The following is a 144,179-nucleotide window of genomic DNA, read 5'->3' as shown; positions in this document are numbered from 1 at the left end:
AATAACTGGAAGATTCAGGAGCCAGCATTTTATGTCTATTTTTGATCTTTATTATACTCTTGGGAAGATTGTTAAATGGGGGGGCACGGGGGTGTAATAGGTGTGGATTACAAGCAGCATTACTGCTGACTTGGTAATTTTGGGTGTAGGATTTAATAGGGAAGGAAATGCAAGGCCGAGATTTATTAATGCAATTCTGTTTATTGCTATGGCTATGATTCGCTTATGCAGAACTTCGGAATGGATAAGCCCCGATCCTCCTATGTTTATTAACTGGCGGTCAAGTCTGCTGGCTATTTATAATTTAGACTCCTCAATTCATAAAGTAAGGGGTCGGAGGAAGGGCCTTGGGATCTCAAATTTGGGATCCGTTTACAAATTGGGTACAGCAAACGTAGGAGGGTATAATAATATTTTGTTATCAGTATCTGATGTTTGCGGCTGTTTAATTACTGTAGTTTTCTATTTTCAGGGGGGATAGAGGATGTTGATTTAAATAACAGCTGTATCTGAGAATCATGCAATCTTTCTCTCTATTTTTTCTTTTCTCGCGAGCCTAAGCTGGGCATTGTATTTTGTTTCACACACTTGATGACGAATGTGCCATAACCTTGTATATAGAATGAGCTTTGTATAAAATGAGGCGAAAACCAATAAAAATAATAAAAAATAAATACAAAAAAATTAAAAATTAATGAATAACCTGTTGTTGTGGTCATATCTAAATTAGCCAGGCATCACCACCTTGTGGCAAACAATCACTAGCGCTGGTGTGGACAATTAAGTGTCAGTGCCGAGCACCGGAAACCACCGGATTAGATAAAGCACTGCCTTCAGCAGGCCCAGGTCAGCCATGCTTCCTTTTCAGGAAATAACATAAGTCACATCAGGATAGTTAGTCCATTTGATCCATAACATGGGGGCCATGTTAATGGTTATGTACTGGGCAACGCAATTTAGTACACACTCTGTCCATCAGCAAGTGCCTTCTTTACTGGAATCATTCACCAGGGTTAGTTCTCCTTCGACTGTTCCTAATTGGATGGAATCATTCATCAGGGGATACTCTTCATAGATCTCTTAATAGTGCTAAATTATTCACTGGGAAGTACTTTACATTCTAGAGCTCTTAATTTGGTGGCATTGTTCACCAGGGAGTCCTTCACTTTGGTTTACTCGTTATAGAGCTCTTAATCAAATACTTATTTTGGTTTTATTATTGTTTTTGGACAATTTACTGCAATCATTTATAGTTTTTTTGCATGTTAAAAGAAGGCCGCCATGAATTAAGGCCACCAAACCGTTTTCTAATCTTTATGTTGATCATGAGACACTAAATGGGCTTGTACATAAACAAAAGAATTGTTTGAAAACAATGACATCACGCCGAAACGCATCTGTTGGTGCGGGGGTAGGGGTCCGCACAATAAAGTAACTGCAGAAAATCTATCCGAGAGTGCATCAGTTTGTTGCCTGAATTGTGCTATCATGGAGCAATATACAGCAGCTCAACCACCACGAGGACGGCACCGAGGATGAGTGGTGCGGTGGTGCGGCGACAGTGACCTCTTGCCAGAAATCTGTCAAAACTTTCCCAGGCAGCATCAACAAAATACAACAACGAGAGGGAGGAAGGAGAAGTGATCACTTGATCAGCGGACACTGTTTACCACTCAGGTTGGTGGAAGGTCCAGTCACAGCGTGTGCCCGTATCTGAGAATACAACAACGAGGGGTTGCTGGACTGTTCCAATATGTAACTAAGGGAAGATTTAACTGGCGTGACCAAAGGTGTAGGAGTAACACCCTAGGGCATCCATTTTGTCGAGCTCGGCGGAGAAGGGTAGGTCATGCAGCCAGGACACAAGAGATTGGAGTTTTGACCCAAGGACTCATCCTTGATGTCTAGCCCCGCCGACCCCTCTGGTGGCTGTTAGTTCTTGACTTGTAGGCATAGGACAACCCCCACAGAGGTAATACACACACCACTTCACACATGACACCAGCATGTTGTTGTTCACCTTTTTATAGGTCCTGATGAATCGCGGGTAACTATTACCCATTGCGAGAAACATGTCAACCATCTTCACCCCTAGCCCCATCTAGGGTCACCTGACCTTACTCGTTGACACCTAGTGAGCTAGCCCCCTGTTTTTAATTGCAGCCAGGGGACCCCCAGAATAAAGTGAATTCCGGTACCCTTAGCTACATTTTAACATCCCTTCTCACTACCACACACCACCCTGCCCACACACCCACACCTCACCATAAGGCTGTTGGATAAAAAGATCTCCGCCAAAGAGCCCCTCTTTGAGGTGAGCCCGTCGGGGATTGCACCGCCTCCCCGACGAGGAGCAACCGCCGATGATGAAGCATGACACCCTTCTGGGTGTGTGAGGCAAATCCATCCAACAAAATGGATGCCCTAGGGTGTTACTCCTACACCTTTGGTCACGCCAGTTAAATCTTCCCTTAGTTACATATTGGAACAGTCCAGCAACCCCTCGTTGTTGTATTCTCAGATACGGGCACACGCTGTGACTGGACCTTCCACCAACCTGAGTGGTAAACAGTGTCCGTTGATCAAGTGATCACTTCTCCTTCCTCCCTCTTTTTGACAAAAAGCATCAACAAAATCACATTTAATCGAACAATTGTTTCTCAACCTGAGAAACTCCCCATAGGGGATGCTGTTAATCAAGCTTTGGGGATGGCTGCTTGTCGCATGAAGCGTACTGTTCCCCGCTGTTGGCTTTCTATAAAGAGCTGTTTTGATCTTTCCCTCATGTATTTCTACCTTCAGGTCCAGGTAGCTTGCTGCCACCAAACTAACCTGGCCCTTAAATCTTAAATTGATGTTATTCATATTAAGTAGTCTTACATATTGCCTCATTCACAGAAGAGTTCCACACCATGAATAAGTCGTCAATATATCTCTCGTTTGTTTTGAGTATGTTGTGCCTGCTATTAAGATGGCGCCGCGCAGCGCGTTACATTCAGACACCGAAGAAGGGAGTTCATCCAAAACGTGTCTGTCTGTGCAATAAAATACCGCTTTGATAACATTCCAGAGAGTGCTGCCTTCTTTCCCGTGAATTGGGGAGGATTTTGAGCGTCTATATTTGTCGCGGCACACCAACGCGCCGCAGCACCCGCCTGACGAGTGACTCGCTACCTTGGTGTTTGGAGCAGGAATATATATATATATATAGACCATATATAGTTAGGAATTAGCATTTGCAAAACCTTATTTTACTCACACAAAACCATTGACATTCGCATATATAGTTAGTTGCACTAACTATATATCGCGCACCCGCAATCCACTGCTGATTATGTCACATATTACATCATTCATGACATGGTCAGTGACATCACTGATGACATCACTGATGACATCTCAAATGACATCACTGATGACATCACAGATGATATCTCAAATGACATCACTGATGACATCTCATTTGACATTACTCATCACATCACTGAAGACATCATTCATGTGATTATACGATGAACCTCTTCAGACTCTAATATAACCTTAGATACACTCAGTGTAAACAGACACTCACATACTGTCACTCATCCATGGAGTTACTAACACACCTAGTCAGTCATCCAAAGAATCAATCACACCTCCATTTCCTCAACTATACAGTTATACACACCTTACTTATTCAAACATATACTAACACATATTTACTCTCTTATACAATCCCTGATACAAGTTCACAATGATCCATACAGCCACTCACACATTCACTGGCTCTTATGCACAGTTATTTATATATGTCAACTCTCACATGTACTGTGTTTTACATATGTACTTACTTTGACATGTAGCACTGAGATGTCCATTCACTCACCAATACACTCATGCACACAGTCAACCGCCATACAGCTGTTTCCACATGCAGTTTTGAACCCATACAGCTAGTAAATCAACTGCTCACACATCTATGCACAGAGTCATACACCTCCCAGCCACCCACACACACACTCAGTCTCCCATACAAATACTTGGGCAACCAATCAATAACCCATATAGTTACTCATATAGCTACTGATCAACACATGCAGCAGTTTACAGAACAACAGACATAATGATGCACAAATTAAGACAGTTTAGTCACTAACCCATGCACTCAGTGAGACACATTTAATCACTCACTCATACAGTCAGTCATGCACCTACTAAATCCTTCATCCAGACACTTATACATCCACTCATTCTTCAATATGTAAGACATTTTAACTTTACAGAAACATACAGTCACTGGATGTTGTCATCAGTGATGTCATCAGTGATGTCATTTGAGATGTCATCAGTGATGTCATCAGTGATGTCACTGACCATGTCATGAATGATGTAATATGTGACATGATCAGCAGTGGATTGCGGGTGCGCGATATATAGTTAGTGCAACTAACTATATATGCAAATTTCAATGGTTTTGTGTGAGTAAAATAAGGTTTTGTAAATGCTAATTCCTAACTATATATGGTCTATAACCTATGGTTTTTTCAGTGAATTTTCAAGGTTTTGTAAATGCTAATTCCTAACTATATATGGTCTATAACCTATGGTTTTTTCAGTGAATTTCAATGGTTTTTTAATAGCAAATATCAAAAGCTGTAAAATGTATTCTTCTTTTAAAGGAAAAATATATTTTATATGTATTTAATATAATTTTTTTATGTATATACATTTTTTGAGGGAACGAATGTATCAACTATCATGCTGAAGAAGAGTGTGGGGGAAAAAACAAAGAGGAGGATTAAGAGGAAAGAACAATCAGTTCAAAAATACAATTGCTTTAAAGCATGAAGTGCTTTTCCACACATTTACATTTAAATAACCCATATTAGAACATACAAAATATCTACAGAGGAGACGGTGTACATTGAATTTTAGACTCTTCATTGGTACCTACATGTTGGTACGTACATCACCCACACAACACAACAGCTTTATTCAGAGCTACCCTACCTCAAAGAACTCTAAAATATTATTTTACTATTTCCCTTGGTTTTCCCCTTGTTACGCTTTCCGGAACGCTACCCGGTGCGCGGACCGGGCGCTAACCGTGCGAAAATTTGAAAAAAAAGGTGGGGTTTTTTTTACAAATATGGGCCTCCTCAGCCTCCCTCAGAAAACCAAGAGGGTCAGGATATGTCTCCCGTGCCCCCTTATACCTATTCCCAACATTGTTTATCCTCCATCCTGTGACTAAATTCGTCCGAAACACAAGATGGCGGACTCCCGTTATGCTACCGGTGAGCTACCCGGTTCGCGTACCGGGTAGCACTTCCACCGCGAAAAATCGAAAAAAAAAATATTTTATTTAATAGCCCCCACATCAATCCTAGGGGGTCAGGAGGGGTCTACCTTGCCCCCTTTCATTCATTTCCCCCTTCGTTTATTTCCACCTCTTATCTCTCGATCCTACCGAGAGACAAGATGGCGGCCGCTCCGGACTGTTTAGAATGTTGACAGTCACCGGAGAGCCAATCCGCTTCTCCTCGCGAAGTTCCGATGCGCGTCTGGTACGCGAACCGGGGCGCTAACCGGGACACTGTCACAGATATATATATTTTTTGGAACGTTAATTTCTCAAAATCCACTGGAGCACATATCTTGAGACCTAGCAAAGGCACCTCGGGCAAACAGTCTCTACAATTTTGCCAAGTTTCATAGAAATCCATTCAGCCGTTCGAGCTAAAAGTGAGTCCAACCGCCCTATGGAAAACTCAATGTTAAAAACACGTTTTGGGACCCCCCTTTTTTCTCGGCCCCCGCTTGATGGAACCCCCCCAAACTTTCAGGGGACGCTCAGAAACAAAATGTGCCATTTTCCTGGAAATTTCTGCCAATTCCGTCCATCAACGCCAAAGTTATTCAACATAGAATTTTCAGAAATCCCTATTCTAAAAAATCCTAACTATATATGTATATAGATTGAGATGTAAATAGCGCATTCATGCTGTAATTATATTTGTGCATTGTTTCAACGTGGCACTAACTAGAGGAAAGACTGCTTCAGCCTTAGTTTGGTAGTGTGTCTTTTATGTCACTTTATCACGTGATGGTGGAAAAAAATGCCCGGGAAAAACTTTATGTATTTAAGCCATTATGAACTTACTGACATTTGATCTGTGAACAAGGGCGGACGCCCGAAACGCGTAAGATCTGGTGGCCTTGAACGCAATAAAATCGTTTTAGCCCACAAACGGACGTTGGAGTGGCGTGGCTTTCTTTCTTGGCTGTATTGCGGCGGCTGCTGCGAGGCTTTGAGGAGAGAGCTGCATCTGCGCATTTTACATCGGAAGGTGGTTGCTTCCGAGGCCGCTTCACTCCCCGCAAGATAGGCTGCAGCTGTTCAACCAACACGTGCTGTTTCTTTCAAGGAAATTTCAAGCAGCAGCCCCCGTTCGTGCTCTGAAAACTCACTTCGCCAGCGTTTGCGGTAACGGACCTTTATGGTTGTCGTTCAACGCACGATTTATGCGCTTTGCGGTGAGTGACTGTGAGCATACAAACGGAGGGGAGGAGTCCTTGGGTGTGCGTGGTCAGTGATCGGAAACCGATAACGTTCGACACTTGACTGCGGGTATCTTTGCGTTATTTCAAGACACCGCCAACATGTCAGCGGAAACTTTAAAAGACAGAGAAGCGGCGGCAGATATGCTGTACTCTAATCTCCCGACTACAATCAATAAACAAAAGGGAGTCAACAATCCCGCAGTGACCAACAACGACAATACTGATGAGGATAAAATCAGGGCGGCCATGAAACGGTTGGAGAAATGTATGCGGCAAGAACTCACCAAATGGTGGGAACACAAATCACTCTCTAAGTATCTGGAAGAAGGACGGGTCCCCCGTGGCCTGCGTATTCTGCTGGCTCCGAGTTACGAAAATCCCAACCCGGAAATGTTAAAGGAGTGGGGACAAATCAACCTAGACTCATCCAGTAGATTAATACAGCTACTGGTCAAATATGCTGTAATTGACAGGGATGCCATAATGAAAGAAATCAAATCCATCAACGAATTGCTCGCCACCTTTGAGCCCAATGATTTGATTGATAAACTACGCAAAGAAATTGATGAGCGTCTCAAGCAGCAAGAGGAAAAAATCAAAAATCGCAAAATCTATAAATTTGCCCGTGATAAGGAGGACTACGCCCAGGGGCGAATATTCACATTCGCAAAAAAATATGAAAATGCCAAAAAAACAAAACTGGCACAAAAGTCAGCCAAGAAACCTGCATCCTCCATAGAAACACCAGCGGCTGCTTCCACTTCAGCCGGGTTGGGCGTAACCTTGGAAAGTAGCGACAACGAATCCCTCAGCAGCGGCTCATCTTGGGAGAACAGAAGTGAGCAATTGGATTCAACAGAAATGGCTGTCCTAGACTTGGGAGAGGAGGTTGATTTTTTACGCTCGGACAGGATTCAAACGCTGAGGCCCAGAAATCGGAAACAGCAATCCCAGAGCAAAGCAACAAAACAAGACGCAACAAACGACGGAGAGAACGCCGCAAAAAACAAAAACAAAAAATCTCCAAAAAAACCAAAGAAGCAGTACTGGCGAAAAAACAAACAGTAAAAAACATTATTATCAATTTATCCACCGTTACATTAACTGAGGCTGAAAATCAACTGTTAAGCTTGGGGCTTAGTTATTGTCCTGTGTCAGACTTCAGTTACACTAGAACACGTGTGGATATTTTTCTCTACATTCGCAAACTCAAGCTCATGAAATTTTTCGAAATAAAGGAAGGTAACAAAACTAATCCTCCCAAACAATCTGGAATTGCAACAAACACTCCTAGCATTCCGGCAGGAGAAACAAGAACTTTATTGACACTGCACCAACTGGCTATGAATGACACACCTGGATCCGAAGCGGCATCGACTCAAGAAGAGCTTCGAACAGCCGAAATATCTCAGGTAGGAATGAACCTAAGTCCGTTCAAACCAAAGTCTACTTTTATGCCAGTTATGCCTCGTGACTCTATAGATACTTTTCATGACATGGTCATCGAAGATCTTAAAGGACTGTATCAAAAAGTTAAACATAAGAAAAGATACAGGAGTAATCAAGAACTAGCTTATACCACATTAATTAATAAACTCAGTAAAGATCAGAGTATTATAGTGACCATGGCAGACAAAGGCGGCAACGTGGTCATTTGGCCACAGAAAGATTATGTTGCTGAGGCGCTGCGGCAATTAGAGGATGGATCTTGTTACAGCAAGTCGAACATGAAATCGTACATAGAGTCAAAGGAAAGTCTCAAAAAGTTGTTGTTTAAATGGAAGAGGGAAAACATGCTCTCCAAAGATGAGTTTAATTTTCTGGATGTTGATAATCCCATACTGCCTAAACTGTACTTGTTGCCCAAAGTGCACAAGATGGTGAGCCCAGTCCCAGGGAGGCCGATAATTTCCGCAATCTCCAGTTTAGCCGAACACATTGGTGAATACATTGACTATTTCCTCCAAAACCTAGTGCAAACATTACCCTCTTACATCAGGGACACCGGTCATTTTCTCAATAGAATCAACAACGTTCCATGGAGTGATGACTTACTATTAATCACCCTAGACATAGAGTCACTCTATACCAGCATCAATCACCGAGCTGGACTTAGAGCACTTGAACATTTTTTGGGAACCAGACCTATCAATTGTTATACTCATAACAAAATGTTAATAGAATTGACTAATTGGTGTTTGCATCACAACTATTTTATGTTTGGTAAGGAACTATATTTACAACTAAGAGGAGTGGCTATGGGTGCCTGCTTTTCCCCCAGCTATGCGTGCTTGCACGTTGGCTGGTGGGAGGAGCAGGTACTAAAGGTCAACTTCAGTGAGATCATGTCCAACAATGTATTGCATTGGTTGCGTTTTATCGATGATGTTTTTATAATTTGGAGGGGGGAGAGAGCTGATGCGGAAAGGTTTATTCGATTGATTAACAACAACAATGAGAATTTACATTTTACATCACACATTGACAACTCAGAGGTGGAATTCCTTGATGTTAAAGTATTTGTGAAAAATTCTAAATTGTGTACCAAACTGCACCGTAAAAGTACTGCTGGCAATAGCACACTTCACGCCAGCAGCTCCCACCCCCGTCATGTCATCGATAATATCCCCTTCGGAGAACTGCTTAGGCTTAAACGAATTTGCAGTAGTGATGAAGATTTTCAACTCTGTGCTACTGAAGCCCTTGACAGATTCAGGGAAAGGGGATACAAAGAATCAGTACTTAGGCAATCCATAGCGAAAGCTAACTGTAGACCCAGGGATTCGCTTCTCTCCACCTCAGAGTCAAATCATGAAGCCAACATAGAATCGAGTAATGGTCCACCCAGATTGATTCTAACCTTTAACAAACAGGAACGCAAAATTAGATCTATTATTAATCAAAGATGGCCAGCTTTAAAAACTGATCTAGTACTAGCCCCAAAAATAGCGGATAGACCTACTATTACCTATAGAAAAGGCCCCAGCATGAGAACCCAATTGAGTCGTGATTTTCCTGAATTAACCAAACAGAATAATTGGATGGCTAAGCCGGGTTTCACAAGGTGTTCTAGTTGTAGAGCATGCAAATTTGGGATTAACACCACCCAATACTCTACACCCTTTAGACCTGACCCTGTGGAAATCAAAGGGAAACACAACTGTAAAACAGATTTTGCAGTGTATGTTCTGACATGCACCTGTGGCCTCAGATATGTGGGGAGCACAGGCAAGCAGGTGCATGTCAGAATTCTCCAACATTTACGCGCAATCGTTAATAACGATAGCAGCTATCCCGTGGCACGCCATTTTAAAACCATCCACCAGAATAATCTTGACTGCTTAACATATTTTGTCATCGCCTCAGTACCAAAACCAACTAGAGGGGGTGACAGGGATCTCATGCTGAGGCGACTGGAGTCCCAGTTCATTCTGGAACTGGACAGTCGCTTTCCAAATGGCCTTAACACTACGGAAGATCTACATGTGTTCCTATAATGGCTTTCTCTGTTGGTTAATTTATCCTGTATGTCATCCATTATGCCAAGATCTGACTTCTCTGTCTCTTTAGTTTCTGTATTACTGTATTTCATTTATTTATTTATTTATAGTTTTGTAGAGCGCGTAGTCACCCGATGGGTATCCCAGCGCTGAACCTTGTTACTCACTGAGGGGTGTAGTCGGAGAATGCCAGATCAGGGAAAGAGTAGGGTTTTGAGTGCTTTTCTGAACCGAAGGAGGTTGGGTTCTGTTCTGATGCTCAAAGGGAGTGCATTCCACTTCTTGCCAGTGTTAACCGAGAAGCGGCGGCCACCCATGCGGGCCCTTTTCACCTTAGGGATCATGATGAGGTTTCCATGCTCCGAGCGAAGCGCTCTAGTGGGTCTGTAGGGACTGATCCAGTTGTTAAGTATGGGCGGGCCGGTATTGTGGAGAACCTTGTGGGCAAGACAGAGGGCCTTGAAAACGACCCTTTCCCTAATAGGGAGCCAGTGCAGCTTCCTAAGAGCGGGCTTGGCAGATGATCTGGCCGGGGTGTTTGTTAGGAGTCGGGCTGCGGCGTTTTGGGCTTTTTGAAGGGTTTGAAAGGTGGATTCGGGGGCGCCCAGGTAGATTGCATTGCTGTAATCCAGCCTGGATAGAATTAGGCCCTGGATCAGCATGAGACGCGACTGGAAAGGTAGTAGTGGGATTACCTTCCTACAGGACTTGAGTAGACCGTGGCATATGCCGGCTGTCTTTCTTGCCTGGGTCCCAAAGGTAAGGTCCGTCTCAAGCCACACTCCGAGACTTTTTACCTCCTTCTTGGGGGTGGGGGGTTCCCCCATGCAGGCGGGCCAGATGTTAGAGGGGAGGCTCATAGTTTTTTGTCCTAGGAGCAGGATCTCCGTCTTGGAGCCGTTTAGCTTCAAAGCGGAGTCGCTCATCCACTTATGTACGCTGGAGAGGCAGTCGTGGAGATTGGAGGGCTCAAGCTTGGGGTGGGAGAGTGTCACCACCAGCTGTGTATCGTCAGCATAGCTGACGATGGTGACTCCAAAGGGTGAGACGAGTTCCTCCAGTGGGGCCATGTAAACGTTAAACAACGTAGGGCTCAGGGAAGAGCCCTGAGGCACACCGCACTGGAGGGGGATAGAGGAGGAGCGGCTTTCGCCTTCCCATACTTGGTAGGAACGTCGGGAGAGAAAGGACGATAGCCACTTCAGTGCTCTGTCCTTGACCCCAATATTCTCGAGACGGTGGGTTAGGACCTGGTGACTGACCGTGTCAAAGGCCGCACTTAGGTCTAGGAGGACCACTGCCACTGATCCTCCTGTGTCGATGATTTCCCTGGTTCTTTCTACGGCTACGAGGAGAGCAGTGTCCGTGCCCTGACCTGGTCTAAAGCCTGTCTGTGAGTCGTTGAGTAGATGGTTTGACTCGAGATAGTGGGACAGCTTTTTGTTCGCGAGTTTCTCGGCAACTTTACCTATCCACGGAAGGAGTGAGATAGGTCTGTAGTTGGACAGGTCTGTGGGGTCGAGCGACGGTTTCTTGAGGAGCGCTTTGACGACAGCTTCCTTCCAGTTGGAAGGGACCTCTCCCTGTTCCAACGAGATATTAATCAGGGCTGTCAGTTGGGGGACTATGGTCTGCGTGACGTTTTTTGCGAAGCGTATGGGTACAGGGTCGCTAGGGGCTCCGCTCTTGGTTGAGGTGAATATGGCCCTTACGTCCTGTTCTGTAACTGGGCCAAGTGACTCCAAAAAGGGTGTGTTGGCGGGGGGCTTCGGCTCCTTGACTCTCTCTAAGGAGTCAGAGGTGGCGAGCGGGAGGGAGGTAAGAATTTTTTTAATTTTATCGTTGAAGAAGGTGGCCAGCTTAGCACATTTTTCCTCAGCGGCTTTGGGGTCCATGGGTTTCTGAGGGGGGTCCGGGACATGAAGGAGTTCTTTGAGAATTAAAAAGGTCTCCTTAGATGAACAGGAGGAGTCTTTTATTCTTTCCTCATAGTGAGTCCTTTTGGCGTCTCGTAGGGCTCGTTTGTATGCTTTCATGGAGTAGTGGTATGCACTTATCTCTTCTGTTGATTTGCTTTTTCTCCACGTGCGTTCTAACTTTTTGCATTGTTTTTTCAGGGCAGTAAGGGCGGGTGTGTACCAGGGAGCGGGGCTAAGTCTTTTGACGTGTTTGAGAGTGCTGGTCAATGGAATGGAGCTATCTAGGGGTCGGACTAGCCAGTCCATGAATTCTCTATTCGCGGTGTTAGGGTCCATGGACAAGGGGGCGATGGTATCGCGTAATTTAGTCTCCCATTCCTCAGGTCGTAGCTTGTGCCATCGTCTGGCTTGTATCCTTGTTTTATGTCTGGGCGCTGGTGTCATTTCGAGTGACCAGTGCATGAGGATCAACATATGGTCAGTCCATGGTAGGGGAGTGGGGTCTTGGGCGTACAGGTTCCCGATGTTGGAGAATATGGGGTCCAAGAGTTGACCTTTCTCATGGGTGGCCTTGGGGTTTTGCAGATGGAGGTCAGCTGTAGCGAGGTCAGCGAGCAGGTTAGCTGCGGCACTGTCCGTGGGGTCCAGAAAGTGCATGTTAAGGTCCCCTAGTAAGAGGAAGTTAGAGACTGAGATAGTCTTAAGTAAGATGTGGTCCATCAAGGTATTGGTGAATTCGCCTAGAGTGCCTGGTGGCCGGTACACCAACAACCCCGAAAGGGAGGAAGATGGTGAGATCTGGATTATGAAGTGGCAGTTCTCGCAATCTTTGACAGTTCCGGACTCGATTCTGCATTCGAGGTGGTTTTTGTAGAGTATGGCTAATCCGCCACCTCTACCGATTGGTCTATTTAAGCAGCATATTTGGTAACCAGGGGGTGTTGCATTAGCCACATCGAAATCACTGTGCGGGGTCAACCAAGTTTCCGTCAGAAACAGTAAATCCAGCATAGAGTCCTGGACAAGGATGTTGATTTCGTGAGCATGTTTAACTAAGGATCTGCAATTCAGAAGGCCGAGCCGGAGTCCTTGCTGGCGTTCCGTTTCCTCGGGTCTGTTGCAGAGGGTGCATCCTACAAAGGGGTTGTCTTCCTTGTGGACGTATTTGCACTGGGGATGTTTTTCCAGGTTCCAGGCAAGCAGTGAACCTCTGGAGTATGAGATGCGGTTTTGCGGATTGGGCATAGTGGCTGGGCCTAAGGCCGTCTTGGCCCGGACGGGCCCAGACGGGCTTGCCTTTAGCGCGCCTTCGGCGCGCTGACGGCGCGCCCGCTGCGCCCGTCCGCTGCGCGTACGGTGATTGCACATCTTTGAGGGAGCGAGTAGGGGCGAGTGGGCGTGGCCTAGTGTAGGCGTGGCCTCGCTTCCTCGCCGTCAATGGCGGCAGGATCGTTGTCTTTGCAGTTTGTTTAGTTGCAGCGAAGAGCGCTGTTTAAGGCGATTAGGTAGCTGGTATCTGGTGGAGCCAGGCAGGTGAGTGCAATTTTAAAAGCAATATACGACTGATAAGTGACACAAAAGTTACGGATTTTAAAAGGTGATCTCCCGGCTTTCCGCCTCAGGAGTCGAGCAAGTTCTGAAGTGGTAGCGCTGTCAGCAGCGTTTTATACTGTTTGGAGCGGGTGGGCGTGGCCTAGTGTAGGCGTGGCCTCGCTTCCTCGCCGTCAATGGCGGCAGGATCGTTGTCTTTGCAGTTTGTTTAGTTGCAGCGAAGAGCGCTGTTTAAGGCGATTAGGTAGCTGGTATCTGGTGGAGCCAGGCAGGTGAGTGCAATTTTAAAAGCAATATACGACTGATAAGTGACACAAAAGTTACGGATTTTAAAAGGTGATCTCCCGGCTTTCCGCCTCAGGAGTCGAGCAAGTTCTGAAGTGGTAGCGCTGTCAGCAGCGTTTTATACTGTTTGGAGCGGGTGGGCGTGGCCTAGTGTAGGCGTGGCCTCGCTTCCTCGCCGTCAATGGCGGCAGGATCGTTGTCTTTGCAGTTTGTTTAGTTGCAGCGAAGAGCGCTGTTTAAGGCGATTAGGTAGCTGGTATCTGGTGGAGCCAGGCAGGTGAGTGCAATTTTAAAAGCAATATACGACTGATAAGTGACACAAAAGTTACGGATTTTAAAAGGTGATCTCCCGGCTTTCCGCCTCAGGAGTCGAGCAAGTTCTGAAGTGGTAGCGCTGTCAGCAGCGTTTTATACTGTTTGGAGCGGGTGGGCGTGGCCTAGTGTAGGCGTGGCCTCGCTTCCTCGCCGTCAATGGCGGCAGGATCGTTGTCTTTGCAGTTTGTTTAGTTGCAGCGAAGAGCGCTGTTTAAGGCGATTAGGTAGCTGGTATCTGGTGGAGCCAGGCAGGTGAGTGCAATTTTAAAAGCAATATACGACTGATAAGTGACACAAAAGTTACGGATTTTAAAAGGTGATCTCCCGGCTTTCCGCCTCAGGAGTCGAGCAAGTTCTGAAGTGGTAGCGCTGTCAGCAGCGTTTTATACTGTTTGGAGCGGGTGGGCGTGGCCTAGTGTAGGCGTGGCCTCGCTTCCTCGCCGTCAATGGCGGCAGGATCGTTGTCTTTGCAGTTTGTTTAGTTGCAGCGAAGAGCGCTGTTTAAGGCGATTAGGTAGCTGGTATCTGGTGGAGCCAGGCAGGTGAGTGCAATTTTAAAAGCAATATACGACTGATAAGTGACACAAAAGTTACGGATTTTAAAAGGTGATCTCCCGGCTTTCCGCCTCAGGAGTCGAGCAAGTTCTGAAGTGGTAGCGCTGTCAGCAGCGTTTTATACTGTTTGGAGCGGGTGGGCGTGGCCTAGTGTAGGCGTGGCCTCGCTTCCTCGCCGTCAATGGCGGCAGGATCGTTGTCTTTGCAGTTTGTTTAGTTGCAGCGAAGAGCGCTGTTTAAGGCGATTAGGTAGCTGGTATCTGGTGGAGCCAGGCAGGTGAGTGCAATTTTAAAAGCAATATACGACTGATAAGTGACACAAAAGTTACGGATTTTAAAAGGTGATCTCCCGGCTTTCCGCCTCAGGAGTCGAGCAAGTTAATTGATTTAATTTTATCTCATCATGGCTTCCATGGTGTAGTAGTCAGGAGCTTTGACTCCTACTATGGTAATTATGAATTAATAAGACAAAAATATCATGAAACTTATTGTCACGAAAAAAACAAAAATCGTTTCCCCTTTTTTTACCTTTTTTTCTCTGCAGGAGATATACACATTTCCTTAAACACTTGAAGCACGTTTAATTTCGGACACAGACTGATGGGGCGTGATTGGAAGCATCCCTTAAACTACTTCGTATTTTACGATGTTTTTTGGTGACCACGATACACACAATTCACCTCAATCTATACAATAGGCATTCATGCCGACATTAAATTGGACAGACTTATTGTCTGCAAACTTTGGGACTACTTTGTATCAACTTGACATAAAGATTTATTGTGGCATCATTATAATCTTGCTTATGTACATTTTGCCATTCAATCATTAGTTATTGAACGATCAACAACTGATAACATTGCGTTGTTTGTACATTGTCCCAAATTACATGTATTTTTATAATGTATATATATATTGTTATAGATCACATATATTTATTTATTTTTTTAATCTGAAAAAATGAATTGTACATTGTATATAGATTGAGATGTAAATAGCGCATTCATGCTGTAATTATATTTGTGCATTGTTTCAACGTGGCACTAACTAGAGGAAAGACTGCTTCAGCCTTAGTTTGGTAGTGTGTCTTTTATGTCACTTTATCACGTGATGGTGGAAAAAAATGCCCGGGAAAAACTTTATGTATTTAAGCCATTATGAACTTACTGACATTTGATCTGTGAACAAGGGCGGACGCCCGAAACGCGTAAGATCTGGTGGCCTTGAACGCAATAAAATCGTTTTAGCCCACAAACGGACGTTGGAGTGGCGTGGCTTTCTTTCTTGGCTGTATTGCGGCGGCTGCTGCGAGGCTTTGAGGAGAGAGCTGCATCTGCGCATATATATATATATATATATATATATATATATATATATATATATATATATCATTCAAGATGCCCCAGAACACAAGGACGCCACTCCAGAAAAGCTGATTAACAAATCCTTTATTGCTGAGCCACGGAATGCAGCCCCAACTGGTAAAAAGTCCCGACGCGTTTCGGTGCTGCCTGCACCTTAATTATGGGAGGGGGAAGGTTTGGAAAAACCCGGAAACCGGACCTCAATTTAATATCCCTCACGGGCATTCGCTCTTCAGTGAGTGGCATGCCGGGATTTGAAGTCCATAATCCGCCCTTCTGGTAGGGTCCGTAGTTTTGGTCAATTTATTTTTCTTCCCAATTTATTTGTAATGTTCCAAGCCCTCCAGTGGGCTTCAGGGCCGCTTTCCTGGCTCGATTTATGCTCTCTCCTGCCGGCAGGCTGAAACAGTCCACAGCCTCGCAGACCCGCATTCATTTGTAGGCGGTGCATCCTCCGCGGCTTGGGGCTTGCCGCGACAACATCATTCAAGATGCCCCAGAACACAAGGACGCCACTCCAGAAAAGCTGATTAACAAATCCTTTATTGCTGAGCCACGGAAAGCAGCCCCAACTGGTAAAAAGTCCTGACGCGTTTCGGTGCTGCCTGCACCTTAATCATGGGAGGGGGAAGGTTTGGCAAAACCCGGAAACCGGACCTCAATTTAATATCCCTCACGGGCATTCGCTCTTCAGTGAGTGGCATGCCGGGATTTGAAGTCCATAATCCGCCCTTCTGGTAGGGTCCGTAGTTTTGGTCAATTTATTTTTCTTCCCAATTTATTTGTAATGTTCCAAGCCCTCCAGTGGGCTTCAGGGCCGCTTTCCTGGCTCGATTTATGCTCTCTCCTGCCGGCAGGCTGAAACAGTCCACAGCCTCGCAGACCCACATTCATTTGTAGGCGGTGCATCCTCCGCGGCTTGGGGCTTGCCGCGACAACATCATTCAAGATGCCCCAGAACACAAGGACGCCACTCCAGAAAAGCTGATTAACAAATCCTTTATTGCTGAGCCACGGAAAGCAGCCCCAACTGGCAAAAAGTCCCGACGCGTTTCGGTGCTGCCTGCACCTTAATCATGGGAGGGGGAAGGTTTGGCAAAACCCGGAAACCGGACCTCAATTTAATATCCCTCCCGGGCATTCGCTCTTCAGTGAGTGGCATGCCGGGATTTGAAGTCCATAATCCGCCCTTCTGGTAGGGTCCGTAGTTTTGGTCAATTTATTTTTCTTCCCAATTTATTTGTAATGTTCCAAGCCCTCCAGTGGGCTTCGGGGCCGCTTTCCTGGCTCGATGTATGCTCTCTCCTGCCGGCAGGCTGAAACAGTCCACAGCCTCGCAGACCCGCATTCATTTGTAGGCGGTGCATCCTCCGCGGCTTGGGGCTTGCCACGACAACATCATTCAAGATGCCCCAGAACACAAGGACGCCACTCCAGAAAAGCTGATTAACAAATCCTTTATTGCTGAGCCACGGAAAGCAGCCCCAACTGGTAAAAAGTCCCGACGCGTTTCGGTGCTGCCTGCACCTTAATCATGGGAGGGGGAAGGTTTGGCAAAACCCAGAAACCGGACCTCAATTTAATATCCCTCACGGGCATTCGCTCTTCAGTGAGTGGCATGCCGGGATTTGAAGTCCATAATCCGCCCTTCTGGTAGGGTCCGTAGTTTTGGTCAATTTATTTTTCTTCCCAATTTATTTGTAATGTTCCAAGCCCTCCAGTGGGCTTCAGGGCCGCTTTCCTGGCTCGATTTATGGTCTCTCCTGCCGGCAGGCTGAAACAGTCCACAGCCTCGCAGACCCGCATTCATTTGTAGGCGGTGCATCCTCCGCGGCTTGGGGCTTGCCGCGACAACATCATTCAAGATGCCCCAGAACACAAGGACGCCACTCCAGAAAAGCTGATTAACAAATCCTTTATTGCTGAGCCACGGAAAGCAGCCCCAACTGGCAAAAAGTCCCGACGCGTTTCGGTGCTGCCTGCACCTTAATCATGGGAGGGGGAAGGTTTGGCAAAACCCGGAAACCGGACCTCAATTTAATATCCCTCCCGGGCATTCGCTCTTCAGTGAGTGGCATGCCGGGATTTGAAGTCCATAATCCGCCCTTCTGGTAGGGTCCGTAGTTTTGGTCAATTTATTTTTCTTCCCAATTTATTTGTAATGTTCGAAGCCCTCCAGTGGGCTTCAGGGCCGCTTTCCTGGCTCGATTTATGCTCTCTCCTGCCGGCAGGCTGAAACAGTCCACAGCCTCGCAGACCCGCATTCATTTGTAGGCGGTGCATCCTCCGCGGCTTGGGGCTTGCCGCGACAACATCATTCAAGATGCCCCAGAACACAAGGACGCCACTCCAGAAAAGCTGATTATGGACTTCAAATCCCGGCATGCCACTCACTGAAGAGCGAATGCCCGTGAGGGATATTAAATTGAGGTCCGGTTTCCGGTTTCCGGGTTTTGCCAAACCTTCCCCCTCCCATGATTAAGGTGCAGGCAGCACCGAAACGCGTCGGGACTTTTTACCAGTTGGGGCTGCTTTCCGTGGCTCAGCAATAAAGGATTTGTTAATCAGCTTTTCTGGAGTGGCGTCCTTGTGTTCTGGGGCATCTTGAAATATATATTTATATATATATATATATATATATATAACATTTCTATGGCAAAATGAAACCCCTCATTTTGTTCCTTTTCAAATTAAATGTATTAAGTGTTACCACTTTATTCCAATCAAGATGACTTCAGGTGTGCCATACTATTGTCATAAGTCAGACTGTTAGCGTTCTAGTTGTTCTTTAGAACACTCTGGGACATTCTGTCATTGGGCTATAGTTGGGCTACATCTGGCTGATATTTGGGCTACATTTGGGCTCTTTTGTCTCTGGTGGCCATCTTGGGAGACTGCATATCAGAATTTTTTAAATGAAATATAGGAGGATTTGAGAAGTCACTCAAAATGTGCCCTAATTTTTCTTTATTCAGCACTAATCATAATTTCTATGGCAAAAAGAACCCCCTCATTTTGTTCCTTTGCAAATTAAATGTTTTAAGTGTTAACACTTTATTCCAATCAAGATGACTTCAAGTGTGCCATACTTTTGTCATAAGTAAGACTGTTAGCGCTCTAGTTGTTCTTTAGAACACACTGGGACATTCTGTCACTGGGCTATAGTTGGGCGACATCTGGTTGATATTTGGGCTACATTTGTTTTTTTTTGTCTCTGGTGGCCATCTTTGGGCTACATTGGGCTACATTGGGCTACATTGGGCTACATTGGGCTACATTTGGGCTCTAACATATATATAGCCCAATGTAGCCCAATATATATTTTCAAAGTTAATTTTCATAAAAACCACAGGAGCATATATCTTGAGACATAGCAAAGGCACATCGGGCTACCAGTCCCTACAATTTTGCCAAGTTTTGTGGAAATCCATTCAGCCGTTCGAGCTAAAAGTGAGTCCAACCGCCCTATGGAAAACTCAATGTTAAAAACACGTTTCGGGACCCCCCTTTTTTCTCGGCCCCCGCTTGACGAAACCCCCCCCCCAAACTTCCAGGGGACGCTCAGAAACAAAATGTACCATTTTCCTGAAAATTTCAGCCAATTCCGTCCATCAACGCCAAAGTTATTCAACATAGAATTTTCAGAAATCCCTATTAAAAAAAAACCTAACTATATATACCTACTGGCGACCGCCAGTAGGTAATATATATATATTACCTACTGGCGGTCGCCAGTAGGTATATATAGTTAGGATTTTTTCTCTATGGAACTTTTGAAAATTCTATGCCTAATAACTTTGGCGTTTGTGGACGGAATCGGCTGAAATTTTCAGGAAAATGGCACATTTTGTGTCTGAGCAGCCCCTGAAAATTTGGGGGGGTTTCGTCAAGGGGGGGCCGAGAAAAAAGGGGGTCCCAAAACGCGTTTTTCCCATTCATTTTTCCATAGGGCGTTTGACCTCACTTTTAGCTCGGACGGCTGAATGGATTTACACGAAACTTGGCAAAATTGTAGGGACTGTTAGCCCGATGTGCCTTTGCTGGGTCTCAATATATGTGCTCCAGTGAATTTTGAGAAATTAACGTTTAAAAAAACAGATATATCTGTGACAGCGTCCCGAATAGCGCTCCAGATCGCGTACTTTTCGCGTAACGGAGCTTTGCGAAGCGAAGCTGATTTGCTCTCCGGTGTCTGTCAACATTCTGAACAGTCCGGTGCGGCCGCCATCTTGTCTCTCGGTAGGATCGAGAGACAAGAGGAGGAGAAAAACGAAGGGGGAATTTAAAGAAAGGGGGCAAGGTAGACTCCTCTTGACCCCCTAGGAATGATGTTGGGGTTATTAAAGGGTCCCGTGGGGCAAATAAAAAAAATTTGAATTTTCGCGGTAGAAGCGCTTCTCGGTTCGCGAACCGGGTCGCAAACTGGTAGCGAAACGGGAATTCGCCATTTTGTGTTTCGATTTAATTAAATTACAAGATAGAGGAAAAGCAATGTGAGTATTGGGTATAAGGGGGTATGGGAGACGTATCCTGACCCCCTATGTTTTCTGAGGGTGGTTGAGGAGGCTCATATATGTTGATACTTGTCTTCCAGCGGTTGCGCGTGAGCGTTTTTTTTTTTTTTGCTGCTTGACTTCTGTTAACGTTCGATTCGAAGGAAATCAGGAAGTGTTGACCCCCATTTTGACACTGCGAGTAAATATATTGTTAAAAATAATTGTTATAAATTAATCCGTATTGATAAACATTGTCTGCGCCATCTTGCTTTTTTTCCAATGCCACACTTTTGTCGTGCACGGCAGCCATTTTAGATGCCTTGACCAGACCCACTCTCTGCACGCCGCCGATCCTCAGCATGGCTCCCCACCCTCGCAAGCATCTCCCCCATGCACTGGTCACCCCGGCTCTCTCTCTCATGTATGGGCCATAAACCTCCTCCCATATGCGCTGCTCTTCCCTGAGAATCACACCCCGTGCTGAGGAAAATTCCGCCCAGATTACAACCGATGCCCAGGCTGCTGGCACAAGACGCCACTTAGTTCCCATCTTGAACGGTTACCAAATAAAGAGACGGGCGCTGGAAGCAGGAACACAAGAACAGAGTTTTATTTCTCATGAGGAGAGCCTGTTATTTCAATCTACATATCATACAAGTACCACTCAGCCCCCCGGCCCCCTAATCCTGAGGCAGAATTGCCACTGCAACAAAGGACTTAAACTCCTGCAAAGAACACCATGTAACATTTAATATCATTTTCCACCAATGTTTTCATATATCAGTGTTGCTGAACTCACTCAGTGAAATGTCGCTCATTTCATTAAATCACTTTTAAAGCATGCCTTATAACAATGCACCCAATCCTATGTGGAAGTGCTTATATTAAACATGACATTGCTTTAACCAGGATAGACAAAGAAATGACACAGTGATGTAAAAGTTTCTGAAAGAAATGCCAAGAACGTCCCATGTGAAAGTGAATTTTATCTGGCAATTTTTTTCTTTTCCTTCTCATGAAAAGAAAGTTAATGCCAGGTTCGTTACCTGCCTCATCTGCAAAAAAAAACTCTCAAGAGGGACCGAAAAAAAATATAGCTATGGTAATCATACCATGCATCGGCACATGGAGAGGTGGCACCCTCTTAATTATTCTAAAGCGCAACTTCGAGATTTGGTGGATAACCCCCGACCGGCAAAAACATCCACCAATGACTTAGCAATAAGTGAGTCAGAGGCAAGGGAAACGGTCCCAAATCTGCAAAAGAACTTTGGGCAGATGAGATTGACTTGTGTAGCATGTGGAAAATTAATTTCATGCGGAGAGATGAGTATTACTTTAATAAATAGATCATATGAAAATCATCAATGTCCAAAACGTCCTAGAAAGTAATTTTTGTCATTTTTGAGGAAGAGAGATAACCTACAGTGGTACGGGGTCGTTTTCGTTCGTACTAGGGGGGCCAGGTGACATTCCTTCGGGGTGGCTTAGGGGCATTTAAAACAACTTCCCTGATACAGGTAGCATATAAAGTAGAGGCTAAATACCAGGATCTTTATCGATTGCTTTATGCTGTACAAAAATGAAAAACACATACAACAAACCTGGACCATTCATATTTTCAATGTTTCTGCGTACTATACTTTTTAACCCTTAACTAATTGAGCTGCTTTATTTCACCTGCTTTTAAAAAAAAAAAAAAAAAAATCGGAAACAGTGGCCATTTATTTCGAAACTTACCAATCTACGCGTTACAACTACGTTTGCTTTTTCAAAAAACTTTAATAAAAATGTTGGTGCACAAATACGGGCCTACAACCCCGTGGGCCGGCCAGGGAGCAGGCTGGAACTGTAAATGGGGTGGGGGGTATTTATTTGTGGAAAACATAACAGAGTCAGTGGTCGTTGATTTCATAGTAAAAAGTGTGACAAGTGCAACAAAATCATATCGATAATTCATTGTGAGCAAGTACCAAAAGTGTCGACAATGCGAACCTTCAATAATAAATACAGTAATCAATGATGCATTAGAACTTAATATCAATTCATTGTCCGAACGTGTAATCAGTACCCGTCCCATGTCAATTCATTGTTCGAACGTATAATCAATACCCATCCCGGATCAATTCATTGTCCGAACATATATTCAGTCTTATCCCATATCAATTCATGTGCTAAAAACTGCATACATATCTCATGATATCAAGGCTGAGCAATCGGGGCACAACAAGGAGTTGAGAGTTTCATTTGTACCGGCGCCATTTTGGGTGAGGTCAGGAAGGTCCAGGTATAGTCAAAATGTCTCCACCAACTCGTGGTTGGACCGGGACCTCTTTCGGCAGTCCAAATGTTTTCGTTGAAGGGTAGCAGAGGGGACTGCCGACATGAACCATCAGTCAAAGTGGGGTGGGAGGCAACAATCTCTCCTACCGGGTCATACTGGTGTCCCACCGGAACTGATCAAGTTGGTAGTCTTGCAGGATTTTGGTCATTTCAAGACTGAGGCCGGCGCCGGGATGAGCGCGCCGATGTCCCGCGGCTACGTCGTGGTCGTTCCGTGGGTGATCAAGGCAGTCATTCCCCATCGGGGGTGTCTGCGGGGGTCGGGGGCCCCCGTGGCTCTTATAGAATCTTCAAAGTTGAGGAGAAAGTTTCTGGATGCAGGACTCATTTTCTAGTTGAACTCAGAAGCGCCGTTGCACCGCAACAGTGGACGAGACCCCCGCTGGGTGAGCGGAGCATCATTGCCTCGCAATAGTGGACGAGACCTTTTGTTGGGTGAGTGGAGCATTGGGGGTGCAGCTGAGGGGCCCCCACCTGTGGGGGTGGGAGAGGCTTGTTCGCGCCGCCTCTCCCTCCCAGCGCACCCCACGCCGACACCTGGCATTGATATCCGTGATGTCCGGACCAGGCGATAAGAGGGGGGGGGTCGGAGGCAGAGGCAAGACATCCCCCCCGTGGCCTGCAGGGCGCCGCTTCAGGACCGAACGGGGAGCTCATATCAAGCCGGGGCCAGACCAGGAGATACGAGGGGAGGGGGGGGTCGGTGGCATGTGCAAGACATCCCCCCCCCGTTGTCGCAGCCATTATTGAAAAAAGAAGAAGGATCCCGTCGGCCTCGGCTCCTCTCCTGGCCCACCTTACGCGATGACCTCCCCGGCCGACGGCTGTCAGCAGGACCCGCCCTACACGTGCCGAAGGCCTCGTCCTCCGGATGGGCGTAGCCGCGAACCTGTTGCACTTTGGGAGTTTCCGGAATGGGGATAGGTATCTGCTAATTTGTATCTATTTCATGTTACCGTTATTGGGCGTGGCGGGCGGTGGGACAGACATGCTTGGAGCAGTGGGGGGGGTGGCGGAGCCTAGCTACCTCGTGGCTGCCGTAACGTCAAGCTTGGCTTCTTTCACTACTTTCATGTTTCTTATTTCTAGCGAAGTCAAAAACTCATCAGTGGCCTACTGATTTTGTTCGATTTCTTTCCCTTCCTTTTCAAGTGTGTTTCATGCTAAAGTTTCTGTTTAACAGGATACAGTGATTACTTCATATTTTACATATGTCTTCTTTATTAGGGGTACTCTCCGGTTGAGCTAGATGATGTACCTCTAATAAATGGTCCGGGTGGAACTAGTTTCTCAATCAGTGGAGAGTAGATGGGCATGACAGATTACAACGGGGGACAAAGGTCCGCATTACCCACCCTTCACTACTTGCAAAGACTAGACAGAATATTTCTATTCCACGTTATTTGCAAACAGAGAATACCTCGAGAGAACTATTCCTTGAACAATAAATGTCCAGCCAATCAATCAATCAGTGGGGAGAAAAACAGGCATGACGGATTACAACGGGGGACAAAAGTCTGCATTACCTATCCTTCACTATCTGCAAAGGGAGACAGAATATTCCTATTCTTCTCTGTTTGTAGACAGGGAATATCTCAAAGAGCAATAATCGATAAAAAATTAGTAGGATTATAACACTTTAATAACTTATAAATATATACATCGCAACAAAAACAGTAAACACCTTAAAACATTTTTTATTAAAACAGAAGCAACAATGACAACTAACAGTAGTGATATCCTGGGCGGGTGATGGAACTGGGATTGTTAATGGAAAAAGATCTACAGAGAAAGGTATTGGTGAATTATACTTCTCCGGAAATTTAAAACTCACAAATGTTTTATTTGTGTAATCGTTTCAGGTCAAACGGATTGTGGCACAATGTTCAGAATGGAAGAGTCACCAAAAGGCAAAAAGTACACTCATGTATGAAAATCTTACTATTAATGCTTGACTGAGGCCAAGGAGATCAGAGTGCATGAGTCTCATGCTCGATCGATTGAGCTAGCCGGATCGGGCAACAAAAAGTATAAAATAGTTATGTAAATAGTTATTTAATAAAATGTTTTACCCTGTTACTTTGCTGGTGTGTTGTATATATTTATAATATTTGCATAGGGTTTGTCGTTATTTTGGGTGGGGTGGGTGGCGGAGCCGAGCTGTGTTGCAGCCATCATGGTGTGGAGCTAAGTTCATCTCACTAGTTTCGTATTTCTCATGAGGGGTTGTTCTTAATGTTTCTATTTTAGCGAGGTCAAAAAGAGATCCCATTAGTGGCCTACTGATTTTGCTCGATTCCTTTTGTTTTTTTTAAACGATTTTTCACTATCTGCAAAGACTAAACAGAGTATTGCGATTCTGTGCTTGTTTGTAAATAGAGAATGAACCAAAGAGAACCAATTCTAAAACAGTAAATGCTTGGATAACAATCAATCAAATAGAGAGGGCAGCAGGCACGACGGATTACAACGGGGGTAAAGGCCTGCGTTAACTACCCTTCACTATCTGCAAAGAGAGAGTACTCCTAAGAGAAAAGAGGGGGGGCAGCGTTCAAAGCACATCAGCGTGCATAAACACGAAAATTTTTTACCTATCACGTACTTGACATTTGACAGCTTTTGATATTTACTATTAAAAAACCATTGAAATTCACTGAAAAAACCATAGGTTATAGACCATATATAGTTAGGAATTAGCATTTACAAAACTTTGAAAATTCACTGAAAAAACCATAGGTTATAGACCATATATAGTTAGGAATTAGCATTTACAAAACCTTAATTTACTCGCACAAAACCATAGAAATTCGCATATATAGTTAGTTGCAATAACTATATATCGCGCACCCGCAATCCACTGCTGATGATGTCACATATTACATCATTCATGACATGGTCAGTGACATCACTGATGACATCACTGATGACATCTCAAATGACATCACTGATGACATCTCAAATGACATCACTGATGACATCACTGATGACGTCTCAAATGATATCACTGATGACATCACTGATGACATCTCATTTGACATTACTGATCACATCACTGATGACATCATTCATGTGATAATACGATGAACCTCTTCAGACTCTAATATAACCTTAGATACACTCAGTGTAAACAGACACTCACATACTGTCACTGATCCATGGAGTTACTCACACACCTAGTCAGTCATGCAAATAATCAATCACACCTCCATTTGCTCAACTATACAGTTATACACACCTTACTTATTCAAACATATTCTAACACATATTTACTGTCTTATACAATCACTGATACAAGTTTACAATGATCCATGCAGCCACTCACACATTCACTGGCTCTTATACACAGTAATTTATATATGTGAACTCTCACATGTACTGTGTTTTACATATGTACTTACTTTGACATGAAGCACTGAGATATCCATTCACTCACCAATACACTCGTACACAGTCAACCACCCATACAGCTGTTTCCACATGCAGTTTTGAACCCATAGATCTAGTGAATCAACTGTTCACACATGTATGCACAGAGTCACACACCTCCCAGCCACCCACACACACACTCAGTCTCCCATACAAATACTTGGGCAACCAATGAATAACCCAAATAGTTACTCATATAGCTACTGATCAACACATGCAGCAGTTCATAGAACAACAGATATAATGATGCACAAATTAAGACAGTTTAGTCACTAACCCATGCACTCAGTGAGACACATGTAATCACTCTCTCATACAGTCAGCCATGCACCTACTAAATCCTTCATCCAGACACTTATACATCCACTCATTCTTCAATATGAAAGACATATTTTAACTTTACAGAAACATACAGTCACTGGATGTTGTCATCAGTGATGTCATCAGTGATGTCATTTGAGATGTCATCAGTGATGTCATCAGTGATGTCACTGACCATGTCATGAATGATGTAATATGTGACATCATCAGCAGTGGATTGCGGGTGCGCGATATATAGTTATTGCAACTAACTATATATGCGAATTTCTATGGTTTTGTGCGAGTAAATTAAGGTTTTGTAAATGCTAATTCCTAACTATATATGGTCTATAACCTATGGTTTTTTCAGTGAATATATATATATATATATATATATATATATATATATATTCATTTTTTAATTTATTTATTTATATAACTTAACCTAAGGTAGAGTCCCTTTGGGACACCCCACATTGGATCAATGCATGCTCCCCTTGCCCCTCTGCTATGAATTTTTAATTTTTTTCCAGACTCTGTCCCCGAGTCCTATAATAGTGGACGCAACATTTCTCTCATCTTGCAGTCAGCTAATCAGAGCATTTCCATACCATGGCTCCTTCTCTGGATTTGCTGTAGCAAAATGGACGACAGGAGAAAAAGCGCCTGTGGCCAATCAGAAATAAGCAGATTTTGAATTTTGGCTCAGCGAAAGTACTCGGGCACTGGTTCCACTGTATCTTCGTGAATTAACGGTCCATGTATCTATAACTTATAACTATAACCCCTTCATGCCCAACCAGACCACCTCTTTAAATGCTAATTTCTCAAAAACTATTCCAAATCGCACAACTTCAAAGTAAAATATATCACTTCTTTTTAGGTCTCGGACTAGCTTTGCACTGCGCAGCAGTGCTCGCGCAGCCGAGAATTAATGTCTCTTAGAAGGGGGCTTGAACCCGCCCCTCTTCTCTGTTGGCTGGCTTCCTAAAAGGAGGCCAGCCATTGGAGGAGAGGGGCGTCACTCGGTTCAAGCCCCGTCTTTTCCAGATTCTGGGGCGTGTTTTTTCTCTTCTTTCTTGTTTTCGTTCTCTCCTCTTCCCATTGGCAGGAATTTTACCTTCCAGCCAATGGGAAGAGGAGAGAACAAAAACCACGCCCCCGAATCAGAAAATGTCGGCGCTTTGCTGAAGCCATTTCAGCCCGACCGCCGCCGGAAGAAGTCGTCCTCAGGTGAGTGCTTACTGTCCTGCCCCCCCTCGTTGCTCGTGCTTGTTTTGTCTTGTTACATACATAGTAGTTTGGTGTCAGTGCTCGACCTACAGTTAGTCTGTCGTGCCTCTTTAGCGCGTAAGCAAAATCGCCCAGGTATTCACACACTAGGCAGATAAATTGGTTTAAAAATGCGAAGTGAGAATTCAGCAATGCCGCGTGCCAGCAGCAGCCGGGCTGGGTCAGTCTGGGAGTGTACTTGTCTGTAAACAAAGGGTGCAGATTTCGCAAGGGGGTGCTTGCTCCGCCCGCGTGTCTCCAGTCTGGGGGCTCGTGAACATTCTGTGGATGTGCACAGCTGTGGTCGCTCACTCGCAGACAAGATTATCGTCGTCACTTATCTGTTATGCAAACAGACTTTTATCACCTGTGCCTTTGTGTCAGTTTACCCCCCTTCACCTTCCAGTTATGCAAGCGGGCTTTTATCACCTTTGACCTGTGACTTTGCGTCTTTGTGGAAAAAGAAGGCCCTTTAGCTGGCGCTCCGGGGCCATCAGCAGCGATCCCCGCAGAAACAATAGGAAGGCGGGAGGGGCTCGCCTTAACCGGTAGGAAAAACTAATCTTCCGGAAGCAGAAAGTTACAGGCAATAGGACAAATTTATCAGGGTGTGTGTGTAGGCGTTTATTGTCGAACAGCGTAGTTTGTTAAAGGTTTAGCTATAGGAGTCAGTTCAGAGTTCATTATTGAAGCACTGTTCAGGACTGTTACAATATAGTGGGGACTCGGCTCCGTGCGAGCACTAGGGATGAATGTGGTGGCCTTTTTAAATCGGCAATATCTGTTTGACTGTGATGCAATTATATATTGTGGTTAGCTGCAGCATTTAGAGTGAAGACAGACTTTGAATAACTTGGGGCTCAGGAAGGAGCCCGCTGGACCTCGTAAGTAATTGTAGAAGAGGCCAGGTGCAAAGGAGGATAAGGAGACCCATTACGTTCTAGATGTCAGACAGGGGCGGAGACATTTGTGCACACAATTAGCTGCAGGCTGGGTCAGTCTGGGAGTGTACTTGTCTGTAAACAACGGGTGCAGATTTTGCAAGGGGGTGCCTGCTCCGCCCGCGTGTCTCCAGTCTGGGGGCTCGTGAACATTCTGTTGATGTGCACAGCTGTGGTCGCTCACTCGCAGACGAGATTACCGCCATCACCTCTCTGTTATGCAAGCGGGCTTTTATCATCTGTGACTTTGTAACGGTTTACCCCCCTTCACCTTCCAGTTATGCAAGCAGGTTTTTATCACTTTTGACCTGTGACTTTGCGTCCTTGTGGAAAAGGGGGGCTTGGGGGGGGGACTGACCAGCTGGAGGTTCCCCCCCCGGGCTGTTTGGGAGGGGCTGGCGGGAGGGGGCTCAGAGCGCGATAGGACATTTTACATTTTGGGCTTCTTTTTGGGATATCCCAAAGGCAGCCCAACGTTTAAATGCGTTGGGCTGCCTCTCCCTGCCACCATTTTGTCATTGGTGACCTAGTGGCTAGGAGAGTAGTTGGGAATTTTTGTGTACTTTTAGTGAGCCTGTTTATAGTGTTTTATTAGTACATTATTTAGTTGCAGGCTTGTTTCTGCTTACCGGTGGATCATGGCAACAGATGATGTCCAGGTGTTAGAGGCCCTTCGGCCTTTGAGCGAAGCCGGCTGTATGGAACTTGTGCTGGGTGACGTGGCGGGGCTGCAGCGGTGGAACGGGGCCGCCCGCATGCGCGGAAGTCGGCCCTGGTGCGGCGAGTACAACGTGATGGTGCAGGAGCTGATGAGGAGGTGAGCTTTTGTGAGCGGGAGGTTGGGATGGGCTCAGGCAGAGGGAGCGTTGAGGTTTTGAAGACAACAAAAGAGATGACTGGGCTGTTCCTATGGGAAGGAAGGAGGAAAAGGTCACTAGGGTATGATGGGCTAGTGCTCAATGGAGGACCATCCCTGGGTATCCAATTTGTTGGATATAATTGCCTCACACACCCTTGCGAGTGTCATGCTTCATCATCGGCAATGCTCCTCGTTGGGCAGGCGGTGCAATGCCCAACGGGCTCACCTCAAAGAGGGGCTCTTTATCAGAGATCTTTTATCCAACTGCCTATGGGTGAAGTGGGGGTGAGGGGCCAGGACAGAGTAGATAGTGTGGGTGAGGATAAAATGTGGCATAAGGTTCGGGAAAATAATTTTATTCTGGTGATCCTCTGCCACAAGTAAAATCAAAGATAGCCGGTGCTCATGGGAACTATGGTTTCCCAGAGTGAACCTGGGCTAAAGTGCAAATGGTGTGGTCAACATGTTTCTTGCTTCTAGTACATTGACTGCGATTCTTCAGGACCTAGTAAAAAACTACAATCTACAAAACATGACCTAATGATTAGTATCAGTTCCAATACAGCACATAAGTTGAACTACCTGTACGACACTGCTCTTGCCTAGAAAGGGGAGCTAAAGGAGAACATTACCACAGGTAAGTAACAACATGTGACCATGTTGTGACCGTGAACACACTGTGAAAAAGTGACATACTAGTGAAGATAGTGACTAGTATGTGGTTAAAAACAAGTTAAAAACTGATAGCAGCAGTATCCATTTGAATATAATCACAGACCCATGAGATCGATAGTACTGTTACTCACCTAAAGGTTAGAGTTATGGGGTGTCAACAGTACCCGGTGGGTCTGAAATCAAGGGAGAAGCCATAGAGGTTAGGGCTGAGGAGGAAATGAAGAGGTGGGATGGTATTAAGCTTAAGCGGCGTTAAGAAAATTAAACCTGTGTCAGGGGGCACTACAGTGCGGCAGAGAGTTTAGTCATAACGGATTCGCGAAGTTAGTCGCTGTAGCGGCGGTACACTTACTTTCTACTGCTTGTGTCAGGGCCAGTTATGCCTACCCTTCTCACCGGGTCCGGATAGTGGAGAGCCGGTCTTCGACCTCCTCATTAAGTAGCAAACCGGGTGAGGTCCAATCTTCCAAACAGGAAGTAGAACTCCCCGATAGGTCATGTGGTTTCACTAGTTGGTCGGGCGGCTATGATGGAGTGGAGGGTAGTGTATGGAAAGTATGTGGACATAGCCTGAGTTTTATCGCTATATGTATAATGACCATAGTAACAGATATTAGGCCAAACCAACGGATGTAGGCTGAACTTAGCATAGGTCGCTAGGCAGATTAGGGATGCATTTGCAGAGATATGTTCACAGAGCGCTCCATGGGATATCCTCAATCAAACCCCGGCTATCGGTGGACAATCAGTGTATCCACCTCTGTTCCTTCAGGCAAAGATTGTGCTTGGATTTGCCTGGGGAGGTTTCAAGAACTAGCCAGGACAAGGAGTCAGCCGTGTGGTTATGTTCTAAGAAGTGTCTGCACATCTTAGTGTTTGTTTTCTTGCAACGAAAGTTGCTTCTATGTTCAGAGATACAGATTTTCACAGGGCGGGAGGTCATGCCCACATACTGTAGACCGCATGGGCATCTCAATAAGTAAATGCAGTTGGGAGCATTGCAGTTGGTATGGCCCCGCAATTCCCAGTGGAAGGTGTCCGTCAGGAGGATAGTTTTGTATGCGCTGGTGAAGGGGCACACACTACAGGAGCCGCACTGGTAGTGTCCTCATACAGGCGGTAGTTGCCACAGAGTGGTTTGTTTAGGTGGCTCAGGCTTCTTTGGCCTAGTGTGCACCAGAATATCCTTAATATTTCTCGACCTTTTGAAGGCAAATCTGGGTATTGTAAGATTGAGATCGCCCGTGTTCAGAATATGCCAGTGTCTTTTGATTATCTTTTTGATTTTGTTTGAGGCTGGCGAAAAGGTGGTGACACATGTAAGGAGATCAGCCTTCTGTGTCGTCCGGGTATTGTATTCAAGGAGGGCCCCCCTATGGTTGTTCTGTGCACGTTTACGTGCCCTAGATATCTCTCTAGTGGGGTACCCTCTATCCCTCAGGTTTCTGGATAGTAAGGAAGACTCAGTTTTGTAATCCGACAGGTTGGAACAGTTCCGCCTGACCCGCAGAAATTGTCCGAAAGGCAGATTCAGTCTCAGGGCCTTAGGGTGGTGGCTGGTAAAGTGAATCAAGCTGTTGCGGTCTGTTGGTTTGCGATACATGGTGGTATCGATTTTGCCCCCCTCCAGTCTGACAGTGAGATCCAAGAAGGCAATTTTGGATGCAGACGCCGTTATGGTGAAGTGGAGGTATTCGTTCAGTGTGTTTAGCCAACTTAAGAACTCTTTGTATAGATCTTCAGTGCCTGTCCAGAGTACCAGGATATCATCAATGAACCAACTCCATAGTTTGATGTTAAGATGGTAGGGGTTCACTGGCCCATTGATGTGTCTTTCTTCGAAGTCTGCCATGTAGAGGCAGGCTACTGAGGGGGCAAAAGTGCTGCCCATGGAGGTACCCTGGGTCTGGTGGTAATGTTGCCCTTTAAACTCTAAGTAGTTCTCCGTCAGAGCAAGGGTGGCACAATCCATAATGAAGGAAGGTGACGTAGGAGAGCTCCATTCTTCAGCACTGAGGATTCTCTCAATCACTCCTAGTGTGGCCCTCTGGGGGATGTTGGTATAGAGGGCCTCCACGTCTAGGGTGATGAGAAAATCAACCTGGATATCCTCCTGTAGATTATCCAGGAGGCGTAGGACATCAGTGGTGTCCTGGACGTAGGAAGGTATTCGTTTGACCAACGGCTGTAGAAAGTGGTCACAGAACTGTGACAAATGCTCTAGAACAGAGTCAATGCCTGATACAATCGGGCGTCCTGGTACTGGGGTGGTCCCCTTGTGTATTTTCGGGAGGATGTAAAAATAGGGGACCTTGGGTTCTTTTTTTGATAGAAAATCAATCAATCAATCAGTGACACTTATAAAGCGCGCTACATACCCGTAGGGTCTCAAGGCGCTGGGGGGGGGGGGGGTGCCGCTACTGCTCGAACAGCCAGGTCTTCAGCTTCTTCCTGAAGGAGAGGTGGTCTTGGGTCAGGCGCAGGTCGGGAGGGAGGGAGTTCCAGGTCTTGGCGGCCAGGTAGGAGAAGGACCTTCCTCCTGTGGTCGCTCTTCGGATGCGGGGGACGGCGGCGAGGGCGTGGTTGGCTGATCGAAGGTGGCGTTTGGGAGCGTGGAAGTTGACTCGGCTGTTGAGGTAGCTCGGGCCTTGGTCGTGTAGGGCTTTGTGTGCGTGGGTGAGGAGGCGGAAGGTGATTCTTTTGTTGACGGGGAGCCAGTGAAGGTCTCTCAGATGTCCGGAGATATGGCTGGTTCGTGGGATGTCGAGGATGAGTCTGGCTGAGGCGTTCTGGATCCGCTGGAGTCTCTTCTGGAGCTTGGCGGTGGTACCGGCGTAGAGGGCGTTGCCGTAGTCCAGTCGGCTGGTGACGAGGGCCTGGGTGACGGTCTTCCTGGTCTCGGTGGGGATCCACCAGAAGATCTTCCGTAGCATGCGTAGGATGTTGAAGCTCGCCGAGGAGACGTTGTTGACTTGCCTGGTCATGGAGAGGGAGGAGTCCAGGATGAAGCCCAGGTTTCGTGCATGGTCTGTCGGTTTGGGTGCGGTGCCCAGGGCGGGAGGCCACCAGGAGTCGTCCCAGGTGGAGGGTGAGGAGCCCAGGATGAGGACCTCTGTCTTGTCCGAGTTCAGTTTCAGGCGGCTGGTCGTCATCCACTCGGCTACCTCTTTCATCCCTTCGTGCAGGTTGGATCTGGCGGCGGCGGGGTCGTTGGTCAGGGAGAGGATCAGCTGGGTGTCGTCGGCGTAGGAGATTATGCTGAGGTTGTGTTTGCGTACGATGGCCGCGAGGGGGCTCATGTAGACGTTGAAGAGGGTGGGGCTCAGAGATGATCCTTGGGGGACGCCGCAGATGACTTCGGAGGCCTCTGACTTGTACGGTGGTAGGCGGACTCTCTGTGTTCTTCCGTCGAGGAAGGAGATGATCCATTTCAGCGCCTTGTCCTGGATTCCGATGTTGCTGAGGCGCCGTACTAGGGTGCGGTGGCAGACCGTGTCGAATGCCGCGGAGAGGTCTAGGAGGATGAGGGCCGCTGTTTCTCCATTGTCCATCAGGGCTCGGATGTCATCGGTGGCGGCGATGAGGGCGGTCTCGGTGCTGTGATTGGCTCGGAAGCCGGACTGTGAGGGGTCGAGGGATCCGTTCGTCTCGAGGAAGGCGGCCATCTGCTTGTTGACGGTCTTCTCGATGACTTTGGCTGGAAACGGGAGGAGCGAGATGGGGCGGTAATTCTTGAGGTCGGTGGGGTCCGCTGTTGGTTTCTTGAGTAGAGCGCTGAGTTCGGCGTGTTTCCAGCTCTCAGGGAAGATGGTGGTGTCGAAGGATGTGTTGATGATGTCTCGCAGGTGGGGTGCAATGACAGCGTTGGCCTTGTTGAAGACGTGGTGAGGGCAGGGATCGGTCGGTGATCCTGAGTGGATGGAGTTCATCGTGCGGATGGTGTCTTCGGTGCTGATCGGGGTCCAGGCGTGGAGGGTGGTGGTGGGGGGTGGTTGTTCGGTCATGGTGTGCGTTGGTTGGTTGTTGAAGCTGTTGTGTATGTCTGCGGTCTTGTTGTGGAAGTATGAAGCGAGGGAGTTGCAGAGGTCTTGCGATGGGGTGATGTCGTTGTTTCCTGCGCTGGGGTTGGAAAGCTCTTTCACGATGTTGAAGAGTTCCTTGCAGTTGTGTGCGTTGTTGTCCAGCCGGTCCTTGAATGCTGTTTTCTTGGCGGCGCGGATCAGCTGGTGGTGTTTCCGGGTGGCAAGTTTGAAGGAGGTCCTGTTGTCCGGTGTCGGTTCCCTTCTCCAGACTTTCTCGAGGGCTCGGCAGTTCTTCTTGGAGCTCTTGAGTTCGTCGGTGAACCATGGGGCCTTCTTGCTGCCGGGTCTGCTAGGCGGGGTCCTCAGTGGGGCGAGCTCGTCCGCGCAGATGCTGATCCACTTCGTGAGGTTGTCGGCGGCCTGGCTGGGGTCCGCTGAGCTGGCAGGAGGGTGCTGGCTCAGGGAGGTGGCGAGCTGGTCTGCTGTGATCTTGTTCCAGCTTCTGCGGGCGGCCTGTTGCTGGTGTTGGTGGGTCGTCGTTCTCTTGAAGGTGAAGTGGACGCAGCTGTGGTCCGTCCATTGAAGCTCTGTGGCGTGGCTGAAGCCGATGTCTGTGCTGGAGGAGAAGACTGCGTCGAGTGTGTGTCCGGCGAGGTGGGTGGGGGTGGACACCAGTTGCTTGAGTCCCAGGTTGGCGAGGTTGTCGAGCAGGGTGCTGGTGTTGCGGTCGTTGTTGTTCTCCAGATGGAAGTTGAGGTCCCCCAGGAGGATGTAGTCAGCGGAGGGGAGGGCATGCGGGCTGACGAAGTCGGCGATGTCCTCGCTGAATTGTGTGCGTGGTCCAGGGGGTCGGTAGATCAGGGTGCCTCTGAGGGTGGTGTTCGGGTTGGTGTGGATCTGGAAATGCAGGTGTTCGGCGCTGGTCAGGGTGTTGTCGGTGCTAGTCGTGAGACGGATGGTGTTCCTGTGGATGATGGCGATGCCTCCTCCCATCTGGTTGGCGTTTCGGTCCCTCCGGACGATCTTGTAGCCCTCTGGGATAGCGATGGCGATGTCGGGAGCTGAAGAGGCGTTCATCCAGGTCTCCGTGAGGAAGGCAACGTCAGGGGCTGTGGCGTCTAGGAGGTTCCAGAGTTCGATGGCGTGTCTGTGGACGGAGCGGGTGTTGAGCAGGATGCACTTGAGGTGGGTGCTGCTGGTGTTCGACTTGGCGGGTGCTGGTGCGAGGCTGGTCCGGATGCAGGTGAACTTGCAGGCGTGGCAGCTGAAAGGTCCGTGGGTGCGTCGAGGAGTGGCTTGATGGCATACTGGGAGTCGGCCGGTGTTGAGTGCGGTGAGGGTGGCGGCGGAGTACGTCAGGCGGGTCGGTCGGGGTCTTCGGGGGCCAGGGGTCCTGGCGCTGGTCGCGATCCGGTCGCGGACGGGCGCAGACGGGCTTACCTTTGGCACGCCTTCGGCGCACAATCGGCGCGCCCGCTGCGCGTGACCGCTGCGCGTTCGCACGGTCGCCATTTAAGGCGAAGTGCGCGGGTGGGCGGAGCAGCTGGGAGGCGGGAGCGGGGAGGGAACAGAATGAAAAAAGGGGCGGGGTCGGCGGTGGTGGCGGGGGGCGGCGCGGAAGGCGGGAACACGGGGGAGAGCGGGCAGCGCCTATGAGGGAAACAGGCACAAATGGTGGTCACAACAACACTGAATACGGGCACAAACAGCGAGGGCAAATCAAGCACAAATGACGGCCAAAACAACACTCAGAACGGGCAAAAACAGCGAGGGCAAAACAAGCACAAATGACGGCAAAAACAACACTCAGAACGGGCAAAAACAGCGAGGGCAAAACAAGCACAAATGATGGTCCAAACAGACCAGAGCAATGACGGCAGGGTCAGCTGGAGCGCGGCTGGCAGCGAGGCAGAGGGCACAGCAGGGGGGCACACGCAGCAGCTGGCGGCCGTGCGGCGCGGGGGTGTCCCACAAGTGGCCTCCTTTTTAGAGATCCACTCCTGACATTCAGCAGACTCAACCAGCCCAGCAATAGCAGTTTTCAGGCTCTCAGTGGGGTTGGATGGAATGGGGGTATAGTATCGCCTATCCCCTAGTTGTCTAAGACATTCAGTGTCATAGTCAATGGTATCCATTAGGACTGTAGCCCCACCCTTGTCTGCCTGTTTAATAGTGATAGTCTGGTCGTTGGCTAAGGAATCTAGCATCTGTCTTTCAGAATTAGAGAGGTTGTGGTGTTTCTTGCTTGGTCTCATAGACCCAATGTCTTTGAGCACAGCCTGCTCATACGTTAGGATTTCATTAGGGACCATCCCACTATGTGGGGTGAAGTTCGAAGGGTTGTGGAGACCTGAGTCAGTTGGAGTCTCTTGTGGTCTCCCATCAAAGAAAGCTCTCAACCTGATCTTGCAGAAACATTTTTGGATTTCACAACTCTGTTGGAAGTGGTCAATCTTCGATGTGGGGACGAACCCGAGTCCCTTCTGAAGCACTTCTTCTTCACCTGTTGTGAGTTGGCGTGAAGAAAGATTCACTACTAGACTTATTTTCGTGCTGTCTTGCTCCTGGTGTCCATCCCTTGACCTTGAGTGTCCTCCCATTGTACCCTCTTGTCTGGCCCATTTCCTCGCTTGCGCTTGCGCCCGCGCCCCCTGCCCCAACCTCTGTCTAAAAAAGGCTGCTGGTTGATGCCATGGGGGGCAAATTGATGTGGATACTGGGGTGCATACGGTGGCACAGGGTGTGGAAAATGGGGGCATTGCCAAAACGGTGGGCCCTGAAGTGGAAGGTGTGGGTAAAATAGTTGTCCACGTCTCCCTCCTCTCTTCCCCCTCCGGGGTTGTGATTGCCAATCATCACCGCTCGAGTTGCTGTCACTATTTGATCCTCTCCTGGAGGAATTGGCACTGGAGTCTGAAAAGTAGCCCGTCCCAGGAGGGACGTAGTCATCTTTTAAATAAGGATAGACCTTTTCTTTAGAAAAACGCTGGATATCTTTCTGTAACTTGGTTACCTTTTGTTTCATCAGAAATTCTTTATGCTCAGCGATTTCTTTGTTCAATTCAGCCAGCTTGGTTTTGAAGCCTGGGTTCTGCCCGGGACTCTTCAGTGCACTTTCTGCGATCTGAATCTTAGTGAGCAGTTCATCCGCTAATCGTTTTGCTGTATTGACCAGCAAAATAAGGAGGTCATGTGTACAGTCAGTCAAATTATCTTTATTCGACTTAGTAAAAAGTCATACAAAGAAATTTAAAAACATTTCATGCGGGAATTTTTAGGAACATTTCATACATATTAAAATATGACGATAAAAACAGTTACATTTCATACATATTAAAATATAACAGTAAAATCGATGACAAAAGCAAATGAAGGCATACGATAGTTAAAAGAAAAGGGAATAACAATAGTTCTAATGGGTATGTTTTTTCACCCTAGCTGCAGCTACCAAGAAGTTAGCTATACAAAAGGTAATGCGTGGGTTAGCCAATGATTGTAAAAAGAGCTGGGCCGGTCTCACTTGTGTGAAGCCCGCCTCCTCCAAAACTGGTACCAAATATTTTTTCCTTGGCTCTAAATAAAACCCGCAAAACATAACAAAATGCATAGTATCTTGAGGTGAGAAATGATCACAGCTGCAGGGTGGAGCTAGGTCCAGTTTTTCCCATGTTTTAAAAGTGCCTAAATAAAAATGTAACAAATTAAACCTAAACTTAATTAAAAGAATCCTATGAAATGGGATTGTGACAAAACCAAGATAAGGAGCCAGCGAAAATGAGTTGACAAGTAGATAATAATGGCCCCTAACTGATGGTTTCACTAACTCCCTTTCCTCACGGGATGCTCGTGCCCTCCCCATAAAGTGCTTTTTAACCTGATCAATATCTTGGGCCTTAATGTCTTGGGGGGAGGTAAAAAGCTCTGGTCGCCCCAGATCAGAAAATGCCTTCAACAGATAGGTCAGCCAGGGAATCTTTTTGAAGTGATCTAGGGACAGGACGTCGGACATGATCTTATGGTTCAGCGGAAGGTCTTCGTTGAGCCACGTCTTTAACCAAAAGATTAGGGGAGCCATGTTCAGCCCATCAGTTAGAAAATCTAGGCCCACCTCCAAGTGTATAGAATAGGTTGGTGTTGACTGCGGCACAGAGAGAAGTGTTCGTATAAATCTATTCTCCGCTCTCTGGATCGATTCCACATTTACATAGCCCCAGAGAGGAGAACCATATGAGGCAAGGGCGACCGATTTGCTCTTGTAGATTTTTAACAGCGCTTCCATTGGTCTAGCCCCCAACCTGCCCGCAAAGCCCATAAGGGCAGATGATGATCTAATAACCGCCAACCTCTTCGCCCTTACTTGAGGACCCCAGGTTCCTCTCTGGTCGAAGAGGACTCCCAAGTAGGGGAACGTGGGGACTCTAGACACCATATCTCCTCTACACGTGAAGGTTTTTGATCTCCTTTTGAGGCTTTCTCGTCCCACCACCATGGTATGTGACTTGCTAGCATTTATTTTTAGGTCAAGCTGTTCCATGAATGTGCCGAAGGCATTCAAGAGGCGTTGAAGGCCGACGCCCGTGCGCGCGATTAGCACGGCATCGTGCGCGTACAGGAGCGCTGGGATCTTAACTGCTCCTGCACGCAGAACGTCTACATCCTCCTTCTCCAAATATGCACCCAAGCCGTTAATGTAAATGGTAAAGAGCAAGGGGGCCAAGATACAGGTCGTGTGTACACTTCCAAGAGATTAATGACCATTCAATCTTAAATTGGCCATCCTCCCAGAATATTCTGGGGACGTTTTTAAGGATAAGGCCATTCGGTGCTATTTTTGCCTTAAAATACTCAGCCATGAGTGCTCCATGTAGGGTAATTCTAACCCACTCTCTCTTCATATCGGAGAGTGATTTCCAATCCGCTGACTTACTCCCAGTGGCTGTTTCTGTATCGATGCCAAGAATGGATGGTAATCTATGGATAGCTGCTGCATCATAGTCACCAAAACTCAGTCCTTGTCCATCCATCTTATGGAGGTAAAGGTATAGAGAGGTGAGATGAAGGTGTAAACGCAAGAAGAACAGAAAAGTGAGGGTACCCCGAAAAAAGTTAACAGGGCCCGTAGGTCTCTCAGTTATTAACTGAGGATAGAAAAGTTGGGGGAATGAACTAATCTTAACCGCCAAGGCGTGAGTCCCCACGGTGGTTAGCTGTGCAGAGAATGTAACAATCAGTAGGGGAAGACAGGGATCAATTGTGATCCAGTAGGGCTTTGATTACCATTCAGAGAGAGAAGAATGGAAGGTCCGGCCACAGTCGTAGCCCCAAGTATGAGGACAACAAAAGAGATGACTGGGCTGTTCCAATGGGAAGGAAGGAGGAAAAGGTCACTAGGGTATAAGGGCTAGTGCTCAATGGAGGACCATCCCTGGGTATCCAATTTGTTGGATATAATGGCCTCACACACCCTTGTGAGTGTCATGCTTCATCATCGGCCGCATTCGACACGGTCGACCACACCATCTTGGTCGACCGTGTCGAACAGGCTGCCCTGAGAGGCTCGGCACTTAGATGGCTGAAGTCATTTATCTCGGAGCGTACCCAGGCAGTGAGATTAGGAACTTTTACAGCTCCTAAAATCAAAAACGAATGTGGAGTCCCTCAAGGGTCGTCCCTGTCCCCACTTTTGTTTAATTTGTACTTACGACCCTTGTTATTTTCACTAAAAAAGTTTAGAGCCTTAATTTTTAACTATGCAGATGATCTGCAACTGATCTTCTGTCTGGACTCCCCTGGCGCTGCCACCGAATTTCGGGAGGCCATGGTTCACATTCAGAGATGGATGGGCATAAATCATCTGAAACTCAACCCAGGCAAAACTGAATTGATTTTGCCTGGGAAGAGTGAACTGTATTGGGGACCACACTTCTGGCCTCCAGAAATGGGAGATCCTCCAGCTAAATCCCAAACAGTTAAGAGCTTAGGAATCACTTTCAATGAAGATCTTTCGCTTAAAAGCCAGGTAGGGACTGTGGTATCTGCAAGTTTCTTCCAACTTCGCAAGATTAAGAAGATTGCCCACCTTTTAACCCACCCTGCTCTGATTCAGGTCATCATTGCTCTTGTGCTGTCCCGTTTGGATTACTCCAATAGTTTATATTTGGGTCTACCAGCGGGGCAGCTCAAGAGACTCCAACTGGTCCAGAACCAAGCAGCCAGGTTGATTTGCAAAATTCCTAAGTGGCAGTCTATCAGACCTGGACTGGCCAGTCTCCACTGGCTGCCTGTAGCGCAGAGAGCAGCATTTAAAGCGGGATGCATTATCTTCAGGGCTCTACAAGGTAAGGGCCCTGGATTCATTAGCAGCCTGCTTGTCAGTTACACTCCCTCCCGTGCTCTCCGTTCTGGCCAAAAGAATTTGTTAGTCGTGCCCCGGATCAGGAAACAACGCCAGGGAGGAGGATCTTTCCACTTCCTAGCTTCCTCCCTGTGGAACTCTTTGCCACTGCCACTAAGACTCCACGAAGATCTGTTAGCCTTTAGACAGGCTTTTAAAACTTGGCTCTTTAAGCAAGCTTATCCTTAGTTAATTTTTCTTTCTGTCACATGTTATGTTTTGCCAGTCTTCCACAGCGCCATGAAGCCTACGGGCGTACGTGCGCTTAATAAATTTAATTTAACATAACATAACATAACATAACATCGGCAATGCTCCTCGTTGGGCAGGCGATGCAATGCCCAACGGGCTCACCTCAAAGAGGGGCTCTTTATCAGAGATCTTTTATCCAACTGCCTATGGGTGAAGTGGGGGTGAGGGGCCAGCAGAGTAGAAAGTGTGGGTGAGGATACAATGTGGCACAAGGTCCCGTAAAACAATTTTATTCTGGTGGTCCTCTTCCACAAGTAAAATCAAAGATAGCCGGTGCTCATGGGAACTGTGGTTTCCCAGAGTGAACCTGGCCTAAAGTGCAAATGGTGTGGTCAACATGTTTCTCGCTTCTAGTACATTGACTGCGATTCTTCAGGACCTAGTAAAAAACTACAATCTACAAAACATGACCTAATGATTAGTATCAGTTCCAATACAGCACATAAGTTGTACTACCTGTACGACACTGCTCTTGCCTAGAAAGGGGAGATAAAGGAGAACATTACTATAGGTAAGTAACAACATGTGACCAGTTGTGACCGTGAACACACTGTGAAAAAGTGACATACTAGTGAAGATAGTGACTAGTATGTGGTTAAAAACAAGTTAAAAACTGATAGCAGCAGTATCCATTTGAATATAATCACAGACCCATGGGACCGATAGTACTGTTACTCACCTAAAGGTTAGAGTTATGGGGTGTCAACAGTACCCGGTGGGTCTGACATCAAGGGAGAAGCCATAGATGTTAGGGCTGAGGAGGAAATGAAGAGGTGGGATGGTATTAAAGTTAAGCGGCGTTAAGAAAATTAAACCCGTGTCAGGGGGCACTACAGTGTGGCAGAGAGTTTAATCATAACGGATATGCGAAGTTAGTCGCTGTAGCGGCGGTACACTTACTTTCTACTGCTTGTGTCAGGGCCAGTTATGCCTACCCTTCTCACCAAGTCCGGATAGTGGAGAGCCGGTCTTCTACCTCCTCATTAAGTAGCAAACCGGGTGTGGTCCAATCTTCCAAACAGGAAGTAGAACTCCCGGGTAGGTCATGTAGTTTCACTAGTTGGTCGGGCGGCCATGATGGAGTGGAGGGTAGTGAATGGAAAGTATGTTGAGGTTTTGCCTGCAATGGAGCCGGCAGCAGTTTTGTTCAGGAGCAGAGGGCTCTATCGGCCCCCGCGCGGGGAGCTCAGCGCGGGGGGCCGAGTTGGGAAGAAGCGCTCCGCGTCTCTGTCTGTAAAGGGTGGCGCGGAGGCGGGAGTGGAGGAGGAGCGGGGGGTTGACGTTGCGGTCCCCCTCGGCGCTCCTCAGCAAATAAGTATGTTTCACAGGGAGGAGCAGCAACAACAGTTAGGGCACTTGGTGGGGTTAGAGACTTTGCCGCTTTTCAGTAGGAGGCAAGTTGTGGACTCACAAGGCCAGAGGTCACCCCATCAGTTTTTCGGGGAGCATTGGTTAAGAGAGGGGGCGCATTGGGCCACGGAGGCTGGTTTCCTAGATGGTTCAGGGAAGGTGGTGTGTGACCAGAGAGACAGGGGCACAGGTGCAGGGCCTAGCTGGGAGGGCAGAGGGTAGAGATTCATTTAGCCCTCTTCTCTTTTCTCCGTCTCCGGCTGGAGGGAAGGCATTTTCAGTAAGGGGTAGCTCCCTTGGGGAGGAGGAATGGGCCCAGGTAAGGGGGTGGGGGGGTTGTAGCCCTTGGAGATGGGTCAGGGTCAGTTGGAGGGGGAAGATGTGGGTGATTTTAGGGCATATGATTTATCAGATGAGGACCGGGAGACAGCGTGGGTGGGATCAAGCGTGGGAGGGTTTGGATGTTTTTCCATGTTGATCGAAAGGAGTAGGGCCTTGAGGAAGATAAGCGCAGTGATTTGGCGACTCTCTTTCGTGACAAGGGCGCCCTTAGTTTTACGGGCAACATACAGGGGTCAGAGAAGGTTAAGGCTGATTCTTCAGGGTTGGGGGGGAGGTTAGGGAAGGGTGTTCAGTCGGCCACAGTTTCTGCGCCAGCAGTGCTGAAGGGTTTAGAATGGAGTGAGGGTGAGCTGGAGGGGGACCCCTCCCCCACAGTTGGCACCGGGTACTTTTTGGTGTGGTCAGAAGGATAGGTCAGCGAGTTTGTGGCATGCTCCCAGCACACCAGTCCAATGTTTCTTTTCACAGGGTAGGGATCGTCGGGTGACAGCAAACTCGGTAGGGCGTGGTGTGGCCCAGCTGCGCCGAGGAGAAGGGAGGATGGAGCCTAGCGCGGCACGTCCCACACAGGCGGGGGATCCCGACGCGGCGAGCGCACGAAGGTCCGGCGTGACTTCGCTGGCCCAAACAACCAGCAGGACCCATTGGTCAGCTGGCACACTGGATAGCACTCTTCAAGAAGGTCAACGCGGGGGGAAGTATCGGCGAATACAGTCGGCTCCCCCAATTGGATTTACTTCAGGGGCCACTAGGGCTGGTGTCCGCAATGTTGGGTCAAGTAAGGCCTGTAGTGTTGGTTTTGTGTCAGATCCTCTACAGATGGAGGAAGCAATGGTATTAGACTATGATGACGACAGCCCCGAGGAAGGGGAGTTGAGAGATGATGAGGAGGGGGGGTTCCTTCTCATATGTCTGCTAGTCTTTTACAGGCAATGCAGGTGGTGCAGCCCAGGAGGGCGATGTCGTTGGGACCCAGGAGAGAGCGCAGCCCCTCAGCGAGGGCTCCTTGAACAGTGGACCCAGTTGAACAGTTGGCATGAAGAGCGGCGCCTGGTCGGGCACCCTTGCTAGAGCCAGGTAAGCGTGCTGTCCCACGGGCCAAACCAAAGATGGTGTCGGTGGGGACACGGTGTGATGATGTACGGGAAGAGCTGGGTGGTAAGCTCCATAAGGAAAAGTATGTTAAAGATCAGGGGGTTGGAACTGTGGGGAACGTGGTGCAAAGCGCTAAAGTGGAGACTGGGATGAATACAGAGCCAGAAGTGTCAAGCAAAGACCCAATACTGATTAAAGAATTAAAGTTTAAAAAGTTACCATATATGGGTGTTACGAAGCCCCTGGGGGCTCATTTGATGCTCGCTACAAAAGAGCGAATATGGAAAGGGGAATATGTGGAGATTTCAAAGCTACTGCACAGAGAAGTGCGCTCTAAAGAAGGGTCTAAGGAGAAAGAGTATAAACTGGCCAAGTGGCCTAAGGTGCTACTAACGATCGAAAATTGGACGGCAGCTTTTCTAATATATGCTAGTGTATATTGTGAGAAGATTACTGAGCGCTGTGTAGCCATATTTAAATATATGGACGTGATTCGGAAAGCGCAGATTACGGGGAGTGGTTATGTATGGGCCCAGTATGATGAGGAGTTCAGGGCTCGGATGGCTTGGAACCCAGAGGCGAAGTGGGGTGAATTAGATTCGGAATTATGGCAGCACACTATAGGGGCAGCAGCTGGGGGTAAGACGATATTCACTGCAAGCGGTTTACCTTTGGTGTACCGGCCCTTTCAAGGGAAGCCCACCCGGGGAGGGGTGGGATCTGCATCAGCCACTCAGGTGGGGTCAGGAGCATGTTGGGAGTTTAAAAAGGGCATGTGCACAACAGAGTATTGTAGATTCAAGCACGAATGATCTCAGTGTGGAAGAAAGCACCCTTTGGTTAGATGTTGGGGACTCAAGCCGCAGGGAAATCAACAGTGGCTACAGGCAGGCGGAAACTCAGCAGGGCCGTCACAGCAGTTCGAAAGTTCTAGGGGAGGTAAGGGATCTCAGGGGTCTGGGCTCAAGGGCTCTTACGTCAGTTAGATTGGCAGTTTGAGGGCTGGTCTGCAGGATTATGAAGATTTGAGAGCCAAACAGGTACTGTTGGAGGGGTTTGAACAGGGGTTTTGTTTGGGTTATGAAGGGCCTCGACAGAGGCGGTGGGCAAGAAACTTGAAATCAGCCTTTGAACACAAGTCAGTGGTTCAGGAAAAATTGAATAAGGAAGTGCGAGAGGGTAGGATGGCGGGTCCATTTCATGATTGGCCACTGGAAGCTTTGATTGTGTCTCTGATTGGGGTGGTGGCCAAAGAAAGAAGTCGGGCAGTACAGACTAATTCAACACCTATCGTGGCCTGAGGTGTTTTCTGTCAATGATTTTATTGTTGAAGAGGCAGCCTCAGTGTCCTATTCCTCAGTTGACGTTGCTATGTCACTTGTTGTGACCGAGGGTGCAACTGCAGAGATGGCGCAATGCGACTTACAATCTGCATTTAGTTTGCTTCCCGTACACCCAGATGATTGGAATCTTTTGGGAGTCCAGTTTGAAGGTCAATGGTACGTGGATAAGGCTTTACCGATGGGTTGTTCAATGTCTTGTGCTCTGTTTGAGTGCTTCAGTACCTTTCTACAGAGGTATTTCATACAACACACTGGTTTGCGGCTGGTCACACATTATTTGGATGACTTCTTTTTTGTGGGTTCCCCGGGCTCAGCAGAGTGCCAATAGGCGTAGGATAGATTCCAGGAGCTTATGGGTGGGCTGGGTGTGCCCTTGGCACCAGAAAAAATGATGGGTCCATGTACAACCATGTCTTTCTTGGGCATTGAAATTGATTCTGTTGGAATGCAGGCGCGATTGCCAGTGGAAAAGAACGAGACGATGCTCTTGTTGTTAGAAGAAATGCTTCCAAAACCCAATGTAACGGTAAAGGACATACAGGTTCTGTTGGGACATCTCAATTTCGCCTGCAGGGTGGTCAGGGCGGGTAGGACTTTTTGCAGGAGACTCGGACGTGCTTTGTCAGGACAACATCTGCCTCACCATCATGTACGCTTGTCAGTGGGGTGAAGGAAGATCTTCATATGTGGAGAACATTCCTGCATTCCTTTAATGGTATACCATTGGTCAGGGAAGATGATTTTCAATGGGATGATTTGTTCGGATGCGGCAGGCAGTGATGGTTTTGGTATATACTGGCAGGGCAAGTGGTGTGTAAAGAGTTGGCCTGAACAGTGGAAGAATGGTGGGAGGAGCATTGCTTTTCTGGAGATTATCCCGGTGTTGGTAGCATTGACTTTGTGGGGCAATGAACTGGCTCATAAGAAGGTGTTGTTCAGGATTGATAACATGGCTGTGGTCCAAATCATCAACAGACAGTCGGCCAGGGACGAGCAGGTTTTGAAGCTGATGAGGGTGTTTGTCCTCGGTTGCCTGAGACATGATATTGCATTCAGGGCTCTGCATATTCCTGGTGTGGACAATGACATTGCGGATGCTTTGTCTCGTTCGCAGTGGGAGACATTCCATGGGCTGGCCAAGGAGGCGGACAGGACACCAACACCAATGCCGGAACATCTGTGGTATGTAGGCATCATAGGGTTGTACAACTGGTGGTAGGTTCTTTATCCGTTTCTACTTGCGCAGCCTATGCATTGGCCTGGAAGGTATTCTTAGCATCAGGTGCCTGTAGGAGGGTGGAATTGTGGAGACGCTCTGAAGATGTGATTCAGTTCCTGCTTGAGTTGATTGGGAAAGGCCTTTCAAAGGTCACCATTGCTGGAAAATTGGCAGGTATTTCCTTTATGGGAAAGCTTTTGTGTTGTTATTCCACTTCTGCAAGAGGGGTAGGGAAAAGAATGTTGGAAGGTTGGGATAGGGAGCGGGGCAGGGTATGCTTGTCTCGTAGGCCACTATCTTGGCAGATTTTAGCGCGTTTGTTGGCAGTACTCCATACAGTTTGTAGAGATGGTTTTGAGGCTTATTTGTTTTCCACGCTCATGGTCTGGATGTTTTTTGGTGCTTTTCGAGTTTCTGAGTTATTAGGGTCTAGTTTAAGGGTAGGTCTAACCAGAGGCACAACTAAAGCCAAATTTCGGGGGGGCTAAGAAAAAAATTCGGGGGGGGGGCTGAACCTTTAATCAGTAGGCAGAGTGGAGCTACAGGGGCTCTTAGAAGGGGTGAAACAACTGCAAGGCCTAATTAACATTCAAATGGTCGTTTAAAGACCTGTGAAACGTTCGGGTGCGGCTCTGTGTGTGCCCGGGATCTGTCTCATCCCGGGCTGCCACACACGACGGGGGTGGGGGGGCTGAAGCCCGGTGAGTCCAATGGGTGTTGCGCTCCTGGGTCTAACTTGGCAGGAGGTTTTCTTGCGGAGAATGGTGTTTATATTTGGTTGGCTAGTGCCAAAACTTATCAGAGGAGTCGTGGTAAGGGGGTTTGGTTGGAGAGAGCTTCGCCGGTGTCTACCTGCCCCTTACATTGGGCTAGGCTTTGGAAGAGAACATCTGGGGGAGAGGCTGGTTCCAGGGTTTTTCATCATGCTAACGGGGGCAGGGTGACTGATTATCAGCTTAGGATGGTGATCCGCAAAGCATTGAATGAGATTGGCCTGGATGGGGCACAATTTGGGACTCATTCTTTTAGGATCAGGGCAGCAACTGAAGCTGGTAATCGAGGTTGGTCAAGGGGGGATATTTTGCGGCTGGGGTGCTGGTCCTCCAACTGTTTTGAACGCTATGTGCGGAGCGATGCAGATGAAGTGCTTGCGTCCACCTCCTTTTCATGATGGTCATATAGTTTTTTCTTGTTTCAGGTTCTGTAGCGGGCCCCCGCTCCCAGGAATTGACCATTTGGGTAGTGGGGCATTCTTTTGTTAAATGGGCCCATGCACAAGCTGGCAGTTGTTATTTCGGGAGGATGTTTGGTTTCAATGAACGCTTGTTTAAAATTGTTTGGAAGGGGAAGGGGGGAATGTTGTGGAGGGAGTTGGTCCCGACTTTGAATAAATGATTAGTTGGGGGTCAATGTCTGGATGTTTTACTAATCCATTTGGGGGAAAATGACCTTTGTGGGGTGAAGGGAGTTGTTTTGTTAAGAGCTATAAAGAGAGACCTGGCTCTATTGAAGGAGAAGTGGTCTGGTTGCCACGTTTTGTGGACCGAGCTGGATTTGGAGGGGTGTGAGGAAACCTATGGCGGTTGATAGAGCGCTCAGGAAGGTCAATCTGGAAATTTCTAGATTTTGCAGGTCATTAGGATTTGGTAGAGTTTGTCATAGAGACATTAAGTTTGAGTCAGTGGAGTTTTTCAGAAGTGATGGTGTCCATTTGTCTAGAGTAGGTATGGACCTTTATTCACTTGAATTGAGAGAAGTGCTTTCCAGATGTCTTAATGTACAGGTCCATTCTGGGGCATTGTAATTGTGTGTTTACATGTAATTGGGGTTCATGGTCCTTCGTCAGGCGTTCTTACTGTTTTGGTTGGGGGGGGGCAGAAAGGGGGGGGGGTAGTTTTCCTCCCCCCCCCCGGCTTTCTGGGTGGCGGGGATTGGTGGAAGTTTTGCCAGGGTTGGCTGAGTTTTGCGGTGGAAAGTTAAAGTTGGGTCATCGACAGGGATTGCTTGGGCAGATTGATTGTTGGGGCATTTACAGAGGTAGGGTGATCGTAAAGTGGTAAAGGGGCAGGCAGGGGATTGTTGGTATAATAGATGTTTAGTTTTATAAGCATATGTGTTATGTATTGAATTATGATATTGTATTTTGTAATGTTTTAATGCTGGGGTGGTGGTGGGGTGCAAATAACTGTTAGGGGCAGGGGAGGGGAGGGGAATAGGGTTTAGGTAAGTGTCTTATTTAGTGAGGCTTAGTTTTGTAAGGCATTGGCCGAGGTTTTTGTATTGTGATGTGCACCTAATCCAATAAAGCGGCCTTTTTCATAAAAAAATACCTCTTTTTTTTTACTCACTCCCAGCATGACATCTTGACATGACATCATGAGAGCTAGTTCTAAAGTCTTCCACTAAAAACCCTCCCGCTCGACGAGCAAGTCGAGCAGAAACCGTGTTTGGGATTTATTTAACTTTTCTGAATTTAGGAGAAATTGTGCTTGCATTCCTGCGAAAATTCCATTCAGGTAACACTCGTTGGAATTTGTTTGGGAAAAACAGAGCATAAAGTGGCATACTGCCTGCTTCTGTCAGTCAGGAAGGCAGAAGCTGCATGTTATTTCTCATTCTTACAAAGGAAACGGAGGCAGCCGATAAACCCACCCTGGATAATATTGCGCTGTAATGCTTTGTCCCCCGGCAGATTTACCAGTGGCTAGTTGGCAAGGCTAGGTATGTCACAGCCACAGTGGCGCATATACGAGTCTCTTCGCCTCTCTGATCTTACCTCATCTTTTAGTGATTTGTCTTCAGCCTTGAAGAAAAAGAAAACTTGTTCCATGAGAGCAGAATTTTCTTATGTCCATGTGTGCTTATGGTGTAGGTGGTTGTTGGTTCCTGCGTGGCCCAATGACAGCAGGCAACCTGAATCCAGTCTACAAGGGAAGAAACTTGCGTTAGCGCACCCAGAAGAGTTTAGTATTATACTGTAGTTTATATAGCGCTTACTACCTTTGTGTGGGGTGCTAATGCACTTGCTTAGAAGGGTAGCATGATTCACCATGTGTGGTGTGTGGCTGGAAGTATGGTGTCTTTGTTTTGATCCTATGTAGGAAGTGTTTCAGTGTTGTGTGTGATGACCATTGAGGTACTGTCATCGTGTCATGGTCGCAGCCCTTAGCAGTGTGATGGATGAAGAATTGTGAGGGAGAGGCGCACAGTTTAATGATGGGGAGAGGATGTAGCCTTACGGCTTGAGTGGTCGACCTCAAAGCTGGGAAACCAGGTTCGAGTCTCTGCAACCATGCCAGTGGCGGACGGTGACATTTGAAAGTGGTGAGACGTAAAACATTTGTCATGCTCCAGGAGGTGCAAGAAGGATCCAATCTCCGACCCCAACGCAGGCCCAGGAGAGCTGGACCCGGGTCAGATGCCCAGGACAGCCGCGCTGTCGGCGCTGACATTCAGTGAAAGGCTGCGCCTGCAATATCTCAGCCGGGTGGCTATATGTGCGTGCACCGTGCAGATCTCGTCGGGGTGAAAATGAGGGGGGAGGGCGATGCCGCCTCCCTACGAGGCCTAGCTAGCAACTAACTGGCTTCAGTGCGCATAACATCTGTCAAGTGCCAGCCAGCCAGTTCATCATCAATCTAGCACTGATTGCCTGGCCCACGAACACCGCACACCACGCGCCAACACGCACTTCTTGTACACAGTCACTGTAACAGACAGTGACTGTATTAAAAAAAATTACGTTTTATGATGAATATTGGTGGTGCAACTTAGGATCCGATCCCCGACCCCAAAGCAGGCCCAGGAGTCAGGAGGAGAGCCGGACCCAGGCCATATGCCCAGGAGGATGGCTGCTCTGTCGGCGCTGACTATCCCATTACGTAATTTACCTTCAGTGAAAAGTGCCAGCCAGTTCATCATCAATCTATCACTGATTGCCTGGGACACGCACACCGCACACCACACGCCAACACGCACTTCTTGTACACAGTCACTGACAGACAGTGACTGTATTAAAAAAGAAATTATGTTCTATTCTCCATGACTATGGAAGTGCCTTCCCAGTGTGTTCGTGTGGTTTGAGAGACTGCCATTTATTGCAGTAATACCCGTTACCTGTGTTTGGTACTCTTTTGTAACATGCACACGTCACTGTTCTCTTGTAACACAATGTTTGCTACCTCTTATATTTTGTTTTCGATACTTGCACAAGTGCCACCACTGCCTACGTAACATTTGTTCTTGTGTTTGAGTGTCCTCCATTGACTGCAGTATTATACCTCTACTTGTACTTTGTACGATTTTTGTAACCTGCACACGTCACTTTTTCCTCCTGCACCGTTTGCTACCTCTTGTATTTTGTTTGCTCACGATTGTCACTTTCGCCTCATGTAATGTAACGTTTGCTTTTGTAATTTGTTCACTTGTAATGTTCTCACTTCTCATGTTTCAGTTCTGTTCCTATTGTGAAGCGCTCTCGGGTAAAGTCTGTGCTATATTTAAAAACGCATAAATAATAAATAAATAACCCCAACGCATGAACGCAGGCCCAGGAGTCAGGAGGAAAGCCGGACCCGGGTCAGATGCCCCAGGACGGCCGAGCTGTCGGCGCTGCAGATATCGGGGTGAAATTGAAAATATGGGGGGGGGAGCCGGGGGCCGGAGCTAGGGGGCGCCTCCTCCGAGGCCTGGCTAACTGGCTGGCTGTGGCTTCAGTGCGCGTAAAAATAAAATCTATCTGTGTCAAGTGCCACTGCCAGCCAGTTCATCAATCTAGTATCATCATGATCACTGACTGCCTGGGCCACCGCCACGCACACCATACACCGCACGCACTTCTTGTACACAGTCACTGACTGGTCAATACTATTACAAAAAAACGTATGTTACGGTTATATGAGGAATTGTGTCGACTGGACACTGGACAAGATGAAGAAGTCAGAGAAGACACTACTGACTGACTGCAGCAGGCAGGCACGCCGCATGACTCACGACAAGCAGTGGTCACGAATCGAGTCACGAGGTCTACTACCAGTGTCTGTATACACACTCTCCTCGTGACTCTGCCTCGTCGTGTTGTTGTGGTACGCCAAGGCCCAGTGACGTCACGTGCAAAGCCACATGCGATTGGCCATACTTAGTACAGCCACCCCTCACGCACGGCACCAGTTCTGAACTCTGAGCAGTGTATTACTCAGCCAATCCTGGCGCAGCTTAACATCGCCACTGCACCAGGATTGGATAAAGAGCAGGGTTAATACTGCCCATATGAGACCCCCGATCCCTGCCTGTCTGCGAGCTTAAGGGGAGGAGGAGGATGGAAGGGACTACTGCTTGTGTGCATGCGTGGGCCAGTCGTAAAAAACGACTAGTCCTAAATGCAGACACACTGTGCTGCCTGCTGTGCTATTTTTGCTCAGCTGGCGCTGTCACTCACTCCCGCAGCCCCGCCCCCACACCCTTCCGCGATGTCCGATTCTGTTGGGCTTGTCCCGGTACAGCTGGCTCTCATTGACGCAGACTGTGAGTGCGCTTCTTAGGATAATTTATTTTTGAATCATCACATGCTTCAAATCAAATGCGTGACGTGATGACGGCGGCTAGTGGGGCAACGCCCCAACGCCCCCAATGGACCCACCGCCACTGAACCACGCTCAACATCCTGTGATTCTGGGCAAATCAGTTAATATCTCTGTGCCTTACAGAAAATAATGTGTCCTTGTGTAACGAAACTGGTGCTCATGTAAAGCACTTTGATACCTGATATCTTCAGGTCTAGTTCGCCCTTTATAAACCTCTAAAAAAAAATTGGATTTCAGTAAGCTGCCAGCTTTTAGCAGCTCTGTAGGTCATTTTATGGTATTTTTTTACCATACTCCGCTTAGCTGGTTACTTTACTTGATTGTCCATTCTGAGATAATTTGTTTAAAGTTTATGGTACTGACCAGGCATAGGTATAGAGTATGGGTACTCACATTTTCCTTGGGGCCACAAAGTTTGGTTGTTGGTGTGACCAAGGCCGCACTGATGGCAGCAGGAATTTTAAAGTCAGTGTAGGGGAAGAAAAACATGTATATTTCGTGGCTGAATGAAATTGTGCAATATGAAACCAGAAAACCTAGGATGAATCCCGGCTTCTTCACTTGAACAAATTGAGTGATCCTGGGCAATTATTTTATTTTAATTTCACTCCCTTTTTAGGTCTCGGACTAGCGCTGCACTGCGCAGCAGTGCTCGCGCAACCGAGAATTAATGTCTCTTAGTAGGGGGCTTGAACCCGCTACTCTTCTCCATTGGCTGGCTTCCTAAACGGAGGCCAGCCATTGGACGAGAGGGGCGTCACTCAGTTCAAGCCCCATCTTTTCCAGATTCGGGGGCGTATTTTTTCTCTTCTTTCTTGTTTTCGTTCTCTCCTCTTCCCATTGGCTGGAATTTTACCTTCCAGCCAATGGGAAGAGGAGAGAACGAATCCCAAAATGACGATGCTTTCTCCGAGGCATTTCTGCCTCGCCTCGGAGAAAGATGGTGGTCCTTTCCCCCTTGCGCTGGGACAGGCATATTTCACATTCAATGGGTTCCTTTAAGCATTCATGTGCTGCTGAGGAAACAAGTCAACTGGAAATCTGCAATGAACAACGAGGAAGGAGAAATATGAGGCTCGCGGGTGGACGTTACACCCAGAGCTGCCGACCGTATTACTGGGGAACAAGGTTTGAGTATCAACGTCGCCTCAACAGCCTGTGATTCTGGGCAAATAACTTATCCTCCCCGTATCTAAAAAATAAATGTTTCCGTGTGTTGTGTAACTGTGCTCACAAAAAGCAAACACGTTAAAGCAAACTGGCTCTCTATGGTGGAAAGAAAGAGAGGAAAGCCATGGGAAACAGGGAGAGTAGGCAGAGCTAGAAGTGTGGGGAGGGCGGGGCTTTGTCAAGTTGTTTTGAGCCCCCTGGCGCTCTGCAGGCATGGACCGCCACCACTGCACTGCCCTGGCCCCCGTCTGCGCAGCCGACTGGCACTACCAGTTCTGAGTCATCCTGCTGGGGGACACCACGGCGGGGAAGACGTCGCTGGTGCAGCCTACATGAGAAGTCCTTCCTGGAGCAGGCGGTGTGCACCCTGGGCGTGGAGTTCCACGTGAAGATGGTGGCGCCCGGCGTGCGGGTCAAGCTGCAGACGTGGGACACTGCGGGGCAGGAGCGCTTCAGGTGAGTGACTGACTCTCCAAACCCCACCGCCCGCCGCAGTGATGGTTCACGGCAGCGGCCTGCAGTGCGCACACTTTCATCTGCAGGGACACACACTCCCGTCCCTCGCGCGCCCTGCACAACAGCCCACGCAGATCCCAAACACTCCCCACTTCTCAGGGCAGAACTTGTTTTTCGGCTCATTCCGTAATCCCCAACCCGAACGAGCATTGGCATTACAACTACTCCTCCCCCCCCATTCCCCCCAGCCGCAATTGTCCCCTCTGGCTACGGCCTCGTCCCCCCATCTGTCCTGCCACCAGACCCCTGGCTACCTCCTCCCCAGCTGTCCAATTTACTGCCCCTCCCCCACCGCACCCCCTGGCTCACCTCAGTCCCAACCCCGAATACGTTTCCTCCATCCTGACCACGAACCTCCCGCGGCCAAAACAGCCAAAATGCGGCCTTCCCAGCGCTACCCCTAACTTAACAATTTAACTCCTCGCTGCCTCCTCCCCAAGAAAACTGCAGGGAGGGGGGCTGTATTTTAACTCAATTTATAGAACCCTGTATGTCTCAAAACGTTAGTGGGGTGTATTTATAGAGAACACGTCTACCAATGGCGTGGCCTCTTAGCGCTTTGTCGTGTCTGGAATGTGTCTTCCAGTGCAGCTCTGGTCTGTCTGCAATTTCCAATGTCTCGAGGGAAAGGGCCTTGGCACCCGGCCCCTGGGAGCACGTATGCTGGGGTCAGGCAAGGTGACCGCTAGTCTGGGATGTGAGGGGGCAGTGATGATGTGTGTGCAGTGTACGTGCGCCCACCGGCATCCAAGTGCCATCCTTCTACAGCACCACTGTGCCATCCTTCTACAGCACCACCGCACCATCCTTCTACAGCACCACTGTGCCATCCTTCTACAGCACCACTCCCACATGATTCCACAGCACCACCACTCCATGCTTCCATAGCACTACCACTCTATCCTTCCAAAGCACCATCCTTTCACAGCACCACTGCGCCATCCTTCTACAGCACCACCGCGCCATCCTTCTACAGCACCACAGCGCTATCCTTCTACAGCACCACTGCACCATCCTTCTACAGCACCACTGCGCCATCCTTCTACAGCACCACTCCCCCATGATTCCACAGCACCACTCCCCCATGATTCCACAGCACCACCACTCCATGCTTCCATAGACCCACCACTCCATCCTTCCACAGCACCACCACTCAATCCTACCACAGCACCACAACTCTATCCTTCCACAGCACCACTTCTCCATCCTCCCACAGCACCACTGCGCCATCCTTCCACAGCACCACTGCGCCATCCTTCCACAGCACCACCGCGCCATCCTTCCACAGCACCACTGCGCCATCCTTCCACAGCACCACCGCGCCATCCTACCACAGTCTGTGTGTGTGCGTGGCTCTGTCTGTATGTATGCGTAGCTCTGTCTGTGTGTGTGAGTGGCTCTGTCTGTGTGTGCGTGTCTCTGTCTGAGTGTGCATGGCTCTGTCTGTGTGTGTGCGTGGCTCTGTCTGTGTGTGCGCGTGGCTCTGTCTGTGTGTGTGCGTGGTTCTGTCTGTGTGTATGCGTGGCTGTGGCTCTGTCTGTGTGTGTGCGTGGTTCTGTCTGTGTGTGTGCATGGCTCTGTCTGTGTGTGTGCGTGGCTCTGTCTGTGTGTGTGTGCGCGGCTCTGTCTGTGTGTGTGCGCTTCTCTGTCTGTGTGTGTGTGCGGGCTCTGACTGTGTGGGCACGTGGCTCTGTCTGTGTGTGTGCACGCAGCTCTGTCTGTGTGTGTGCACGCATCGCTGTCTGTTTGTGTGTGCGCGACTGTCTGTGTGTGCGCGTGGCTTTGTCTGTGTGTGTGCGTGGCTCTGTCTGTGTGTGTGTGCGCGGCTCTGTCTATGTGTGTGTGTGCGTGGCTCTGTCTGTGTGTGTGTGGGTGGCTCTGTCTGTGTTTGTGTGCGTGGCTCTGTATGTGTGTGTGGGGGGCTTTGTGTGTGGCTCTATGTATGGGTGCAAATGCAACAGGTCTCGAATTTGCGAGCGATTAAGCTATTGGCATTGTAAATGACAATGCCATTTATTTTTATGTTTTAAAAACAAAAACATAAATAATAATAATGCCATGAGCAATGCCAATAGCTCTAACTGTAAAAATGCCGAGACCATTGCATTGTAAATGCTTGTTTGTTATTGTTGCCCAGCATTTAAAAATATACCAAGGCTGTTTCCTGGTGCTAAGTAAGCAGAGGGAACACAAAGTCAAAACTTAGTCATAAGCTTGTTCTTCCCTATATCTTCAAGGTGCATAAATCTACAGTTAGGACCAGTACTTCCTTACTTATCTTTACTGTAGTTTGGTAGTTGATATTTTGGCCATGGTATATACAAACAAATGTTAACAAATCAGTGTTCTACCCAGTAGCATGTCAAGACGCCATCAAGCCTTGCTTTAAATTCCTTTTGTGAAGTACTTTTAAAGTTCTTGGGGATGACATATCTGCACAGCCTGAGGGTTTTTAGGGTCCTACTGTGGATCTTGTCCATTTCAAACGTTGCGAGAACAGCATATTGGACATGAGGTGAGATCTGTAGTCCTTATACCCTCTATCCTGGACAGTAGGCACTGTGAGCGCTACAGGAAAAGAAGTGGCATGGAATTAAGGTCATTATAAAGAAGGTTGGTGGTTGGAGACCAGTCTGGAAGACAAGCTCCACCAAAAGAATTACAAATAGAGGTTAGCACTGAATAAAGAAGGAAGTAGTCAAAAATTAAATTTGGTGTCCGCATTTTCCATAAGAGATGGTCAAGTCAAGTCAAAAAATAAGTTTATTTAGACCATTTGATCTATAAACCACAGTTCATACTTTATCATATAAAATCACATAACACAAATTCATATTCTTAACAGTAAAAGTTATATTATCCTAAAAACAACCTTTGTACAATTTAAAACCAGAGTTCATTTGGATTATAGGGCTATTGGCTATTTTTGGGCCTCCAGTCAAATCAGGAACTTATATACCCCCTGCATAAATTTCCCGATGGCTATCACAATATCAAGATTTTCCATATCAACTAGAAGCTCCCGTGCTTGGGTGCGATCCTCAACATCATATTTTAAGAGATGGGTGGATCCCATATTTCCCTATCTGCAGATTACAGACTTGGCTCACATTTCTTCCATTTCTGGTATCCACACCGTTGGTAGGAAAATAGAAGACAAATAGCGGACAGAGTTATGCAAGAGGACCACTACAGAGTGCCTGGAGCCCCTCTGCACTGACTACCCCACTTGTTTTTTTGGATCGCAAAGTGACTAAGGAAACTCTGGCTGCCCCACTTGTCTGGTCCGATGACAGAGATCGCTTTTCAGTGGTCGAAATGTGGCAAATCAGAACTGTCAAAATAAACTAGTGTTTCGCAAACTGGTCATTCTACCTGAAAGCAACCAGAAATTGTGCGTTCGTACCATTGTGAGTTCGACTCAGAATACATAAGAAAACCTACACTTTTCAGACCAGCTATGTAGTCTTGTAAAGCATAGTAGGCATGAGGCAAAGAGCACTGTAGAGTACACCGTGCAGAGGTGGCTAGGTGGACAAACGCAGTACCCTGGAATTGCAATGCAGATTGAACTTGAATGTGGTTCTGCCTGCTGAGTGTTCAAATGAGTGGGTTCCTCCACTTCAAACCCCTTGTATAGTGTTTCCCATCCCTACTCATTATACATGAAAGAAAGCAAGACACTTAAATGCAAGAGCCACACATTTTCAAATTTGCTCACAATGACAGAAACTCAAATTATTCCGACATTTTATTATCGTATATGACCAGCAGCACTCGCATTCTGGTATAGCAACAGAATACAGTAACCAATATATCACCTGGAAGCAAAATTGGATCCTAAATTTAGTTTACACAAATACTGCCCCATTAGAGTTAATTATAAAATAAATCTACACCCTGGGACAATAAACAATATTTACAAGACCAAATTTGTGTCAGACGATATTTTTGCTGGCAGTAGTCTCACATCTCGGTGTTTGCGACAGCCAGGTTGCCTAGCTTGTGGAGAGCTTGTCTGCCACTTGGACCCTTGCATCATCGGTCCCCGAGGACATCACTAAAGAAAGATGGCGAGGCTGGAAATTCTGCTTTGTTAATTACCTCCCGGCCTGGGAATGGCACCCTCATTAGTGCACGCAGGGTGCAGGGCCGGGAACAGGCTCCATTTAGAAGTCGCCATAGTGTGAAAATATCATTAGGAACCCACACTTTGCTCGAGTTCCGTGAGCGTCTGCAGCCTGTCTGTGGCGGCGACGAGGATGGCGGAGCCGAGATGCCTCGTGGGCTCTGTCCATACTTGCCCACAGGCCGCGATACATTGTTTCCCTCTCAGCTGCTGGAGGATGGAGGCAATCTGCATAACATGAGGATGGGACGGCAGAAGCGTGAACGCATTTTCTTTCCTCTCGCCTAGGGCGGGCGGGGGTCATTTACCTTGCGGCTCCAGAGAAAGATTGTTTAGGTCGCCACGAAATGGGGTTGATTTCAATTCGCAGATGCATCACAGCAGTAGTGGAATGCTAGAAAGCCGGAAATAAATATAAGAAGGCAGAGAGTGAGAGGGTGAGTGAATGAAGAAGGGGAAGCGTGCCAAGTTCCGAAGGGCGAACTGAAGAATGAGTGAGGAAAGAAGAAAAACAGAATGATGAGGAAGAAAGAAGAGGCGAGGAGAGAGGGAGTGGGAAGAAAGAAGGAAGGTGGGAAGGGAGGAGTGGAAGAAAGTATGCAAAGGGAGGAAGATGACAGCGAGGAGGAAAGAAAGAAAGGCTGCGATGAAGAAAGGAAACAACGAAGGGAAGAAGGAAAGAATGAAAGAGGAGGGTAATAACTAAGGGGTGGATGAAGGGAGTAAAAGAGGAAGAGGAACAGAAGAAGGGATGAAGAATGGAGGGAAGTATGAATGGAAGGGCGAGGAAGGGACAAAGAGGAAGGAGAGAACGAAAGAAAGCGTAATAAAAACAAACTACTCGGGGGAGGGGGGCTGGAGTTACTTTCCTTATTCTGCTCCAGGAGGACTTGAGTGACGCCCTCCAGCCTCAACGCGTTGCTTGCTGGATGAAACACCCGACACGAAACTGCAGACAGAGGGCGCAGTTGGGCTCAGAGGTGAACGTAGTTGGGGGATGTCTAAGAAGCTGCAGCGCCTCGCGGGAGGTGAGGGATCCCTGTGGAAGCGCTTTCTATGTTGATCATTAGGGCTAAGCACAGGGGAGACCCGAAGAGCAAATCTTAAGGATGCAGACCGAGGTGCGTGATGCGGGAGCCTTCGACAAAAAGAGAACAAACAGAAAAGAAAAAATACAATTACGATGTAAAACGTTTTTATGTAGTGCACATTTTATTTTATGCAAAATGAATCCAAATCAATACATATGTTGAAGGTTATTTCCGGGGCTTAACACAGTGATGTGTTTGACTTGATGCTGCGATGCTTGAAAGAGGTTTGATGCGCAGTGAGGTTTCGGAGAATGTGAAGATATGTATAAACATACATTACATGTACAGAGCTCCCCTCAGTGCAGTGTAGTGGCCTCTGCGGATATCTGACATTCTCAGCACCTCAAAGACATGTCTCGTGCACATATTTAATGGAGCCTGGAAGAGAGCTGAACATTGTAAGGCACCACAAGTGACTTGTGGCATGGATGCTGTATCAATAAGAGACACTGACTTCACGACGGGGCCCCAATTGGCAAAACTATCTTGAAACTTCTTCCGTTGTCTCACACACAGACGCCAGTCTTTAAACCAGAGTTTGGTCAGCTGGTAACTAGATAATAGTCCATTCAGTTTGAGGACCTCTATGGCAACTAAGACATTTGTAAATTCCATTTCTCTGCCCTGCGCCAACAAGTAAGAAAAGATAATCAGCTGTGACTTCAGACCACATGGCTTGGTGGCACTTAAAAGGTAAAAGGAAACAAAAAAGGGTGCTAAAAACACAGGTAAAGATCATTTGCAAAGACGATCATCTAATATTACTTACAGTCAGGTGTCTTAGGGGTGTCTGATGATGTACACAGTTCACTCCTGGTCAGGATATTGCTCTCCCGGCATGCAGTTCCAACTTGAGTGCCTCCTCCCCCTGCACCCACCGCTGTCCGCTGTTCGAGGATCCTGTGCTCCCCTCTGATCCTCGCCATTCTGCCTGTCCCAACTTACTTGTGCACTATGTGCTGCCTTTTTTTTGCTAGTTGCCTCTTTTCTCTTAATTTTTATTTTTACTTTTATTTGCCTCTTTTTCCTTTCCCTCTATTTCCCTTTTTCTCCTTTGCATTTCCTTTTCCCATGCCACTGCATCTCCCGCAGAGCCTCCCCCTCCTGTGTGTTCCCGCTCCCCCGAACCCCTACTTAATGGTGGCCGCTGTGCGGCCGCTATCAGCGGGTGCACCGCTGGTGCGCCAGAAGCAAGCCCGTCTGCGCCCGTCTGCGACCCGACTGTGACCAGTGCCAGGGACCCTGATCCTCCTACCCGCCAACGCTACAGCTCCTCGGACCTCCACATACTCAACCCCAGCCAGGACAACAACTCCAAACTCTCCTCTCCGACCGACACCCACGGACCTTTCACCTGCTACCATTGCCATCACTCCTTCATCCTCACCAAGACCCAAGATCCACCTCAACCCACCCGCCCCGACTCCACCGCACCCCAAACCCTGCAATACATCCTCCGAACCCCGAGAGTCCAAACGAACATACAGACGCTTCCAAAAATTATGGAGGAACTCCAACCAAGATCATAGCTGACCTCGACAACTTCAAAGCAGCCACCACCGCCCACAACAAGCTCACCAGACACGCAAGGAAGGGAGCGCTCTGGGACAGAATCGTCGCCCACGCACACAACAGCGAGGAACTCTTTGGCATCATCAAAGAATTCGCTCAACCCAACAGTGAGTCAACAGACATCCCACCCTCCCAAGCCCTCTGCGACAGACTCAGCACGTTCTTTCATTGCAAAATCAAGAACATCTATAACAACTTCAATGAAAACCTACACACGGAACCGACACCTGCCGCCCCCTCACCACGCAACTGACACTCGACAAATGGACGGCGCTCGCCATCGAAGACACCCTGAAGACAATGAAGTCAACCCACTCCAGGGCCCCCATGGATCCCTGCCCCTACCACATCTACCACAGAGCTGCAGACATCATCGCCCCAAGCTGCAAAGAATCATCAACCTCTCCTTCAAAACCGCCTTCTTCCCCGACGACTGGAAACACACCAAGATCAACCCGCTCCTGAAAAAACCCTCAGAGGACTCTACCGAGCTCAAGAATTTCAGACTGATCTCCTTACTCCCATACCCAGCGAAAGTAATTGAAAAAGCCGTTAACAGCCAGCTCACCACCTTCATTGAAGGAAATATCATCCTCGACTCCTCCCAATCAGACTTCAGGAACAACCACACCACCGAAACCACCCTACTTGCAGCGACATACGACATTCGCTCCTTCCTCGACAGAGGAGTCACTGTAGCCCTCATCCTCCTGGACCTCTCTGCAGCCTTCGACACAGGCTCCCACCGTACTCTAGCCCGCAGACTCCATGAAGCAGGGATCCGGAACAAGGCCCTTGACTGGATCCGCTCTTTTTTCCCGGCAGAACGCAGAGGGTCAGCCTCCCCCTTCCTCTTGAATCCCACACCGACCGCCTGCGGAGTCCGCCAAGGATCCTCCATCAGCCCCACCTTGTTCAACATCTACATGGCTTCGCTCACGCCCATCGCCAGATCCCACAGACTCAACATCATATCATACACAGATGACACCCAACTCATCCTCTTCCTAACCAACAAACCCAACACCTCCAAATGAAACTTTCAAGAAGGAATAGAAGCAGTCGCCAAGAGGATGAACAACAGCTGCCTACAACTAAACACAGACACAACCAAAGTCCTCCAAAGTCCTCATCATGGGCCCACACCTGGATGGCTGGAATGACACCTGCTGGCCCCCTGCCCTTGGGAACCCACCCTCCCCACCGATCATGCACCCAACCTCGGAATCATCTTGGACTCCAAACTCAAAATGGACCGTCATATCAATGCTGTTACCTCCTACTGCTTCCCCATCCTCTGCCTCCTACGAAAGACCTTCAACTGGATTCCCCTCGAACACAGGAAGAACGTTACCCACGCCCTCATTCGCAGCAGACTGGACTGCGGCAACGCACTATATGCCGGGATCAACAAGATCCTCACCCACTAACCCCAGGACATCTAGAACGCTGCCGCCAGACTAGTCCTCAACCTTCCTCGCCACTGACACATCACCCAACACCAGCAGACCCTAAATTGGCTCCCGTCAAGAAGAGAATCACCTTCAAGCTTCTCACCCACGCCCTCAAAGCCCTTCACAACGTCAGACCCGCCTACCTGGACCACCACCTCACGTTCCACGCACCTCAATGATCCCTCCGCTCAGCCCAACTGTCCTTGGCTACGGTGCCACACGCCAAGAAGTCCAGAACAGAAGGCCGCTCCTTTTCCCTCCTTGTAGCTAGAGTATGGAACTCCCTCCCTCTCCACCTCCGACAGACCCCCTACACTCTCCAAGTCCATGAAGGACCTCAAGACCTAGCTCTATGTCAAATCACCATAAACATCCAGGAACTGCGCAAGTCAACCCCCCCCACCCCCCCACCCCCAGCGCCTTGTGACCCTTGTGGGAGAGTAGCTGCGCTGAATAAACCCTGAATGATTGATTGATTTCCTCCATTTCCAGAGCACTACAAATAATTGCTAAAAAAAACTACAGAAATTACATGTGCTATGTGGAATCACCACTATTGCGTCAGTCCCTAGAAAATGGATGTGACAGGTATCTTTTCTCATTAAAAACACTAGCAAGTTACTTACTTATGCTCATAGCGAGAGAAAAAGACATATCAGATCTCCAGTTTCAAAATTCTCCCAAGACATTTCCACACCAAAATAAGTTTTGCAAGAGAAAATTATTCAACTGACAACGGCATAACCAAGCGAGAAACTACACATACAGTCAATACCCCAATAATTGGTGCCTACGTGACATTATGTTCACATAAACAAATTATGTAGACCCCTAATCTTTTTATTTCACACACATCTTTTATTCTCCCTCTTCATAGGCAGTGGCAGTATGTGGTGCTTTTCAAGGAGATGCCATGGATGTTGGTGGAACTAGCTCCAGCATCTCTTTTGTGCCGCCGCATTGGCTTTTGCTGTGTATCCTAGGCCTAGCAGCAACTTTATTGCTACTCTTGGTCTCCTCCCAGACGCGACTGGAGAAACGATTGGTGGCTCCGTGTGTTCTGGCTTGGGGGTAAAATGGCTGCTATCAAAAGATTGTTCCACATTCAAATAAGGGGTGATTTGTTCTTAATATTTTCTGAATTTAGTGCAGGGGACTGACCTCAAATTCACAAAGGAAGAGGACTTACAAGGACACGAGCTCCACCATATTGCTCACTACAGCTATAACCAGCCACAATTATGTATGGAGTCAGAGACATATGACGATACTCAACCACAAGGCCCTAGCCCGAACCTTGCATAGTCTGTGGAGAATGAGATCCAGGAAACGAAGAGGGAGCCTGTAAAAGATGCTCAGGAAGAGGAAAGCACTGGGCTCATTCAAAACAAATAAATGCACAGAACTCAGTCCAAGGTTGTCAAGGCCCTTAAAGGTCAGTGGTGGAGAGACTGATGTCGACAATCTTTGAACTTTTTTAAATATAAGAAATCCATTACCAGTGTAACCAGAATTGATAGACAAGATAGCCAACAAAAAACTAAGCACATTAGAAGTACCGGAAGCCCTGGTTCCTTTAGGTCTTTAATAAAGTAACACATCAGAAGCGCAATCGTTAGACTTCTGGTTGACAAATAATCTAACGATAACAAGTTGGCTTTCAGGCTCTGGTCTTGAACATTTGACCCCCATAGTAACCAATGCTAGCATGACATGCAACGGGACTAAAAGTGTTCCCTTGGAATGTGAGTGGCCTACATAACCTAATAAACGACCCGGATGTAATAAGCTACTGGTGTGAATTTAAAATGATTTCAAAAGAAACCTGGAGCTTGGCCTCGACCCAACTAATTGACTATATAGAATTTACCACATTAGCACAAAAAGCAAAGGCGAAAGGAAGTCCAAGAGAGGAGCTTGCAATTTATGTTTCATCAGACCTAGTAATAAAAGCCAAACAAACTGATGTGAGGGCCTCAGTAATAAAATTTGGAAACTGGCTACAGGCTCATCAGGTATCATTAATCACAGTGAATATTTATATTAGTCCCTGTCCAGCACAAAAGCCTAAGATCATCCTGAAGCTGGAAGAATTAATCTCAGATTTAGCTCATAAACGAGCCAGTACCCCAATATTATTAACTAGAGATTTTTAAATGAATTAATTTCATTCCCTCTTATGACGACGAGTTGGTAATGCTATGGGATGAGCAGTAGAATATCCCAGAACAACAGCAGACAACTTTAAACAAAGGGACTTATTAGGTGAAAGGGTGCTAAACGTATGCAACCAAGCAGGTCTACGTGTTACAAATGGATAAGTCGCCAGCCAGCACACACATTTCAATGACATCTGAATCCATTATAGACTACATGCTACTCAGCCTGTCTCTACTCAAATATATAAAAGTGTTTAAGATTGGTAAGAGCCCCAAAAGCGATCATTTCCCACAGCATTTGGAGTTTAATAATGTAGGAAGCTTCTACGATATGGAAAAAGTTCCTGGGGACATGATTAATATCTAGACTCTAAAAAAGTTGAAGTGGAACTGACAGACAGCTGATGACATTATGGAGAACAGTCAAAGGTTATTGGACAGGCTGGCCAGAGCTTTGGATTGCCCAATCGAAATGTGGAAGTTAGCAATAGAAAAACTGGTAAGCGACTTTAAGCCCAGATCAGAGGGTCTATGCTTTGGCCGCAGTGAGCAGCCATCCCATTTGTTTTACAGATGAATCAAGAACAATCAAAAGGAATCTAAATAGGAAGTTGAGACTCCTGGGACATTTACCAAAATACATTGCCCTTATCAATGTAATCAGAACATTAAGAAAAAATAGGCAAAAGGAAAATGATATATTTTGGCCACAATTGCTCCACGCAAGCAAAACTAGGAGCTAGAAGACCTTTTGGGTCATTGTAAACAACCAGAAAAAGGGAAGTATCACAGCAAATAATCTAAACATCTCAGGAAGCAAATGGGTTACCTTCTTAAGTCTTAATAAGGAGGGTTATGAGAAAGCCCCAAAAGACCATCTTGTTGCACAGGAAAACCAACTGGTTTCTCCAAATGAACCTAAAGATGAAGACTCTAGCTTCACCAAAAAAAGAATTAATTAGAAAAGCATACAACAATGCTACTCCAACTGGGACCTAACGGCCTGCCCCAGCCATTGTTTAAAAGTGAGCCTAAAGAAGATGCCTCTAGCTCCACAAAAAAAAGATTACTTGGGGAAGCACGCAACAATGGTGCTCAGATAGGGACCTGATAGCACGCCCCAGCCATTGTTTATATTTGACCTTGAATACTGTGCAGCCACACTATCTCCACTTTTCAATCATTGTGTGGCAACTCAACAAATCCCAGACTCTTGGCGGGGGCAATAATTCATCCAATCTACAAAGGAGGAAAACCAGAAAGCCCAACTAAGTACCATCTAATTCACTCTTACAGAATGAGGCAAACTATTTTGTAGCTCTGTTTTTGAATGACCCGGAGACATTGGTGAATGAAAAGCAGATCACCCCTCCTTGTCAAATTAGTTTTAGAGAAGGGATTGGAACAGAAAAAAATCTTTTGACACTTGCCACCCTTATCGATAGATCAAACTCAGCCAAATCTATGCTGTATTTGGTCTCCCCTTTTCTAAAAGATATACCTATAAATCTAGACAAAACAAAAGTCATGGTAATCAGAAAAAAATTAAGAAGCCAGGTGTTTGGAAAGTAGATAGCTTAACAGTCAAGAGAGTAACAGAGTATAAATATATGGGGTTGGTGATTGACAGCCGAAGAACTCTCCTGACCCAAAAACATCCCATAAAAGCAAAGGCTTCTGCTCTACGCCTTTTTTAAATCTTCATTGAAAACTTTTGAGCCCTATGGAAAAAAAAACATGTGCCAAATTATTGCCAACCATTGCATATAGGTCAGAATCAATTCTTGGAAGAGAGGCCACGCTCTTGATTCAACTCATCTCCAACATCTATAGTTGAGTATTTCTGCTCCAAAGTATAGCCCCCCGGCCCAGATTTTACTACAATTCAGCTTAACAACACAAACCATTGAAAATCAAGGAAATTTATGAAAATCTGCTTTAAGTTAAGAGTGGTTGAGGAAAGCACGCTAGAGCATCAACTGTGAATGGAAATCTTGCACTTGATTAAAAAGACAGTAGCGCACACCTATCTTGATAAGTCACTCTACAACTTGGAGATAGTGGGGCTATGGACTGCTCCAATGTATTTTCCAAGCTTCAAAAGAGTGCTAACAAAATCTATTCAGTGTCAATCCTGAGGGGAGGATAACAAACTTCTGGCAAAGCGTGTGCATGAATGGATGATTCTAAATGACTATATGAAGAGAGGCCACCAACCAATCTTCAGCTTTACTTTCACCAAGCAACTTAAACATACGCTGCTGCAATTTCGGATGGGTGGACTGCCAATACTTGATTATATTCCAAAAGGGTTAAAAAACGAATCAGTGGTATCCTGTAGGCTCTGTAATACCTATAAGTCAGAAGTCTTCAAATGTTTTTGCTCTCCACCCCCCATATAAAATGATTTGAAGTCAGGGCACCCTCCGAACCTTTCTGAAAAGGATTGGGGAGGGGCAGGGCTGAGCATGGGAGGAGGGGCTTATGAGATCAATTCAGAGATATGGTTCCAATACTGTATAATCTACAATAAATGTGAGATTTATAAAAGAGCAAACTCAAATAAAAACATACATTATCCAAAGAAACTCAGCTCCCCATAATTGGGGTGTTGTGAGCCAATCACACTCCTCAGCCTCAATGAAATTGTGCCTGCTGCAGTAATGATGAACCTGGCAAAGTGTAGCAAGAAATTTCCTCCAATTACATTACACAAGTTGGGATCTTTCTTTAAGGATCAGGAAAATTACGTTATTTGCCAAGAATCACAGGATGTTGAGCGAATGCTGGTACTTGACCCTGGTTCCCCTGTTCCAAAGCCAGCAGCACTTGCCATTAGGTCACATTTCGTCCCCTTCAGAAAAAATTTAGCTCACATGTGTTGCCCGTCTTTTTGCAGCAAAGGTGCCATCGGCCCTAATGCTAGCAAGGAAAATGAGCCCCATACTATTTTTTTTTTTAAAGAAATACATCCATAAAATACAATGGGGCCGGGGCGTGGCTTGGCGGGCGAAGATGGCGGTCGCAGCCTTGTAGAGCTCCCGCCGGCCCGGACTTAATCCGATCATTTATCCTGACCCCCGAGCCCGCTACTGGTACCCAGTGCTTGCTTTTGATCGGGTGGGGTCTCCTGCCTACTTTGGTGTGCCGATCCTGCATTTCTACCCTTCCTGTGATCGGAGGGAGGCGGCGACGAAGTGCGGCCTGGTGGCCGGCCGGAGGCCGGGGTCCTCGAGTTTCGCGACGCCTGGCGGTGGTAGCGATCTAGCGTGTGCGGGTGGCATCCGCCGCGCCGGCCTTGGCTCGTCTCATTGACTGCACTCGCCTGAAGGATCGAGACGGTGCCATCGGATCCTACCCATCGGTTCTTTCCCTGTGTGGCCGACGAGCGGAGGCGGCGAGGCGTGGCCCCGCGACAGCCTGGAGGCGGAGGTCCCTGGGCCCCGAGGAGGCCGGTGACGACCCGGCAGACGGCAGTGGCATCGGATCTGCCCATCCTGGCCTGGCCCATTGCTGCGGCGGTCCACCGATCACGGACCCGCAGCTTCTTCAATAGGTACTTTGGACAGCTGCCCGTGGGGACGAGCGGCCTGTCCCGCCCGGGTGACGCCGGGACCTCGATTTTCGAGACGCCCGATTACTGTGGCCGGCCCGCATTTCTCTCTGGGGCCTCGTCTGGGCCGTTCCGCTAGAGACTTGTGACGGTGTCCGAAGACACGGAGGTGGTGTCCGCCCTGCCTGGCGTGTGCCATGACCAGGGACAGGGGAGGTGGCCCGCCTAAACATGGCCCTATCGACAAATTCACTGGGCCGAGTGGTGGCGCCGGGGCGGCCGGTGGCAGCGGTGGCCCTGGGCCGGACAATGCAGCTCTACTGGCGGCCATCACCCAGTCCCGAGACACGCTCGATGCCAAGATTGGGGCGGTTGGGGCGGATGTCACGCTCCTGCGCCAAGACCTCCGCAACGCTGTGGAGCAGATTGCTGGGGCTGAGACCCGTATAACAGAGACCGAAGCGGACATTAGTGGCCTCAAGAAGCGACTGGCGGAGGTGGAGAGCGTTCAAAAGACGCTGGCGGCCCGTGTGGAAGATGCAGAAGGGCGCGCGCGGCGCAACAACCTCCGCTTCATCGGTTTTCCTGAACGATGCGAGAAGGACAACATGGAGCGGTTCCTGACCGGGTGGTTGGAGAGCTGGCTCCCCGAAGGGGCACTGTCTACGTGCTTCGTGGTCGAGAGGGCACACAGGGCTCTGACCCAGCGACCACCGGAAGGCGAGCGCCCACGGCCTGTTATCGCTCGGCTGCTGAACTACCATGACCGAGATGTTATCCTCCGGGAGGCAAGGAACAAGGGCTCCCTCGCCTTTGAGAATCACACCATCATGATTTTCCCGGACTACACGAAGATGGTTCAGCAACAGCGGCAATCCTTCATGGACGCTAAGGCTAAACTTAGGGGCCTCAAGATTCAATACTCGCTCCTGTATCCAGCTCGCCCGCGAGTCATATATCAGTCCCGGACTTATTTCTTCGATTCGCCGGAGGAGGTGTTCCGCTGGACAGATGAATCGGTGCGGCTCAGGCCCCATGCCCAGCCGGGGCTGGATCCAGGCAGGTCCCAGGGTTCGTCGCCGGAGCGCACAGATCGCCCGAACAGGAAGGGCCGCCATCGGAGGTCCCGCTCCAAGAAGAGATCAGCCTCTGCCAGCGCGACGCGGCCGGGTGATGCCCGGGACTCGGAGCACTCCGACGCAGGCAGCTGAACATTGCTGGATCTGCACGCACTTTGTAGGTTCCATCCTGAACTGCCCTGCTTTGGCCGGTGAGACTGTTTCATACTGTCCTTGATGTGCCGGTTAATTCCCTTGTGAAGACTTCAGTTGTTGTCATGGGGATGCAGTGGGGCTTGGGGGGTACCACTTGTGGGCCTCAGACCCTCACAGATGTGAGTGCTGTTGGGGGGGGTGTGTGTGTGCCATTGCGGGGTTGTTGGGATCCATTGGTATGGTGGGTCCTGGGTCCTCTGTTTGGGACCCGGGTCTCTCCATGCCGCGACAGATACTTCAATGTTTTCTGAGGTATTGGGGTGGTGGGTGTGGGGCGTGGGGGGGAGTGTTGGAGTTGTACTTGTTGGGGGGGTTCGGGGTCGGGAAGGGAGCGCTGTGTTTGTGGGTTGGGGGGGGGGGGTCCACACATGTCTGAGGCTTTGATTTTTGTCGGTTTGTGGGTTGCACCAGGGTGGGAGGGAGGGCCAGGTTTTGGACTGTGTATCGACAATGGCTGATACTGCGCTTATGTCTCCTTCGAAAACCCTGCGGGTGGTGACATGGAATGTGCGGGGTATCCTGGACAAGATCAAGCGTGGGGCTGTGCTGCGATGGGGGAAGAGGGAGATGGTGGATGTACTCATGCTCCAGGAGACTCATATGCTGGGCTCCAAGGCCCTCAGCCTCCAAAGGTTCGGCTATCAACAGGTTTACCATGCTGGCTTTGCGAGGGGTTCACGGGGGGTGGCCATATTGGTACATCGTAGGGTGGCCTATGTTCATGAGAAACAGTGGATTGATCCTCAGGGTAGATTTGTCTTTATTCAAGGCCTGCTGGGCTCCGAGCCGGTGGTTTTTGGAAGTGTTTACGCCCCTCCCCCCCTGCAGTGGGCATTGTCTGAGCGGTTGTTTGCGCTGTGGGACGGAATCCCCGAGGTCCTGACCATGGTGGGGGGTGACTGGAATGAAGTCATGGATGTGAGCCTGGACCGCCGGCGACGAGTGCATGTGGTGCCTGACCCCCCTCCCGTCGCTGCTCCCACCCGGTTGTGTGCGACAGTGCGTAGTCTGGGCTGGATTGATGTGTGGCGGCATTTCCACCCCGCGGAGCGGGCCTACACGTATGTATCGGCGGTGCATGGGTCCTTCTCTAGGCTCGACTATTTGTTTGTACCGGGTGCCTGCCTGAGCCGTGTCAGGGACGCAGCGATACTCCCCAGGGGCCTCTCGGATCATTCCCCTGTCCTGGCCACCGTGACCCTCCCCTCTAAACGGCAGCCATTTCGATGGCGCATGTCCGCCTGGCAGCTACAGCGGCCGGAATACGTGACGCATATACGCCAAGCGATCGATCATTTTTGGCGCGAGAACCTGGTGGGGGGTGTCGATGCCATTGTTGTGTGGGAAGCGCTAAAGCCTACGATACGGGGCATCGATATAGCCTGGTGTGCGGCCGCTCGGCGGGAGCATCGGGAGGCCATTGTGACCGCCGCGGCCCGAGTGGAGGACCTGGAGCAGCGTAGCCGACTCGGGGGCGACGAGGGTGTCGTGCGACGGCTCCTGCAGGCCCAACAGACGTATGCCTCGGTTCTCTACGAGGAGGCCCGACAGGCGTGGCTCGCCACGCGTAGCAGGGTGTACCAGTGGGGCGACAAGTCCTGCACAATGTTACATAGGCTTTGCCAGGCGACCTTCCAACCCCTAGAACTGCCCGGCCTTGCGGCGGATGACGGGTCGGTCATGTCCGACCCGGGTTTACTAGCGGCGAGCTTTGCCCGCTATTACGCGGCACAATATGCTCCCCGAGACCCAGTGGTGGAGAGCGACATAGCCTCATATTTGGATGACCTACTCCCACGGGCGGTCCCGGATGAGACTAGAACGGCCCTGGAGGCCCCACTCACCTCCGAAGAACTTGGAGAGGCCCTTGGCCAGCTGAACACGGGGAAGGTGCCCGGCCCGAGCGGTTATCCTGCCGAATTCTACAAGAAGTTCCACGTTCAACTGGGACCCCATTTCCGCAACGCTCTGGAGGCGGCGAGGTCTCGGGGCGAGCTGCCACCTGACTGGCGCCACGCCGAGATTGTGGTCTTTTTGAAGCCGGGCAGGGCGCCGGATCGGCACGACTCTTACAGGCCGATCTCCCTCCTCAACATTGAGGCCAAGGTTCTGGCGAAAGCCCTTGCGAACCGATTGCTGCCCCACATTGCCGACCTGGTCCACCCTGATCAGGCCGGGTTCATGCCGCGCAGGGCTACCCGGCATAATATCCGGCGGGCACAGGCAGCGATCGACGCTATGGGAGACAGGGATGAACAGGCTGCACTCCTTCTTGCGGACATGGACCGGGCCTTCGACTCGGTGAGTTGGACATATTTGTTCACCTTGCTGGCCCGCCTCAATCTAGGGCCGGTCTTCCTGTCCTACATTCGCCTCCTGTACACCAATGTCACAGCCTCGGTCCGTGTCGCCGGTGCGGTCTCTGGGCGCTTCCGGATCGGCCGTGGTACCCGACAGGGTTGTCCACTTTCCCCCTACTTGTTTGCCCTGGCCATGGAGCCCCTGGCGGCGCGGGTCCGAATGGATGTCCATCTACGTGGCTTTGTCTGGAACGACCACCTAACTGATAGGATTGCACTCTATGCAGACGACGTCCTCCTGTTCCTTACTGATTTGCGGCGCTCGGGTCCCCGAGTCTTGGAGATCATGCGTGGGTTTGGCGAGGTCTCGGGGCTTCATCTTAACTTGTCTAAATCAACCCTGTGGGTTCTGCGTGGCGGAGTGGTTGCCGATCCTTGGGCCGCCGACTTGCGCGTGGCGACGGACGGCCTGAAATATCTGGGTGTCTTCCTCTCGACCTCGCGGGCCGTGGCCTGGACACGCAGTGTCTTACCGGTATGGGACCGAGTCCAAACCGATGTCAAAACATGGTCCAGGATGCCCCTTACAATCTATGGGAGGTCGGCCATCTTTAAGATGGTGGCGCTGCCAAGGCTGCTGTACCAACTCCAGAACTTCCCACACCCTATTGGCATGGAGTGGTTCAGTCAGGTGAACTCTGTGCTAGGCCGCTTCCTGTGGGATGGCGGAGCTGCCAGGGTGGCCCTGAGAACGTGCTTTCTGTCCACGTACTGTGGGGGCTTGGCCACGTCCGACCTTCTCTCCTACTATCAGGCGTCGCACCTCCTTGTCCTCAATGACTGGTGGTATGGTGATAGGAGTGATCCGGCCTATGCCCTAGAGAGACACCTAATGGGAGATCGTACGCTTCACACCATTCTCTATTCAGCTCGTATACGCCGTGGGTTGCCGTCGGTCACTAAAGTGGTCTTTGCCGTGTGGCGGCAGTCTCTGCGCCGTATGGGTTGGTGGGGCAAACTGACAGCCGAAACGCCGCTGTGGCACAATGGCATGCTCCCGGAATTGGCGGCTTTGGCCGGGTTTGAGGGCTGGGAGGCTATTGGAATTACACAACTGGGCCAGGTCATGTCGGGCACCGCCCTCAAGTCCTTTGAGGACCTCCGTGCGGAGTTCCAGATGTCTCACTCCCAGTTCTTCCGCTACCTCCAGCTGAGGCATGCCCTGGCCCCGAGTATCGCCGGCCTCGACTCCCTGCCCGAGTTCAGCCCCATTGAGGCGAAAGTGTTTATGGGTGACTTGGGAGACAAGAAGGTTTCTAAGATCTATCAGTCCCTCGTTACACACTGCTCCTCCACTCTCAGCTCCCTTCGGGAGGCGTGGGAGGCGGATGTGGGCGCCCTGGACGAGGATGATTGGAGGGAGGCACTGGAGTCCCCACGTGGCACCGCTGTTGCGGTTCGGCTCCGCCTGATACAATTCAAATACTTGCATCGTGCCTATTACACACGTGAACGCCTGTGGAAGGCTGGTTTGATTGCGTCCTCGGAGTGCCTGCGTTGTGGGGAGGTGCCTGGCTCTTTGCTGCATACAGTGTGGTCGTGTGGTCGCCTGGCTGGATTCTGGAGGGGAGTATGGAGTTGCCTGGCTGAGGTCCTGGGATGGGATCTTCCTCGTACCCACCGATTAGGCCTGCTGCACGTTATGGAAGGGGTAGGGGGTAACGTCTATAAGCGCCACCTGTTGCTCCTGGGCCTGGTCGTGGCCAAGCGTGACCTGGCTAGGGCTTGGAAATCTGTAAGGGCTCCCCCCCTGTCTGCATGGAAGGCTGGGCTGGACTACTTCATGGGCCTTGAGAAACCAGTCTTTGAGGCGCGAGGTTGCCCGCGCAAACATTTCAAAATCTGGAAGCGGTGGGCCGACTACCGCGGCCTGTCCTTGGAACCCCCAGCGGAACAGGAGGAGGACATTTGATCGCAGTGACATTCCTGGCCCGAATGGCAAAGCCCTGGTTGCATCATACCTGATTCTTTTATGTATACCGTCTTTATGTTGCCTCTGTACATGTGTGGTGGGGGGGGTGTTGGGTAGGGGTGGGGGAGTAGTTGGGGTTGGGGTGGGTAGTTAGGACGTCTTTAAAGCTGAGCTTCATCATTTGATTCATGGATTAACGAGTATATCACTGTGCATTGATACTGTTGTGGGGATCTTGGTATGTGAAGATACCACATTTTTGATACTCTTCTGCTCAATAAAATTGGTTTTGAAAAAAAAAAAATACAATGGGGCCCAAAGACCCCCGGACCCCAGTGGCAGTGCACCTGCTTCACCAATGAAAGCTACTGCCTTACCAAGTGGGATGTCTCCTCTGCCCTTGTTAAAAACATTAGCTCCCATTTTGCCCCATCCCAGTCACTGTCATCTTTCTGATGCCCAAATTAAGGTGTCTACTCTGCTTCAATTTTCCCCACCACTGGACCATTACTCATAGGCCCAAAGCAACACTGTCAGAGCAAGTAGCTACTTGGACCTAATGCATATCAGGAAGAATAGTAAAACAGACATGGGGTTTAGCTGCCCCCTCATACCATTGAGACCTGGTGTCACAGCACCAGCCACATCAATCATATCTACAAGTCTGCGAAGCACGCTGGCTGCTCTGCCCACTCCACTTGGCCATCACTTCTAGGACTGAGACAAAAAGAAGGCTTACTACCGCTTTGTGTAAAACAAAAAATCTCATCTATGCTACCCGAAAGGTAAATGTGTCTGATTTGTTAATCACCAAATATAAAGAATGCTGGGGAGCCGGTATAGACTTTAACTGGTGGAGTCAGTTGGAGCTCCACGTTGACAAATATGTATTCTCCTTGAGAGGTAATGTGACAGTGTGTCCTTTTAATCATCAATTATAAAAATGTGCTTAGGTATAGTTTGAATACTTATTACTAATGTACATATAGATATAAATAATGACTGACATATTCACAGTGCTTTCTGTTACCGGTTGGGACTTCATAGAACTCTAAAACACAGTCATTATTTCCCACTGCACAACTGGGAATTAATTTCTTTGACTGCCTTGTCACACACAGAGACTCTACTGAACAAATTAGCCAAATGGGATTTCACAGCCTTAAATAATACATATCCCACCCATTATTTTAGCTTGCATTTATTTTTTATTTAACATACACCTGTTATTGCATAAGTGTTACAAGAAACTGAAAAAAAAGCTACAGAATATGTTGGTGTTTTTAGCCACTTCTTTGACCCTGTGCCCACACTTATTGACCCTGCCCCATGGCCCTCAGGGTCGCAGTTCACACACTTTATGTGAATGAAGGCAGTGTGTAACTGCGTCAATTAAACACAATCGCACTTCCAGGCCAACTTCAATTACAAATAGTTGAAGACGCATTTTCGCCCCCCTGGGAATGCAGCCGCGGATCCCAGGGGGGCAAGTCCACATTTTGACTACCCCTGCTAAGGTATCTGTCATCCACATTGTTTGATTAGACAGTGGCAGCAGCTATTTACTCGGGGGTGGAAGGGCAAGGGGAGGAGGGGGGATTGTAAATTAAAATAATAAATAGAAAAGACCCACTTACCTTCACCTGCCTCTCATTCCGCTCTCCTCCGCCACTCCCTCCTCAGAAGCAGGAACCAGGAAGCACCCAGGCTCCTGACTCCCCTAGCAGCGTTGTGATTTGTCTGAGCGCCGAGGTTCAGCGCTCAGACCGTGAATGGGGGCCTGGGCATGTTCTGCACCTAGGCTGTAATGCAGTCTGGCTGCAGAACGTGCAAAGTGCGAATGACTGTAATGGTCGGCATGAGACGGCCGGCCAAATAGTTATGCGCACTCTAGAGTGGAGAAGCCACTCCTCTCCTGGCCCCTGCTCTGGCAGTCCAGCCCCACCCCACACCAGGAAACGGAAAACAAAAATGATAATAACTCTGGCTATCATCATTTCAGTTTTCATTGTTTTACACTGCATAAAGTAATGGGGCGACACTCCTCCGCCTTAGCGGTGGAGCTGCCACTGTAACCAGAGTAATTATGTGAGAGGCGTGCCTTCTTAAAACCTTTTTTAAAGATTGGGGCTCCACTCATGAAGGCAAGCGGCGATTGCATGCCAGCAGGTGGCATGTTTTCCCTTGGTTGCGCAGTTTCAGAAATTCATGAGCATCACTGAAAGAAAGGTAAGGGAGGCCCATTCAACACACCTCTAAAGGGATTGGGGTCCTTTCTTAGGACAGAAGTGGTACAAGAGCTGTTGAACCTAGGGGCCATCCTAATCATGTCTAATGATATATTAAAAACTGTTAGAAATCTTCCAAACCCAGACAGCGCCTAAAATTTCACTTGGCACTTTTCAATGTTGTCAGTAACTACTCGCACCTTTTAGTTTTTGTTATTAACTTGCCGATAAAACTGCACCTTTTCTATGAATTGCAACAGTTGGGATCGTCCTTCTTTTAATACTTTTAATGTTTCTTCCTTTTCCTATCCCATGTTATCTTATTATAAAAATGTGTCCTCAACCTGCCATGACGCCACACATCTATGCACCACTATTAGCATGGTTCAGATGCCACAGATGTTGTGATCTTTTATCCAATGCATTTCAAGTAGCACTTTACTAGGCTAACACTTAGCACTTAAACTTTTCATATGAAAGCCCGCGAGATTTTATCCATGTTTTATGTTATACAGCAACGTGTCCTTAAATTTATCACGAGTGGTTTTAATGAAGTGTGTCATGATTTAAATACATTTGGAGCCTGAAGTCTGAAACGTCTCCAAAGTGGCCTACGCACCACACAACCAACGGTGGATGTTTGTGGGCAAATTACAGTGCAGAATCAAGGCTGGAGAGACACTGAAGAGATGTAGATTCTCAACGAAAAATTACCTCTTTCCATGTTGAAAGACTACAGGTATAATCTCCGAATAATGCAACATTCTATATGAAGCGCTGCTCTACATGTCTGCTTGAGAGCCACCACTCAAAGATGTTTATCAATCACATCTGCAATGCTCCTTGCTTGAGCACATCACATGACATGCCCAGGGCATGCTCAAAGACACATCTCAAAGGACTTGGATGTTATGGCACATAAAGATTATATAACAAACCATCAGCTGTGAGACACAACAGAAAATGAACAGAGCCCATCAGCACACCTCACACCCAGACTGACACCCTTCAATTCATCTGTGTTTGCATGGTCTCAATGAGAATTGACTGATTACACCCAAATAGCCCTAACTGCCAGTTGTAGTATATTTACAATGCTTACACATGACTTAGGTAGTAAAATATGTGGCCTTGGGACCTGTTATACTTAGAATACTATGTCTGGTTCTTCAAATAAAGATTGTTTCATACAGAAAGCCAACCAGAAAACTCCATCATCAAAACAAAAGTTTAACTGGAGAAAAACATGAAGCAGAAATGTCCATAAATATGGCCTAATAACAATGTTGCGGTTTTAAAACTGACTACCATAACTTTCTGTTCATGATCTCGACTACCAATGTATTGTAGAGGTATCTATGTATAGAAACGTATTGATATACTTACTCTTCTTAACTCCACGTCGAGATAGCTTGAAGATATCTTGATAGCCAACGTCATCGATACAATATTTTGACAAGTCGGTATTAAAACACTGCAATTTACATTTGAAATGCCAAGGTCTTACGTGTTCGGTATTTGTAATTAACACTAGGAATTATTGGCCCTCATAACAGATTGGCTAGAAAAAATGATGAGGAATTATGATACATTGGAGTAATTCCCCATGAGTAATTAATCCAGTGCAATATTACCAGATTATTAAGTGTTATTGTGCTTGGAATGGAAACTAGCCATGAAAGCAGATATTTGAGGACCAATTTGTACTTGCTTTAAACAATTTTGTGGCATGTTCCTAATGCGCAATATACTAGGTTTTACCACACATAATTGAATGGGGTATCATTGCATGAGATATTAACATATGTACTATTACCACAACACTCCTAATCCTAAAATTGTGTTAAAACCTGATTTCCAACCAAATCGAAATTTCCTCAAAACTTAAAATGAGGGCCATTGTGTTTTGTCGTAAACTAAAAGGCCTATTTGTTGATCTAAACCTTGATTACGAATGTCCCTAATTATCACTCACAAAAAAAATCCAATATCGATGTGTATGGTTTTTGTCAGGTGTCAAAATTATCACCTATTCCAAGCTGTGCCCTCAAAAATGGAACCTAACAAACACATTTTGATGCTTGCCACACCATTATCTGCAGGTCCCAGAATTTACAGAACATATTCCACAGTAAATCTCGTCAGGCTTGACCAGCTAAGATGTATCCATCGGATGGGTATTTTATTGCATCCAGTAGTTACCTTCATTGCACCTGGTAGGCACAGGTTGCAATAAAATGTGCACAACTCATAATTCGATATGACTGGTAATAGGAATTATTACACATGTCGGAATATTCTGAGTACTCTGGGAGGCCCTCACAATTGAGGCCCTGGGGAAATATCTATCTTTTCACACTGAGGAAGATTTTTCCCTAGCCTATGATAAAATAGCAGGCATCTCCCTATAGTAGCATAAAATAGAGGACATGTTGTTGATCACACAAATATACCTTTCAAATACTGAACTGTGAATGCCGAGCAAGAAACAATAAAGGCAACCGTCATGTAAAGCAAGAACACATGAATGGATTACAATTTCATTTTTGTGAATAGACTAGGAGCAGCAGCATTTCTATTGGCAAGCTTCATTCTCCAATTCCACATGAATATTTTACAAATATTTTGAAGAGACTACCAAGGTTAATGGATTGCGTTTATGACTAAGCAATGCAAGAGAACTTCAATATTTATTGTATGCATCAGTAAGTGGATATGAAGTCAGAGAATGGAACTGGGATACTGCACTTCATCGCTCTGATTCACACATAACACAATCAAATTATTTCAAAATCAAGATGACCACACTATTTGCAAAGCAATGTAGTGCACCCATTTCTGGACTAAGCGACAACGGCATCGCGAGATGGATAAACGAACACTGGATAAGCGATAAATAAAGAGTTGCATATATGAGGTGTTAGAACTGGGTGTCTCTAGTTGGCAGAGGTAGATACCACTGTCCAAATAGGCAACCTTGCTTCTAGTCAGGGTAAGGAGGATACACTCTTTAGATAACCCCTGCTCACCCCCTTGGTGGTTGACACGAGCAGTCAGGCTTATCAAAGGCAATGTGCAAAGTATTTGTACCAACACTCACAGTAAAACAGTGAAAACAACACACACTGACTCCACCACAGTTTAGAAAAATAAAGGTATTTAATCTAAACTACACAGGACCAAAACGACAAAAATCCAACATACACAGTTCAAGAATATGGTTTCAAAAGTGTTCTTAAAGTTGCGTTAAAATAATCCACAGTTGTGTCACGTTTTAGCCAACAGTACCTTTAGATGCGACAAAACTTCCAAGTGAAAGCTGTAGCGGTGAAAAGCAAGCGATGCGTCATTCCTGAGACCCCGGGGAGTCGATGCGACAACCCCGCTGGACGTAGTGGGCGTGTTGCGGTGACTCCGATCTGTATGGGGAAGGATGCGATACCTTGCGTGGATTCCGGTGCACAGGTTTCGGTGGAAGCGGCTCGCAAAAGGTACGATGCAACGATCTTCAAAGCGGCGACAATCTCGGGTGCGGCGACGATGCACGGCTCAGCGTCGATCTTCTCCTCTCGTGGCCCCTCGATGCGATGGCTCTGCGCCGACTCTCGCAGCGATGTGATGCGGTCCACAAGCAAGCGGTGCAACGATCTCACCCAGTGACGACAGGCTCTGCGACGGTACTTGCAGCAATGGTAATCTTCCCGCACCGGACTGGTGCGTCCCGCAAACAAAGGATGCGACTACTCTGTCAGCGGCAACAGGCGATGCAACGATCTCAGCCTTCGTAGCAGCGGGACTTTTCCTCCCATTGACGGGGATGCGCTCTGCAAGCGAGCAATGCGTTAAAACTTGCAGAAAGTCTTTAAAATCTTGTTTTCCAGCTTCCCAACACAGGTACACCTTCCAGAGGCACCACAACTCGTCCAAGCACTCTAGGAAGGACAGAACTCAATCAGCAGAGTTCAGGGAAGCTGGGGGTGAAGTCCTTTTGTTCCTGGGACTTCTTAACAGGGAGCCAGCTCTTCTTCATGCCCTTGAAGCAAGGGGACAGCACAAAGCAAAGTCCTTACCCTCTCCTTGGCAGCAAAGTCACTGCAGGTTAGTCCAGCAAAGCAACAGCAGGACAGTCTTCCTTCTTCAGTCTTCCAGCTTTCTCCTTGGCAGAGGTTTCTTCTTGATTCCTGCATGATCTAATCTTCTGTAGTCAGGGGTCCTGTACTTATACCCCTAAAAGTCTTTGTTCCCTTTGTGCAGGGAGGGCTCTGAGCCCGGTCTGAACCAGTTCTGGGTGTTCCTTGAGCACTTTGTTTTCCTGGCTTCTCCTTTCCTTTCAGAGAGAGGGGCAGGGTCGTCAGCCGCCCAGCAGGAGGTGAAGCCAGCATTGTGGAAGACAGGCACAGCCCTATCAGGCCCAGGTGCTATCCCCTCCCACCACTCAAGATGCAGATACAATCATTCAGCCTAGGGCTGGCTCATCGAACCTCCTGGGGGCTCCCCAGCCCGCCACTCTCAAACCAGACAGTCAATTCACAAACAGACCAAGGAACACAGAAAGGTCAGACAAGAGAACAGCCACTTTCTAAAAGTGCTATTCTCAAACACTGGATTTAAAAATCACCTTTCCTAAAGGATGTGTTATTAAATTCTGAGTTCAGGGATACCAGACTTTTATGTCCTACCTTGCTTCTATGGGAAGATATGCTGGTAGCCACAAGTATCCAACATTCCCAATGATAGCCTATGGGCAAGGTAGCCATACAATACTGAAAAAACTAAAATGGCTGTCATTCACTACCAGAGCATGTTACCTGCACTAGTACATGCTCTACCTTTCACATACACTGCACCATGCCCAAGGGGGTACCTTGGGCCTTCCATAGGGATGACCAATGTGCACAGAAAGGGAAGGGTTAGGCCTGGCCAGTGGGGACACTGACCAGGAGGACATGGCAGTTTACAAACTGCACACAGGCACTGAGGTGGCCGGCCTGAGACACCATTTTTGAGCTACTTATGTTGGTGGCACAATCAGTGCTGCAGGCCCACTAGTAGCATTTGTATCACCAGCCCTGGCACACTCAGTGCACTATACTAGGGACTTCTTTGTGATACAAATATGCCAATCATGGATACCCAATCACAATAACAATTTAGACAGGGAGCACTTGCAGTTTGACACTGATCAGCAGTGGCAAAGTGCCCAAAGCATCTAAACCAGCAAAAACGAAATCCAGCACAGTTTCAAAAAATACAGGAGGCAGAGGCAAAAAGACTGGGGAAACCATGCCAAAGATGCCAGGTCTAACATGAGGCAAAACAATATGCTGCAGAGTGCCCAAGTGTCCCAATATGAATGGCATCCGCTGAACGTTTGTTTCAGAAATCTCCTAAATGAAACTGTCAATTGGGCAAATTGTATATTTTATGCAGGAGGCACTCACCCCGTAGTGAGTGTTATGTTGGGTGTTCAGCCTAGGTCACGTGATACAATGTACTCATGAGAGTATGCTGCACAGAGCCTAGTAGTGTTGGAATAATTCGAGTTTTCTCCTAGCTACAGGAGGCTGGTGTGATAGACTGAAGGGGCAGAGCGTCACTCTCATTGTGAGAAGTGTGGTAGTGGGATGGACAAACAAGAAGCAGGAGAAACCAGAGTACAAGGCCACCTTGCTCTCTGATACTAAGAGCTAGCCACAGTGAAAGAGCTTTTTAAAATATTTTTTTTATTTAAAGAGTTTTATATAGCGCTGGCTAGACCCGGAGGTATCAGAGTGCTTTACATGAGAATAAACAGTGTAACAGAAAAAGTTCAACAATTACACAATAAATCCCCCCCCAAAAATAGGCAGTACAATTAGGAGAAGAGAGAAAAGTGGAGGGGACAGGGGAGGTGAGAAAGGGAGGATAAGGGAAGAGACAATATGGAGAGACGAAAAGAAGTCTGTCTAAAGACCGAACTGGGTAGGTGATGACCAAGGAGGGAATCCACGGCCCATCTCCCTTATAGCTAAACCAGGTAGCTCCATCGGGCATCAGAAAAAAAAAGTTTGGTCTCAATATATTGAGAGAGGGGAGAAGGAGAGAGATAACTAGAGGGAGGATGCGGGAGGAGACGAACAGGAGGGACGAAAGGAAGTGCAACAATCAGCAATACATTAGGAGAGGAGAGAATGAAGAGAGAAAAGAAGTGGGGGGTAGGAGAGGTGAGAAAGTGAGGATAAGGGAGGAGACAACCGTAGAGACGGAAGGAGGTCTGTCTAAAGACTGACTGGGTAGGTGACGACCAAGGAGGGAATCCAAGGCCCATCTCCCCTAGAGCTAAACGAGGCAGCTCCATCGGGCATCAGACAAAGTAGTTCGGTCTCAAGTGTCGAGGGAAGTGGTTCACAGAAAAAACAGGGTGGAAGGGAGATACGGCAGAAAGACGAAGGAAAGTCTGCCCAAAGTCCGGCTGGGTAGGTGATGGTCGAGGGGGAAGTCCCAAAACCCATCTCCTCTATAGCTATCAGGTAGCTCCACCGGGCTTTGGCCAAATAGCTAGGTCTCAATGGGAAACATTTAAATAATGTGGAGGGCAAAATAAATGGAGCGTAGAGGGGATGGGACAGGGAAGGTGAGAAAGGGAGGATAGGGGAAGAGATAACAGGGAGATAACAGGGAGAGACGAAATGAAATCTGTCTAAAGGCCGACTGGGTAGGTGACGACCAAGGAGGGAATCCAAGGCCCATCTCCCCTATAGCTAAACCAGGTAGCTCCATCAGGCATCAGAAAAAATAGATCAGTCTCAATACATTGAGAGAGGAGACAAGGAGAGACATAAAAAGAGGGCGGATGCGGGAAGAGACGACAGGAGAGATGAAAGGAAATCTGGCTTAAGACCGACTGGGTAGGTGACGTCCAAGGAGGGAATCCCTGACCTGCCTCCCCTATAGCTAAACCAGGTAGCTCCATCGGGCATCAGACAAAATAGGTAGGTCTCAAATGACACGGGCAATTCACAGGCAAACAGGGTGGGGGCTAGGGCAAAGGACAGGAGAGGGCAAAGGTCAGTAGCAGGAAAGAGAAGAGGAGTAGAGCGGGGAGGGTAGGTAGTTCGATAAAAGTTCCCATGGATCTGATGCGTGGCATTCAAAAAGCAGGTCCGTTGCTTCTCAGGTGCCATCTTGGGGTTAGAACGCCGGGTGAGAAATATGCCAGAAATCATGTGTTGCTATGACCGGTAGGAACGGCGGCCACAGCGTCAGATGCTCCTGACCATCCGATGTCCGGGGACAAGTAAAATCCAAATAATGGCAGGGGACAAGTAAAATGTTGCTAATAATTCAGATTAGTGCTAATTTGGAGTTGTGGGGAGTATGGAGTTTTTCTTGTTAGCGAGCTTGATCCCATTGTGCAGAGCAAAACCCCATCACTGCAGCTCTTAATTCAGATGAATGAGGGAAAATTACTGTGTTGGGTGAATGGATGCATTCAAACCACCATTTGTCTTGCAATGTCAGTCAGATGTACTTACTGGCTAGGAGTTTCTGTCCATTATGGTGCACTAAAACTGTGTTGATGAAAGAGAGGATTATCCACCATGCATGATGACAGGACTAACGTAACTGACCCAGCAGAATCTCCAATGTACTTCTTAAAGCCAGCTCTGGAGACAACAGCGCAAGTTGACCTCAATGTGGGACCCAAGCAGGCGGTCCAAAGAAGAGGATTTCAGTAGAGTCAATCCTTCACAGAGAAAAAGGATATCAAAGAACGTCAGGGAAGAATAACCTATGTGAATAAATGCTCACAATTACCAATCCAATTAAAAAGTTGTTTGACAACATTCGCAAATAAGCAAATTATAAATGAACTCCAATGACCCACTGCTTGTGCATGACAGGGGAAGAAGGAATCTGATCAAATGTTTAATTAAGACTGAAAAAGAAGAGTCAGAGCAGAAACTGATGACATTTCATGTTATTCCAAAGAGAAACCTGGAGTGCTTGAATTGGAATGATTGTGGCAATATAGTCATTGGGGTGTACTGCACCCACACATACTGAGAAGGGTGTTAAACTCCAGGAGTTCGTAAACCTGTGGTAGCAGCTATGATTCCTTTCGAAAATGTTGTCCTCAGTAGTTATGTTATGGAAGACAAACCTCTAGGAAGGCACATTCCCGATTTCAAGAGCACCAGTTCAATATCAGAAGACGACGAGTAAAGCAGTGTTGGTTAGACATGTCCTTGAAACTCAACAGTCTTTAATGTTATTGACCTTTCAGATTGCATTTGATTTGAAGCCATTACTGATGTCCCACTGTGCATTTTTTTTCCAACAATGCGGAGAAATGTTCCCCTACATCATGCAGAAAATCTAGAGTCATTTTTTTCCACTTCCATTCCTGGAAGGAGAGCTACTCAGTCCCTTGGCTGTAGGGACTTTTCAACCATTGCATGGTGGCAATGGGCGGGTCAGAGTTTGTGAAGGCACACAAAGATACATATTTTACATACAAAGTAAATCATTCCTTGTAATAACTCTTTTTGTCAGCCAAGATCAGAAGGAAGGTAGTCTTTGTGACCACTTTTTAATTTACCGACCGTGGCTGTTGCTTTGAATAGTGAATAGTGCTATTTGTGAATCGTATTAGGAAATTATTGTGTATTTATTATTGTTTTTCCAACTAAACAATTAGCACAATACAGTCATTGCATAATACGTCTACAATAGTTGAACGTCTATGATAAAAAACAATCTCTTTGGTAGCATAACAACTTTCTCTTCCCTCTTCTGCTACATATAAGATTATAAGCACCACCCTTATTCCCATTTGACCATCATGTGGGTGTATATGGGATCTGAAAACTACCTCGTATGGCTACTCGTGATTTTGCCTACATCAGTCCTCATCTTGACCCAGCTATGGGAGTTCCTTGTGTTGTGTTCGATACGGACAGTTGTTGTTTCCAATGTCCAACCAAAAGCATCTTCTCCATGGGTCCCAGATCTTATGAAATTGTTGGGACATCCCCTGCTGTGATACCTGGTACGTTCGGCCACCATATATAGGTCCATTCCCTTTGTCTATTCCTGTATGGTGGGTCTATCTGCCACTCCCCATCTCCGCACTATATCTCTTTTAGCGACTACCAATCCCAGTGAGATGAAAGTTAACTGCGCTCTAGTGACATCTAAGTCGTTTGCTATCCCCAGTATAAAAAAACAGGCCTCTACAGATAGCGTCACCTCCAGAACGTCTATTTACTAATTTAAGTACCTGCATCCAGTAGAGTTGTAGCTCGTTGCATGCCCAGATCATGTGGAAAAAAATACTGTTAGCCCCGGAGCAAGTCAGACAGGATGGCGAGTCAGCCCGCCCCATTCTGTGTAGCCGATCCCAATCATAATATCTGCGATGTAGTATCTTAAGTTGGATAAGACAAAGCCTCACCTTTAGGGCCACCATTCTGGGGTGCATTAACACCGCTTCCCAGTCTATATCCTCCAGGGATCCAACCTCTCTCTCCCAAAGTGCTCTAAGCCCCACCAGCCCATCCGGAATATTGTTGTTAATAGTTTTATAAGTAAAAGAGACCACCTAATGAGTTAGTTCCTTTTGCAGAAGCCTACCTTCCAGAGGAGCGTACTCCGTAAGTTAGTTACTTGGAATAGTCTCCTTTTGCTAGGCGTGGCGAAGTAGCACGTATTTAAGGAATTGGGAGTAATTCAGCTCATAGTCCTGTTTGAGCTTAGCCCATGTTTTGAGCTCACCATTTTCCATGATGTCTCCTAGTTTGGAGATCCCCAGGAGACCCCGTGTCTTGAATCCTCTGAGCTTTCCAAGCTCCCTGAACCATGTCCCCTCCCAGAGTGGTGTGCTCCTCGGGAGCCTAGCCGTCCAGCCCATAGTTTTAGTAGCCCTTGTCCATGCGACAAAGCCATTCTAATTGCGTGTAGCAGTCGGGAGCTCCCTTTCCCTACTCCTATGTATCCATTTATTTATGGGTAGCAAGTGAGAGGCCCAGAAATAGGCTTCTAGATCTGGAAGTGCTATCCCTCCATTATATGGGTTACGTTGTAGTGTCTTGAGGGCTATACTAGGGTGACCCCCTGCCATAGTAAGGGGCGGGTTTTACGAGCGATTTCAGTTGAGATACCTGTAGAGAGCAGATGGTAAGAATGTTGACCAATTCCCAATATTAAACACAGTCATTGATACATATTATTAAATATTCATGTTCTGTGCCTTTGCTTTTTAGCTTTAGGTACAACTTATAAAAACTGTACTGTCTCGTGTGTCTCTGCATTATTTAAAAAAATGCTTGAACAGATAATACAACAGTGGTAGCGTACTTCCTTCAAGTTCATTCACATAACATTGATTAACAGAGTAGTTTGTGTGAGGGGTATTACACACTAAAGTGATGATGACAACTAATGTACATTCGGGCGGTGGAAGCGAGCAAGTTAGGTTCACAGTGGGGAGACGTTCGGAGTGCATACCTCCAACGTGAAGTAACCCCCACCGCTGGTCCCATGAAGTGAAGCGCGAATTGCATTCATGTTCGGACACCTGGAAAGGCCAGGTTAGTCTGGTACAAAATTGTGAGTTTTCAAATATTTTTAATAAGAAATATTATTTTTCACACTTACCTCTGAGGTTAGGGTACTCACACTTTTTCATTGTGGGCCTAATGAAAGCTCGGCCGACTTGGCTACGTGGAGCAGAAACATGTCAACCTTTTGATCACTTGGACACTGTTGGCTCCAACTAAAGGCCATCTTTTTGTCCTTACCAGATTTTAACCTAGAGCGCACTGTGCCTGTATTAAAATTAATTTTTGGTCACAGTTCTCTCTATCTTAATCACACGCATCACTCACTTCACTATTTTTCACTCGCGAAAAACCAGCTCCACTGCAATCGCAGGTGTCGTAGCACACCGGGTAGGCACTCGGCCCTCCCGGTGGAACCCGATGATGAAGCATGTCACCCACTAGGAGGGTGAGTGAGGGTTTTCTTTAAAAACCTCTAGGTTTTTGGGTACACCATGGTACATTTCACGTTTCTTTTCCTGTTTCTTTTGGTTTAAGACAAAAGCCTACGTGTCTTTACCCTAGTCACTCCTTAGTTGTTACATATAATCGTAATTGGGGTGGAGGAGTGCCTCTTTATCCTACCTCTCTTGTTGATTACAAGGACAACTAATGTACACCTGCTTCCATCATTCTAAAGCATACAAAAAGAATACTAAGTCTAACTAAGTCGTGCTTCTGAGTCTAAATTTGTGATGCTATTTTCTTTATAAAGAACCTATTCATTTTTAGATTAATTTTGCGAATTATTATTCTGGTCATTTGGCCATGAAGGAACTGTTGATTACAGAAAGTGCCTATGATCATTTCAAGATAAGGAGATACAGTCTATTTGCAAACACAGAGCAAGCCTAGTCGTCCATGGAGATTCAGGGCCACATGTATCAAGCAATTTTGCATTTAATTCGCAGAAACGGCCAGTTTGCGGACAAAAAAATACTTTTCCCATGTATCAAACCCTATTTTGCAGTTCCGAAACATGTTCAGGGCGGGTTTCTTGATACATCTGGCCCTCATTTCCTTACTGCAAGGTCATATTGAGGCAGCCATGTTGATAGGCTGCACTTCCATTCAGAGCTATATTACTGCTAAGAATCGTTTATCCGTTGCTCATGAATTCAGAACATCACGTGGCAGAGTGCTGCTCCCACAATTACAAAGTGATCATGAAATGGAGCTCTGCCTCTTATAATGAAAACCTTATTCCCTCAGCCATTATGCAGCAACTTTCAGCACCTCAACGCCCTGATTCTCATGGATACCTCAACAATGTTCCAAAGTGACATGTGCTCTCCTTAATCTAATGAAACACTTAGAGGCACATTAGTATGGCTTGTGGACTTTGTCGGCCCGCCATACCAGTGGGAACTGGGACCGCCCGCTAAGGGTACAGCGGTCCGGTACATCCCATTAGGGTGCGCCTGCCACACTGGTGGGCGCATCCCGTATTTTTAAAATTGCGGCGGGCGGTGCTGAATGCACCGCCCGCCGCAATGCCAAAAATGCCTGCCATGTTGTACATTGAAATGCAGGTGGGTACCATAGGTACCCCCCATGTGCACCTCCCACCCCCGGGGTCCCTGAGGGCCCGCAACGGGCCCCCGCCTTTCCGTGGCGGCAAAGGCATTTCCAGAGCCACATTGTAATATGGCTGGCGGTGTCTGAAAGACACCGCCACCATATTGAACCCTTTTCCGCCCGGTCGACATGTCGACTAGGCGGAAAAGCGGCGGACGGTCTTTCCTTCCGCCGTGGCGAGGGTCTTTAATGGGAGGATGGCTGGCGGATCGCCCCTGCCGGGCCGGCGATGGCTACCGGCTGCCCGTCGGGGGCGATCCGCCCGCCATCCTAATTGGGCCCCTTAGTTTTGTCAAGCTTATTTGTAACCATTCATGTGCAAACTATGTTTACATAAGTTGAATCTGTTCTTATGTGACAATTTCTGTGAATCACTTCTTATGTAAGCTACTTGTATGCAACATGAAGGCCTGGCCCACTGCTCTAAACACCTTTCCTGCTCATAGGTCTTCGGGTCCTGAAGATTGGAAGACCTATCTGCGTGTAACAAAGGACCCACCAGCTCAAATTCTTCCCCTCTGTTGTTGTCTGTAGGTAGGGGAGATGAGGGACTCCAGTGTTTGAATCTCTAACCATCTTCTCTCCAATCTCTTTGCCCCCTGAAACATGATGCACAGGCTCGAGCTACTACTTAGGCCACAAACATGGTGCACAGGGGTGCCTCGTCTGCACCCCTCTAAGTAGAGCTGCATGACACAGGTCCAGACACAGTCAGTGGATCCTTCATTTCCACAGTCAGTTTGACATTCACTTTGAGCAAGTTACTTTCCCTGCAACCCTTTCCTGGGCTCCAATATTGGAAGTTCAGTCCTTTTAGTGACAATGGACCCCCCACCTCAAAGGGTGTTGAGCGGGTGTGCTGGAAACATCAGGAATTCTGATGTGTCTTATGAGTGAGGTGCCTGAGAGGCAATGGGGCTTGGCATAGGACCACCCAGACCAGCCCAGACACCTCAGCAATCTTGCCTGAACCTTGTCTCGTCTTGACTCTAGTGCAGGGGTCTCCAAACCGGTCCTGGAGGGCCGGATCCATTCCAGATTTTTTGGATATCCCCATTGAGATACATGTAATAATTTTAAAAATCTGGCATGGATCCGGCCCTCCAGGACCGGTTTGGAGACCCCTGCTCTAGTGTATGCCGCCAGAGAAGGAGTGCACACTGCACAGTGAATGAACAGAATCCTGAAATGTGTGGAAACCAGTGCACTGCATAATTGCAGAGATTCCTAATGTCATTGGTATGTTTCAGTATCTGTAGCTATCTCGTTCACAGGAATCATTAATGTTTCAATGAGTCTTTCATGACGAGTTGGTAAAGATCGCACTTAAAACATGTTCGAAAATTCCCATTAAATGTTAGAAGTAAGATTTTTCTCGAAACTGTTCTTGAACTGCTATTTCTAGAGAGGAATTCGGCTAGCTTGCTGTCTCAAAAGTTCGAGCAATAGGAAGCTGGCAGCTTCCATCGTCTAATAGGAAACAGAATTTCAATCACATTTGATCAACCCCTAACAAGCATGGTCTCCTCCATGCTTCATCAGTAGCAAGGTTGCTGCTCACTTATTAATTGTTCCATCAACAGCAAACGTCTCCTGAATGTCATTTGCGTCTGTTTTCATAGTTCTCCTCCACCCAATTTTATCCTCGCCCATGGTTGTAGCCTCAGTGTGTATTGTAATCGCTGTTAATCACTGCTAAACTGCATGTTGCTTGGCATCTACTGAACTTGGGAAAGTTGGAACAACAAAACATCTGAGTGTCCACATTCTGCAGGATTGTGTAGGCGTTGTGCGCAACAGCAACAGGGCCCCGTCATGGCGCTGAGTAGCCTACCCGACCCTGCCTGACCCATTCCTCGCTGGCTTGGCGCCAACCCGTTACCTGTCCCTGAGGGCTCATCGACACCAATTAAGCGATGTGTACTCAAACCAATTAAGACTTAAGATGCAGCAAATATCCACTTTCTACGTGTTTGTCTAATGAATCCGTGGAGGCGTTCTCCGCTCTGGAGGTTAACATTAACATGGTCAGGTTACAGATATACCAGCCAATTATTTTTGCGTTTCTTCGTCGCGTCTTAAGAGGTCGAAACATTGTGTTGGTCTGGACTTCTTTGTCTTATGAAATCGAGAAGAAGCGTCACTTTTGGAAAGTCTGGGCGCAGCTCAGTAATTAGAGGTGTGAAAGAAGGACTCTCTTTGCCGTCCATAGATGTGGGAGCATTTACTTTTTAGGTCTTGGGCCAATTGCCTGACTTTTTAAGTTCATCAATTAAAAACTCACTAAATATCACAATTAACTATGCTCCTATGTACAACTCATATTTGTAACCTTTTGGGTGAATATATGAAAGATGCTTAAAAATTAAAACTGAGGAATTTGAATAAAATATCTTAAAGCCCAGTCCAAGAATGGTTGAGTGAGTGGGGTCGGGTTTAGGAGAGTGAAAAATGAATGCACAATGTACCAGAAAACATTTTGACCTCAGTCCAGGAAAGAGACAAGTCACTGTTTTGATCATTTGCATCTATGTTGTCCACGGCATCGATCAATAAAGTATATGTTTTATTCAGAGCATGGCTTCTGGTTACACGTAACATCAACAGTAAGGTGTAAATTTTCCCACCCTCTGCCAGCATATCTTGGCTCCAGGGAGGTTCTCCATCTAAACAGCCCCACCAATGGGGGAACACCCCCTTCGCACAAGACCAACTCCTTACTCCAACTCCAAGACCGACCGTGACCGTTCATCGGTCTTTCTGTTCCGCAATGATTACCGCTCCACAAAGTTGCTTGAAGCTGTATTTTTTATATGATGAAACCCCCTCTTGTTTTTTGCAAAAATTAGAAAGAAAAGGAAAATTAATAAAAAGGGAATCTTTTGCGGGGCAGAGAAAGTGGTAACAAGTGAGAAAAATTGTCTTAAACTAAGTCCTCTTTCAGGGTCAGGAACTTGTCTACCAGCTGGTAACTGAAGACAACTGAAGACATAGCTGCACACTGCTGGAACATGAGTCTAGGTTAGTGCACAGTCTGCTACAGGATTAAGGAGAGGCCAAGCATTTGCTAATAAGAGATATCTAGTCCTGCTACCCATTCTAAAATACGGAGGGTGAGTGAGTAAGCGTGTCACTGAGGTGTTGACCCCTCCACACCAGCTCCTTTCATGTCCCCCACCTACTTCAGTACTAGCCTTAGACCTACAAATGATGTCTACGAACAGGGTGTTCAATGTTGCAGTCAATACAGAAGTGAAACTTGTTCCTACTAATTGACTACGTGATAGGTTCCATATTTAAAGAGTTTAAGTAAGAATTCTAATTGCTTATTTGTTGACAACATTCCAAGCATCGGCTATAAATCCCAGCACAGCCATTCTCCTGGTCAGCCTTGCTAAGGCGCTGAAAGGAATGTTGTATGGATGGTCAAAGTTACCCCTATTAGCAGTTAGATGCTGTTCGTAATTCAAGGATGTGAATGTTCAACACTTAAGTAGTCTTGTATAGTTGGTGAGTAGGAGCACCACTGTAAATCCCTAGTGGCGGCTGCTTCACCGAAGCCACAGGGATCCCAGCTGACTGGTGGGGATGTCTAAGTAAGGTCAGAGTTCCTATGCCCTGGGAACGGAGTCGGTAGCCTATGCTAGCCGGGCAGACTAGTAGGTTGCCGGCTTAGCTCTAGATGGCCCACTTAAAGTTCACTGATGGTTGTTTAGCAGGCCTATGTGCAAAAAAGCTTCATTCCCTCCCAACCAATCAAGATCTGATATGTTTAAGCAGCTACTTAATTTACCAGGAACTCCACCAGTGTCGTCCATCCTACTTTCGAAATGCTGGATTGCACAACATCCAATACTCGCCATTTAGTTACTGGCACCATTACTACTTACTCCATATGAGACTGGGGTGGGCAGAGATAATCGATGGACATCTTGCTAGCCACAATGGTGCTTTTCTCTGATGTGGATTCTTGTTGTGCACTGGATATGTGGCTGTTAGCCATGGTACTTCCCACTAGACAAGTAACTGATGGGAGCAATGTTTTATGCTGGGCTTTAATTATTTTTCAGAAGTGTGTTTGCGGATCATGTGCTTTCTTGTGGTTGTTGTGCTCACTGAATATGTGGCTGCTGGCGGCAGTGCTGCTATTTTACGACAGTCAATGGTGTTGCACCCTGGATATTTGGAGGGCACTCTGGTGGTGCATGCTGACAATCTAGCTGCTAGTTATACTTCTCGTACCTTGGCCTTTGGCTGCTTGTCCTGGTTCTATTTGCTGAATGCACGGCTGCAGCTCTCTGTGCTGCTTGATAGGAATGTGACTTATGGTGGGGTCGCAGTTCACTTGATTTGTCACTTCTGGTTCCTTTCCTGATTACTGTATTGCTGCTGCTTGTGTTTATATTTGTTAAGAGATTTGGCTGCTGTCAGTGGTTTTGTTAAATGAGAATGTGCCTACTGCTTCTGCTAGTTGTGGGCGTAGCTGCTGTCTGCATTAGTGTTTAGTAGCCATAGTGTAATTTGCTGTATTGTAACACTGCTTCCTGGGCATTTATTTATTTGTTCCTTTCTTGCTTATTTGTCACTTTTATACATCACACTGGCACTCGGTTAGATAATAGAAAGCTTTATGTGGAATCAAAACAAAGAACATTAAACGTTTCAAATAAATTGCATGCCCATAGGTATGTTGCTAAAGTCAGGACAATCAATAACCAATGAGTGTGGAGCTGTTCATGGGTGGCTGCTCCTTAGAAAAGATGCTTTATCTTCACGAGAATCCCTAACTAGAAAATCACTGATTTGGAAAAGTGATACATGTGGGGAACGAGGGTGAGTATCAGATCGATGATTAATTCTAGAGATTGAACTAGGTGTGAGAGCAAAAGAAAGAAGTCATCCTCGTTTAGTTCTTTCAGCAGTGGGAGGACATTGTTTTTCCTAGGGGTGATGAGAAGGAAGTGTTTTGCGTTTGCAACATGAGATTGCTTGCAAGCGTGTAATGCTATGTTACCGGGTAATTAAGTAGCTCATCATCTGGTTGGCCTCTTGTGCAGACTACGGCCTACGGTTATTTCTCATCCACCACAGGTTATGCGCTGGGGCGTCTTTTCCCTGAACCACATTGGTTTTGGGGTGATAGGGGCAGGGCCGCTTCTAGAATTTGCGAGGCCCTTGGCCAAAAGGGAATGTGCGAGGCCCCTCTAATTTAATAAGTGGCCCCTTGAAAGGAGGCCATTCGAGACACTGTGCGAGGCCCATCGTCCAGCATTTTAGTGCCCCACAGTTTTAACTTTCTACCCAAAAGCAATTCTCACACTCTCTGCCCGATAGGTGTGAGAATTGCTTGTGGACTAAAAGTTAAAACTGTGGGGCACTAAAATGCTGGACAATGGGCCTCCCGCAGTGTCTCTAAATAGGTCTACTTGCAATATGGACAAGAGGAAGCATCTCCCTCCCCTATACCTCCAGACACCATCCCTGAGAAGCCCAGGAAGGGGGAGCCTCCCCTGGACCCTAATTGCAAGGAGACATCTTTCTTCCAAATTGATTGCTAAGGAAACAACAGGATTCACCACCGGTGTGGGGCCGCATGCTGGTAGGCTGCGTGTGAGGCCCTGGGCAACTGCCCACACTGCCCATGCCTAGCACCGGCCCTGGATAGGGGGGTTGTCTTGCTGGGTGTGGGCTCTACTCACTGAGCAATTGTATAGGGCTGGGTGGATCTTGTGACTTTTGAAACAAACCAGTGTAAATGTTGAATGTGTCCAGGGTGGTCTCTGGTTAGGGATTTGGGCTGTGAGGTCCTTCGTTTAATCTGTCAGCCATGCTAGTGTTGTTTTGAAGGGGCAAGAGATCTTATGGACTTTAAAATGGCCTAGGTAGTTGTGTGTCAGTCTTTATAGCGCATTATCTGTGTCTTCTGTTTCTTTTTGTTTTGCAGTTTTATATAGCGCGAACGTGACCCGAAGGTATTGGAGGCTTTACATGAGCACCTGTTATGTTACACAAGGACACATTTATTTTTGGTAGGCGCGAAGATACATATTAAGTGATTTGCTCAGAATCATAGGATGTTGGGTGGACGCTGAGACTCGAACCTGGTTCCCCAGCTCCAAAGTCGGCAGCTCTGGCCATTACTCCTCGGATGTGGTATTGTTTTTTATGTAAGTTCAGATAGAAACGGGCCTCTCTTGGTTCTTATTTTCTCGACTTGAAACAGTCCTGTACCTGTCATGCACACTTTTTGTTGTTCTTGGCTGTTACATACCTGTACTGTTGTATCTCATGTTTTCCACCCCAATTTTGCTCAGTTGTCCCTCTGTCATCTAATCCCGTGTCTCCATGTCCCCTTGTTTTCCCTGTCACATCAAAGACACCTTTGAGGTTTACTAGCATTGTCTTTGAGGTTTATCTTCTGAAAAGGATACTGTTTCCAGGTTCTCCATCCCTTGAGAATCTTTGTCCTCGAGTGTTTATGTCCCCGGATTACTGGGATAGATGGGAAGACGCAGAGAGACAACCAGAACATGCAGGATAACCAATGGAAGAATAGTCAGCCAGGTATGCACCTGTGTAAAGTAGGAGAATTAGATTTGTAATCCAGATAAATAAGTAGGCAGGAACAGAAGTCGATACAAGTTAAAGGTTTTATCTTTATTCAGCGTAACACGGGAGTGCTGCTGTTCTCCAGTAAGTCCAACTGCAGAATGCCAGGCCAACAGCTGTGAACTTAACTGGAAAACCGCACCACGAGAGATGCATCTTCAAACATAATCATGTTTGAAGGTACACTCTCAACAACGTTACAAAAGCATAAAACATGGAATCCTAAAGAATGCCAAACATGGAATGCTAAACATGAAGGAAAGACTTCGAGTAGCAAAAGTTAAACAAACCCCTTTACATCATCTCTCTTCCCATAAAATAAAATAAAAAGCTGAAATAAAAAGTATTGTTAAGACATGTAATAATGTTTGAAACTTACAGGAATTGAACATTTGCGATATGATTTATGTGACTCAGAAATCGTGTTTGGTGAGGATACAATAGGTTGACTCACAGATGATGCTTGTGAAGAAATCGATGAATCAGATGAAGAAGGTAATACAGGGATGGAAGCGTTGTTAGATGAAGAACCTAGAGGGAAATGTGAACAATCATAGTTACTTGTAAAGGAAGTCTTGAACATAAGTATTCTCTTGGCTTGCTCATGAGAAATGTTGACAACTGCTCTCTTACTCCACCACCCTTTTTTATCCAGGAAAAGTGAACCTTTTGAAGTTTTGACAACTTGAATGGGCTTGGAAAATTTTGAGAGCCACCTTTTTACTTTGTTGGGATTTTTAAATAGAACCCAATCTCCAATTTGAAAATCTCTCATGATTGACGCACAAGATGAATCAAAAAATTTCTTTGGAACATTCTGTTAGATCAATACGTTTTTCTTAAGAATGACTTTGTCTTGACAAGCCACACAGGAAGAATCATCTTTCTTGAGAAGTTTTATCCAATTTGGGCAAATAATTCCATTTGAATTTCTCTTTTTAAGGAGTCTGAAGGGAGAAATCCCTGTTGTAGAGTGAGGTGAGACTAAGTATGACCACATTTTCTTTCTAAAAAAAACTCAACAGGGAGATTGCATGCTAAAGCTGATTGTATACCCTCTTTTATGAATCTGTTCATTCTTTCTATGAGACCGTTAGAGGATGGTGAATAGAGAGCTACTTTGAGATGTTTAATATCGTGAGCTTTAAAATAATCCTGCATGGCCGTTGAACAAAAATGTGACCCATTGTCTGTAACAATTTCCTTGGGAGATCCTTCTGATTTAAAAACTCTAATAAGGAACTTTATAACAGCAAAGAAATTAGGTGAATCACAAAAGTCAAAATCAACCCATTTGGAATGATAGTCAATGAGGGCAATGATGCAAAACTGCTTGAAAGAAGTTCAAATGGGCATGCAAAGTCAATTGCAATTTGAACCATGCTTCCTCAGGTACAGGTACAGAATGAAGAGGTGGTTTGTTGATCTTGCAATGTTTATCGGAGAGTAAACAAGTATCACATTGATGAACCCAGTGAGTGATGTCTTTATCTAATGCAGGCCACCAAAAGTGTTCTTTGAGTGTTTGGAAGTAGCTCCTATTCCTAGATGTCCTTTGTGAGCAGATTCTACTAATTTCATGCGGATTGAAAAAGGAGAAATACATTGATCCCCACACATTAAAACATTGTTAACAATAGAAAGATCCTCTGAGACTTGAGCATATGATTTTAATGAAGCAGGTAATGAACGCTCTTTGGGCCAGCCAGAAGTAATCATGTTTCTGACTGATAGTAAAATTTGATCATTATCATATGCTTTAAGCCAATCAGATTGTGACAAAAAAAGAAAAACAGACATTGAATTGTTAATTGATGCTATAACACATTCCACTTCATCAAATTTTGTTTCAGAAAGATTGACTTTTAAGGGAAGTCTAGAAAGACAGTCTGCTCTGACGTTGAGCCCACCTGAAATGTGTCAAATTATAAATTTGAACTCATGTAGCCTGGAAAGGATGCAAACTAATCATGCTGAGGCTTTCCCTGTCCCATTACCGTTGAGTAAATGCGATGGTGGTTTATGATCACTCAACAAAATGAAATGAGAACCCCATATGTAACTCTTACATTTTTCGACAACCCATTAGCATGCGAGTGCCTCTCTCTCAATGGTACTATAGTTCATCTCAGCAGAAGAGAGGGGTCTTTTTTTTAAAATATTTTTATTGATACATTTTTTCCCCACATTTTATTTCCCCCCCCCCTCCCCCATTACATGGACAAGGCACAATAAGTTTCATAAGGCAGCCACATACTCAACTACATATTCAAAAGAAAAAGGGAAAGTGAAATATTACAATATACATACTACATACAGATCCTATCATAATATATACGGATACAAATAATATATGTTAACATTCCATAATACATACATTCCTCAAAATACCTTATTCAGTTCCAGCCTTCCATTGAATCAAAGGACCCCAGATTTGTATACCCAGCTTTTTACCCTTTCTCCCTTTCCTAGAGTAAATAGCTGTTTACAATTTTTGTATTGACAAAGTTTTTCCTAGCCATTGATGATACGTGGGAGGATTTGGATCTAACCAAGTTGAGGCCACAAGCAGTCTAAAAATCGACATTGCTACAAACAGAAAATATTTACAATTAATTTGTCCGTTGGGGGATATTCCCAACAAAATAGTTGCTGAGTCCAACTCTGTTGTTGTGTCTAAGGCATTCCGGAAAAAATTCCCGATATCTTGTTTTATCTTATCTAAGTGTGGACAAGTAGAGAAAATATGTAACAAATTGGCCTCCATACTGCCACATCTAAAACACGAGATGCCCGACACAGCCCCCCATTGAGCAATTTTCCATGGCGTATAATACAGGTGATACAGGCTCTTGTAGTGCTGGGCCTGAAGAGACGCTGAGCATAGTAATTTACATCCCATCTCAAGTGATTCAGAGAAAATATCTCTTTCTCTAGCTATATCTAAATCTGAGGACCATTTAATTATCCATTTGTCAAAATCATCCTTTTTTAACTTTGTCATTTCTAAATAAAATCTTTTTATAGTACAGTCATTACCTTTTTGTATGAGATCCATCATTATACTCCTCCCAAAGCCTAGAGCTCCCCCTTTTTTATTTAATATACAACTCCTTATTTGAAGGTATTTAAAGAAATGATTTGTGTTTAACATATACTTGTTTTTCAAATCTATAAATTGTAAGATGCCATTATCATCCCACATATCACCAATCATTCTTATACCTCGACTCTCCCATTCCTCATATACCATTCCTGAGAACACAGCCCTAGGTAATGAGGGATTATTTTTGAATCTAGTATATACACTGTATTTCCCTATTCCAACTTTTTTGGAAAATCCTTTCCATATGCTGTAGGCCGCCATAATTATCTTGAAACGTGTTCTTTTAAAGTAACTTCCATCAGTAAATCTTAAAAAAATATTTTCAGCATTTGTACCCAGAGCTAAACCATATATAGCCAGCGAGCCTGTCTTATCCCATCCATCCATCTCAGCCCCCCCAATTAATCCAACCATTCCTTGTATTGCTGCAGCCCAATAATATACCTTTAGATCCGGCAGTGACCACCCCCCTCTCTCCCTGGGAAGGGACATATACCTCAATGCCCTCCGGGTTTTACCTGTAGCCCAAATAAAACGATTTACCATACTTTCGCAAATTTTAAACCACTTATTTTCAATTAGAAGAGGGATTGCCCTAAAAAGATACAACAGTTTGGGTAAGATCAGCATTTTAATAATATTAACTCGCCCAACTAATGATAAATGTAAGTTCTCATAACGATCCAAATCTTTTCTTGCCTTTTCGATTACTGGGGCAATATTATTATCCACCAAACTATCTAAATTAGACATAATATTAATTCCGAGGTATTTCCCTGCCGGCACTACTCTTCTATCTTCACAAGGTGTAAAAGAATTTTTAATAATCTGGGTTTTAGACGCTTTCAATGAGTACCCTGAGACTTGTCCAAATCTTAAGGCCTCGGCCTCTACAAATGTAGTTGCTTCCGTAGGGCAAGGTGTTATCACCGCAACGTCGTCAGCATAGGCTAATATCTTGCATGGCCCAAGAGCTGTATTGACTGGGGTGATCTCTGGTGCTGATTCTATCTTCCGTATTAAGGGATCCATATAGATGGCAAATAGCAGGGGAGAGAAAGGACATCCCTGGCGAGTTCCTCTCTTGATTTTAAATTGACCAGTTATACCCCCGTTTATCATTAATGCTGCACCTGGATCCATATATAGAGTCTGAATTGCTTTCAAATAGCCTCCTCTAATCCCAACTCTAGCTAGGGTCTGCCACAAATACTGCCAGGAGACCCGATCAAATGCTTTTTCTGCATCCAAAAGCATAACTGCCATCGGGTCTCCTGCTACTTCCGCCACATCAAATAAAGTTATAACTTTTCTAATATGGTGAGTTGTCCCTCTACCAGGAATAAACCCATGTTGGTTATCACTAACCAAGTTACTTATAATTCTTGCAAATCTTGCAGCCAGTGCCTTCGAATAAATTTTGGTGTCATTATTCATCAATGTTATTGGGCGGTACGACCCTCGTTCATTCGGAGGCTTTTCTTTTTTTTAAATTAATACTATATCTGCCCCGCTCCAGGATTTGGGAATGGATACCCCACTTTGTGCAGCTTGAAACATTTGAGTTAAATTATTACCTAAACATCCCCAGAAAGTTTTATAAAACTCAATCGGTAGCTGATCAGGTCCAGCAGCCTTCCCCGAGGGTAGAGCAGTCATTGCTTCTTTAATCTCAATTTCGTCCAACACGGTCTCTAATTCCTCTGCATCTTCAGGGGATATAGTTTTTACCTCAATGTTCTGGAGATATTCATTTATTCTATCGATACTACTGGGATCTTTCTCATCATATAAAGATTGGTTAAACTTCCTAAAGACCTCCCGAATTTCTTCTGGATCTGAATGTAGTTGTCCCTTTTCATCCTTTATTTCCTTAATCGTCCCTGCCGCCGCTATCTGTCTGGTTCGTATAGCAAGGACTCGCCCTATTTTCTCACTGAACTCGTAACATCTCTCCCTTCTGATTGTATATTGCTTTGCGGCTCTATTAGCAAGTTCTTCCTCTGCCTCACTTTTCACCTTCAGTAATTCTATTACGAATTGTTCAGTCTGCTCTCCCCTTATTACACAGTTATTAAGTTGTTCTTCTGCCTCCAGTACTTTTCCCTCTTTCTCCTTATATCGCAGTCTTTCTGTTTTCCTCTTGAAGGCGCTATAACTACACGTTTCACCGCGTGCTCCTGCCTTAAAGGCATCCCATACTATGCCAACTGCAGCAGTTCCTCTATTATATTCAAAGAATTCAGTAATCCATTTAGACATATGTTTTATATAGTCATCATCTAAAAGCAATCCCCTTTCGAATGTCCACTCCCTTCTTATTGTTGTTCCCCCACTCTGCTTTATCGTTAGGATTAGGGGATTGTGGTCACTAAGTATCCGAGGAAGTCTATCAATTTCCACTATACTAATTAAATCATTGGAAACCAGGAAGTAATCCAGCCTAACGCATATCTGATGCGGTGCTGAATAATATGTATAACCGAGTTGTTTCGATCTGATTGACCCCCAGACATCTCGCAATGTATTATTTTCTAAAAGATCAGTAAGGGCCTTGTAAACCTTTTTTTTCCTCCCCTTATACTGTCTTATTGAGCCTGATCCTAGACACTCCGCTCCGTCAATATTTAAGTCTCCACCTATAATAACTCGAGGGGCCCAGTCTGCCAACTCAGAATCCAAAAATTGCAGAATTTCTGGATCGTCCTGTGTAGAACCATATGCTGCAACTAATGTTGTCCACACCCCCCCTAATAGTACCTCAACCATCGCCCATCTCCCCCAATTATCTCTTAACTTTCTCCTTGTTACTACATTTTTATCCCTCGATAGAATCGCTACCCCTCTCTGTTTAACTCCTTGTTTAGAAGCAACTATTAATTGAAACCCCAGCTGATTAAGATATATCTCATGGGTACTCATTACATGTGTCTCCTGAAGAAACACAAAATCTACGTTCATTTGCCGTAGCCGTATTCCTATCTTCTGCCTTTTCGTTACATCATTTAGGCCGCATACATTCCATGTCACTAATCTAATAGACATTTTTCATTTTATTTTTTTTCCCCAGCCAGTTCTCTTCAGACCCTATCTGCTTGCTTTTATTTAATGTTCTAGAAACGATATACAATACTAGGCCTAGCACACTGCATAAATAGACTTCCCTGTTAATTTCAATATTGTCTTCCACATCTTCAGTGTCACTACCCATATCATACAGTTGATACAAATTACTTTTGTCAAATCCTCTTAAGTGTCTTGTACCTTTGTGCCCTGTCCATTTCCCTGCCCATCCCCAACCCCACCCCAGACTGCCCACCCTCAGAGTCCCACCCCCCCTACAGGCAAATAGGTCCAACGGACCTATGTCTGGCCGACTTTTGCCTCCTGGATGTCAAACCCGTACACCCCCCTAACTTTCCCTTCATCTTACTGTGCTCAGTGTATGTCCAACAAATACCACCCCTATTCGTGCTCAACCTCTACCCCAATTCTTCTTATATTAATACCAATCTTTACTTATTGAAGCAAAAAAAGCTACAACTCAAGAAAACCATCCGATAAAGAGGAGTAAAACATCAAATAAATTTTTCATAGACCTTGAGCAAACAGTTTCCTCTATTATTTTAAATAAGTCCTCATATGTAGCTTTCGTCCCCAAAAATTACTTTACACAGTCTCTATTTTCCATATTATATTTATCTTCGTTTCTTTTGGGGAATATCCCTAAGAGCTACTGCATGATCATTATTCTCAACATTCTCCTTGTGCCTTGTTTTCCGTTGGTCTTGCAGAAAGTTAAGATATTCTTGTGCAAGTATCTCAGAGTAGAAAATTTTAAAGTTCCCATTTACTCCAATCTTCAAACGAGCGGGATACAGAAGGTAAGCCTCACAACCTATGTTTTGAAATGGGGTAATAAGCTGCCTCATCCTCCACCTTCTTTCCACAGTGGTGTGGCAAAAGTCAGGACGTGCAAAGAACTCTACGCCGTTGTATTTGCATTTAGCTTGGGGCTTTGCTTTGTTAATTATCTCTTCTCGCAGAAGAAAATTCCCCACGTATAGAAGTATTGCGCGAGGCTTACTCTGCGCTGCTTTCTGGATCAGAGGAAAACGATGCGCCCTTTGTATTTCATGGTCAAGATCCCATGTAGACAACTCTGGGAGGGCACCCTTTAATAAGTCAACAACATACCCCCGAACATCACTTCCTTCTTTCCCTTCCTGTATTCCAATCAGGCGAACATTGTTGCGTCTTTGTCTGTTCTCAAATTCCTCGAGTTTCCATAACATGTCGGCCGTAGTCTTATCTTGTTCTTTTCTGTCATCCTTCACTTTGACCATATCATCTTCTAATTTCCCGGTTCTAGTCTCTACTTCAGAGACTCTCTCAGCCATCTCCTCATACAACCTGCTGACCTTACGCAAGGAGGATTGTATTTTCCTATTCGCCTGTTTAGCCCTGCGCTTTGCTTTTTGGCTCTCAATGCGAGCCTCACTCTACATTTGTTTTAATGTTGTAAATAAAACTTCAAAATTAGACATACCACCATCCGCTCCACGGTCCGCAGAGTCCAGAGTTTCACCATTTACAAACTCATCTGCCTGTATTCCAGAGTTCTCTGCCATCTTATCCAAATGTAGTTTTTTTACTACTGTTTTCATATTGCCTCTGCGTTCCTTTGACAATCTCTGTTGTCTAGATTTCCCTTTTCGTTTGCTTGACTTCTTTTTTTTGCTCTTAGTTTTAATTTTTTCCACAGATCTGATACTGCCCTCAGGATTTGTCTTTGATCTAGAAGAGACGTCTTTTTGCAATGTTTTTTGAACTGAATCCTTATATTCTTTATCAATAGGTTCTATCTCACTACTGATAGGAGTTGAGGAGTTTTCAGAGTCAGTCCCTGATACAGTCTCATTACTTCCCATGTCAGTATTCACTGTTTCATCATCTGAACTCTCCGTCTCTGACTCCGTGTCTGTCGTTGATCCCAGACTTCCATTCATACTTTCCTCATCATCCGCCTCGTCATTACCAGTGAAAAAAACCTCATCACTGGGAGAGGCAGGGAGTGCATCAGGTAATTTGCGTGTGCTTGCATCCCTCTTATTAATTGAATCCAAGTTAATATCTTTATCAACCCTTAGCTCTGTTTCAATTAAGTTAGTTGCAGCCTCAGAATTACTTTTTTCTACAACAGTATCCTCCACCAGGCTTTGTTCTGCGCCTGGCCCTTTAACTCCAGATACCACTGGTGCCAAATGAATTGTGGCTTTCTCCTTTAAGAGCTTGGGTCCGCCCACTTCCACAGCAGTAGAAAAGTCTCCGCCTTCTGCTGCCTCTGTAACTTCAGTTAGAGGCTGTACCTCGAGCGTGCAGGTACCATCCCCATCTGCTCCTGCCTGTTCAAACGGTTCCCTCTCCACAGCAGGCTGCAACATCCTGCACAGGCTCACCAACGTGGGGACTCTCACTCCCTGTGGCAGATTCGACTGCAAAGTTGTTTGGTCAGTCGTTACTGGTGTTGCTGCGGGCAAAAAAGTCTCAACTATGGTCATCTGGCGGAGTGCAGTTTCCTTTCCAAGTACCTCCCCAGCGGTGAGTTTTGCTTCCTCTCTTCTCCTTACAATAGCTGACGCTGGGACAGTCACACTCTTTTTTTTTCCCTCCTTCCTCTTTTTCACGTATTTTCTTTAATTTATTTTCCTTTGCCGCTTCTCGCCTTTGCTGCGCTTTAGATCGTGCTTTCCCTCTTAAATTAAGCGCTGGGGCCCCGAGGTTATCCATATCCTCCTCCACCTCGGAGTCACGGCTCCAATCGTCTCGGTCACGATTCTTCCTCGAGTAAAGTGCAGGTTTTGTAGCCATAGATTTTGAAGCAACTTTCCAATAGCGACTTCCAGGTAGGGGCGAACGGGAAATCAAAGCTGAACAGTGTTTGTGCAGATATTTCTGCAGAGCCCACTTTTTCTCTTGTGGAAAGTCACATATCAAAAAAAGCAAGCCAGTGAGTTCTCTCAGCATCGCTTTTTATCAGTATCAAGTGCTCTTTTCTCCCAGTAAAAAAGGCAAATTTTCCTCAGCAGATTAGATTAAATCAACTTAGCTTGGTAGTAGATCGGTGTATCTGCAAATCTGTAAGTCTGCAATCTAAGCATATGAGCACGTAGTACACCTCATCTTCCCAGTCAGGAGGGTTACAGAGTGCGACCATCCACTACGGCGTCTCGGCGGCCATCTTGCCTCTCCTCAAGCAGAGAAGAGAGGGGTCTTGATGCAAAACCTATAGTGTTTTCTTTTGTACCAAACCATTGACATAACACAGCCCCCAAACCCAATTGACTGGCATCTACAGAAATAGAGCATTGAACACCAGGAGTGAAGGAAAACAATGCTGGGGAATCAAGGATTAATTTTTTGATGAGATTGAAAGAAGAATCCAAGTCAGGAGACCATACAATTTTCACATTTTTCTTTAGGAGGTCACGTAAGGGCTGTACGATTTGTGAGTAACCCTGAATAAACCTGGAGTAATATTCAGTCATACCCAAGAAGGATTTCTTTTAAAGCGTCCTTATCTATAGGTACTTGAACATTTGGGATGGCCTGAGTAAGTGAACATTTGGCTTGATACCATTTGAAGAAATGGAGTGACCTAAGTAATCTACCTCTGACTTGAAAAACTTGCATTTGTCTTGCCCTAAGGCGATGCCTGCATCTCTGAAGCGTGAGAGAACTTCCTTAAGTGTTTTGACATGTTCATGTTTATTTTTCGAGAAAATTAAAACATCGTCTTGGTAAGCCTGAACACATTTGATATTTTTAAGTAAACAATCCATTCACTTTTGAAAGACGCTGGCCGCTGAGGCTAGGCCACATGGTAGCCTTAAATTTTTATAGGCTCCAAAAGTGGTAATGAAGGTTGTCAAGCTTGTAGACTGAGGAGAAAGGGGAATCTGGTGGTATGCACTGCGCAAGTCAAGCAAGGTGAAAAATGTAGAACCATCAATGCCAGTTAAAAGATCATGAATTTTGGGAAGGGGGTGACAATCAATGAGGATGTTTTGACTGAGGGAGTGAAGATCCGCACAGAGGCGAATGCTGGAATCTTTTTTTCTCCCAATTACAATAGGACTAACCCATTGTGAAGAATCTATTGGTTCAATAATATTTTCCGGGACCATTTTGTCTAATAACTTCTTAAGATCGTCTCTTACACTAAGGGGAGTAGATCTTAGTTTATGTGTAACCGGTATGGCACCTGGTTTAAGTATAATCAGATGTTCAAATTTTTTGATTTTACCTATCTTTGCATTGAAAACTTCTGGAAATTGTGTAATAATGTCATCAACCAATAAATTGATATAATCAGAAATGGATGATATTTCAATATCATTAACCCGAACAGGATTGCTGGAACCAGGAACAAGTTTCAAACCCATTTTTGCAAGGTCCTGCCAGCCTACTATGTTTTTACCTTTAATTGCCACATATACTTTGGTATAAGTGTGCCTACCAAGACAAGAAATGTTTGACAGGAAAAAACAAGCATGTCAATGTTTTTTCCCCCATACGCTTTAGGTATAATGTCAAATTTAGAAAGAGCAGTGGAATGAGACCATAGCTTATCAAACAACATGTCAGAAATGATGGTGACTGGAGCACCCGAGTCAGCCATCATGTCCACTGATTTATCATCAATGAAAACTATGCATGTTGGGTATTTTGCGCGTTCATGGTTAGTCAAATCTTCACAAGAATCAATAGCTAATATTTCCCTTTTTTCAAGGATATTTGTAGATAAGTCTATGGTATTAATATTGAGATTCTGTAATGAAGATTCCAGTGGAGCAACATCAAGGGAAGAAGCATTAAGGTCGGGATGACTAAATTTGTGTGAGGAAATGGAACCAACATGAACAGCGTGTTTACTTCTACAAACAGAGCTAAAGTGCCCTATTTTGTTACAATTTGTACATTTCTTACCTAAAGCAAAGCAAGTGGGACTATTACTAAGATGTGATCTAGAACCACATCTGAAACAAAAAGTGGTAGGTTTCCTTTGTAAAGGTTTGGTGAATCTATTTTTAAAAGACACAGCGTTTACAGTCATTTAATTTTGAACAAAATTAACAGGTGAAACATTTTCATTTGCAATATATCTCGATGAAATAATGCTTCTCTCAATGCTCTTTGCCATATCAATGACCTCTGAAAGAGTGGGATCTCTACAACTCAAAATACGCTCCTGTATCTTTTTATGATAACAGCTATATACAAATTGATCCCTAATACACATGTCTAAAGATGGACAAAAATTACATTCAGCTGTTAAGTTTCTAAGTACTGAAATGAAATCTTCTACGGTTTCGTCAGGATTTTGTTTTAGTTTCATAAAGTGAAATGTTCAAGCATGACATTTGGTTGTTCTAAAACATTTTTGTTAAGTCTTTCAATGGCATCAGTATAAACGTTCCATCCATCACCATTCCCAGTGGGAGGTATTGTGGTTGGCAAATTATCAAAAATCCGATGGCCAGCACTTCCCAGATGACTATAAAGTAATGTTAATTTTCTTTTTTGCTGAATATTCCACGGCATCAATAGCAACCAAATGGTTTTCAAAGATGCGAAACCATATGTTCCAAGGTTTAACAGGTTTGCCATTAACAGGAAGAAAGTGGTTTAAATGTACAATTTGTTGATTGTTTGCCATGTTAAATATATTCAAGGTGGAATGTTATAAAAACAAATATTTGCCTTAGTGTTGCTTAATAAATATTTTAAAATAGTTATTTATGGCTTGTGTTACTTTAAAGAGCTGTAAGTTTGAGTTATTTTTTAATTCAATTCTTACATTTTAAATTCTTAAATACATACCATTTTAGAAGCTCACCGATGTATAACCCAGTTTGAAGGCTTGCAGTAAGTAATTGAGACAAATAGGCAGGTTTGATGCGCTGCATGTGAAAATCCTTCTGTTTATGACTGAAATGGGCACCGCTACATGAGCGCGGTGAAATCTCACAGGAGCTGGAGTGCAAACCTGCTATTAATATGTTTTAAATACTACCAATATGGCCGCCAACGTTGCGTGATGTCGTCATCACGTTCTAGCCTCACGGGAATGCCGGAGAGCTTGATTTGCGAATTTCATGAAAACTGAGGAAATGCAGATTTTCAACATTTGGTAATGAGTAGAAAATCATGATTTTAATAAAGGCACGGGGGCTAATATTATGCACTATACCTTTATTACCACTCAGGCAGCAGCAATAAAAAAACATAGAATTAGAACCCAAAACACATTCTAGAACTCTGAACATGTATAATCTCATAGAACCTGCAGCCATCTTCCTCTTTTGGACGCTGCGAACATAAAAAACCAAAGTCTCTTATCTTGAACCAAGCAAATCTTCTTAAAGGAAACCATTCTCGCAAATCTTCACCTTCTCAAGGAGTAATTTCTTCTCTTTAACCTAAACAGAAAAAACAAAAATCAAAGAAATCATCAAAAACATGGGAGGGAAAAGCGGAGGGATAATATTAGCCTCAGTGCCTTTATTAAAATCATGATTTTCTACTCATTACCAAATGTTGAAAATCTGCATTTTACATCAAGGCCCGGAGGCCAATATTATGCATGTTCAAAGTTCATCAATAACAGTATTCAATACATTCTCCACTGGTTTAAAATAGAATCTCTTAAAAGTGGATTCACAACTCCAATCAGCTGCTTTCATTATCCCACTTAAACTAAAACCTCTCATATAAGCCTTACTTGCCATAGCACCCCTCACTGAATGAGCACCAAACACACTAGTATCAATCCCAGCCTTAAACATAACTTCTCTCACCCACCTAGCCAAAGTAGCAGACGAGACACCCTTAAAAGGCTTTCTTAAAGAAATCAACAACTGTGAACAACCAGAAGGTCTCAAACCAAACGTCCTTCTCTCATATTCTTTTAAACAACTGACCACACATAACCTCTTATTCTCATAAAACTGAGGATAAAAAACAGTCCTTGTCATAGTCTTCGTCCTCTTATGTAACTCAAAACAAACACCCTCCGGTTGAAAAAACCTAGAATCAATCTCTAAAGCCCTAATATCCGAAACCCTTTTACAAGAGACCAAACATAGTAAACTAGCAAGCTTCCACGTCAAACACTTATCCTCCATCAACTCATTTTCACCCCAACTCGCTAACTCTCTTAGAACCAAAGACACATCCCAAAGAAAACCATATTTCGCCTTAGGAGGTAAAACCAACCTCACACTCTTAACCAATCTCCTAACCAGAGCATGCTGCCCAAAAGGGAGGCCATCAACCAAAACATGACCTGCCGAAATAGCGGACCTACTAATATTCACAGAATTATATGCCAAGCCTTTTTCAAACAAAAAAGTCAAAAAATTCACGACATCTACCACAGAAGCTGATAAGGGATCCAAATCCCTCTCAAAACACCAACCAGCCCATCTTCTCCAAGCCGACTTATACACTTTTGTTGTCCCTCTAGACCAAGACTTAGAGATGAGACTTTCAGCCTCCTCCGATAATCCATGCACTTGCCAAACTCTCCTGAAATCAACCAAGCCATTAATCTTAGCTGACCGTTTGCCACCAAGTCGTGAACATTCCCCAAAGGATCTAGAATGATTTCCTCCAGATCCGGAAGCAACACCGGATCCTCTACCAGCAACTCCATCACATCTGGAAACCACACTTGGGACCTCCAAAAAGGAGTTATCAACAATAGCTCTGCCTTTTCCCTTCTGACTTTCATTATCACTCTCTGAATCATAGAGAATGGGGGAAAAGCATAATTGCTTCCTAGATTCCAAACCTGCAGAAAAGCATCTATCCCTTTCGCCTCCGGATCAGGTTTCCAACTGTAAAACCGATCTATCTGACAATTCAACCTGTCCGCAAACAAATCTATCTGAAACGGACCCCATTTCCTTTCCAAACTCTTGAAAACGTCCCTGTTCAATTTCCAATTGCTTACATCCCTCATATACCTTGAAAACCAATCTGCTTCTACGTTGCTCAGACCTGGAATATACTGAGCTTGAACAACCATCTCCTTCTCCAGACAAAAATTCCAAAAATACTTTGCCAGATTCGCCAGACCCCTTGAACGAGGACCGCCCAATTTGTTCACATATCTCACTGCTGACAGATTGTCCATCTTTAGAAGAACACAACACTTCAAACGATTCTTCATAAAACTTTTCACTGCAAAAGACCCCGCCAGCAGTTCCAGACAATTTATATGCATCTGAGACTCTTCCATCGACCATCTCCCCCCTGTTGACACCCAACCGCATCTTGCTCCCCAACCATGAAGACTCGCATCCGACTCCACTTCCGGAACCTCTCCAAAGATTGCCCTGCCATTCCAAGCATCTAAATTCATCAACCACCAATCCAACTCCTCCCTGGATTCCTGATTCAACCATACTCTCTGAGAATACCTTGCCCCCGTCCTCAGATGAAACCCTTTCAATCTCTGCAATGCTCTGTAATGAAGAGGAGCTGGAAATATTGCTTGAATCGACGCAGACAACAGACCCAATAGACGAGCTAACTGTCTCAAGGTAATCCAATCCGACTGCAAAACTCTTTTCACCTCCTTCTTGATAGTCTTCACCTTCAACATTGGTAACTTCAACACACATTCCAATGTCTGAATCTGAAAACCTAAAAATTGAATCTCCTGCTGGGGAACCACACAAGACTTCTCTCTGTTCACCACGAAACCTAAGTCCTCCAATACCCTGATTGCAAAGTCTGTCTGTTCCCTCGCAAGCTCCTTTCCCTCTGCTAAAATCAGAAAATCGTCCAAGTACACAATTAGTCAAATTCCTCTCGACCTCGACCAAGCTGCCACTGGATGCATCACCTTCGTGAAACACCGAGGAGCCGACGTCAGACCTAATGGGAGACTTTTGAACCTCCACAACTTCCCTTTCCATCTGAACTGCAAATAATCCCTTTGTTCCCTGCACATAGGAATCGTCAAATAAGCATCCTTTAGATCCAACCTTGTCAACCAATCTCCCTTCCTTAAAAGGTCCCTCAACATGTGGATCCCCTCCATTTTGAAATGATTGTACACAACCCAATCGTTCAATTCTTTCAGATTTATCACTGGACGCATCTTCTTGTCCTTCTTCTCCACCAAAAATATATTGCTTATAAATCCTCCTTCTACCACCTCTGCTTCCTCTATAGCCCCTTTCTCTAAGAGAGCATCTATTTCTTTGGTCACCAAATCTTCCATCTCTCCTGAAAACCGTAAGATTTCCGGGACCCACTTTTGAACAGGAATTTCCGCAAAATCTATCTTGTAACCAGCAACTGTTTCCAAAACCCAAGGATCCCTTGTTATTTCCTTCCATCTCGAAACAAAAAGGGCTAGTCTGCCGCCCAACTTTATTCGGATAGAAGTAGGGTCTTGTAAATTGCTTACCTGAGGCCCCTCTAGATCTCCTCTCTGAGCGCATGCCTCTTCCTCTGCCCCTCTGTCTCTGGGGGAAAAAATTTCCTTGTCCACCTCTAGATCCATAAAAGCCTGATCCATAATTCGAATAGAAGGGTCTTCCTCTGCCAAAGTTGCCTCTCGACATTCCTTGACCACGGCCGGGAAAGCGACCCCGCATTCTCCCGGCCGCTCCAAAAGCACGTCTAATATCTTTCTGCGCTTTCTCTAGCGAACTGAAAGTATTAACATAACGGGACATGTCTTTCACAAAATCGTCCCCAAAAAGTAAACCTTCTGATTTCTCTCCTGGCTCCTTTGTAGCCAAATCAACCAATTTTGGATCTACTTTAAAAAGGATCGACTTCCTTCTTTCAATATTCAAGGAAGTATTGGCGTTCCCCAAAAGGCAAATAGCCCTTTGAACCCATTGACGTAATTCTACCACGTCAATACCAACATTATGAGTATGCGCCTCTTCGCATAAATCAAAAATCTTAGTCAAAGGGCCAAGAATGCCCAACAATCTGTCTTGGCACCCTTTTAATCCTTTTTCTAACCCTCTTCTAGGGTCCTTTCCTGTCTTGTTTATAAAGGCTAGCATCCTCTGATCTAGCTCCGGTGTATATGCCACCTTACTATCCAAACATGGTCTTGGACACTCGCTACGCATACGTGTCCTCACCTCCTTTGGGATCTCCCTCCTAATCCAATAGCGAACATACTTCGCAACATGATCTACAGGAGTCCACTGGGGTGATAATGGATGTTGAATCAACAAAGGGTCAAACATCTCTTCACCCTGAGGGTCAATTATTTCATTATCCTCCATTTTAATTTCTTTCTCAAATACTTTCCTCTTCTTCTGAGGAACCTCCTCATAATCTGATTCCTCTAAATTTGAGCTACAAGTTAACTCCACATCTCCACTTGAGCTCGTATCACACGCAACCACCGTGTGTTTTAATTTCTGCGCCCTTTTCGCGCTCTTTCTCGCCTTTATAGCGTCCTCTCTTTGAACCTTACGTTCATTCCTTTTTTTATTACCATCCAAACTTTTCCTTTTTTGACCCTTTTTTCCTTGGCCAGAAGTACCTATGCCCATCTCTAACTCCTCTGTTGTCCAAAACTGAACCTACAGTAAAGGTGAATAATCCGCTTCACACCAACGTTTCCTCAAGCCAATTAACTAAATTTAACTTCTCCTGTCATCGACTCCCGACAACTGACAGGAAAAAAACAAACCAACAGAGCCCTCGACAAAAACGCAATCCCAAAATATGGACGTCCGAATCTCTACTATTACCAAGTAAAGATTCCCAAACTCTCAAAATGGCCGCCGCACGTAACGTAAGTACGGTGGCCCTTCCAGCTCAAAAAGCTATTACGAAAGCCGGTGCCTCTTACAGCCACGCACACTATCCAGCGCACGCTCGCGCTCACACTCGGCTAAAGCTCGCGCCCACACTTGGCCTGAACTTCACTCGCGAGCCACCCAACGCGTACAACTCGCGAGCCGCACAACGCGTACAACCAACTGCCAAGATCCGAACCATCAAGGACGACAGACGGTAAAATAAACATCTTGAATTTCCTAACTACATATTCCTACTACGGCGCTTTAACAAACCCTGTCAATAACACCAGTTCAACAATCAATTTAAACTCTTGCCTAAACAATTTAATATAAATAAAAAAACGAATTATATTTCCAGACGGTCACACTAAAAGATGTCCTTTTCTAAATAACTAAAGCTTGTTTATGTATAAGATTATAAAAAACATTGATTTATAATACAAATTAACAATTAAATCAAGCCAAAGAAAAAAACGACTTATCTCATGCCTGAGCAGCAACAAAAGAGGAAGATGGCTGCAGGTTCTATGAGATTATACATGTTCAGAGTTCTAGAATGTGTTTTGGGTTCTAATTCTATGTTTTTTTTATTGCTGCTGCCTGAGTGGTAATAAAGGTATAGTGCATAATATTGGCCTCCGGGCCTTGATGTAAAATTCAGTAAGTATTGAAATCCAGCTCGTATTCCGCTCATTGAAGGATGTGTAGGATCCTTTTTAATTGAAGAATAAATCAGGACAGCAGTAACAATTTGTGAAATGCTGAAAAAAACAATAAATCCTGTCCCCAAATGTAAAGTTGGAGAATTAGATTGGTAATCCAGATAAATAAGTAGGCAGGAACAGAAGTCGATCCAAGTTAAAGGTTTTATCTTTATTCAGCATAACACGGGAGTGCTGCTGTTCTCCAGTAAGTCCAACTGCTGAATACCAGGCCAACAGCTGTGAGCTTAACTGGACAACCGCACCACAAGAGATGCATCTTCAAACATAATCATGTTTGAAGATACACTCTCAACAACGTTACAAAAACATAGAACATGGAATCCTAAAGAACGCCAAACATGGAATGCTAAACATGAAGGAAAGACTTCGAGTAACAAAAGGTAAACAAACCCCTTTACAACCAAGAGGCAAAAGGTGCAAAGCGTTGCTCTGCTCCTTGTAACCAATATGGGATTGGTCCGCTATTCACAACAGGTGAGCAATGGCTCTGCTGTCTGTGTGATGGACACCATTGCTGTCTGCAATGAGTGTGATATCATAAGTCAGCTGAGCATAGCATGGGGTTGATCTCCAACTATAAGGGATAGTTTAGCTGCTGGTGGAAAGTGAGGATAGCTATGCTCTGGGACAAGTGAGTGCTCTGTCAAACGTGAGGGATAGCTCAGCTATCTGTGGCAAGTGATGAATAGCTTTTCTCTCTGTGACAGAAAGCAGATAGCTGTGCTGTCTTCCCTGAGGAGGAATAAGTTAAACTGAGCAAGGGGTGTTGCTGCTGTTTGTGTCGGGTGCTGGTGAGACTTTTGCATCCGTCTCTAGATGAGTGACAGGCACTATTCCTGTGCTGATGTGTTCTCAGACTCTGCTTGGGGGGACAGGAAGAGACAAGCCTTGTGGTTCCCTTTCATTAGGCAGGCAGGCCTCCATACTGTCTTGCTTAAGAACCCAGATCTGTAGAGAGAGAAGAAAGGAGAGACTGCTGGGTGAGGGAGTGCCAGTCACACATTTCCCTAAAGAATGTAGCCATGCGGAGAGGGAGATGGACATCAGGATTTGGGCCTTGATCCATCATTGGTTTACTCAGAGTCAAGCCCTGCCACTTTTATAGCCATCAAGGGTGCAACATCTCTTTTCTTGTAATTATAATTGCATGTATATTGCATCCACTACCCATATGGAGACATTCAGGCACTTTATGGCTGGTTGCAGAACCTAAGGTTAGGATTAATCCAGTGATTATTGGTGATTGCTGAATTTTGTCAGTTATTGGGATTAGTGAGCTAAAAAAAAACATTCCATACATTTACTACAGTTTCTTTGCGGTATATTAAATTAATACAAATTAGTGTGATCATCAGCTAGGGGTATGTAAGCTCGCACAGATGTCTTCATTACAACTAAAGAAGTCAAGAACGAAGTGCCAAGAAAGAAGAGACGTCAAATCTGTACATAACTTTCTACAAGCCAGAGCGAAAGTCACCCTGTTCTCAGAGTTTTAAAAAAACTGCATCAATAAAATACTGGATTATATCTACAATGTGAGAGGAAATCCAACGTGATATCAATCCCTCAAAAATAATCTGTAGTAAAATCATCCAACACAAGCACAGAACACTGTGGGGCTCATTACGATGTCAGTCCCAATCACTTCTGCCCGACACCGACTCGGTCATAGGGGCCGATCTGCACCCGGTCATTGGTCCGGACCGCCCCATTAAGATGCAACCGAACACTGTGCGTCGCCATCCTATATTTCATTATGGGGGCATGCATTACGGCCATAAACCTGCTGTAATGCATGCTTCCAACGTGAAATGGGAGGTGCAGATCATCCCTGCACCCATGGCACTGTGCCTGCCACAAGATGCAGGGATCAACTGGGGGTCCAACTGGAGGCTTTGCACCTAACATGCTTTCCTACATGGTTTCCATGTCAGACAAACCAGCATGAAAACCATGTTGGAAACTGTGCATTGTAACCTCAAGAGCCTTGAGATTACAGGCCACATTCCAACTGCGGACGGGCTCTCCGAGCACAACGGAAGCCAGCCGGAGTGACAGGTTGGATTCCTTTACAACTGCCTCCATCAAAATGCGGCAGTCGGAAAGGAATCTGACTGGCCCACTACGATGCTGCCCTGGTCGGAGCCTTTACGAGCAGTATCGTAATTGGCCCATGTATGTCCACCAAGTTCATCTCTCCCTCACACTGAGTACATGCCGGGCAGGGTTTTTCAGCTGCGTATTTCTATAATGATCATAGTGGCTTTTCTAATGTTCTCCGTTGATGTGTTTAACAACCTCTGGTGTATGTGTAAATCTGCACATGTTGTGCCTGCAGAAATGAATTTACAGGGAGGTTCATACAGAAAGGAAGGTGCCTATTCTAGAAGAAAATTTTACTGGAAATCTTTCTGGGATTTTCTACACATCAGTAATTCCAACGTCCTCTTGGGTGTGTTTACAGGTGACAGGTATGAGCAGCAAAGCAGGGAGACACTCCAGCTGTGTGAATAGATGGGAGTATATCTAGGTAATGAGATAGTATTTATTTCACCAGACTATTGTGTACACTGAGATTTATATGGCACTAACCTAGTGACGGAGCAAGGCACATGAATGAAAACAAATAAAAACTTTGTACAAAGAGTGGGGTTTCATCAGGGCTTTACGTGGGCCTTGTCCCTCTGGCTCTAGGAACCAGTAGTAACTAAAAATGGTCTTTGCAAAGGGAAATGCAGTGTTTACAGGTGATGGGGTATGTTGTGTTTTTAGGGGTAATGAAATGAATGAACTGCGGAAAAAGATGAGGTAAAAAATACAGTTGGATGAAATTTAAAGAGAAAAAGGGCGTGTAAGTCAGTACACATATTGGGAGTGACTGAGACACTCTGAAAACCACTACCACAGGTGGGGGACCGTACCAGGACCTATCCAACTCACCCACCCAGGGATTACCCCCCGCAAGGTTGGAAGTCCCTCTAGCACGATACAGTGATAAAGACAAGTTGAGGACCTTCCTGCATTAGAGAATATAACAATTCTCAGGCCATATTTATTAAAAATTCATAAACACAACATTAAAACATTTTACGGTATTCTTCATCCTATTCACAATATGTACATCAACATAATTTTTAGAGGAACTAATACATGGCATCTCCTAACCACAGATCTTTAAAGAAGTCATGGTTGACCACCCCCAGGGACCCATGGCATCGACTATTCCATTGACTCGGGGGCCGTGTTCCCTCTACAACAAGTTGCATATCACAAGGCAAACTCACATACCCCTTCAAGATAGAGGGAGAGTAGGCCAGCATGAATCTGGACCCCCCCAAAACACAACCAGAGCCAACCCAAAAAGGGATCCCTCCATGGCACCCAATGGGAGATGGGCCTTGGCAACCGGGCCATACCTTGGTCCCCTGGCGCAGTCACCATCCCCCGACATCCACCAGGGCCATGTAATGGTGTACAGTGGAAGGCTATGGGCAATCGCTGTAGCCTGCGTCCTGAGCCCTTCTCTATACCCCATGACACCCCAAGCCCCGGTGACAGCCAAAGACTTCCAATTCCATCTTGAAAATTGCCTGCACTTTTACTCCTGATGCCAAGGTTGTCCACCTACTTTGTGTCCAAACATGACTCTTCCCTGCCGGAACGGAAAATCCTCAGTGGATCCTAAGGCAACAATGCCCTGAATGCAGGCACGTGGACGGTCGTCAGGGGGAGCCAGGCATAAAACAGCTAAAGGTGAGTGGGGATGAGTTCCACTTTCTATCTCCTGGCTACCCCTGCCACAAAGCCCAGGCGCCCCATTACTCTCCTGCCAGTCAGTCATGGCCTTGCAGGATGGCCACGAAAATGTAACAATACAGTGCCCATAGCTGGCTGCCGCCTGGAACGGGTCCGATTCAGCAGGCACCTGTCATGGGAGCCTGCCATCAGGTGGCGTTTCCCCTGGTCCACTTCCACATGCCTCAATGTTTTATTCACAGACTCACATTTAGTTTATTTTACTTTATTAAATGCACCATGCTCCCAAGGCAAATGAGTGTTGTACAAAAACAAAATAACAAACATGAGTTCATTAACCAATACAATTGAAAACGGATAATAATAATAATAAAACAATTAAAACATGGCGAAATTATATTGGTTTTGTTGTTTTGGGTTGTTATCTTATCGCACAATTCTATTGGCTCTTCATGATTTGTTAACCAACCCAGTGGAGAAAGGAATGCATTATGCATATGCAGCGCATTGTCAAGACCGACTTCTCTTGTATAATACTACACAGTAACCAATATTTTATCAAGTTTTTTCTCATTTATTACCCAAATAACCGGTAGCAATGATATTATCACTATACACTACACTGTTTGGATACAGAAAATATGAAAGGTATAAATAATATGAAACAAGAGATGCACAAGAAATACTGGAAGCAGATGTAGAAATGTGGAAAAAAATCAACACACTCATAAAAAACACTAGATGAATACCAGCAGAATGCAAACAGATTTCCCTAAGATCCCCTTTATATCTTACAGATAGTCCTTCAAATAGCATTATCTCATCTTTAAAATATAAATGATTAATTCTCTCCATCCTTTGAAAGTTCAGCATCAGTTATTTTTGGATCATTGTTCCTACCTAAAGAACTGGGTGATAAAAACAGTGAATAGAAGTGTAAAATACATCTCTAGATTATTTTTTAACCTTAAAAGACTCCATGTGGTAATACAGAATATGTCAAACTTCTAAAATGTCAAGTCTAGGAGTGCTTTTTTAAATTATATCTTCATTGAATTATTTTGTATTACATCAGGCTGCATTGTGTTATGCTATGCCTCTAGCTCTTCTCTAGGCCCCTGCTTATTTAGTAGTTACTGGGCAGCATCTGTAGTGGGTACTTTTGTATACGACTCATGTCCTAGGGCCTCGGTACTGTATTGTGCTCCTATTGGATAATCTTGTTAATAATGTGTCACTCAGGCAGAGTATGACACATGGCCTTATTATGAGTTTTGCTGTGCGGTACTGCCCCGTTCCCGTACCGCCAAACCCATGTTTTATCTGCCTGCCAGATTAGAGTTTTCTCCTGTCTGGTGGGCTATTTCTTGGCGTTTGTAAATAGTAGTTATTAGTATCTTTGTGCGCCTTGGTTTGATAAGAATAGTAATGTTCGATTTGTGTTGGCGCTATCCTTGTTGTACTGTGTCTGTCAGTACCTTTGCAGATAGAGAATCAAGTGTGATCGATTGAACACAAAGGACGCGCACTTTCAACTTTAACCCATGGGTTTTCATCACCTTCAACTGCTTGGATAGCGTGTTTGAAAAAAATGAGATTTCACTGTCTTTTTAGAACATGGCAATTATTTTAATTCATAAAGCATGTGTTCGTAATGATCATCATTTCCAATATGAAGTTAATTTGCAATCATTGGAGTTTTGCAGTGTTACAATATGCCCAATGCATGCTCACAGGGGGGCCCTTGTTGTGCCCCTCTGTGAGCATCCACATGGTGTGAGGCTCCAGGGGGCCCTGTAGGGCCCACTTTGTTTCCTCAACACCACACTTTTCACAGCAGTCGCACTGCCATGAAAATTTTGGTGATGAGAAAACTCGTAATATGCTTGGTGGGCCACATTGCCCCGCCTAGCATATTGTAGCCTCAAAACTGGCGCACCACTGCCAGGGATCTCTGATCCCTGGCGGTTGCGGTGGTTCCAGGGTGGTCCCACCACCCTGGTCATAATAAGGCGGTCAGAAGATGGCCAATGCAGTGTTCCCGCAAGTCTGGCGGTCCGTGGACACCAGACTCATAATAAGGCCCACAGTGTCTAACATAATAAGTGCATTGGTGGTGAGTGGGCAGTGGCAGTGCCCTTAGCTACAGTGTACGGCGCTGCTGCATATTTTAATTTGATGATATTTTAAAAGTATTTTGCTGACTGAGGGATAGCGATTTAGGCTTCCCTTTTAAATTACTTTAACGGAGCTAAGGACACTTGGTAGGCTCACCTGTTGGGAGACCGCACACCGGGGGCTGATCTTGTCCTCCCTCCTTCCCGTCCAGGTCCGACGCGGTGGCTAGCACTGTTGCGCAGAGGGCGAGGAAGGTAGAGACAGCCACTTCCGGTGCGCGGTGAGCTGGTTAGCGGTCTAGTGCTCTTGTGACTCAGACGCGGCCAGACATAAAAGGGACCTGAAGAGCGGGCCGCGCCATGGTGAGTGGGCAGTGGGAGTGCCCTTAGCTACTGTGATCAGCGCTGCTGCATATTTTAATTTGCTGATCTTTTAAATGTATTTTGCTATTTAGGTTTCCCTTTTAAATGACTTTAACTGAGCTAAGGACACTTGGTAAGCTCACCTGTTGGGAGTCCACACACCGGGGGCTGATCTTGTCCTCCCTCCTTGCCGCCCGGTCCGATGCGGTGGCTAGCACAGTTGCGGGGAGGGCGAGGAAGGTAGAGACAGCCACTTCCGGTGCGCGGTGGGGCCGGTTAGCGGTCTAGTGCTCTTGTGACTCAGACGCGGCCAGACATAACAGGCACCTGAAGAGCGGGCCGCCCCGTGGTGAGTGGGCAGTGGGAGTGCCCTTAGCTACTGTGTACGGCGCTGCAGAATATTTTAATTTGCTGATCTTTTAAATGTATTTTGCTGAATGAGGGATAGCGATTTAGGCTTCCTTTTTATATGACTTTAACGGAGCTAAGGACACTTGGTAGGCTCACCTGTTGGGAGACCGCACACCGGGGGCTGATCTTGTCCTCCCTCCTTCCCGCCCCGGTCCGACGTGTTGGCTAGCACCGTTGCGCGGAGGGCAAGAAAGGTAGAGACAGCCACTTCCAGTGCACGGTGGGGGTGGTTAGCGGTCTAGTGCTCTTGTAACTCAGACGCGGCCAGACATAAAAGGCACCTGAAGAGCGGGCCGCCCCGTGGTGAGTGGGCAGTGGCAGTACCCTTAGCTACTGTGTACGGCACTGCTGAATATTTTAATTTGCTGATCTTTTAAATGTATTTTGCTGACTGAGGGATAGCGATTTAGGCATCCCTTTTAAATTACTTTAACGGAGCTAAGGACACTTGGTAGGCTCACCTGTTGGGAGTCCGCACACCGGGGGCTGATCTTGTCCTCCCTCCTTTCCGCCCGGTCCGACGCGGTGGCTAGCACCATTGCGCGGAGGACGAGGAAGGTAGAGACAGCCACTTCCGGTGTGCGGTGGGGCCGGTTAGCGGTCATGTGCTCTTGTGACTCAGACGCGGCCAGACATAAAAGGCACCTGAAGAGCGGGCCGCGCCGTGGTGAGTGGGCAGTGGCAGTGCCCTTAGTAACTGTGTACGGCGCTCCTGGTTATTTTAATTTCCTTATCTTTTAAATGTATTTTGCTGACTGAGGGATAGCGATTTAGGCTTCCCTTCTAAATTACTTTAACAGAGCTAAGGACACTTGGTAGGCTCACATGTTGGGAGTCCGCACACTGGAGGCTGATCTCGTCCTCCCTCCTTCCCGCCCCTGCCCGACGTGGTGGCTAGCTTCGTTGCGCGGAGGGCAAGGAAGGTAGAGACAGCCACTTCCGGTGCGCGGTGGGGCCGGTTAGCGGTCTAGTGCTCTTTTGACTCAGACGCGGCCAGACATAAAAGGCACCAGAAGAGCGGGCCGCGCCGTGGTGAGTGGGCAGTGGCAGTGCCCTTAGCTAATGTGTACGGCGCTGCTGCATATTTTAATTTGCTGATCTTTTAAATGTATTTTGATGACTGAGGGATAGCGATTTAGGCTTCCCTTTTAAATTACTTTAACAGAGCTAAGGACACTTGGTAGGCTCACCTGTTGGGAGATCCCACACCGGGGTCTGATCTTGTCCTCCGTCCTTCCCGCCCCGGTCCGACGCGGTGGCTAGCACAGTTGCGGGGAGGGCGAGGAAGGTAGAGACAGCCATTTCCGGTGAGCGGTGGGGCCGGTTAGCGGTCTAGTGCTCTTGTGACTCAGACGCGGCCAGACATAAAAGGCACCAGAAGAGCGGGCCGCGCCGTGGTGAGTGGGCAGTGGGAGTGCCCTTAGCTACGGTGTACGGCGCTGCTGCATATTTTAATTTGCTGATCTTTTAAATGTATTTTGCTGACTGAGGGATAGCGATTTAGGCTTCCCTTTTAAATTACTTTAACGGAGCTAAGGACACTTGGTAGGCTCACCTGTTGGGAGTCCGCACACCGGGGGCTGATCTTGTCCTCCCTCCTTCCCGCCCGGTCCGACGCAGTGGCTAGCACCGTTGCGCGGAGGGCGAGGAAGGTAGAGACAGCCACTTCCAGTGCACGGTGGGGCCGGTTAGCGGTCTAGTGCTCTGATAACTCAGAGGCGGCCAGACATAAAAGGCACCAGAAGAGCGGGCCGCGCTGTGGTGAGTGGGCAGTGGCAGTGCCCTTAACTACTGTGTACGGCGCTGCTGAATATTTTAATTTGCTGATCTTTTAAATGTATTTTGCTGACTGAGGGATAGCGATTTAGGCTTCCCTTTTAAATTACTTTAACGGAGCTAAGGACACTTGGTAGGTACACCTGTTGGGAGACCCCACACCGGGGGCTGATCTTGTCCTCCCTCCTTCCCGCCCCGGTCCGACGCGGTGGCTAGCACCGTTGCGCGGAGGGCGAGGAAGGTAGAGACAGCCATTTCCGGTGCGCGGTGGGGCCGGTTAGCGGTCTAGTGCTCTTGTGACTCAGACGCGGCCAGACATAAAAGGCACCAGAAGAGAGGGCCGCGCTGTGGTGAGTGGGCAGTGGGAGTGCCCTTAGCTACTGTGTACGGCACTGCTGCATATTTTAATTTGCTGATCTTTTAAATGTATTTTGCTGACTGAGGGATAGCGATTTAGGCTTCCCTTTTAAATTACTTTAACGGAGCTAAGGACACTTGGTAGGCTCACCTGTTTGGATTCCGCACACCGGGGGCTGATCTTGTCCTCCCTCCTTTCCGCCCCGGTCCGTGGCGGTGGCTAGCACCGTTGCGCGGAGGACGAGGAAGGTAGAGACAGCCACTTCCGGTGCGCGGTGGGGCCCGTTAGCGGTCTAGTGCTCTTGTGACTCAGACATGGCCAGACATAAAAGGCACCAGAAGAGCGGGCCGCGCCATGGTGAGTGGGCAGTGCCAGTGCCCTTAGCTACTGTGTACGGCGCTGCTACATATTTTAATTTGCTGATCTTTTAAATGTATTTTGATGACTGAGGGATAGCGATTTAGGCTTCCCTTTTAAATTACTTTAACGGAGCTAAGGACACTTGGTAGGCTCACCTGTTGGGAGTCCGCACACCGGGGGCTGATCTTGTCCTCCCTCCTTTCCGCCCCGGTCCGACACGGTGGCTAGCACCATTGCGCGGAGGGCGAGGAAGGTGGAGACAGACACTTCCGGTGCGCGGTGGGGCCGGTTAACGGTCTAGTGCTCTTGTGACTCAGACGCGGCCAGACATAAAAGGCACCAGAAGAGCGGGCCGTGCCGAGGTGAGTGAGCAGTGGCAGTGCCCTTAGCTACTGTGTACGGCGCTGCTGAATATTTTAATTTGCTGATCTTTTAAATGTATTTTGCTGACTGAGGGATAGCGATTTAGGCTTCCCTTTTAAATTACTTTAACGGAGCTAAGGACACTTGGTAGGCTCACCTGTCGGGAGTTCGCACACCGGGGGCTGATCTTGTCCTCCCCCCTTTCCGCCCCGGTCCGACGCGGTGGCTAGCACCGTTTCGCGGAGGACGAGGAAGGTAGAGACAGACACTTCCGGTGCGCTGTGGGGCCGGTTAGCGGTCTAGTGCTCTTGTGACTCAGACGTGACCAGACATAAAAGGCACCAGAAGAACGGGCCGCGCTGTGGTGAGTGGGCAGTGGCAGTGCCCTTAGCTACTGTGTATGGCGCTGCTGCATATTTTAATTTGCTGATCTTTTAAATGTATTTTGATGACTGAGGGATAGCGATTTAGGCTTCCCTTTTAAATTACTTTAATGGAGCTAAGGACACTTGGTAGGCTCACCTGTTGGGAGTCCGCACACCGAGGCTGATCTTGTCCTCCCTCCTTCTCACCCCGGCCCGACGCGGTGGCTAGTACCGTTGCGCGGAGGGCGAGGAAGGTAGAGACAGCCACTTCCGGTGTGCGGTGGGGCCGGTTAGCGGTCTAGTGCTCTTGTGACTCAGGCACGGCCAGACATAAAAGGCACCTGAAGAGCGGGCCGCGCCGTGGTGAGTGGGCAGTGGCAGTGCCCTTAGCTACTGTGTACGGCACTGCTGCATATTTTAGTTTGCTGATCTTTTAAATGTATTTTGCTGACTGAGGGATAGCGATTTAGACTTCCCTTTTAAATTACTTTAACAGAGCTATGGACACTTGGTAGGATCACCTGTTGGGAGTCCGCACTTGGGGGGCTGATCTTGTCCTCCCTCCTTCCCGCCCGGTCCGACGCGGTGGCCAGCACCATTGCGCGGAGGGCGAGGAAGGTAGAGACAGCCACTTCCGGTCACGGTGGGGCCGGTTAACGGTCTAGTGCTCTTGTGACTCAGGCACGGCCAGACATAAAAGGCACCTGAAGAGCGGGCCGCGCCGTGGTGAGTGGGCAGTGGCAGTGCCCTTAGCTACTGTGTACGGCGCTGCTGCATATTTTAGTTTGCTGATCTTTTAAATGTATTTTGCTGACTGAGGGATAGCGATTTAGACTTCCCTTTTAAATTACTTTAACAGAGCTATGGACACTTGGTAGGATCACCTGTTGGGAGTCCGCACTTCGGGGGCTGATCTTGTCCTCCCTCCTTCCCGCCCCGGTCCGACGCGGTGGCCAGCACCATTGCGCGGAGGGCGAGGAAGGTAGAGACAGCCACTTCCGGTGCACGGTGGGGCCGGTTAACGGTCTAGTGCTCTTGTGACTCAGATGCGGCCAGACATAAAAGGAGCATGCCCTATCGGCCGTGCAGCGGGTGCGCCGGTGGCAAGCCAAAGGCAAGCCCGTCTGCGCCCGTCCGCGGCCGATGGGGTAAGAGTGCAATGGAGTTCAGATCAACTACGTGAACTATGTCCCAAAACCCCTACTGTATGCCTTCATAGTTTGAAGGTGTAGGAGGATCTGTGCTGCAAAGAGTGTCAGTATACACTCGGTGTAGCAGTTGAGTTGAAGCTTGAGGACACCAAGCTTGCATGTGGGCTACTGAATGTTAGATCTATGCGCAAGCATAAGTTAGATTTTTATGATTTACTCATGGATAAAAAATTAGACCTCCTATTCCTAACGGAAACGTGGCTGGACCCCGATTCGGAGCCAGATGTAATTGAAGCACTCCGGGGGGGGGGGGGTACAGGATGGTTAGGCTGGATAGGGCCTCTGGCAGAGGGGGGGAATAGCAATTGTATGTAAACAACCACTAGACTGTCTACTGGAACAGCAAACTATAGCTGACAGTCAGGCTGGCGCCTTCACTATTAAGGTGAATCTACGCACTACGTTAAAAGGACTCCTGGTGTACAGACCGCCGGGCCCCTATCATCGTTTTACTGTTCGCCTGGTGGAAGGCATCACGGAATCTGCCCTACGTAGTGACAAATTCCTTCTGTTAGCAGATCTCAATATACATTTAGAGAACACACTGGATAAGGGGGTGGCAGAATTATGCCACGAATTGCAGTCACTTCAACTCAACCTTAAATTGAAGGTCCCTACCCATCAGCAGGGTCATTTATTGGACCCTATATTTGCCAACTGGGGGGAAGTTGAAGTAAGTTCTCCCATTCCCATCACCTGGACAGATCATTTCTTTGTCCCCTTCGTGGTAAGAATCCCTAAATTTCAAGTTCAGGAACAGCCTACTCTGAATTATCCTAGATGTAAATGGGCTGGTTTCTCCCAATCCAAGTTTAATGTAGCTTTGGCTAAAGGAGGGCTGCCGGGAGGGATGGATGCAGAATCCGTGTCCTACAATTTGGACAGACGTATAAGAGATGCTCTGGATAGCACAGCCCCGCTATGTTTAAACCATCCATGTGGGAGGTCTCAGAAATCGGCTCCTTGGTATAATGATGACCTACACCGAGCAAAGGCAGTGTAAACGTTTTTAGAGGCATTGGAGGGTAGCCTTTCTCAATCAGGCCAAGGTGGAATACAAAGTTAAGCGGAGAGCCTACCATGGGCTAATCAGAAGGGCCAAGGCCACTTACTATGCAGGGAAAATTGGCAAGGCAGAAAGCTCAGCGAAAGAATTATTTAAGATCTATTGGGAAATGTCCTTACTTAAATTGTCCGCTAAGCCCACGGTAAGCTCAGAGGAATCCTGTGAGCGTATTGCTAGCTTTTTCTCTGAGAAAGTGGCCACGATATAGTCCTCCTTTTTGGGAGAGAAAAAAGTGGGGTCTGAGTTCGTGGAGATGAAGAGGGAGAATAGGGGAGCTCATAAGTTGGAGAATTTTATCACCCCTCCCCCCGAGGCATTACGGCAGATCTGTAGTTGTATAAAGTCGGGGTCTCCTAGGGATCCTGCCTCACCGAAACTGCTTACAGAAAGGCTTGATGTCCTTGAGCCTTATGTCAGTCACCTTCTGGATATATCATTCATACAGTGCCTGAAGGAAGGAAGATGGCGGTGGTGCTCCCAATTCAGAAAAAACCTAATATTAGCTTGGAGAAGATAGACAATCTCCGTGACCGTCCCATCTCACTGCTACCCTTTTTGGCCAAAGTGGCAGAGAAGGCCGCTAACTCCCAACTCATGGCCTTTGTGGAGGAAGCCAATCTGCTCCATTCAACGCAGTTTGGGTTTAGATCACGCCACTGGACGGAGTCAGCGTTGCTGATGGCTGTGGAGGCCATAAGACAGGGGGTGGATGAGGGACATTCTATGGCCCTTATCCTCTTAGACCTGAGTGCGGCCTTTGACACTGTAGCACATTTCACCTTGATGCAGTGTCTGAATAAGGGTGGGGTCTCAGGCGCGGCACTGAAGTGGATTCAGTCCTTTCTGACTAAACGAGGATTCCAGGTTAGACAGGGTGAGCACTATTCTAGAGTGGTCAATCTGGATCAGGGTGTGCCTCAGGGCTCGGCCATGAGTCTGACTCTATTTAATCTCTATGTTTACCCTGTGGCAGGAATAGTTGAGGGATACGGTATGCGAATCGTGTCATATGCTGATGACACACAGCTGGTCATCTGCCTGTCACGGGCACCTGATCTGGCGGCACCCAACTTCAGAGCCTGCATGTAGGAGCTTGACTCCTGGATGTCTGACAACTGCCAACTACCTAAAGTTGAATGGTAGCAAGACAGAGGTGCTCGTGGTGGGGGGGGCCATCTGTGTGGTCCTCAGCTTGGTGGCCACCCTGTTTAGGACCGGTTCCCACGCCGTGCCAGCAGGCTAAGAACCTTGGCGTGTGGATGGACTCAGACCTGACATTTGCACCGCAGATTAGTCGAGTGGTTGGGGTGTGCTTTGGTGTCCTGAAAAGCCTACGGAAAATCCTGGACCTCCTTCCTACTGATGCTAGACGGACACTGGTGCACGCCCTGGTCACCTCACGACTAGACTATGGCAATCTCTTGTATTTAGGTGCCACGGCTAGGAGCTTAGATCGTCTGCAGGTGCTGCAAAATACTGCAGCCCGGTTGGTCCTGAGGCTCCCTAGAAAAGCGGCCTCAAAGGCCGCCTTGGAGGCTTTTCACTGGCTGCCGGTCAGGAAAAGAATTGTGTTCAAGGCCCTATGCATGTGTCATCGTATCATATGGGGTAAAGCACCCAGTCCCTTGCAAAGCCTTATTACTCCTTACAGGCCTGTGCGGTCTCTTAGATCGACCGGTACTGGCCTGTTAGTGATCCCTAAAATTCAAAAGGAGTTGGAACAAACTCCCGCTTGAGCTCCGTCTGGAACCTTCGGAGGCCAGGTTCAGAGGTAAACTCAAAACTCATTTGTTCCTTCAATAATCGAGGCGCTAAGAGCATAGTTGAGAGTCTGCAGCTCTTACTCATCACAGCGCGGGGACACGTTGGTGTGCGTAACCAGGCGCTTTATAAGCTTCCCTATTATTATTATTTTTATCCAATATGAACATTCTCTTTTAAAATAATAAAGTTTTGCTCACATATAGGACCGATAGAATAGTGAAAGTGATGAACAACAAAACAAGCCAGAAGATACTGGCATCTTATGAGCCCACATGTGACCCCCAAATGTTTTACCGCACTAACACAGTAAGGCACTATAGGCAAAATAGCATTGCAGACAATTTTATTTTGAGCATAGCACCTTACTGCATAAGTGCTGGTGAATAAAAGTATCCTATGGGGGTAGGTCATCAATGTCAGTATTTATCAGAGACAGCCATTACTTTGACGTAGCAATTCTCACAGCCCTCAATGTACTGCCTTTATTGTGAATGACACAAAAATCATTGTAAAAATATTCCATTACCTAAATATTTTATCAAGAATAGGGGGCCTGATTACGATGCTAGTCTGACGAGAGTCCAACCGGCCCCATGGCGGAGGCAGGACCGCCCAATTAGATGTCGAAATCTATCCCCAACACTGATGATTGTAGGATGTGAAAGCAAACTGAATCTAAATATTGAGACTGAAGCCTTCGTTTTTATCTCTACAGCTGTACTCCGTATATTAATTTCAGCTGCCTGGAAAGACAAGGAGGCCCCAACCTTTCAAATGTGGATGTCTAGATTCTTAGGTATGCATAATGTAGAGGCGGCCCTGTATGAACTTATGGGTAAAAAAAACAAGAGGATTGGGATTGAAGATCTGGGCACCAGTGGCCACCAGACTGTAGTAGGTTTACTCTGGTGCTAAAAATGCCTTAGGGTATATGATATTGTATATAAATGTTGTTTTCTTTTGATCTTCTTAAACTGATATAACTCACTTTATTCTCGATATTTTAAACATCATGTTTTACCTGGAGTCCTATTAGTTTTAAGGCATCTGGCTTATTAATCAATTAATGGAATCAATTTAATCAGATTTTAAATAGTGGGATTTGCCAAATCGTTTTTGTATTTCTCCTGTTTTATATACTGCTTGAAAATCGTATTTAAAATCTATTTGTATTTATTGGATATTCTGTATAGTGTTTTACATTGTGTCTTATGTAATGTAATGTAATGTATGTATACTTGTAAAGCGCACTGTTACCTCGTTACGTGGCGTCCTGGCGCTGTATACCGCTGGGGAACCCGTCCTGGCTTTCCCTGTGAGAGGGCACCCCCAAGGTGAAGCCAGGCACTGCTCGGGCCGTTGTGGAGATTAAGCAAGGTATTGCCCAGAGTTGCAGAGTGGGACCCATGGTTAGCATAGGCACCTAGGCGAGAATTATTGAGTTCGCGGACATTGACCCAAGACTCTGCTGCGTCAGGAATTGAACCCTGGTCCCGGGCCGACTTCTGCTTCAGGGTCTTCCGCTTCTAACCAGTGAGCCACACTTCTCCAATAAATATTTTAAATTAAAAAAAAGTAAAAATATTCCATTACCTATATATTTTGTCAAGAATAGGGGACCTGATTACGATGCTAGTCTGACGAGAGTCCGACCGGCCCCATGGCGGAGGCAGGACCACCCAATTAGATGTTGGCGGTCCTGCTGCCCAGATTATGATGTGACCGCATTCACAGTGGTCACAATGTGTATATTTTCTATTGCAGCATGTGCTGCGGGCTGCAGCACACGCCCAATAGAAAATAAACACATATAAAACATCCCTGCTCTATATGGCAGGCACCATGCATGGCCTGCCACATGGTGCACGGATGTTGGTGCCCCCCATGACCCTAGCAGAGGGCCAGGGGAAACGGGGGCCCAGCTAGGGGCCCACAAAGTCACTTTCCGCCTGCCTTTTAATGGCTGTTTAGGGCAGGTGGAAAGGGACATTGTAATACCTATGATCGGTGCCTGAGCAGGCTCTGCCCTCATTGTAGGGATTACTGACCCTCCGATGGACTCCTTGAGCCCATTGGAAGCGTGGCGAACAGTCCCTCTGGCAGGTGCCTTTGACCACTGCATTGTAATGCGGCGGGCAGACCGCACGGGCTAATGCCGGTGGGTCCACCACCAACGATCTGTTGGTGGCAGACTCAACAACATCATACTCAGGCCCATGGTTACAACAAAAAAACTGAATATCGCAGACAAGAATGTTTTTTTTGCAAATAATATTGGTTTTAATAGTATATTTGCATTTAATATTGTTTACTTGAATGTAGTTCTGCTACATTTTGTTTTTTTAATCTAATTAAATATATATTAGGAAATAAATTTTAGTTGTTCGTCTTGTAGGTAAAATGTTATTTATTTTATAACGCAGTATATTTATTTATTTATTTATTGTAAGAAATTAATATTAAATAAATCATTATTTATGTAAATTATTTAATTGTTTTGTTGTTATATTAAGTATTTTAGATTCATTTCCTATTTTTATGCACATTTTAATGTTTAATTTTTGTTGGAAATGTATACTTTAGTAGTGAGTTATTAGTATTCGGTTTATAGGGGAATGGTGTGGGAAGTTATTTAAATTATATATCATGTTATTTCATTGTTAATTTTGTATTTAAAATTAAATATTTTATGCATTAACTGTGTAAATTGTTTAGTTGTGTAAATGTTATTTTATGCAACTAAGTTTAATTTGTTTATTTTAATGTATAATTAAAATTTTAAATTTTAAATTTTTTGTAATGTTTTTTACTTGCGCCTTGTTAGGTGTGTAGAGAAATAAGGATAGGACCTTATTTAAATTAGTTAATTTTATATTCATGTTAATGAATTGTTTATTGTAAATGCATTATTTGATTAGTACTTATATATATGGCTTGGCTTTTAATGTTGCTTAGTTTCTTAGTTTTTTATATGTTAATGCATATTTTAATGTTTATATGTTTGCTGGTAATTTAGGGGCTTATTTATGAGCCCTTTGAGCCACCATTATGTCACTTTTTGTGATGGGGCAATGTAAAAAATGCGTCACATTGCGCCATATTTACAAAACTGATGCATCTAAGCGATGTGTCACTTTGTAAAGCCCTGAGCTACATTATTTTTTAGAGTTTTATATAGCGCAAACTTGACCAGAGACATCGGGTATCAGAGTGCCGTACATGAGCACCAATTTACTTACAGATGGACATATTCATTTTTGTCAGGCACGGGGAGATTAAGGGATTTGCTCTGAATGACAGGATGTTGAGCATCGTTGCCGAGACTCGAACCCGGTTCCCCAGCTTCGAGGTCAACCGGTCTAGCCGTAAGGCTACATCCTCTCCCCGCATCAACTGTAATGTATGCAGGGCGGGCATTTCCTCTTAAAACAGAGTCGCAATAGTGGCACAATGAAATCTATGATATTTCACTACACCAATTCTAGGACGCCACTGCGTCAAAATCCCACGCCTGTCTCACAGCAGGCATAAGATTGGAGCAGGCACCCACAACATGGGACTTGCCCATGGGTAATGACCTATTGCTAGAGTGGACAAAACGATTTAGAACAGGGGGTGGTGATGGACAGAATATCTGAATTAAACAGAACACTCCTACCCAGTCAACAGATCAGTGCTTGATCCATCACCGTTTTTTAGCTCACTGCACCATCCCAGCTCAGAACCTGGCTACATGCAAATTAGTCTGTTCCTGGCCCAGTGCATCATGGGAACAGGGCATACCAAACTACCAAGCCAATTCTTTTACTGGAAAGGAAACAAGCTTCCGGGGACCGGTTTCTGGCATTACAGCCGTCTTCAGCCCGGCTTGCTTGAATCCTGATGGTGCAGTGAGCAAGGGACTCACATCTGAGCATACCCTTCCACGCTTATGGTGGACAAAACGATTCAGAAAAGGGGGGTGGTGATGGACAGAGTATCTGAATTAAACAGAACACTCGTACCCAGTCAACAGATCAGGGCTTGACCCATCAGCGTTTTTTAGCTCACTGCACCATCCCAGCTCAGAACCTGTCTACATGCAAATTAGTCTGTCCCTGGCCCAGTGCATCATGGGAACAGAGCAGACCAATCATATACTGGAAAGCTTGTTTCCTTTCCAGTATAAGAATTGGCTTGGTAGTTTGGTCTGCCCTGTTCCCATGATTCACTGGGCCAGGGACAGACTAATTTGCATGTAGCCAGGTTCTGAGCTGGGATGGTGCAGTGAGCTAAAAAACGGTGATGGATCAAGCCCTGATCTGTTGACTGGGTACGAGTGTTATGTTTAATTCAGCACAGCATATCGATCTGTACAGATTTAATATTTGCTCTGGGGACCATCTACCCAGTCTACTCCCGTACCCCATGATGGCCCCTGATGACGCCGCCAGCTTTGTTGCATGTTTCTCCACCAGGGGGTTGAAGTTCAATTGATCGTCAAACAGTACGCCAAGATATGAGAAGATCTTAACCTGGCCAATCTTATGTGACCCAAGTTTGTAAATAAATTTCCCTTTTTCTTTTGCTCCTGTTGACATAATGTAAGATTTTTCCAGATTTGTCGATAAATCAAGTTTGGCCATGAAATCGACAAAGCCGTCAATCAACTTCTGTAGCCCCAATGGAGTTCTGGCTAACAATACCGCGTCATCGGCATAGAGTAATACCGGCACTGCTCGATGGCCAATTTGGGGTGAATCCACATGTAATTTGAGTAGTTATTTGTCCAGGAGATTAATATATATAGAAAAGAGGAAGGGCGCTAAAATGCAGCCCTGCCTCACTCCACTGGTGCATAAGAAGGGATCAGTCCTACTTCCCTCTTGGTTGTATCTCACACTTGCAGATGTATTCCAATGTAGGGTTTTTAGGACATCTACAAGGGGTTGATCCACTCCTAGACTTAGCAATAACGACCAAAGTTTTTCTCTGTTTACACGGTCAAAAGCCGCGGAGAGGTCCATGAACCCCATATATATAGTCCCGCTGCTAGCGATGGTGTATTTTGCTGTCAGGAGGTACAGGTTCAAACATTGATCAGTGGTGGATCTACCCTCCCTGAAGCCATATTGGACATCTGTTAGAACCTGGTACTCCTCCGCCCATATATCTTTTTATTGGTTCATCTATTATGTAAAGTATTTGTTTTATTTGAAATATGTTTTTAATTTAGTGATAAGGGTTTTTAATAGTAATATTTGTAAAAAAAATATGTATATATTTTACCTTTTGAAGTTCCTATGTAAGTAATATTCTAAATTAAATATTGTAGAATGTACTAGTTTATTTTAATTTTTTAGTGTTCATTTGTTTTGTCTGTGTGTAGGGAAGTGAATTTTCTTTTAATTTATTTACATTTGTTCATTTATTTTGTATCTTTTACGTTTTGTTTTTTATTAAAATGATATAGTTTCTATTTTTAAATATAATGTGATTTTATGATTTTCTGTTATTAGGTGTTACATGTTTTTTTTTAAATTGTTATGATTTGGAATATTTGATGTAATTCCACCGAAGTCTTACACTTTTTCTAGTGTTGATTAGACTGGAGTGGGATTAGTAAATCTAACCTCACCACAGTCCAACACTTTGCCTACTGTTGCATAGACTAGACTGAGAATAGTAGATTTAACGACTTAACCCCCCAACCCCCACCCACCGCGAAGTCCAACACTGACCCCTCTGTGGTTTAGGTTGGAGTGGGACAAGCAAATCTAACCCTTCCAAAGTGCAATATTTTTCACTACCATTGCGTAGACTGGAGTGAGAATAGTGAATATAACCCCTCTGATGTCCAACACTTTCCTTAGTGTTGCATAGACTGGAGTGGCAATAGTAAATTAACCCCTTGCAAGTCATATACTTTCCCTTGAGTTCATTAAACTACATATAGATTAACTATGTTTTGTATTGTTACTTAGTATTGTTTGGTTTTATTTTTTAATGATCTGTGTTTTGAAATGTTTACATTATTTTTTATTTTTTATTTTTTGTTGGAATGTTATTTTTATATGCATAGTATTTAAATATTACATTATGTAATATATATTTGTAAATGATTTAATTGTAAATATGCTGATACATATATATTATGAATTGTATTTGAACATATCTATTTCTGTTACATTAGATTACAATTAACTATACTACTAATTTGAAATGATTATTTTACTGTCCATATGTATTTTTTTAAACAATATTCTTACCTGGTTTTTAGTGATATTCCCTCCCACAATATTGTTAACAGAATATTTTTGTTATTCCGTTTAAAAATATAGGAAGATGATACTGTGGTAAACAATATTTTTGACACATTATTATATCTCAATACTTTTGTACACCATTCTCTGTCAAATAACCATATTTACTGGTATACTTATCAGTGCTCTTTCTGAAATCACTAAAAAGACAGTGGCTGTTCCCACCCCTTGCTCCTAATCTGTTTACCTTATTAGATGACGTTGGTCAATGTAAAACATCTCACTGGCCAGTCCTACTTACGGGCCGATTCCGATGTCGGACGGACCTACGGCCAGGAGCTGTAACCGACCGACCTGCTGTCATCGTTTACAGCCCTGCTAGTACGATGCGACCGAACAGGGTTCGGTCGCATTCGTATACTTTGCAATGCAAGCATGCATTCCGAGCGGAATGCATGCCTGCATTACTGAAAGCAGGGGTGCAGTTCATCCCTGCACCCTGTGACCGGCACCCCAAGATGCCTCCCACCGGGTGCAGGGATCAACGGAGGGGCACCTTAGGTGCCCCCAGGCCGCCATCCGGCAGCCTTACACCCAGGGGGGCCCTGTTGGGGGCCCCCAGAGACAGCTTCCGACTGCCTTTTCGTGCCGGACACACCGGCCCGAAAAGGCAGTGAAAAGCTGGCTTCGTACTCCCTTGGTCGTAAAGAGGCGACCGGGGGAGTACTGAGGGATTTCCAAACTGTGGACAGGCTCTCCGAGCCTGTTGTCCGCAATCCAGAAATCCGAGTCGGATTCCTTTCCAACCGAGCCCATCGGAATGGCTCGGTCGGAAAGGATCCGGCCGGCACTGACCAATTTGGTCGGAAGGGCTCTGAACATGGTTCGGAGCCCTTCCGGACGAAATCGGGAATTGGCCCCTAAGTGATAGTGATCTTGCTCCTAGAATTCTAAAATGTCAACATGATATATGGGGCCTGGGACAAAGACCCTAGACGTAACTGTTTTCACTTATTCCTGTTGACCTTGGAGCATCATTCCCTTTCTTGTGTTTGTGGGTAGAGGTGATGGCTTGGGAGCAAGTTTGTCTGAAGTCTACTTACTCTACATAGCACTCTTTTTATGCTCAAAGAACCACATCAAGGAGAGCCGGGAAAGTGAGTGTGAGTGCTGAATCAAAAACAATGTAGGCTTAGAGCAGACACAAGGGAGCCATTGCCGTGTATGAGCACATGCAGAGTTGCACATTAATGGCAAGGGCACATGGAATTATGCAGCATTGGAGGCCCAAATTATATGGCACGTTGACAAAATGATGAGGCAAGACAAGGCAAATTATGCAGCAGACCGTGGCATTATCTCTGCCAGTATTATGTTGTTGTTTTGGCATTTTAACACCTATTGATGCTGTCTGGGCATAATTGCATCTCAGTACTACCATTTAACTCCTGAATATAGAAATCAGAAACTAACAAGCATTGGAAATGCAATAGGTCTCGCACCATTAGAGTTAGTGCTTTTAGAATTGTTTATGGGTTTTTTTTGTAAATGTTTAGCATTTTTGTTTCCTGTAGCCAATGGTAAAGTATTACAAATAAAAAAAGCCATAAACATTTCTAAAAGCTCTAACTGAAATGGTCTGAGAACTATTGCACTGTGTGAGGGTGAGTGAGGGTGAGGGTGAGTGAGGGTGAGTGAGGGTGAGTGAGGGTGAGTGAGGGTGAGGGGTTGAGGGTGAGTGAGGGTGAGTGAGGGTGAGGGGTTGAGGGTGCATGAGGGTGAGTGAGGGTGAGTGAGGGAGGGTGAGTGAGGGTGAGTGAGGGTGAGTGAGGGTGAGTGAGGGTGAGTGGTTGAGGGTGAGTGAGGGTGAGTGAGGGTGAGGGTGAGGGTGAGTGAGGTGTTGAGGGTGAGTGAGGGTGAGTGTGAGTGAGGGTGAGGGTGAGTGAGGGTGAGGGGTTTTGGGTGAGTGAGGGTGAGGGGGAGTAGTTGAGGCTGAGTGAGGGTGAGTGAGAGTGAGGGTGAGTGAGGGGTTGAGGGTGAGGGGTTGAGGGTGAGTGAGTGAGGGTGAGGGGTTGAGGGTGAGTGAGGGTGAGGGTGAGTGAGGGTGAGGGGTTGAGGGTGAGTGAGGGGTTGAGGGTGAGGGGTTGAGGGTGAGTGAGGGGTTGAGGGTGAGGGGTTGAGGGTGAGGGAGGGTGAGTGAGGGTTAGGGTGAGGGGTTGAGGGGGAGGGGTCGAGGGGGAGGGGTTGAGGGTGAGTGAGGGTGAGTGAGTGAGGGTGAGGGGTTGAGGGTGAGTGAGGGTGAGGGGTTGAGGGTGGGTGAGTGAGGGTGAGGGGTTGAGGGTGAGTGAGTGAGGGTGAGGGGTTGAGGGTGAGTGAGTGAGGGTGAGGGGTTGAGGGTGGGTGAGTGAGGGTGAGGGGTTGAGGGTGAGTGAGTGAGGGTGAGGGGTTGAGGCTGAGTGAGGGTGAGGGGTTGAGGGTGAGTGAGGTTGAGGGTGGTTGAGTGAGGATGAGTGAGAGTGAGGGTGAGTGAGGGGTTGAGGGTGAGGGGTTGAGGGTGAGTGAGTGAGGGTGAGGGGTTGAGGGTGAGTGAGGGTGAGGGTGAGTGAGGGTGAGTGAGGGTGAGGGGTTGAGGGTGAGTGAGGATGAGTGAGAGTGAGGGTGAGTGAGGGGTTGAGGGTGAGGGGTTGAGGGTGAGGGGTTGAGGGTGAGTGAGGGTGAGGGTGAGTGAGGGTGAGGGGTTGAGGGTGAGTGAGGGTGAGTGAGGGTGAGGGGTTGAGGGTGAGTGAGGATGAGTGAGAGTGAGGGTGAGTGAGGGGTTGAGGGTGAGTGAGGGGTTGAGGGTGAGTGATGGTCAGGGTGAGTGAGGGTGAGGGTGGGTGAGGGGTTGAGGGTGAGTGTGGGTGAGGGTGAGGGGTTGAGGGTGAGTGAGGGTGAGGGTGAGTGATGGTCAGGGTGAGTGAGAGTGAGGGTGAGTTTGAGGGGTTGAGGGTGAGGGTGGGTGAGGGTGAGGGGTTGAGGGTGAGTGAGGGTGAGGGTGAGTGAGGGTGAGGGGTTGAGGGTGAGGGGTTGAGGGTGAGTGAGGGTGAGGGGTTGAGGGTGAGTGAGGGTGAGGGGTTGAGGGTTATTGAGGGTGAGGGCGAGTGAGGGTGAGGGGTTGAGGGTGAGGGGTTGAGGGTGAGGGTGAGGGGTTGAGGGTGAGTGAGTGAGGGTGAGTGAGGGTGAGTGAGGGTGAGGGGTTGAGGGGGAGGGGTTGAGGGGGAGTGATTCACGACAAGGTGCAACTTCAAGTTTGGGGAGCATTCACCTATCCTCTGTCAAGTTTTGAGCAAAATTAGCACCCGGGAGCACCCCCCAAAATAGTAAGTTTGCAAACTTTGTGCTCTGTTTATGTATCTTACTGGAGGGATGGTTGGTGAGACTGGCGTTTTTGCGTTCCTTGTTTTGTGGGAGTTTAGTCCAAAGATCAGGAATAAGTCACTGTAAGAAAATGTGGATTTTTTCTTAGAATTTTCATATAGTGCGAACTCGACCTGAAGGGTCATAACACACCGCACGTTGAATTTCATCGGCCTTGGCTAATTTAAATTATGGTTGTGGGGCAAAATGATCATGATGGGCTCCGCTGCCTCAGCTCAGAGACGGACGCCTGTTTTCTTTTTTCTCGGCGGCAGTGCGTAAACTGAATTCACTTATCTCGACATTTCTTTGATTTAGAACAGCATTCTTTGGCAGGACAGCTCAGAAGTGGTGAACACTATTCGCCTCTTATTGGTTCTGAGCTGGGCTAACTAAGATAATGCACTTACACTCGGAGAAATAGTGCGTACAAACTCTGGGGGGGGGGTCGCCTGCAGACACGGGGGGGGTCGCCTGCAGACACAGGCCCCTGGTGCTGGTGTCAGAGAGGGTTTAAGCACAGCGCCTCGGGCTTCTCACCGCGCCCATTAGTGTGCGCATATTGGGCGTGAAAGAGCAGAGCGAATATTCTCTGCTGCGTCACTCATGGCTTCGCAGAAGAACCAGCCATAAGGAGTCACCTTGGTGTGTAATTTTGGAATAGTGTTGAAATTAAAACACCCAGCAAGTAAATGAGAAATAAGCTGTAACAAGGGCATCTCTCAAATATATCAACAATCACAGCCAGCTTTTGCTCTCTGTGGGAGTCATCAGTTGAACGCACTAAAATGACTGAGTCACGTCGAAGCTATAATTTTCTGTGCTGTTGTTTAAAACCATTGAAGCTAAAATTCATACTGCTGAATGACGTTTGCACACCCACGTCTTTTGCTGCGTTGGTGGTATGTATTCTGTTTCTATGTTGATTGCTTGTGACAGCTTTTATTTTTTTACCACAAAAAAAGCGAAAGAGAAAGCAGGGTAACCTGACCCAGGAGGGGGGAGGGGGGAGGGGGAAGGAGAAATGCGACATTGCGGGGAGGGGGCGGAGCGGGGGAGAGGGTGTGTGTGTTGTTAGGAGGGCATTGCTGTGGGGAGGGGGGAGGAGAAATGCGACATGGCGGGGAGGGGGCGGAGCGGGGGAGAGGGTGTTAAGCAGCAGGGTACAGACGGCTGAGGGAACAGACGGCGGGCAGGGGAGGGGGCGGAGCGGGGAGGGGGTGAGAAAGCAGCAGGGGCCTGGAGTGCGGCTGAGGGAACTGATGTGCACGCGCTTTTAAGCTCAATGCGCATGCGCATTGAGCTTAAAAGTCACGGGCACTGCAAGGAATCGCCACGATTCCTTGCAAGTTGGGGAAAGAGTGGATAAGTCCCAATACTCTCGCTTGCTCGATGCGCATGCGCATCGACAGGCGAGACCTAAAAATGTGACTAGTTTAGGATGCCCAGGCACCTCGGATTTGCTGGGACAGTCTTGGTTTTTCACCAGCTGTCCCTGCAGATTTCCACACATTTGCCTCAGGTCCCGGTTACCAGTGAGGCTCCACTTAAAACAGTGGGAGGCTCGCTTTTTTGTGCATTAAATAAGGAGCAGTTCGCAGCTCTTATTAGAAAGCAATATAATTAACATGTGAGATACTGGGTTGAAAACTGACTTTTCATTTATTCGCCTAGTGCTTCGTCTGTATTTTCATGTTGACAAGCACTGCCGTGCTACACCTCTTGGTTGATGTAAAAGTAATTCCTTCCTTCTTTTTTGAAATGTCCAGGTTTAAATCCGGTCGCCATACACTAGTTAACCTTTCCAGAGGTCTACAAAGTTTTTGAGCTTTTTTAGTAGGTTTTAATACATTTGAAATACAAACACTTTTTTGATAAGATGTGCAAATAATGTAGCAGATGGTGGGTTATTTGGCAAACTTGTAGGTTCATACTGGAACAGAAAATAGGTCTGGGCAACAAAATAAAAATGGTCCCGATTAATGAAGTTGGAAGCTAAAAAGTGGCCTATGTTAGTAAATTGTGGAAGTTTTGAACTTGAAAAGAAGCGTTGATACATGCTTTGCAGGGTATGAATACTGTATGGATTTGAGCGTGCTGCAGGCATTGTTTGTTTTAATATCAGGGAAATCAGGTCCACACAGTGACTTGTCAGACCAGCCTTTTTGGCACTTCCTGATTCTCCTATAGGCCAGACTGGCCCTGCAAATGTGGCAAAGCTATAATTATGAGGTAAACTAAGCGAGCTCAGAATCCCATAATTCCAGCCCAGCTTATTGGGCCAATCCTAGGTGAGACTTGCATATGTTAATTTTACCATAGGGAAATACCAATAGCGCATTTTGCCATATTCCCTTAGGACGAAATTTCAAGTTAATAAGGTTGTAAAGAGAATAACCTGTGAATATCTGAATTTGCACCTCTAATTACCTCAGATTTATGTCTGTCTCCTCTCTTTTTTTCCTGTGCAAATTTCACCAGATTTTTTTCGGGCGTAGTGTGGACGGGGTGAAAAAAATCTCAAAGTGCACAAAGTTTGTTCATTAAGTGATCTCATGTCAAGAGCAAAAAAAAAAACAGTTTGTGCCCGAACCGAAATTAGCGAGTGAACTGGAGTGAGTGCCAGAGTGGAGTGTGAGGCGTCGCAGCAGGGACTAAACACAAAAGAAGGGCGGGTGCTGTAAGTATCTTTGTATTCAGCCAGGTATCGCTCTAATCACTAAAATCATGTCGTTCGGTAAATCCAAAGTGCTCCGAGTTAACGTAGAAGGAGGGGGAAATTGCTAAAAGGGACAGTTACAGCCAAAGTCATCTCAGACGGAGCGTTGGCCGTGCAAAGGCCGCCAACAGGCTGCAGCGCCGCGAAACCACCGCGCATCTCAGCTGCGCCTTCTCCTCTCCCAATTATCTTGCGGTTCTTTCGAATCTCTCCCAGGGCCGAGACTTGTTTGTTGCAGCACAAGCTACCTATTAATAATCTTTAGGCAGTTAGCAGAATAATTTGCCGCATTCATTAGCAAGTATCACCTTATGGATTACTAAACTGCGTCTCGGCGCTGGCTAATGAGCCCCCAGCCCTGCCGTACTTTACCGGCGTTATCGCGCGGCAATTAGGGCAGGCTTAGCCGTGATTAGCTGCTCTCGAAATAAACCGCAGGCAGGCAGCGGCCAGGGGACCGGGCACCTGGAGACGGATGTGTATGGCGGAGAGAGTGCGGGGCCAGTGCACGGTGCCCCGGTCTGGAAGCCAGGGGTTGTCAGGACTGAGTCCTGGTGGCATATCCGGCCGGGCGTGGCATAAGCCACTGCAGATCTTCGCTTCGCCCCCCCCCCCCCACCCCAAACCTTCAAGGGTCCCCTCAATAACTATCGGTGAGATATGGTGGATCCCGGGCCCCTCATCACATTCTGCACGGGGGCCCAATCACCCCATCATTTTGCCTTATGTGCCTGTGTATCGGTGGGCCCTACCGAGCAATATCAGTATGGAACCTGGGCAGGAGGATGCGTTTTAACACACTCCCACAAAACCTATAGTTGTTTCTTTTGTACAAGAAAGGATCCCCCAGGTACAGGACAACAACACCAGCGTCAACATCTGTCACACACAGATAAACACAGCGCAGGCAGCAGCATTGCAAGCTTCTCTCGCACACGGATAAGCCACAGCATCAGCTGATGTAGGAAGTAGGAGGTGTAGGTGGTGATGAAAAGAATGGGTGGTGTAGAGAGGTGCAGATGCATGTTGTTAGGTGAGATGATCAATGTAGGCAGTGGTGTACGTGCAAAGCCACAATTTAGATGTAAATGCAGGTAGTAATCCCAGGTTAAGGTGGCATTGTAGGGTAATGTAGGGGGTAGGTAGTATGGGTTGTAGGATATAGGGTGCAGATCTAAGGTAATGGTGTAACTGTAAGTAACTAGGCCATTGTGAAATCTTGTTTTTATGTTATGTTATTGAATTCTTTTATAGCGCATGACTCACCCAGGGGCATCTCAGCGCTGTACCAATAGAAATCCGGCAGACAAGAGCAGAACGTGTTATAACGTGACCTGGTTAGAATAAGAATGTTTTTAATTGTTTCCTGAAGATCAAGTAGGTACTGGATTGCCGCAAAGCAATCGGTAAAGAATTCCAAAATTTAGGGGCGATGTAGGAAAAGGCTCTGCCGCTTGTACGGGTTAGCCTAATCCGTGGAATCTTCAGGAGAGCTAGATCATTAGATCTTAGGTTTCTTTCATGAACTTGTTTAAAAAGTTTATTATGGAGGTATACTGGTCCCTCTCCTCTGAATGCTTTAAAGGCAAGACAGCATACCTTAAAGACAGATCTCTTTTGGACAGGAAGCCAATGTAACTGCCTGAGCAGGGGGAGGGAAGGGGATCCAGACGGCGCATTCAAAACCATTCTGGCAGCGGTATTCTGTATAACCTGCAGTTTAGCTAGAGTGGTAGTACCTATTTCTGCGAGCAAGGCATTGCCGTAATCTAACCTGCTCCCTACCATGGCTTGTACTACGGTACGGCGATGATCTAGAGGGAGATAGGGAATGATTCTACGTAACAGGCGTAGGTTATGAAAGCATGTCCCTCCTATATGCTTAACATTATTTTTCATGTTTAGTGAATTATCCAGCTGGATTCCCAGACTTTTCATTGAGGTGGCGGGTGTAGGCGCTTCTCCTAACTCTAGGGGCCACCATTCCGACGTCCAGGATCGAGCATCCTTCCCTAAGAGCATGAGCTCTGTCTTCCCAGGATTCAGTTGTAGGCACCATTCATTCATCCAATTAGCAACCGCTAGCATATCAGCTGAGAAACGCAGTTTCTCGTCCATGATGTTTTTTCCTATGGGAAATAGTAGCTGCGTGTCATCGGCATACGAGATTATATCGAAGCCGAAAGATTGGACAATTTTTGCCAATGGGGCTACATATATGTTAAAGAGGGTAGGGCTCAAGCAAGAGCCCTGTGGTACCCCCTTGTCCAATAAGAATTTGCCTTTAGAAACATATGCTCCAAGTGAGATGGTCTGCCATCTATCTACAGGGTACTGGCTTCTTGACTACAATCTTGGCTGCAACAGAAAAAAATGACACCGTCCTAGTTGTTGACATATCAATTTAATAAAGTGCTCTGCATTTTTGAAAAGATTATGAGAGTTATTATTTTTTGCGCTTACTTCAGCTGATCACTAAAATGCTGGACCTCTTTCTTGGCCCTTGCCTGTCTTATGAGTGTTCTTGTATGCGGTTAATTCTGAACAGAACCAAAATGAAGAAAGACATTCTACAGATCTGTCCTGAAATGAAGGTTGAAGAGAGACACCTTAATTTCACTCATTTTCACCATAGTATATTTACTGGTGATGTTTCAGCGGTAACTATTGTTTTGCATATTTGGTCTTCCAGCCTTAAAAAATTTTTTATTGGTTCTCCATGCACTGAAAGGCTGCAAGTTCTCTCAATTCTCCATGTTTTTACCCTGGTAGGTGCTCCCCATTTAAAGGATATTTACAACATTATTGTGATTGCATTTGTGAACCTCTCCATACCCTGTGCAAGGCATTGAGGCACTTTATCGTATGGGTGGCATGCTCCATTGTGTACACAGTCCCATAGTTCAAGGGCTTCTCTTTCAAACTATCAGGCCTTGCAGAATCCCTCACACCAGTTCTTAGTGGTTCTTCTCTTTAATGCCATTTACTCAATATAGAAGAACATACAGGAGATGAAAAGTGAATATTGTTCAACTTTGAGGCTCTTTGGATTATTGTCAACCCCTTTATTTAGGTTAATCTAATAATTACATTGCTTCTGCCATGGTTGGTATCCCTTTTCACCTTGACAAAGTGGTATATGTCTTCTTCAGATTTGTTTGTAGCAAAGGTAGCATGAAGCTTCTTAGAACTCGTGTAGGAATGTAGTGATGTACCTTTTACAGTTTACAAACCCTTCTCGTGTTTCAAGTTTAAAAACTTCAAAATTTCATAATGGTCCAAGTTAAGTTTGCAAAGCATTCTTATACCCAGTATTAGTTTTCAGAGTTCTTATTTCTAGTCCAAAGACCTCTCCTGGTGAACCATACTTACAGTTTTATCAACATTTCCAGTCCCTCCTTAAAGATCAAGGTTACAATTAGCAAATCCCGAAATTTGCCCAACTCTGGAGTTACCAGTGCCAGGAGTTGGGGGAAATCCGGACTTTTACAAGTTGAATCTTGAGGGTCAAGTGGAAAATGAGGAAGTACCAGGGAATCATTACTTCTGGGCTTGGTTCCCCCCCCATACTTTCACAGATAGATTTAGTGTGTTTTCAGCAATTGAAATCTCCCTGTGAACGTAAAAAGATTTAGTTTGGTTCACACAGATCTAACAAATTCCGAAGGGACCAGTAACTGCCCCATCTGAATTATTAGGTCACTTGTAATGAGGGCCTAAGAGTACATATGCTTACTATTTATATATTGCCTTGCAGTAGTGGCCCTTGCAGGTTAACGCGGTGGGCGGGGCAGGGGTGGGTGAAAGTGAAAAACAACGGGATAGGTAATGTAAAATAAATAAAACAACTTACCTTCGCTCGCTGCATCGGCGAGTCGGCAATGTCGCAAGGACAAGGTAAGTGGTTTTATTTCTTTATTTATTTGACATTCTCTATCCCGTTGTTTGCACTTTCACCTCCCGCACCTCCACCCGGCCCGCCTCACCGTGCTTACCTGCACAGACCGCTACTGTTGTCTTGGTGGTCCAGATTTACTGACCTGTTCTGGTGGTTTCCATAAGGTATCTGCATGGAGAGGCGTCAGAGCAATTAGTGTTCCACAAAGATCCAGTGAACATTATGGCACTGTTGTATGGCGTTTTATGATCCAAGTGTAATTTTCCCGATTCATGCCCTTATCTAGGTACAATTCACATTTCCCTTATATAGGCATAGAATTCATAACCATATTTAGACATAGCCCATGCAGTCTAAATACAGGCATGGCTACTTCCACCCGTTCAAAAAAGCCACAACGATTTCTTGGAAAATCGGCTTAAGCAGTCAGGGAACTTCCCCTTGCTTGAATATTAATTTGTCCAAGAACCCATGGAGTTGACAAAGAACTACCATTCCCTTGGGGTTCTTTACTGACGTTATTATGCCCAACTTTACTTCAAACCAGGTACCTTCAAGGTATAAATAAGCCTTCACTTGCCCTAGCAAACACACAGTGGTTTGGAGCAGCTCGACTATCTACTTGCCCGATGCAGCTCGCTACAGCAAGTGCCGAAGGAAGCCGACCCTCCAGCTGATGCACTGACAGAGAGGCTGCCTTTTTTTCGCTGAGAATCCAGCTCCAGTGTTTCCAAGCTTCCCTCGTGGGGTTTTGGGAAATCGAGTCCGAGACAGAGAGATACCAGACCTCCTTCATTCTTAAACTAAGGCATAGAGCTGATTAGACCCTAAGAGAAACCTTGGATAGATTCTTGGCAAATAAACTGAAACCTATGCTTCACCACACTTACTTCTTCCCGCGTACTAGACTTAGGTTAGGTACATTGGGGTAGGCGTATTTTAGAAGCACCAGTTGAGTACTTTTTAGCCAGTGTTATTTATGTATGTATTCCTTTATGGTTTACAAACCATACCATGCTTTTAAAGTATTATTGTATAATATTGTTCTTGCTGTACGCATTATACTTTGCAACCTGCAATACGATTGTAGCAGTTCACTTTACTTGCATGAGAAAGAAGACTGTTCAATAAATCCTTTTATTGAAAATGCCCGTCTCTTTATTTCTCTGCAACTCTGTTAAAACGAAGCATGCACGATTGACTGAGTGAAATATCTATCTATTGTTTCCATGACTCTAGAGATACTTCTTATTCTTGGGAAACAAAGTTGTCATGTTTATGCGGTTGTCAGAAACTAATCCTTTCTTGTTTATTCGAGAAAGTTTCTAGTGACCTCTGAGCTACCTGGCATTCACAATTAAGTTTAATATATTCGATAGAGACCTAGTAGACTAAGTCCTACATCAAATCTACAGGATCCAATGCGCAGAGCCTATTGGGAATATAGGAACTACACTAAATGGCGCCCAACATTTGGTAAGGTATTAATTTAACACTAGATACTAGAGTAACTCAGTCGTGCTTTTCTCAGAGACCCTTTTTCCCATAAAATAGTCAAATAGACGTCTGGAGTGGGCAGAAGGATAAAATATCCGCCATAGCTGAATAGGATGAAAATCCTATGTATTAGTTTTTGGTTTGTTCAACGTTGAAGGATACAGTGTTCCAAAATATTGTGCACCTTATCTTGGTTTCCTTAAAACTTGCTCTGCAACTTTCATTAAACAATGTCGGTTAACGGCGACAACAACGCAACGGTGAAACTGCAGCGGCTGCAGCCCAACCAGGTTTTGACACAACAGGTTCCCAAGAAACCAACCCGGATGCTAATCTCATCCCAGAAAATTTAAGGAAAACCATCACTATAAAGCTTATAACAAATGGCCTATCATCAAGAGGTAGTAGGGTAATTTTAGTCATAGAGGCACATGAATATCGGCAGACAGGGGTATTCTATTCATAGATTGTCTTCCCTGAAGCAAATCCAGTATCACATGTGTTTCACTTCTACAAAGAAGAAGAAGCTCCAACGGAATACACTCCTTTCGAGGATGTTGAAATTCACCTAACATACCAAGAGCATGCGCTCTGGTTTAAAGGCGCCCTACAACATCAAAACCACATTACCAGGCTCGGTTCACTAGGTAGACCAGGAGCAACATGGCCGGTACTAGCCAGCTATACACCACACCCTGCCATTAAAGA

Source organism: Lissotriton vulgaris, chromosome 5, assembly GCF_964263255.1.
Source record: "Lissotriton vulgaris chromosome 5, aLisVul1.2, whole genome shotgun sequence".
NCBI lineage: Eukaryota > Metazoa > Chordata > Amphibia > Caudata > Salamandridae > Lissotriton > Lissotriton vulgaris.
Note: the sequence above shows the minus strand (reverse complement) of the source record.